The sequence below is a fragment of the Heteronotia binoei genome, chromosome 12 (genome assembly GCF_032191835.1).
Source record: "Heteronotia binoei isolate CCM8104 ecotype False Entrance Well chromosome 12, APGP_CSIRO_Hbin_v1, whole genome shotgun sequence".
Classification (NCBI taxonomy): domain Eukaryota; kingdom Metazoa; phylum Chordata; class Lepidosauria; order Squamata; family Gekkonidae; genus Heteronotia; species Heteronotia binoei.
In genome coordinates, this window is record NC_083234.1 from 51,317,457 (window position 1) to 51,431,915 (window position 114,459).

Consider the following 114,459-nt stretch of genomic DNA (forward strand, 5'->3'; position numbering starts at 1 on the left):
CCTGCCTGTTGTCAGTGCAGGCTGTGAGATTTTAGAGTCCTGAAGCCAGGCAGCTGGGGTGGGAAGAGAAAGCCCTACCATGCTTCTTGCCATTTTATTACTCTATAAAAGGGGAGAAAAGTGACCCTACTGGGGTTAAGCTCTGCTGGGCTTACAGCCCAGCTTTGCCATAGAACTCTGCAAGCAGACGTTCCAGAACACTGGAACATAACTGCAGGGGGCTTCTAGGCCACATCTGCAGCGTACAAGAACCAGGTGCAGAAAACATTGTAAACTGTGATGTGCAAACATAACAAGTAAGCACAAGTGGAGAAAAATGGGGCAAGTAGGGGTCCATACAAATTTGTACCACTGCTGTGCCACCCCTTGCCAACTGGAGGGCAGCTACACACAAAAATTGACTTCAGGGCAGTTTGACTGGCTGGTAAAATAGCCAATCAGGTACATAAGCCTTTTACTGGAGGGGGGTTCTGTTGTGCTGCGGTTGAATATAACAAAACAAAAAGGCGCACCACACAGTGCTGTTTGCAAGATAACTCCAGAAGTTTCCTGGAGTTACTGTGTATATTCCCAATGCCCAACTCTTCCGCATGAGTCTCCATGGCATATGTAACATATAGTGTGATTTGGTACTATACATGCCTGATCCAGCAACAACTTCACCCCCTAGCATCTACATTGATCAGAAGAAGCAATGTTCACAAATGTGGCATCTCTTAAAACACAGACACCCCAAAATTAACTGAAGGATGCTTTGCCCAAGATGAAGCTTCCAAAACAAGAACAGATGCATCTATTCCAGTATGTAGCTATATGGCACCAAGCTTATTTCATTTTTTGCTGTTGAGTCACAGCTGACTTATGATGACTCTGTAGAGAAGTTCAGGGGTGGTTTGCCATTGCCTGCCTCCACATCATGACCTTGGGTATTCCTTGGAGGTCTCCCTTCCAAGCACTATCCACAACCAACTCTGGTTAGCTTCTGAGATCTGATAAGATTGGAGCAGCCTGTGCTATCAAGGTCAGGGGATATATAGCAAATAGAACTCTGCAAGCAGACATTCCAGAATACTGGAACATAACTGGAGGGGGCTTCTAGGCCACATATGAAGCACACAAGAGCCAGCTGCAGAAAACAAGATTCACCCTACTAGCAAGAGATATTCAGAGTCAAGAAACAGAAAAAGGGAGAAAGAGGTCTTTATGTCAGGGAACTAGCTGCTTATCCCTTCCTTTAGCTCACAGAATAGCATGAGCTCCAGCCCATCCAGTCCCCATGAAGATGAGAACAGCTATCCAAGAACATGTTTCATCCTGTCCAGGGAGAGAGAAAACTGCAAACTTTTTAAAAACACCCCAAACCGATTCCATTATGGGGAAGGATACAGAAGAACCACACCATGAGAACAATTTAATAAGCATGGAGAAATTTATTTCTGGACTCCTGGAAGAAGGCAGCATTTCTGTGGGACAAGCCCATGGCCAGATACAGGAAGAGGAGGAATACTGTGCCAAGAGCATCCTGGTCCCTGCCAGCCATGAAAGTGGTTGTAGGTAATCCCCCTGTGCTGGGGGGGAGTAGGGAAGGCTCAAGAGGAAAGGATGTGTCATGTGTACATTGCCCCATGAAGGTACTCCAGCCGATGTGCTTGCTGCTCCCTCCGCAACTGTTGCATAAAAAGGAAAGTTTCAGGTGGGTAACTGTTAGTCTGTAGTAGCAAAGTCAAACTCACTTAGATACAAACACTATATCTGACAGTAGAGCTCTGACTTATAAAATTTCATTGGTCTTCAAAGTACTACTTTACTCAAATTTTGTTCTATACAAAGGGACAAATGCCAGGTTTTGTTAGATGACAGCTGGCATGTGGCACAATTCAGGGACTTGAGAGAAGGAGGTGACTCTTAAATTTAGTGCACAGAAAAGGGCCCAATTTACACTCAAAGGCATTTAGCTAAAAGATAGAGCAGATGTCAGAATGGCAATTTCAACTTTGCCAGGTGCCCCTGAGTTACTCCATGGTTACACACTTGATAAAAATTGACAGGAGAGCTCAGGCATAACTGCACCGTATTGCAACTTCCCCAACATGTACCTTCAGCTCAAAGGTTTTTACAGCTCCTCCAGGGTCCTCTGTAGTATATTGTTATGGTAGCACTTGGCCAAAGTTAATAATCACTCCTAAGTGTGTGCATTGCTTTTATTCCTGACATAATGTCAGGTAAGGTAGGTTACTGGTTGCAGGAACAGCTTTGCCTAAGACCATCTTGTTGGGTTTACAAAAGGTGACTTCATAACTGGGGCTGGCCTGATTCATAGCTTGGATGCTTAACCAATGCTATTGTCTCTCTTGTTGGTGTACAATGTGTATTTACAAGCACTGCTGCATTTCTGGATACAATAAAGGCATTGGTAGGGAGGTGGATAGACTGGCTCCAAACATGTAACTGCATCTTCAGTCACCTTCTCTTGACTCCATCCCAAGTTGAATAGTTAAGGAACTATTTATAGCTCCTTAAAGCTCAATGGATTGCAAGGATGCTATATTTATACACCACCCTGAGAAATAAAGTGAGCCTGCAAGTTAAGCCATTGCTATGAACAGGGTAGACGTCAAGAGGAAGTGGTTTGCCTAAAGCTGTCTGTCTCTGGTTCAAGGCTACAGTAAGCTTTGAACTGAGCACTTCCAGACCTACAGCCCATCACTCACCTTGTCCTGTTTGAACTCCTCATATAGTTCATCATCAGTAGGCAGTTCATAACGACAGAGGGGACAGGAGTTGGTCTGGACAAGAAAGGAAGACTTAGTATCAGTGTTCCAGGAAATGCCATCCCCCATCAGTGTTAGGTAAGGATATCTCCCTGTGCTGGTTCCCACCTTTCCAAGCCAGGGAAGGATACAGTCTTTGTGGAAGAAGTGTTCACACGGCATCTTTCTGACCACCTCATCCTCCTCAAATTCAAGCAGGCATATAGGACACTTCAACCCTGAAAAAGAGAAGAAGAGAAGAAACAAAGTTGGAAGAGGGGAAACAATTATCTTAGTTGGGAGTATGCTCTGGCTCTGACAGAGAATGGCTACAACTTGTCAAGCTCTGCTTCAAAATCCCCTAAAAATTGTCCCAAGATGGCTCCAAACTCTTATGCAGACCTATGCACACCATATACTTATCAATTAGGCACTTGCACACTCAATGTTTGTCCCCCCTCCTCCAAATTTAAAGCATTAATTTGTGCTGTATGATTTGGCAGCAGGAAGCTAGGATGTGGGTAAAGAAAAAGTTATGTAAGAACAGACAGAATCAACATCCCCTGGAAACCAAAGCCTTTTACAGAACCACCTGATATCTTGACGTATGAGGGATAGTACCTTTAAAATTATAGTTTTTAAAACTGCAATAATATATTCTGCTCTGAATTCCAGAGCAATCATTTTGTTTATTTACTTCTTTTGTACTCCACCTTTTCCCCATCGGGGTCTTAAATCAGCTTACATTGCTCTCCTCTCTTCCATTTTATCTTCACAACAACCCTGTGAGGTAGGCTAGGCTCTGTCTGTGTCTAGTCCAAGATCACCCAGCAAACTTCCATGAGACAGCAGGGATATGAACTTGGGTTTCCCAGATCCTAGACAGATGCTCTTAAATATTATATAACACCAGGAAATCACAGAGCAAAAAGCAGATCCCACTAATCACAAAATTGCCCCAGAGCTGAGGAGAAATAAGTGGACAGTTTGGATTTCCTCATGAGAAACAGGTTCCACAAGATCCAGGAATATACATACACAAAGCAGCAGAGGCAAACTACTGTTGACCTGGCCACAAAAAGACAACCCTGGTGGAAGCAGAGACACAGCAATGACCTCTTAGAAGTGATGCTGGATCTTAGCAGGCCCTATGCCTGTAGCTCTTGCATCTTTCCCTCCTGTCCAAAGTGTGGTTAAAAACCTGTCCCCGGATATTCATTATGCATCTTTCCAAACCAAATACTTAGGATATACCAGTGCGGGGCTGAAGTTAGAATGTTACGCTATGATCTCAAAAAAACCTTTTCCATAAAGGACACCACGTGGGACCAGTTACTCTTAACATAACCTACCTCAGTAGATTGTTAGACAGCTAAAATAGAGAAGGGGAACCAGTGTGTGCAATCTTGAACACCTTGGGGGATGGGTAGCATAAAAAGCAATAAATAAATAAATTTGATCTCATTTTTCACAGGGTCAGCCTGCTCCCCTGCCTGGGGCCAATGCAAGGGAGTTGGCCAGGTAGGCCGTTACCTAGGGCGGCATCTGGTGACCACAGGGGCAACGGGCATCCCCTTCCCATGCACGCCTCCTCAGCCACCCCGGGACTCAACACAGTGCCCACCTTTGCTGCTGCTGCCACCCGGCCACCTCCCATGCCATGGCTAGCCCTCTTGCTCCTGCTGCAGCCACTCTCCCTCCATGGCCTGCCTGGGATGTGGCTTCTTCGCCTCCAGCATCCTCCACTGAGGCAGCTGCTGGTTGGCTGGTGCGGGGGAGAGGGTGAGCATGCACACTGGGGACCTGGCCAGCAGTGCCTCCCCCTGTGTAAGCTGGAAAAGATGGCAAGTGAAGACTGTTTGGAGAGAAAGGCTTCCTGTCCTGAGGAGACAGGAAGGAGATGCTGTGCGCAGGTAGTATAACTGGCTTTAAAAAGAAGACACCCATTTATGGGAGAGGAGGGATCAGTTCAAAGGCTCTTAGCAGGGATGGCAGGAGGGGACACCCATTCCTCTAGGGGAGCACTGTGGCTGGGCACCTGTACCAGCCATTTTGCCCTGACACATACAGCGGCTCTATTGGAGTTGGCAACAAGCTGGAATTTTTGGTTTCCCAAACCTCTGTCTCTACATTGGAGACAGAGACCTAGCCCTCTTTGCCTTGACATTCAGGGAACATGGCATGCCACCATTGGCCAAGTGCCTCTCATCATTACACATGGTTCCTGGGTATGCTGGCCAGGCACAGGAGCTTCTCCTTTCATCAGCCAAGTGGCTGCACAGTTCCTCCCCCCACTCCCATTTCCTTCACAGAGGTGCAACCCTCATGGATGCTCAGAGCCCTGTGGTGCCCCAGAACCTGTGCTACAATCTTCCACGCATGCCCATCCCAGTGTGTGCTGGACACCAGGCATTTTCTACCAGCTGGACCTCAGGTGGAAGGGAAGAACATGTCAGCCCACCTGTTCCCAGGTCCCCTGGGCCAGATGGAAAGGATCAGGTGCCAAGCAAGATGCTGAATGGCTTGGCATCTGCAGCCTGGGTGGGCTGCGCATGGCACTTGCTTCTCTGGATTGGAGGCTGGCCAGTCAGAGCCACCAAGAGGCCCAGGAAAAATCCCCCCACCCCATCAAACATGCCCTTTGAATTTCTTGTCCCCAACCACACCCCGTTGGTTTAATATGCTTGTGTTAGTTAGGCTGCACAGTTCTCAGGGTAGAGACCTCCTCTCTGCACCAGGCTTTCAAGGTCCCCCACCCTGTGCTGCCCATGGCTGGCCTCTGCCAAAGTGCCAGCAGCTCTTTGCCACCTGCCCCCCCTACTCCAGACCGGCCAGTGGTTAGAGACCTCGGCTGGGACCTCCCTGACACCCCACCCCCCAAATCCAAGCCGTAGCGGCCCCCCCGCTGGCCTAGTGTCTCTTCTAATCGCCCTCACCTCAGGCCACAGGATCACGGTTATGTGCTTGCCCCATCCCCCCTCACCTAAGTTGACAAAAAGCCTGGCACCAACCATGCCTGCCTCTTGATTATGCTTATCTTCCAAGACTCTGTTGTATGTTCACCCACCACCATCCAAGGCCAAAGGAAGTGGCTCCCAGACAGGGCCTTTCCTGTTGGGTCACCAAGATGCAGAAGTTATGGGTACCAAGAAAAGCCCAGGCTTTCTCTGATGCATGGGCAGAGAGAAGAGCTACAAACCGGAAGTGTTCCGTTCAAAACAAACCTCACCACCAGGATCATGCTGCCTTGCTTTTTTGTTGAGCAGATTTTATTTGTTCTGGGAAAGCAGGAGGAGAGGCCGTGCTCAGTTTCACTCTCGGGCAAAGGCATCAATTGAAGCTCTCCAAGAGGCCAACCAGGAAGTGCCCCGCCATCGCGGCCCGGCGAAGCACTTACCTGCACCTGCCTGCAGCGGGGTCACTTGCACCACAGGGAGGTTCTCAACGACTCGCCTGGAAGCTGGGGGAGGAAGCCGATGTGCCCAGTCGCCGTCCTCCAAGGAGCCCAGATCAAGCTCCAGGCCGTGGAACAGAGACCTGCGTGGGAACCAGAATCAAGAGTCCAGCTTAGAGCTGCTGGGTCTCCCCGGGCCCCCGGCAAGGGAGGGGGGGCGTAGGGTTGCCAGATCGAGGTTGGGAAATTCCTGTTGATCTGGGGATGGAGCCTGGGGAGGACAGGGACCTCAGTGGGGTACAATGCCACAGAGTCCACCCTCCAAACTTAGCTTCCATTTTCTCCAGCGGAACTGATCTCTGTAGTCTGGAGATTAACTGCAATTCCAGGGGAGCCCCAGATCGCATCCTGAGGCTGGCATCCCTAGTTCAGCACCACTCCAGAGAAAGCGTAAAATGGCCTGCCGAAAAGCCCGCAGTGGGCGCTCAGGAGTCCAGCGAGCAGCCTCTCCCGCAGAGGGGTCTAGCTCCGTGGAAGACGTCGCCATAACCCCCCCCCCCCTCGCCCGCCGGACGCCCCAGAAGGCCCGGGAGATGGAGGGAGTCGGCCCACCTAGCTAGCTCCAACAGCGCCCGGCGATGCAGCGTCTCCGGCGGCCCGGAACCCGGCTCGCAGTCGTGCTCCTCGAAATAGGAGGCCATGACGCGGCAAACTACCCCAGAGCCACCCAAGCCGTCCCCCGGCGCGACTCAGCGTTTTCATCCGGCTCCCAACGTGGCTTCGTAACTGCCCACGCGCAGCCAGCAGCTCGCCGGTTGGCTCGAGGGGGCCATAGGACTGAGTACTGGAGCCAATCAGGACGAGCTGCGAGGCGCTTCGAGTCCAGATTAGTTCCCTGCTCTTGACTCAGCGCGTCGCTTTGGAAAGCAAGTGATCGCATTGTCACTCTGTTGCGTGGGCCTTGGTCCTGTTGCGGCCCTAAGGAAGCCGGGCAGCAAAGCAGAATTGATCACCCAGCTATTCTATTCAGCCACCTTTTGTCCGCCTTGCGACTCGATTTAGGGGGTTTCAGCTGGAAGTAGATCTTTAACTGGGATGGAGCTTTCTCCGAAGAGAAATTTGCAAGCTTAACAGCCTGGTCATAGCAGGTAGCCTTTTAGAAGTAAGCCCCTTTTATTTCCAATGTACAGTGCTGGATTAGGATCAAGATTCTTCAAGCCCCAAATTCGGATTCTTGTGCTTCCAGGCTTGTTGAGTGACCTTGGGCCAACAGCCCTGTCTCAGCCTAATCTACCTCACAGAACAAAGTCTATGAGTCCAGCAGCACCTTTAAGATCAACAATTTTTTATTCTGGCAATAAGCTTTTGTGTACACGTGCACTTATTAAGTATGTGTACACGTGAAAGCTTATACCTACAATAAAGCTTTGTTGTTAAAAGTGCCACTAGACTCAATGTTGTTGTTTCAGACCAACATGGCCACCCACCTAAATTTACCTCACAGGATTGTTGTGAGGATGAAACAGAGGAAAGGAGAATTACGTTGTAAACTGCTTTGGGTCCCCCATTGGAAAGAAAAGTGGGATATAAACATCTATATTTCTTTACAAATGTATACCCTGCTTTTTTGTCCTCTTCTGCACCGACTATGTCTGACCACTTTTCAACAACAGCCCCAAGCACAGCAGTAATCTAATTAAATCTCTGTGATTGTACTCCTGCCCATAGATCTACCTCACTTATACCACATTTTATATCTTGCAGGTTTGCTCCAACTTAAGCATGGTCACAGCCCAGGCATGGTTTTGTCATGAGTACATAAAAGGAGTAGCCAGGGTATCATTAAGTTGTCCTTCTGTTCCAAAGGAAATGACTCCCAATATTTTTTTACCAGTATATACAAATATGTTAGCTTTTATTCTCTACCCTCTAGGTGCTCGTCATAATAATTATTAATAGCAATTCAAACAGGAAAGGCCTCCGATAAGCAAAACAATCCAATGAGGATTGGAAAACAATGCAAGCACACACAAAAACTGTCAGATTTGAAGTCCCATAGTGATGAATTATAACAGTTGACTTGAAGACACTGACTTGCAGTAAAGAGGAGGGTGATACGTACAATAAACATTGCAATATATTATAATATTATCTTTTAAATACAGGGTTGCCAACCTCCAAGTGCAGCAGGGAACAAGGTATACAGCTCCGCGAAAAACCAGCCTCAAAATATATATATAACGAATGATACAAATGTTTATAAATATAGCAACCAAACATATAAAGTGAAATTAATCATGAAATAGGCAAAGACCACATTCACACTAAAGTCCCTTTATAGGTGAATTAATGCCAAGAAGATGAGATGTCTTCATGAATTTTCAAGATGAAATAATCCAGTGCAGCAGGGCACAAGAAACACAACAGGGCCGTACTTGATCCCATTTCACGAACAAGCTTCTACAAGCTTTGGAAAACCATCATACATTTTACAATAGAGCAGAGGTTCAAAGATCTTAACAACAACGTTGGACTCCCTAGAAGCACCTACCTTTGCCACGACTTGGAATACTCATCTTCTTGGCGTTAATTCACCTATAAAGGGACTTGAACGTAGTCTTTGTCTATTTCATGATTAATTTCACTTTATATGTTTGATTGCTATATTTATAAACATTTGTATCATTTGTTATATATATATATATTTGAGGCCGGTTTTTCACAGTATATTCCTTGTTCCCTGCTCCATTTTTGCACGAGTCTCTGGTTGCCTAACCTCCAAGTGCAGCCTGGAGATCTCACGGAATCACAACTGATCTCCACGCAGCAAATATGTCTGCCTGGGAAAAATGGCTGCTTTGGAGGTTAGATTCTGCGGCATTATACCCCCCTGAGGTCCTTCTCCTCTCCAAACAATGTCCTCCCTAGGCTCCTGCAGTCCCAAATCTCCAGGAATTTCCCAACTAGGAGTTGGCAACCCTACTTATAGAAGCAACCTTCTGAGCTGATACATTAATCCTGATCTTTTTATAAGGATGCCCTCCTAAGCATAGCTGTTTCATCCATTCTTCAAAACGACAGAAACATGGAGGCTTCTGGTAGCCTCAAGCATGCCATTCCATACTGCAGAGAACCACCATGAAGAATGCACATGAATAGGCAGTTGCCAGTTTTACCTGTTTGCAGGATGCCACCTTCTAAAAGTTTTGCTCCAATGACTGCTTTCCAAAAAAGAGGAGGAAAAAATAAAATGCAATCAACGTTGCTTAGTTTTGCCCTTCAAGCCAAAAATCCCAGTGCCAAAGATTTGCTAGCAGAAAAGTATGCCTTTCCATTGCTACAAATGAGAAAATGTTAGTGGAAACTACCAACTTAGTACATACTGATGGGGACGCCTGTTAATTCAGCTTTCAGCCTGTCAAGTCTTATTCCAACCCACTTTTTGAGAATCAGGGCCAATTTAAATGTGATGCTGCCGGAACAGGAAAACTTACCTGTGTGACTTTGCAAATAAAACAGGTGTCCAGTGGCACTTTAAAGACTAACATTTCTTCCACATGGCCAGTGCCTCATTGAAACTCAGCTTTCAGCTGCTACGTGTACCAGGTTAGCATGCCAGAGAGGCAGGCTTTGCACTGATGTGTTAGCATTCCAGTGGTCCAGTTTGAACAAGACACTTGGTGCTTGCAATGGTACAAAGCAAGTTCTTGCCTGTCAGCATCATGTGTAAATCAGGCTTCATAGACCTACACTTACTGGCAGACTTCTTGCTTTTCTTGTGTTTCAGCCTGGGAAGAAGACTCTATCTTCTTCCACTTGTCTTCTTTGACTTTGTCAATCCTTCCTCATTGGATGCAGCAATCAGTACCTATTACTCATTTGTTACAAAGCACTCCATATTTTATTGAACTTGTCACAAAAGACAGCTCTTGAAACAGTACATGAAGAGCTATCTGTTGAATAACTACACACTTCCGTAGAACATAAGTTAAAAGGTACAGTTATTTTTAAAAACAAAACGAACATCTGAATAGGTTTCCTGCCAACCCTATCTAAAATGTGATAAAAATTGTAGCTATTATATGACTTGCCATTTGTGTAGAAGAGACATCTGAAACTGCTCAGGCACAAGTATGCAGGGAGCAGAATTGTATGGCAAAGAGGTGTGTTTTGGCTGTGTGATTACAACACTGTTGTAATCAGGGTAGATAAAAATCAATTATTATTTTTTTAAAAAAATAAAAAAATCAGACACATTATAGTACAAAGGTTATTCATCATGAAATATAGATTAATTTTTAATTATGTAGCATGAGACTATACATTCATGCAGTGTTTAAAAATTTCAGTAAATTAATTCCATTAATCTATTCACAATGTTATGCTCTCCCAGAGATTTTTGTAAGATTATTTTGGGCAATTTTTCTATCTAGAAGATGATATCACAGGTGCTTGGTTCCCAAAACTGTGAATTTGTGTCTGCAGAGATAACATGCCTCTTCTTCACAGCAAAAATGCTATAAAATAAACATATAGAGTTAAGAGACCTCAGTCCTATTGATCCTCTGCAAATCTATGCACAGATTCAACCTCTTATCTCTTAAGTGCTAAGTTTTAAGAAGTTCAATGAATATAAGATTGGGGTGAAAAAAGAGATGTTAAGAGTTATATGTAAGAAAGGAGGAATAGGCAGTACAACTGACAGTGAAACTTGTTGAGCAGAATATTCCAGAAATCTTGAGATCTTTGTGAGTGTATCTTCATGGATGTTTAAGCAAATATATGAATACATATGCTATATAATGTTATTGTTTCAGTTAAATAAAGCAATATAAATGGTTAGTGTTAATGATTATTTTTCTCCTTCCAATTAAAATACAGCAGAAGTTGTCCAAATAGGAATGATTAACCTATTAAACAAGAGATCATTCACCTTGCAATGATTTCACAATTATCTGTTTCAATAACCAATCATTAATTTTCTGACATAACTAAAACTAACATGGAAAAGTTATTATACTAAAATAAAACCTTCATCTGGGTAAGGCCAGCAAGAATGAGCCTTTATTTAAAACAAATCTTACTGATCAGTGATTTATATCACAACTTAACTCCATTTGATTCAAATCAAATCCACCCTGGTTGTAATCCTCCTGTTTATTTTATTATCCCTGTGCAGCACATTTCATGTGAGCATTGTGCATTTCACCCCATTATTAAAAAATGAGACTTCTTCCTCTAAGCACATGGGCTTCGTGATCTATGATTTTTAAACAATTCAGATCTGTGCACAGGAAGACAGTCCTGGTTTATATATTTCTAAATATTCACATGTGTGCAAGATCAGAGGAGGAAAAATATATCTGTATGAGAATACTAAATGTGCAGTTTTGTGCAAACAAATGTTAATGAAAATAACGCAATATTTAGATATGCACATTTTAAAAAGAAAAATCCTGGCAAAAATTGGCTAAGACAGAAGAAAACAGGAATTTTGTCCAAAGACACAACAGAAAAATTGATTCCTATGCAAGAGGTGCCATTTTTCACATTTTCTACAAAAAGCAAAGTGACTAAAGTTTAAAAGGATGACGCACCAAACAGAGAAATACTGTGGAACATAGGCATAATTTCTGCTGCAGCATAATCACTAACCTTCCAACTTCAAGACCATCTGTGAAATTCCCTAAGATCCCTGAAAACATGGGTCATTGCTTCATGTGATTGAGAAGCAACATTCATGTTCCCAGTTGTAGAGAAATATCCATAACAGGAATATAGTTGAGTATTTTAAAAAGCAGGGCTGGCTCAAGACATTTTGTGCAGAAAATCTAAATGCGATCTTCCCTCTTGTTAATTAATATGAGGCACAATCCCAGGCAAAGCTTTCCTGTATAAGCCGCACTGAAATGAATGGGAGCTGCAAAAGAGAATCTATGGCTCAAACCCATCTACTATCTACCTTTCAAGGCACTTACACTTTCATCTGCCAAAAGCAATTCTCTTTCTAACTTCCCTATAACAAAAAAACAGAGAATCTACACTCGAATTCCACTGGCAGCTTTCAGGAGTGGAAGGTGGCAGGACCATGTCTGTCTCTCTCCTTGAACATGACTGCAAAAATGCAAGGGTGTTTCTTACTTTTTATATCAATGTATAGTACAGATTGCTGCTGAACAGGATTGCAAACACACAATGTTGTGCCATTTAGGGCTGAGCATAGATATTGCCTGGCTGGAGCCACATTACATGCACACGGGCACTGAATGCTCCAAGAGTTACAGCTCTTGTGCATCTACATGTTGCTGCCGCTGCTGCAACAACTCTGTGATGGGAACTCTAGGTAGCTGATAAGTCCTGCTCAAGCCCCAAGTAGCATTGGCATGCTGAGTCAAGGGAGAGTCTTGTGAAGAAGATTCTCTGGTTGTCTTAATTTCCACTCAGTCGCCACCAGTGCTGGTTTTTGCTGCAGCCTCCTGGTTCCCAGAGCTGCCTAAACTGAAGGCAAGAACTATTGCCAGGATGAGAAGTAGGAGAGCCCCAATAACCACTGCCACCAGGATGATCTTGAATTTCCTGTTCTTCCAACGTTCCTGCCGGGCTATGGTCTTTGTGGTCTTGTTGAAGGCAGAACTCTACAGGGAAACAGCAAATGGACACATATCCATTAGAACTTATCTCCCATAGCCTTGAGCTTACAGTGGATTCCTAGCCATGCTACTGATTAGGCCCAACAAAGCTCCCAGGTGCTCTCAGACGATTCTCTGTTCCGTTCCAAAGGGAAGCCAAGCAGAACTTTGCCTTTATCCCAGTTATAACATCATAATGTGCAGACTTGTAACTTGGTTTGGTGAGGACTCTGGCACACTGAGCAATCCCACTCCCATTTTTTTTTTTAAAGGGGGCCGGACGTTATTGCAAGCAGTCAGGCTTTTGTGGGGCTTCAGTGCCTTTTTCTGCCTGAGAAAAACAGAATAAATTCTGCAAGACAGGGCTTCAGGCTGCTCTGTCCTTGTGACTTTTCCAAAAGACCTATAGCTGTTGAATGGGCATGATTTTTACTGATGACTGTTTATGATAGTGTCATTTTAAACTGTACTTGTTAATGTTTATAGCATTAGTTTAAATCAGGGGTGGCCAAACTTACTTAATGTAAGAGCCACATAGAATAAGTGTCAGATATTTGAGAGCCGCAACTTGCAAGATGTGAACATCAGATGTTTGAGAGCTGGAAAGAAGAAAGGCAGACAGGCAGGCAAATAGATGGGGAGAAGGAAAGAAAGCAACTTGAACTTAAAATTATTTTCCAAGCTGCCAGCTGGCTTGGAGAAGTGATTTAAATAGACAAATGCCTTCTCCAAGCTGGCTGATGGGGGCTTTAAGAGCCACACAATATGTGTGAAAGAGCCACATGTGGCTCCCAAACCACAGTTTGGCCACCCCTGGTTTAAATACATAATTTTTGTTGGAAGCTGCTTCAAGCTTCAAGGAATGAAAGAAAGGAAATTATGCAAATATCCTCAACTCACCTAAGTTATATAGGTCACAAAAAAGTTTTCTTGCAGAACTCAGATTGCCTGGTGCAGAATTTTATTTCTTTTTTTAGCCCTGATGAAATCTCAGAAGCATGGGGGGGGGGGGGCGGAAACTGAACATGGCAATATGGGGGGGTACCATTTCCTTAATTAGAAGAGGACTTGATTATGCTACTATGATCAAATATATGCAATCTGTTCTGGAGACTGCACAGTGCAGCTTTGTTTGGGGCAGTGTTTTGCTCCTGCTCAGCAGTCTCCTCAAAATGACCCATGAGCAAGCCCCAGAATCCTGCTAGCTTTCCAGCTGCTATTTCAGGCTCTGTAAGAAAGAGGGATCTCTGGCCTGGATGGCCCAAGCTAGCCTGATCTTGTCAGATTTTCAGAAGCTAAGCAGGTTCAGTCTTGATTAGCACTTAGATAGGAGACCATCAAGGAAATCCACGGTCACTACCCAGAGGCAGGCAATGGCAAACTACTTCTGGCAGTGTCTTGCTTTGAAAATCCTATGGGGTCGCCCCTAAGTCAGCTGCAACTTGATGGCACTTTCCACCACCAAGGAAGGGGAATACCCACGGTGCTTTGTGCCTCTTGGACTGTGGCTCTTTGGGATAGTAAATGGAAACTATTTGAGAAGAGAAGTCCACCCACTTCTGCTTTCTCTGATGCTGAGGAGGTGCACGCACTTCTGCTTTCTCTGGGGCTGTGGGTGAGAGTTCTCATAGCCAGGATGCTGTTTTGGAAAGCCTCTATGTATCAGCCACTGCCCGTTGCCAGCCCACCCACTCTCCATCCTAGTACCTGGTTTCGAAGCTCCTCTGCTCTGTCATCCAGGTCGCTCAGTTTGCCTTCGCGATCCAGCACCTTGCTGTAGTTTTCTAGCATGATCTGAGTCACTTCCTCGGTCTCCTTCTGGCACTGCTCTAAATGGTTTTCCCCCTGCAACAAGAAGAGAGAATGGCTGATCAGAACAGCAGGAATTCAGTCTCCAATGCCACTTGAGGATAGACTGTACGTGCAAAAACACAATGGCCAAGAGACAATTGTTCTTGTGAACTCTTCGGCCAGTTATGCAGTAATGAGGGAGGGCGGCTCTGGGTCACTGGTTTGCTGCACTTTTCAGTGGACTGCTTTATGGAACTAGGAATCTGCTTGGCTGTGAGTGGGAACAGACAGAGCAACCTTTGAGGGTATGGACAAGCAGACATAAATGTAGCAGTGAGGATGCTGTGGAGGTGCATGCACTATATCTTATACAGGCTCAAGCTTGGGACACTGACTCTGTATGTTTGCTGCAGAAACAGGCTATGTGTGGACCTGATTGGCTGCAACTCATGAGGTCACAAAACTACCTCTCCCCTTTACCCGGAGCCATTTTCCAATAATTTACAATCACTTAGAGGCCAAGTGTATGTTTTATAGAATAAATGTATATGCAGCACTTTTCAAATGTTGAAACAAAAGGCAGGCAAAGGAGAGCGGCAAGATGGACAAAGGAATCCACCTTCAAATTGCCAGTAAGTTTATCTCACTGCACTGTGAAATGGAGAATCTGTTTGAATCAATTTGCTACAAGATCTGTTTCATGGTTAATTTGTACACAACCTGACATGGAATTGGGAAGCTGCCTGCCATTTTAATTTTAAAAAGACACAATTCTAATTTTCAGTTCTGGAGCAAACAACCTGAAAGCACATGTGTTGTTTCTTCTGAAGTCTTAGAAACTATAAAGAATTGTAAATGTCTAGCTTTCAGACTCAATAACCACTTCCCAGTCCTTTTTCTAAGGTTATCAGTCCCTTCATACTGTTTATATAAGTGTAGTGGACATTAAAAATAAACCAAGGTTTCTAAAGTTTAAAAAAAGTGTGCTTATTCAGCTTACAAAATTCGGATATCAACAATTCATAGAGAATAATCGGTGATTTGGTGAAAGATTCTAGACACTTTTGTTTACAGGTTATAAGGAAATCACTGATTTCCTTAATTCTTTTGAAATCCCTCCTGAATTCTTTAGAAATTCCTCCTGGTGGCCTCAGCAAGAAAGGCTGGCAATGGCCCTGTGCTCAAGGGTTCCCTGACAGGCTAATTTATATGCAAAATATCTCCTTGAACTTAAGAAACAGTCATCTCATGCAGACGCTGGAAAAGACAACATGATTCAGAAGAAATGAAAGTTGGGCTGGAATTATTCTTCCTATCCTGCCTCGTGGCACAGAGTGGTAAAGCTGCAGTACTGCAATCCTAAGCTCTGCTCATGACCCGAGTTCAATTCCAGAGGAAGCTGGGTTTTCAGGTAGCTGGCTCCAGGTCGACTCAGCCTTCCATCCCTCTGAGGTTGGTAAAATGAGTACCCAGCTTGCTGGGGGGAAAGTGTAGATGACTTGGGAAGGCAATGGCAAACCACCCTGTAAAAAGTCTGCAGTGAAAACATTGTGAAAGCAATGTCACCTCAGAGTCGGAAATGACTGGTGCTTGCACAGGGGACCTTTCCTTTCCTGCTGTAATTCAAAGACCCCTCGGGAATAATCTTGCCATAAGGGGACAATAGGAATCTAATCAAATCCCGATCCATCATCAGCCAAACAGCTGGCTTCCTGCTGCTGAACTTGTGGACCACTGATGAACCTCATCAGAAAGCCAAGCCAAAAAACAGCAGGATGTACAAGACCTGGGTAATTTTAAATGCCACTTTTTCTTAGAGGTGGCTGGCAGCCAAACTACCTGGGCCTCTGATCCCAGGCCAAGAAAGCAATAGGGACAGCCTTCAAAAAAGCATTGAAGTTGAAGGTAATTGCATGGATGAGCTCAGGGAAAACATGATCCCTCTGAAGCCACAGGATTTGCATTCCTGAAGAATATTTAAAACTTGCAGAATTTAAACACACAAGGAATAGGATGACCTGGGAATTAATGGCATGGAGTACATCACTCCCAGTACCCAGAGGGGTAGTTCATGCTACTTCTTCCCCCATCCCCCATGACTGAGATGACCCATGCACAAGAAACCCAACTTTCTGTGAAGCCTCTGGCAAAAACCATTAGTTCTTTTCCTCACATTCATGTAACTGAAATGAACACACACACCAGTTTACACCCACTTTCACCTCCCTCACCTAGTTCTTGTGTCAGATTTTGGATTCTAAGCTCCTTGACTGTAAGGTCCTCTGTAAAGTGCCATGCCTACCACCGGTGAAGGAAGAAAGCAAGCCAGCAAGCTTGGGATGACAAATTTTGTTCCCAGTGTAGGATTCTGTATTTGTGTGATAAGCCTGTGGGCACTTCAAATAAAAATCCACAAAGATAGCTGCAGGTCTGGTATGGATGGAAGGAAAGATATTAACAGTGTTAATATCTGCTCATGTATCTTCTCATCCATAACAGGCCTATATCTTTATTGAATGCAATAAATAGAACTGTTATGTATGGGAGTGTGTGTGCTAATTTAGTACTAATTGTAACATTCCTCAGACTGGGCATTACTTTGGACATTAGACCTGAAGCAGCTTTGGACATTAGACCTGAAGCGGCACCAGAAGGAACTTCCTTGTCAGAATCATCAGTTCAAGAAACTGTTCTGCCTGCCACTGCTATCTTGACAGACAAGTCTTTTTTCCCTCCGGTTGGGCATCACCAAGGGGTGTGTTTTCAGACAGCTGTACTTTAAGAAGCTGACTTGCTCTCTTTGGAAATCTTCTGTTTTGAAGGAGTTAGAAACTGAAAGACACTCAGTAAATCTGGCAGGAGAATTCTCTTTAGCCCATAAGTTACCTGACACTTTAAGTCAGTCTTTAGCTACTGATAGTTGTCTGCTGTTGTTGACTTGTGTGTTCCCAGCCTCAACAACCCTCCCAGGTTACCACAATGCATTAAGAAGTACAACTATAGTTCTTCTCCTGTGAAGCCTCTGTACCTCACTTCACATCATTTTTTTAAAAAAATTTAGTACACACATCATTTTTTTAAAATTTTGGTTGTGAGGAAAATAAAGAAATGTGGACATGGAAAGGTTTCTCCTCAGCATGGCATCCCAGTTGCATCACTTCAATTTGTGAGTAGTTTCGGTCAATGGAAAATGACAGCAAGTTTCTCCAAACTCCTGCCATTCAGCACACAAAGTCTCACAAAGTCTGCTTAGTCCAATATCAAGAGACCACATCATCCCAAGAGATAGTGGTCTTTGGTAGATGTTACCCAGAAACGAGATAGCTGAGTGCTGCCCCCTTCTCTTCTTTCTTGTCACTCACACAAACTACTGACAATTCTCAGAGCAAGCTTCTCTCTCCAGTTATTGTTTACAGAGTTCCCCCTTTGGGGACTCAGAAAGAGTGAGGGGAGCCTCAGCTGCCTCTACAGGTGCTTCTGGATTGCCAGGGAATCCCAACTGACTCTGTATGGGACATCTTTTGGCTGATAGGACTGATTTCTTTTTGGACTGGATCTTGTTTTGAACAAACCTTTCTCTGTAACAACACCCCCCATTTTCCTATTGTGCTTATAAACTGGACTGCTGTATTAACACTCCAATGCATCTGATGAAGAGAGTTTATGCTGGACTAAAAACTTAGTCTGGAAAAAAATTATGGCATTGGACTCCGGTTTTATTCTGCTGCTACTAGAGACTAACATGGCTACTCATCTTGAATTATCTTCTTGAGCTTGGGATGAAGCATGTCACATGTTCTATAGATGGGCTTGTGCCCATCTACTTGACAGAACATGTTTTCTACACCCTTCTCTCCATTCTGTTGGGGAAGCCCTGCGTTGCCTTCTTTCACTTCACTGAGATCAATGTGGATCTCTTTTCGACATCCTTCCAAAGAATCACTTGCAGCTGCCAGTCTCCCTGCTCTTTAGAAAAATATGGACTATTTACTGTCAGATTATTTTATTATTGTGCTGGTTGTTTGATACTGTTTTCACATTTTTAAATCATGGTTATGTTTTGTCCCAGAAATACCAGAATCTCTCATTTTTATCTTCTGGTTTTGTATCATATGAATGCTGTAAGCCATTTTTAATGCATTACAGAGAAAGCACTCATCTATTTTATAAACAAATTTGCATGAGAATCCACACAGAGCAGGATTTCTCTGAACATTTCCTGTTGGCAGTGTTAGGACTGTCTTGGCACAGATCATCTGATGGCTGATCTCCTCTGGATGGCCCCAGGCCTTAATTACCAGCAGGAGAGGAAAGTCATCAGAGGAATTTTTCCCAGCATGCCAGGAAGTATCTAGTGGTTCGAGTGTTGGGCTTCCCGTGGGCAGTCAGTACTGACCTGCAAGTAGACAGAGATGTTTACTTTAGCTAGCCAAGTTCCTATTGTTTATTTTAAGTGGGGTGCTAAAAAAATATTTTACATGACAAACAGGTCACGAAGCTAGTCAAAGGAAAAGGGCGCCAACAGCTTAAATACAAAACAAAAAATGTTATATAGTGATTTATGTGCTTATATTTGTCTGTGTTAACTAAAATAACTGAATAGCTTATCTGTAGTTCTTCCAGAGATCTAAAAATTCCCCTGCTCCAGGGAAGCTACCAAGGTTCTAAATCTCAAAAGCATTCTGCCCCCCCACACACACACACACATCAGTTTCCTTGGTAACCCATGCTTCTTTTTGTCCTGGAGCTGAACAGACTTCCATGTCTAGGTTACTACATCTACTTTTAAAAGAATCTCTGGCCACATTTCCAGAAAGATAAAACAAACTCTCATCAAAACCTCTACGTAGGAATTTGTCCCACTTTTGTTTACTGCTGCTCATGATTTGGTTCCCAGATCCATTCAACTCACACCTGGCGCCAAACTTCCAGTCTAAGTCCTTCTCTGGGAGAGTATTCCACACTTAAGCCTGTCCATAAGCCCTTTTTTTGCTCACCCTCATTATTCAGCACAGGATATTAAAATAAGGCAACTGGATTCCCCACTCCCTCCCCTCCCCACCCCCAATAACCCACAGGCCTCTGGATGACTCCCATTTGGAAGGGGCTGCCTGCGGAGCTGTACATCAGCTGGAGGAGTCTGATCCCACTGGAGGAGTCTGATCCCACTTCTTGAAGGGCTATGAAGCTTCTCACTGTATGCCCTGTAACATCTGGATTAGATCATTGTAATGCACTCTATGTGGGGCTGCCTTTGAAGACTGTCTGGAAGCTGCAGTTGATACAGAATACTTACCCAGAGTATTGACTGGAGTGAGTCATAGAGACCATATAACTCCAGCCTTGTTCCATCTATACACTGGCTTCCATTTTGCTTCATGGCTCAAGTTATGGTGTTCAATTCATGGTATCGACGTCTAAAGCCCCGTCTGGTCCGGGGTCATCATTCTTTAAGGACCGCCTTCTTCTACATGAATCTACCTGCTCACTTCGGCCATCTTTGGAGGTCCTGTTTTGGTTGCTCCTGACATTTGAGTCTAGATAGGCGTTTTCTCAGTTGTGGCACCAAAACTCTGGAGCCTTCCCCCAACAAGGGTGATTCAGCTGTCTCCCGCTATCAGTGTCTTCCACTGGAAGGTGAAGATTCCTTTGTTTCATATCCCCTATAATGGTTACTAGAGCCCTGTGGCACAGAGTGGTAAGCTGCAGTACTGCAGTCCAAGCTCTGCTCACGACCTGAGTTCGATCCTGGCAGAAGCTCGGTTCAGGTAGCCGACTCAAGGTTGACTCAGCCTTCCATCCTTCCGAGGTCGGTAAAATGAGTGCCCAGCTTGCTGGGGGTAAAGTGTAGATGACTGGGAAAGGCAATGGTAAGCCATCCTGTAAAAAGTCTGCCATGAAAATGTCATGAAAGTGATGTGACCCCAGATTCGGAAATGACGGGTGATTGCACAGGAGACTACCTTTTTATAATGGTTACTGGCCCTCCTCCCTGATTCTAGTGTTGTTTTTTATACATTTTATTGAATTATTTTATCATTTTAATGTTGTTTTTAATTGTTCTAATATTTATGTATGCTGTTTTAGGGACCCCAATCAAGCGGGAAGTGGCATTTACAAAGTTATAAAAACATTTAAAGGTTTTGCTGCAGTAGCAACACTTTTATTTACGCCAAGTATACTGCTCATCACTCCATCGTGGCTCATTCACACCACACAGTTTCTCACCATGGAAGCCTGATCCCACAGCTAACACCAGTTTTACACACTTCTGCAAGCAGTAGAAGTTCCAACAGCAGCACTGGCCTGGATTAGCTTACTTTGGATGAGACGAGACCAGGGCCTTGTGGAAATTTTGTAGCAATTCTTCTACTTACAGCAATACTGGCAGAGCACAGGTGGAGGCAAAAGGCCTAATGATGCATTATGTTTCCCTCACAGTCTTCCCGGGTCCGCACGCATATATACATCGCATGTCCTATGCTGGGAACTCAACCCCCAGGCAAATGCAAGCCCATGTGTGGCATGTGTGGTTGAGGCGGCTTAGGCTTTCCCTCCTGTGCTATTTTCTCAACCTGAAATGGTCCCAGGGATCCTCTATTTACCAGGGTGGAAAGCATAAGCTCCTCTTCCATGTGCTGCAGTTCCACTGTGAATTAGATCCACACATGCCTGGGAATTGAGTTCCCAGCACAGAACGTATAACACATGTCTGACTGCACAGACTAAGGGAGATCATAAAGAAAGCATAATGTGTAGTTAGGTCCTGCCCGGGCTAGCCTCATCTCAGAAGCTAAGCAGGGTTGGCCCTGGCTAGTATTTGAATGGGAGACTTTCAAGAAATACAGGATGGCAAACCACCTTGGAAGGTTTCTTGCCTTGAAAACCCTACAGGGTCCCCATAAGTCTTTTGCCACCAGCTGTGCCTTCTCTTTCTCCTTGAGCCTAGCAAGTCTTGTGTCTTTTCCAGCTGGCCTTTAGTTACAGCCACACCCTCTTAATGGTTTTACTTTCTCACCTGATGTTCAGCTGGCTGTTTGTTTTAGCTGCTGCTGCTTTAATGAGGCTTGGGCTTTGTGTGGTTTCACAGCTTTCAAGCATGGCTGACTGTGGGCTTAATTTATTTGCTTTTTGCTTTTTATTGAACTGTAAACCTCCTCATGCACATCACTGTGTAGTTGCTAAATGCCCAAAAATAAATCAACTGACCAAACCATGACTCTGCCACAAGAACCAAAGAGCAAACTCACAGTATGATTAATAAGAGAGACATAACTAAGGGCCAGTGTGATGGTTCTGGGTGCGGAGTAGCAAGCCCAAGACAAGCAATCCAGCATGACAGAGCAAGCATAAGTTCAGCAAGCATAAGTTTCAAGACCACAGTCATCTGCTCACTTGAAGTGCCCCCCACAAGCATTCTGGCCAGCAACCCATTCCAGGGCAGGGCAGAGAAAGAAGAGGCCACGAAGGGGACTGTCTCCATTGGCAGAGCACATGCTTTACTTGCAAGAGGTCCCAAGTTCAGTCTCCAGTGATAAAAAAGAACATCAGAGAACCAGAGAGACTTGCCTGAGGCCTTAGAGAGGGGCTGGCAGCTGGAGAAAATGCATGTGTGAGGCAGTTTCATAAGTCCCTAGAGATCAGGTCTCTCCTCCTTTGTACTCACATGACACCACCCAGCTCTCACAGCTGGCAAAGACTGCTTGGTGTAGGGGTTACAGTGTCCAACTGGAACCGCAGAGACCCAGTTTCAGATCCCCACCCTGTCACGAAAGCTCACAAGGCGACCTTGGGCCAGCCAGCCACATGCTCTCCTCTGAACCTACTTTACAGAGTTTATGTCTATGTAAAATGGAGGCAGGAGACCAACATAAGAGCGCTCCTTGGACAAAGACTAGAAAAAAAGTATACTTAATAAGTACTGAACCAGCCCATTGCCTTTATAGGTAAGCTTGGAAGAGGAAGACGGCACTTGCAAGTTCCAGGCAGCCAGTATCCACTCCAGTGGGATCCCTGGGTAACCTTAGGCAACCCACCCTCTCTCAGTCTAAGTCCTCCATCTGCGCTATTTATACCATGCTCATCTCCCCAATAAGGATCAAATGCAGCTTACAACTTTATTCTTCTCTCTTCCAAGTTATTCTCACAACAACAACCCTGTGAGGTAGGCTGAGCTGAGAGAGAATTACTGACTCAAGGCCACCCATGTAGCTTCCGTGACAAAGTGGAAATTTGATGCTGGTTCTCTCTTGTGGTTCCTAACATTATCTCCATAGTACCTTTTATCAACCAAATGACATATAACAGCATGTGAGCTTTGGCAATCACTAGCACCCTTCATCAGGCTGGATGTTATAATTTCTTTTAATTGCTTTAAAAGAGAATGAAAAGTTCCTCAGGATATAATAGTGAGTTCTAGTCATGCTGCTTTGAATGATGCTGGCTTCAAGTTACAGCCAGCACTTTGGGGCAAGAATAAAATAAACTCCACAGACAATAAGAAATTCCAACAGTTGTCTCTAGTTACTCTTTAAACACTAACCACAATAGCCAACTAGCTGTAATTATACCAGCTGTAATCATATACATACCAACTTACTGTACGGGTGATTGCACTATAAAGTGCTTCTATGCACCATAAAATTTTATGCATTATCGTAATTACTGTATTGTGGTTGTAGAAGAATATATATGAAAAATCCACATATTTCCATCTGCCTCATTAACAGTCAACTAGCTGAGATTGATTTTACACAGGTCAAGAGATTAACAACACAAAATGAGACAGTTACATCCTTCTAACATGCTGACTGCAATCAGTTTAGAAGAATGTAACTCTTGACTTTGCAATGCCAAGGGTACTTTCCAGGGAATAACCCTCATTGAAGACAATGAGGCTTACTTCCAAGTAGAACCCACTGAGGATTGCACTGTAAGCAGAAAGACTGTGAGCTTCTCTGTAGTAGAGGAGTCTGCCGTAAAGGTTTTGCTTTAATGAAGTCAGGTGCCAAAAGACTTCTGTTTTGTTTTTATGACAGTAAACTGACAACTGGAACTTGTAGTAAAGGAAACTAAAACCCACATCCTTCCTTCAAGAGGGCAAAATACTGCATCTGAAACCTAACATGCAAACCTGTGGCTTCCACAGAGATGTACACCTGGTTCTCAAAGCTAGATCATCTTGCAAAAGTCACCCACACAGTAGGTATTGCCTAGCAGCTAAAACTGAACATCCATGAAATTCCCTGAATTCACAGCACAGCAGACCTCAACCCTTTGCCATCTGCAATGACCATGCACAGGGTCTTTGTAAGGCTGTGGTTCTCAAGCTTTTCAAAGTAGGATCCACTTTTAAATAAACTGTGCCTGTGCGGACCCACTTGCAAAGTAACTCTATGTTACTCCCCCTCTCCTCAACATGAAATGCAGGAATTTCACATCTGTTAACACTGAACAAGTTTGTATTTTGTGTTTTCATTTCTACTATTTATAGCAGGGGTCCTCAAACTTTTTAAATAGGGGGCCAGTTCACTGTCCCTCAGACTGTTGGAGGGCTGGACTGCCGTTACTGTACAAGGCCGCGGGCTGTCAGTTCTCCGTCTTCTGCATCTCTCTCCCTTCCCCACACCACACACCCCGGCCTGGGAACTCACCTCACCTCGGTATCACCTCACACTCTGTCTCCGCCGCCTCAGCCCAGTGCCGGAAGTGTGCGTTGCTAATGCGAGTTTAGGTCGAATGTCACTTTCGGTCTGATTTTGCCACAACCCGGTGGGCCGCATAAACGTCCTCAGCGGGCCGCATCTGGCCTGCGGGCCGTAGTTTGAGGACCCCTGATTTATAGTGTTACTGAGCTGTATTTCATGGCCATTTTACAAATGATGTGGTGCAAACCTACAACTGCCATCAACCCTCCCACCTAGTGTGGGAATTCAGCCACAGTTTGAGAATTTCTCTTGTAATAATCACTGGGACAATATAAAAACAAAAGGAATAGTGTGGCATCTTAAAGACTGATTTATTGTGGTGAAAGTTTTTGTGGATTACAACCCACTTCATCAGACCCATGGAGAGAACTCTAGCAGGCAAAAAGGTTTAGCTCTGACAAATCTGCTGTTAAAATGCCACAGGATTCCCTTTTTGCCTTTGCTGCAACAGTTAACACAACTCCAGCTCTGGAATTTGAGTCAATGGAGCTGAAAGGCTTTGAACTTTCAAAAGCCACTCTGAAGTAATGCGGGAAGAAGCCATAGAGGTCCCAGGTTAAATCCTTGGCTTCTCCAGTTAAAATAATCTCAATAGGAGAGGGATCTCAGTAGGTGGGTAGAGAAAAGACTGCCAGTCAAAATAAACAATCTAGAAGTCTGGTTCTGAGCCAGATCATGTTCTGCCGTGGCCCAGAGGGGCATGGTGAGCACAGACACAGAAGGTGGTGAGTTGTAGGAGGGCACCCTGAGGGTTGCCAACAAAACCCTGGAGCCAGCAAAAGCCCACTTCAGCAATCTTAGGCAGATCCATACCCAAAAAGGGTTCAGTGCTGTTGACAACCCCATGCATTTACCAGAGAGGGGGAAGAGCTGGGAACCCTATCCTTGTCCCCCCAGCTGTCCTCTCTTATCTGCCTGGGACAGGGAGGGCTGACAGGAAGCGACAGTCCGCCCCCCCCCACACACACACACCTCAGCGCTGCCACCACACTGGCCTGGGGCAGCAAAGCTAACCTTTCCCCGGCAGAACAGCAAGTAAGAAAACATGCTTTCTGCAAGGAGACGGGCAAGGGCATAGAAGAGGTCAAGAACACCGAAGGGCACCCCGAGCCCGAAAAAGTGGGAGAGGAAGGAGCCTGTCAATTCACCCCCCGCCCCACTCAAGTCCAAACTCGACCCTGGGACCGGAAAATGTCCGATTCAGATCTATTCAGCCAGCACGTGGCTCTTAAACCAACAGCAACTGGTAGGCAAGCAACTGGACGGCTCCAGCTCCCCCGCACCAGCACAGCGACCGCAGCCGAGCTCGACTCAGCGCTTGGCGAACCGGCACATTTCCCACTCCAGTCTGCCAGGATCCAGGATGAGGCCCACCCCTTGCGCGGCCACCCGGGCCGCCCCCTGGCGGTTGCCCTGCGCCCGCTGCTCCCAGCCTCGTCCAGGCCGTCCGCGACGATCCTTAGCACGGCAGGGGGAGCCCAGAGGGCAAAGGCGACGCTCGCTCGGCTTTCTCGCCGCCCTACGGCAGTCCCGCAGCCGGTCCCGCCCCCGCCTTTACCATGGCCAGGGCTGGCAGTCGGCGCAGAGGCGGCCAAGTCGCTCCGGTCCAGCGAAGTAGGTAAGACCGGTTGGAGCCGGCCGGCGCGTGGCTCTTCTGGGACCCCAGCAACGTCTTCCTGCTTTCCTGCCCGGCGAGAGGGAGGCGCCTGACTGTCCAAGAAAGGCAGCGGGCGGGCTGGGGGTCTGCGCTGCAGCGACCTGCTGCTTCCGTCGAGGCGACGCGAGCGCTGCTGCTGGGCTAACTTTCGCTTTCCTCGCACCCACGGCTTGCCCCGGAAAAGTGCTGGTCCCAAGAACACCGGGGAGGGATCGCGGCTTTGAGGCGTCCCAAGAAGCCCTATGCGAAGTCATGTGGACGCAGGAGCCCTTGGTTCAAATCAAATTCCAGCTCGAAGGTCACTAGTGGTAGCGCAGTCCTGCGCGGAGTTACTTCAAACTAAACCCATTGGCTTGAATTGGCTTAGGGTTAGACTAAGTAACTAAGTAACTCGCTAGCCCAATCTCGTCCACTCTTGCCAGGGCCTGCCCGGGCAAGTATTTGGACGGGAGACCACCAAGGAAGTCCAGAGACGCTACACAGTGGCAGGCAATGGCAAACTGCTCCACAGGATTGTGGGGGACGGACGATACCCATCCACTCTCCATTGCTGCCCTTTCCCTATACGTAGAATAATATTACAGGTCATTCATCTGGTTTCATCGCGGCCCTTCTCTCCCTTCAGATTCCTCCCTTTCCTCTTTCAGGCACCAGATACCAGCCCTGAGCAGGTCTACAGGCCAGGAGAAATCTCCAGATGAAAGGAAACCTATGGGTGTACATTTGGGGAGGGGGGGCAGGGTGGTCCAAGCTCCACCAGGGCTTTCTGGGGCAACACCCCCCCACACCTTCTAATCAAATCTGCTTTCCCCTGGTTTGGGCTTCTCAAGAGCACCTCAGAACAGAGATACAAACATAATTTTCCTGTTCTTTATTCTGTCTAGCCATTATAGCCCAATATGATAACAGTATTTCTTTTCTTTACATTATTTATCAATATATCTAATTCTCAACATAGCCAAATCTGTGAATACTTAAATCTGGAATGGAGTCCGATGCCATAAATGGACAAGACAGATATTTCTAGAAACTCCAGGTATGAGGGGGTGGGGGTAGGAAGACTGGGAAAGCCTGTAGCTTTAAGAAACAAATGCCCTCTTGCAACCACAGCAGTATTGTCAGTTGAAGCCTTGGTTTCTGGCAGTAAGAGGCAGAGCAGAGGGAGGAGGCAGGGCCGTCTTCAGGGCTCTTTTTTCCTTTGCTAGACCTCCCCCAAGACCCCATGCTGTCATGCAACTTGCAGTAAGAACAGGATAATACATACCACAATAAATATAGTATGATATATAGTTCAATAATAATACGTACTATACACAGTAACGCTACAGTCCGGTTCACTTTATAATAGTGCCTTCCTGAACAATTATGTTATGCTTTAACCTGTTACCTTTGTAAAAATGCCCTCTGGCATTTTACGTGATTTGCTTAGGAATGTTACTTGTAAATGATTTCTTATCCTTCTTTCCATCTCCCATCTGTACTTTCATTCAAATACAGAAGCAGTTCCTTACTTGTATTACCAGGCACTGGTTTGCCAGTACCTTTGTCTGAAGAGTCTTCCTTGAAGGTTCATTCCAAGTACCAACACTACTTAACTTCTGAGAACTGAAGAGATCAGGCTATACCATGCTGCCTTCCTGTCACCCACTAATTCAACATCTGTAGTGTGACTAATGCATCAGGACAACTGATCCCTAGTTGGATAGTTTCAAGTTGCCTAATAAATTCAAATCCAGTAAATTCACTTCAAAGACTCCCTCTGAAAATTTGTTTTCTTGAATTCTGGTGACGTTCCAGACAGTGGCAGAGTGTCATAAGAAACTGAGATGCTTCCACCAGCTTCTAAATAATGTTGCCTTTATTTATAATCCATCTTTCTCACTGGTAGTGGAGGTAGATACATCATTAAAATTACATACTGTGGATGGTGTGTCAGATTTGTGACCTATCTTTTTGAACACCATTGTTAATATGGGATGGCATAAACAATGCTGGGGGATGAGCAGATGTGGCTGATGCTTTGAGGTCCTGGAATTGTATGGCCTGAATAGAGATGGGGACAAATTTGACATCTGTGTTTGTTGCAGAACCTGGTTTCTGCACTTTTGTCTCTTTTAGGTAGCCTGTTACCGAGCAGCAATTAGAGAGTTCTTCACCAATAATGGTAGGGGCTTGTACCCAAGACTTAGAGAAGAAAAGTGTCAGTGCCCAGGATAGGCTAAAAATAATCGAGGATACATTGGAGTAACTAGGTGCTGTCGGTCAGTAATTCCAGGCTTAGATATTGGATTTATATCCCGCCCTCCACTCCGAAGAGTCTCAGAGCGGCTCACAATCTCCTTTACCTTCCTCCCCCACAACAGACACCTTAGAGATATCTGGCTGTCCTTGACCAGGGCTTTTTTGGTCCTGGCCCCAACCTGGTGGAACCCTCCGCCAAATTACATCAGGGCCCTGCAGGATCTTATGCAATTCCATAGTGCCTGCGTCACACTTTTGCATTTTACATCCCTCCAATCACTCTGGCAAAGAACCTGGGTCCCACCATGATAGACACAAAAGCCCATTTTTTCAAAGAAGGACTTCTATATGTTTACAGGCATTCTGATACTATATCTTTTCAAGTAAGTTTTAAGAACATAGAACACTGCAGAAGTACAATGTATACTTCCAGGCAGGTAGGGTCAGTAGGAAGTTGTACATCAAAAACACTTGTTACTGAGCGACAACAGAGGGAATTAGCAGAAATACCAAGTGTCCAAGGTTACTACAAGCATGCCAGAAGTGACAGATGGATAATCTGTGGCAGGTAGTGTGAGCAGGAGGCATCACATCTCATTTGCAGGTGGGCATGTGGGTCAAAGGAGAATGAATTCTTAGCAATTGGTATGAAAACACTGCCATACCCAGCAGCGGTATAGGTACCACTAGCTACGAACCACTGTTGTAGGTGACAGTAAGTGGTAGTTTGTCACTCTTTGGGGGGTCCTGTCCTGGGTACTGTTCTGCCATCTTAATCTGTTGTGATCACAAATGGCAAGCAAAAGCATCTTTGCAGCACCTGGAGTCGCCATTTGTGCGTCACAGTCTTGATCTGTGTAGCAAATTTGTAGCAGCCCTTGTTCCTCTGGCAACAAACCAGAGGACCAGGGCTGGGAGTATTCTACTTTCAGGCCACAAACCCTCTTGGGTATGTAACATTGCCACTTTCACTTAGAGCCTGCCTGCTTTTCAGTGGAGCCTGTTTACCATGAAGTTATTAAGCAAGTCTGTAGCAAAATTTGCCTCCCCTTGAGCTAGGATAGAAAGGGATAAGGGATCATTAGGAAACAAATGGCTCTTTTCTCCCCTACCAAGTCATACTGGCAGAGTTTTCCACAGCAACCCACTGGGATCTGGCAAGCAATTCAGTCAGAACCTGGCATGCATATTAGGTGGGCCCAATTCCCACTCTAGTAATTATTCAAAAGCCGGATTGAGGCAGTTTTCAGGAGAATCAGTTCAGTATGTCTCGGTTTAGTTACACAGCAAGTAATCAACTAAAGTTCAAAATGCTGGTAATGAGCTTTCAAGTTACACAGAGCTCCTTTTCTAATAAAAATGTCCAATCAAATTCAAAAAGGAAAATTAAGAGATAATGTTACACACATATTCAGTTGGTAAAATTAGTGTTCATTTAAAAAACAGGAAAACTTTTAAATCCAGTCTTTGTACCCAGGACCAATTGTTTCAACCTGATATTCACTATGTATCAATTGCATGCTATATTCTGTAAAATAAAATTTTCTTTTTAAACAATTGGAGTCATTTGGCTCTTGCAGCCATGCACACACACACACAAAAGCTTCATGCTTTGGCTTATATTATCAAAGTATAAGAGTGAAGCAGGGAGAGGTTGCTTTGCTGAGAATTTATCTAACAGTGAGATTTCAAGACTTTTCCCCCTAACTCTGTGCTAGCTGGATTAAGGAGGGGATTTTGGTTTGTTTTTTGGTGTGTTTTTTTAAATAGAGAGGCTAACTGTAGTCTGTCATACTACAGTTCTATTAATAGCCTGTTGATGGCAGCAGAGAATACATCCTATTTGTAAAACTGGGTGAGTAGTTTCAACACTGGAGAGGTCCTCATCAACTCCTCATTGTGGGCTAGAAGCAGAGTAAATCCCTCATCCACCAAAGGTAAAACAGGGGCCTGGGGATCATCCTGTGGCAGTGAATTCCACATGTTAATCACCCTTTGGGTGAAGAAGTACCTCCTTTTATCCGTTCTAACCTGACTGCTCAGCAATTTCATTGAATGCCCACGAGTTCTTGTATTGTGAGAAAGGGAAAAAAAGTACTTCTTTCTCTACCTTCTCCATCCCATACATAATCTTGTAAACCTCTATCATGTCACCCCGCAGTTGACGTTTCTCCAAGCTAAAAAGCCCCAAGCGTTTTAACCTTTCTTCATAGGGAAAGTGTTCCAAACCTTTAATCATTCTAGTTGCCCTTTTCTGCACTTTTTCCAATGCTATAATATCCTTTTTGAGGTGCAGTGACAAGAATTGCCCACAGTATTCCAAATAAGATTGCACCATCGATTTATACAGGGGCATTATGATACTGGCTGATTTGTTTTCAATTCCCTTCCTAATAATTCCCAGCATGGTGTTGGCCTTTTTTATTGCAATCGCACACTGTCTTGACATTTTCAGTGAGTTATCTACCACGACCCCAAGATCTCTCTCTTGGTCAGTCTCTGCCAGTTCACACCCCATCAACTTGTATTTGTAGCTGGGATTCTTGGCCCCAATGTGCATTACTTTGCACTTGGCCACATTGAACCTCATCTGCCACGTTGACACCCAGTCACCCAGCCTCAACAGATCCCTTTGGAGTTCCTCACAATCCTCTCTGGTTCTCACCACCCTGAACAATTTAGTATCATCTGCAAACTTGGCCACTTCACTGCTTACTCTCAACTCCAAATCATTTATGAACAAGTTAAAGAGCATGGGACCCAGTGCTGGGCCCTTGGGCAGTCCACTGCTTACCGTCCTCCACTTCGAAGACTGCCCATTTATACTCACTCTCTGCTTCCTATTAATTAGCCAGTTTTTGATCCATAAGAAGACCTGTCCTTTTACTCCATGACTCTCGAGCTTACTAACGAGCCTTTGATGAGGAACTTTATCAAAAGCTTTCTGGAAGTCAAGATAAACAATATCTATCGGGTCTCCTTTGTCCACATGTTTGTTCACCCCCTCAAAGAAATGTAATAGGTTAGTGAGGCAAGATCTTCCCTTACAGAACCCATGCTGAGTCTTCCTCAATAACTCGTGTTCATCAATGTGCCTACTCATTCTGTCCTTGATAATGGTCTCTACCAACTTTCCCGGTATTGAAGTCAGACTGATTGGCCTGTAATTTCCCGGACCTCCTCTGGAACCCTTTTTAAACATTGGGGGGGGGGGGGTGACATTTGCTGCCTTTCAGTCCTCAGGAACGGAGGCAGATTTCAATGAAAGATTACATATTTTTGTCAGAAGATCCACAAGTTCAACTTTGAGTTCTTTCAGAACTTTTGGATGTATGCCATCCAGACCTGGTGACTTATTAGTTTTTAATTTGTCTATCAGTTGTAGGACCTCCTCTCTTGTCACCTCAATCTGATTCAGGTCTTTCAACACCCCTTCCAATATAAGTGGTTCTGGAGCAGGCAAACACTTCTCATCTTCCACAGTGAAGACAGAGGCAAAAAATGCATTCAGCTTCTCAACCATTTCCCTATCCTCCTTCAGTAATCCTTTGACCCCTTGGTCATCCAAGGGCTCCACTACCTCCCTGGTTGGTTTCCTGCTTCTAATATATTTGAAGAAATTTTTATTGTTGGTCTTTATGTCCTGCATTTGATTGCCACTGCCTGTGTTCCCTTTTATTAACCTCACTTGGACTAGTTTTCCACCGCTTAAAGGAGTCCTTCTTACCTTTTACAGCTTCCATTACTTTGTTTGTTAACCATGCAGGCCTTCTCTTATACCTGTTTGTACCTTTTTAAACTTGTGGTATATATTTTATCTGAGCTTCTAGGATTGTAGTTTTAAATCGCCTCCAAGCTTCCCCAAGGGTTTTGTCTGTATTTACCTTTCCTTTCATATGATGGACCATATATGGTCCATCATATCAGGCTCAGAGTCCCTTGCATAGTGCAGACGGCCAAGTGCTCCTCACAGACAAGGCATCCATATTGAACCGGTGGTCGGAGTATTTTCAGGTTCTCTTCAGTGCCAACCGCGTAGTTCAAGATTCAGCAATCCACCTCACCCCACTTCAACCGGTGAAAACAGAGTTGGATGAGATCCCCACCCTAGAAGAGACTGTTAAAGCCATCAAGCAACTGAAAAGTGGCAAGGCAGCAGGAGTTGATGGAATTCCACCAGAGATCTGGAAGCATGGGGGCACAGTACTACATAGCTCACTTCACAAAGTACTTGTCACCTGCTGGGAACAAGGCAAATTACCACAGGACTTTCGCGATGCAATCATCATCACCCTATACAAGAACAAAGGGGAAAAGTCAGACTGCTCCAACTACCGGGGGATAACCCTGCTCTCCATCGCAGGCAAAATCCTTGCCAGAATACTCCTGAACAGACTGGTGCCCACCATTGCAGAAGAACTCCTCCCAGAGAGCCAGTGCGGCTTCAGAGCTAACAGGAGCACCACCGACATGGTATTTGTTCTCAGGCAGCTTCAAGAGAAATGCAGGGAACAGAACAAGGCTCTGTATGTGACTTTTGTCGACCTTACCAAAGCTTTCGATACCGTTAGCAGGAAAGGCCTGTGGCAAATCTTGGAACGTTTAGGATGTCCCCCAAGGTTCCTCAGCATGATCATCCAGCTACACGAAGACCAGCGAGGCCAAGTCAGACACTGCAACGACCTCTTGGAGCCCTTCCCAATAGGCACAAGTGTAAAGCAAGGCTGCGTTCTCGCGCCAACTCTCTTTACGATCTTCTTTAGCATGATGCTTCAAAGAGCCGCAGTAGATCTAGATGAGGACGATGGTGTCTACATCCGCTATCGCACCGATGGCAGCCTGTTCAACCTGAGGCGACTAAAGGCACACTCCAAGACAATGGAAAAACTCATCCGAGAGCTACTGTTTGCTGATGATGCTGCACTCGTCTCCCACTCGGTATCAGCTCTGCAGCATATGACGTCCTGCTTTGCAGAGGCTGCCAAGCTATTCGGCCTAGAAGTTAGTCTGAAGAAGACAGAAGTTCTCCACCAGCCTGCACCCCAGGAAGATTATCACCCTCCCTGCATCACTGTGGGTGAATCAGTTCTGAAGACAGTCCAGCAGTTCAGCTACCTGGGGTGCATCATCTCCTCAGATGCCAAGATCGACAAGGAGATTGACAACAGGCTGGCAAAGGCAAACCGTGCATTTGGCCGACTGCACAAAAGAGTGTGGAGCAACAAGCATCTGAAAAAAGGCACAAAGATCAATGTTTACAAAGCGGTTGTGATGACAACCCTCATCTATGGCTCCGAATCGTGGGTTTTATACCGTCATCACCTGCGACTCCTTGAGCGCTTTCATCAGCGCTGCCTTCGCACCATCCTCAACATCCACTGGAGTGACTTTGTGACCAACACTGAAGTCCTCAAGCGGGCAGAGGTTACCAGCATCGAGGCACTGCTGTTGAAGACGCAGCTGCGCTGGGCAGGGCATATTTCTAGGATGGAAAACCACCGCCTTCCCAAGATTGCCCTGTATGGCGAACTCTCAACCGGCCATCGAAATAGAGGGGCACCAAAGAAGAGGTACAAGGACTTCTTGAAGAAATCCCTTAGCACCTGTCACATCAACCATCACCAGTGGTCTGACCTAGCCTCAGATCGCAAAGCATGGAGGCACACCATCCACCAGGCTGTCTCTTCCTTTGAGAACGCACGCATAGCTGGTCTTGAGGACAAAAGGAGATTGAGGAAGAATCGCACTGCTACAGGACCAACCCTAAATCAGACTTTTCCCTGCAGCCGCTGTGGCCGGACCTGCCTGTCCCACATTGGTCTTGTCAGCCACCAGCGAGCCTGCAGCAAACGTGGACTATTGCACCCTTCTTAAATCTTCGTTCGCGAAGCCAAGCCGAGAGAGAGAGAGAGACCTTTCCTTTCAGTTTCCTCTTCACATGCCTCCTCATCTCAGAGAATTTACCCCTTTTAAAGTTAAACGTGGTTGTGCTGGTCTTTTGGAGCAACTATCTATTTATACAAATGGTGAAATCAATAACGTTATGGTCACTGCTCCCAAGCGGTGCGATCACTTTTACATCTCTTACCAAGTCTTGGGCATTACTTAGGACCAAATCCAGGATCGCCCCACCCCTGGTAGGTTCAGAGACCATCTGCTTCATAGTACAGTCGTTGAGAGCATCTAGAAACTCAATCTCTTTCTCTCGACCAGAACACATTTCAGTTTAATAAACCTTTGACATATTAATAAACCTTTGACACCTGTTTCTTCCTCTCTGACCAAAAAACAAGCAGAAGAATATTGTCTCCTGTAAAGTATCCCATTTCTGAATTGTTTCATCATTTTACCAGAATGGAGCCCTCTCTTCTGCCCAGAATGCCTTTGTCCAAAGCTTTAAAGTCTTTTTTAATTACCAATTTGTTAAGATAGTTTTTTAACAGCTGTGGCAGTTATGGTGACATGGTAACAGGTAAGGATGACATATTTAATTGCTGGGAATGTTGCTTTTATTGTGTTGTTTTTATTCATTGCCATAGAGCTGAATTTTTAAAAATTTATTTACTTTTGATTACTGTTTTAGTGATAAGGAATATTCTTGTGCCAGACAGATCATATAAAAACCTAGACCCTGGCCTAGATAGTATCCCTTGCGGGACACCAGAACAGGGAAATACTACAATTTAAAAAAATTAAAAGGGTACTTTGTGACACCACCTCTCCTAAAATTGGGTGAATAGACTTTAAAAAATCCATATGTCAATATTGGCCATTGTCCAAGATATCCCAGGATACCATGAAAAATTCATGATAATCACACCCTGGATATTGCCAGATAACTAGTGCTGTCAACATCATACCAGTCAGTCATCTTTCCCCCAAAGCCTGTCCACATCAGGGACATTTCTCATGTACCATCAGTATGTCTTTTGCCATTATGCCTGGGAGACTAATCCAGTGGTTGAAATAAAGTGCAAAACATTTCACTGCTCATAGCTCTGCCTATTCCATTTAGACATGCTTGCAATAACATTTCCAAAATCACCCAAAAACTTTTAGAGATTTTAGAAACCCGTATCGTGCCAGCCTTCCCCCTCTTAGCTGGGCTTAAAGTGGGCTTTGGGAGCATTTGCCCATTAGGGAACTGGTGTCAAGGAGATGTTTAACTCACTCTGAGTGCCATGGCCCTGATCAGGGCCGGCCCTAGACTGCCCGGCACCCTAGGCAAGGCAAACTTTTTCTCCTTCTCTTTCCTTGACCCCACCCCCCTCCACACTCATCCAGCTGCATTTTAAGACCAAATAACATGTCTAGGGTTCTAGTTTTGATGCCCCAATGTTAACATTGGATTGGAGGCAGATTTATGAGCAACTGAGAATATGGCATCTTTCTATTCTTTCAATGTATAATTGAATGGCATCTTTCCATTCTTTCAAACCCTCTGTCTCTTGCCTTCCCTTGGCAGAAATAAGCAGCATCTCAGCCTAGCTGATGGTTTTCTTTGTATCTACAGCAATGCCACAGACAAAGTCAGCATTGTCTCTACCTGGCCAGCCTCCCAGGGCCAGATCAAGAAGAAGAAAGCTTGGCCAGACTTGTCAAAGGGGGTGGGGGCAGGAGAAATATCTAGGCAAGCTGGATGCTCTCCTCTCTTGCTGTTGCTTCACTTCAAGCCACTCAGTTTGCCTCTTTTTTGCAGAAGTCAGAACAGCTGCTTAGAAATGTATGTTGGAATGGTATTCTCATGGTCCTTCCTGCTTCCAGATGACTAGTGATTGGATCATTTCCTGAACTTTGGAGCATTTACAGGATATTGGTGGGGGGCAGCTGGTACCTCTATTGTGTTACAGGAACAGCAGACAAAATCAGAGTCCCCAATGTGCTTGCTTAACTTGGGGTCACAGAAGAACTATCTGGAAGAGTCAGGCCAAAACTTAAGACTTGCACAATCAAATACAAACATTTGTGTTATTCATGTCTGTCTTTGCAGCCTAGCTACTCCTGTGACCTTCAGATGAAAACCTTCGTTAAAGCAGTTGGTTTATTGCTAAGCCCCAATTGTCATAAAGCTGCCTGAAGTCAGCCGTGCTGGCATGAAGCAGTTGGCCAATAAAGCACACTGCAGAAAACAATACGGAAAGACATTAACTTCCCAAGTATTTTAAAAGAAGCCAGCATGTAGTGGTCACAGTGTCATACTAGGATCTAGGAGACCCCAGTTCAAATCCTTACTCTGCTATGGAAGCTCACTGGGTGACCTTGGTCTGGTCACATACTCTAAGCCTAACCTACCTCACAGGAGTGTCATGATGATAAAATGGAGGAGGGAAATGATAAGATAAGCTGATTTTAGTCCACACTGCAGAGAAAGGCAGGTTACACTTTTGAGGATGGGCTGTGTTTATAAAAGGCTTCAAGTGACCAGAGGATCCAGCCAATGGAGCCTGACCACCTGCATCACTATATTTGCATCTCATCACATTCCAAAAGTTCCATAACATTTCCCTCTTTTTACCTGAATATGCCCTAGTTACTCCTTCTGAACATAATGCAAATTCTGGGAACAACAAAAAACTAAAATGGCTACTGGACTAATCCTATGTATGTAACAAGTGTGTGTTTGTGAGTGGGGGGGGGGGGGAGCTTTGGAACACACAAGACATAAAGCTTGTGGCCACAAGAGGGCAACAGAGACCAAGGCCTCTGGTTTGTAGTATCTAAAGCCCATCTACAATGCTTTCTGAAACTATTGCATGTCTTACATTTTTAAAGCAAAACTGCAAATACAAACAGTAACAGTGGAACAAGGCCATATTCTAAGTAACATGTGGAAAGATTTAAAAAGTGGCTCAGTCCAGGTTCAAGAAACAATCTTCCAATTGAGATAGCCTCTCCCCCCCCCCCCACACACACACATCTCAATTGCTGCGCAGCACACTTTAAAAAATAGTTAATAAAAGTCTCTGGCAGCTTCACTCCAAGCTTTCCAGATTTTGCAAACAGAGAATGGTCACTACTGAAACCAGCTCTGAGATGGCTCACCTTTCACAGCTACTTCCCAGCCTAGTGGAGAAAGAAATATTGCAAGGGTATTTCCAAGGGTGGGGGGAGGGGAGTCTTTGAATATGCAGTTGAGCTAGGATCTGCCCAGGAGCAAGGTAAGTCCAATGATGCAGTGCTGTGAGCTAGCCCTGCGGAGTCCATTCAGCTCAGATCTGGCCTGTGGCTCTGCCTACCGAATGCCCTTCAGGGCAGCAGTCTGGAATCTGCTCTGGCTGAGCTAAAGTAAGCCAGAATAAACAGAGCAACAGTATAACTTACTATGCAGGTTGCTCAGGACAGAGAACAACACTCAGGGGATCCAAGACATGTTTTCAGATGTTAGGGCATGGGTGCCAGGGTTGCCAACTTTCAGGGGGTGGCTGGAGATCTGGAATTATAGCTGATCTCCTGGCAACAGAGGTCAGTTCCCCTGGAGAAAATGGCTACTTTAGAAGGTAGACTACCGCATTATGCCCCAAACTCTGCCCTTCCTAGACTCCACTACCAAAATCTCCAGGTATTTCCCAAGTGTAAGTTGGCACCCCGAGTGTGTGAGGATGAGAACTGTTCTATTGTTGAGCATAAGTAGATGGGGTTGCCATATCCACCAGACCAAACCAGTCACTTTAGGAAAGGCCACTGTTCATTAGGTAGATCTGTTAAGCTCACCATATCTGTTAATAGTTGTGTTTGGTGAAATGCACCCAACAATAATGAGATTGTAATTTTAAAATGGGTGATGTCTTTTCACACTTCAGAAATTTTCAGTTTCATTTTTGAGAAAACATTACACTTCACCCATTTTTGCACACCAATGAGGTCAGCAGGTTTATTTTAGGAGTGGAAAAGATTCTCAATACCACGCCTTCAGATATTTGAATGCTAGCATTACATCTCCATAGAGGACTTCCAGAGCAGGCAAGCCTTTCCAGCTCAACCTATTCTGTCACTGCTAGAACAGTTTGTTGCCAGCTTTGCTCTGAAGATGGATTGAGATGGTGGCTAGCTTTAGATGGCAGGTGATATGTAGATATAAAATAACACTGTGTGGGTTTCAAAAGGTAGTAGGTGATGTGAAAGACCACTACCCAAGACCCTGGTAGGATTACCATTGGCCACAGGCAGGAGTTGGAAAGGTGGGGTTGCTAGATCCAGGTTGGGAAACTCCTGGATATTTGGGGATGGAGCCTAGGGAGGTCAGGGACTTCAGTGTAGTACAGTTCCATAGAGCGCCCCCTCCAAAGCATCTATTTTCTCTGGGCGAACTGATTTCTGTAGTCTGGAGATGAGCTATAATTCTAGGGGATCCCCAGGTCCCACCTGCAGGTATCCCTTGACCTTGGAGTGCTGCTGCCAGGCTGAGTAGACAATACTGACCTTGATGAACTAATGGTATGATTCAGTATAATGGTTCTAATTCCTTAAGAGCCTTACAAAAGGGTGAATGCATCATGCCCATTTTACAGACAGACAAGTAAAATTGATTGGTAGATTTGTCCCAGCTTTCCAAATCCATGAGAAGCTGAATCCAGGTTGCAGAGATGTATCTAGCTTTTGAATTCCAGACTTGTCTTCTCTCTTGATTGCCCCCTTCCTTTTGACCTAGGAGCCCCACTTGCTTCTATATAAAGTTTCTGGGTCCAATGTTCCCTCTAAGCTGCAGAGTCTTGTGAGCAAAAATTCTACTTTGTGAGCTACTGGCATTAAAGTTGTGAGCTACTGCATAAATTAGTGTGCTCTGGGGTCATTTTTCCTGAGCTAAGACAAAAATGGGTGAGCTAGAGGCTAAAAATCTGTGAGCTAGCTCACGCTAATTCAGCTTAGAGGGAACACTGGCTGGGTCCTGTGCTAATCATCTAGAACTCCAACACTTGGACAAACTCCAGGCTTATGTTTTCTATTCTGTTTGTGTCTACAAAAATGCAGCCAGCTGTTCCTTGAAGCTTCCTGGTTCCAAACCAAAGGAAACAAAGGAACACATGTATCGTATGCCCCTCTTTCCGTGAGCTGAGGACAGTAGGGACAGGTAGGCTTCATTATGGATCCTTCCATAACCTCTCAATTTTGCTTGAGGTATTTTAAAAACCAAAATATATATCCAGATTGATGTTGCTTCTTTCTTTAATTTGTAGAAGTAAAGCAGTAACAAGCACTTCAAAAAGAACAGGCAGGGAGTTCACAGCTGTGCTGAAGTCTACAGTTTCAACATGTCTTCCAGAGCTAAAAAGCAGAACAATTGAGAGAATCAGCCATAAGCCAGGAAATGCCTGGTTTAGTGTCACTTGCAGGGCTAGCCCTACCACTAGGCAATTGCCCAGGGTGCTGGTTTTCTGGGGGTTTTGAATTGACTCAGTGACATTATCAATGCAGGGATGGGGGGTGCCAGAAGTTAGCCTTGGCTAGGGTGCCAGACAGTCTAGCGCCAGTCCTGGTCACTTGGGTTAGAAGCTCCCTAGAGAGCTGCAAGCAAAGCCTTTCTTTCCCAGCCTCACTGCCCACTTAACAATGTCACTGACCAACTTTACCTGGCAACTGCAAGCGTGTGAAGTAATCTGGACGTTCAAGAAAAGACTCCAGAATAATGTATTTACTTCCAAAATAATGTATAAGATGCACTTGCTTCTAGGAATCTTTTTTAAAAAAAAAGAATTAACACCATAAATACTGATAATATTATTAGACACAATACCAAGAAAATCAGATTCAAATGCAAATTGTTTCTGGACAGACCTCTGTATTAGTCAGCAATTTATAAATACATGTATTACAGATACCAAATATATTTGCTTTGTGGGGGGGAATGACCATTAGTTTGGAGGTTCTTAAGGAACTAGAAGAGCTCGGACAGTGAGCAATCTTGGTAAAAACATAAGTCAAGGGAAACAAGATTTCCTTGAGGGGGAACAGTCAAAAAATAACTTTTCCCATTATAGTTGCAACCCCAGGAGAAACAACTGCTTTTCCCATGCTTAAGGATTAAGGTCCAGGACTTTATGCCACTCAGGAAAAAGAAAGAATTCAGAACAGAGAGAGAGAGAAAATGCCAGCTTCCCACATTTTTAAAGCAGCCCAAGCCCCCTCCAAAGTCTTCATAGAAGACCAGAAAACAGACATGAATCAGCAATGCCCTCCCATTTTATTTTTTGAAAGACAGAAATCCTCCCCACTCCATGATATCATAATTACAGCAACTCTATGCAGGTACCCGCCCACAGACACACAATTTAGGATATTAGATCTATACACAGGCCTTCTGGTAAAGGAGGAGATACGTCAAGGAAGAAGGGGGGAGGGAAGTGAAGAGAACTGCTTCACATAGACCTGCATCAGGAGTAACAGCTTGCACCAAGAAGAACACATAAATCTGTAGCCTATGGTTCAGCAGGGCCCAGGCAGCTTTGAAAACCTAGGCTGGGTGCAAGAGATATTATTCCTGTCTACCAGTGCAGCTTGTTATTGTGAGGCTGAGGAAGGGAATAGTGGGACAGCAGGGAGGGTGATGGGATACCCCTTGGCACGGTGTGGAAGCAAGTGAGGGGTGGTATCCTGATGGAATGCCAAAAGCCCTTTGATGGCAGCACTTGGCCAAGTGGTTCAGTTAGAAATTTCAGCACGTAAGGTGCAGAAGACACAAAGAACATCCAAGGCCAAGAAGAAGGCTTAAGTTTAGATAGTGCCAGTAGCAAAGAGGATAATCAGAATGACGATGATAGCGACGATGACACATATTATGGCGATCATCTTGACGTTCTTCCACCAGTATTTGCGTGCCACCTTTTGCGAGGTAGTCTTGAAATGTTCTGACTGCAATGGAGATCAAATAACAGGTTAGTTACCACCAGTACAGGAAAAAAAAGGACCCCCTCATCCTTCTCCTAATCAGTAAAGAATTAGCAGCAACAAATCTACAATGGATGAGTCTTATTCATTAAGCAGAAGGGCTCAGGGAAAGAAAAAATAAAGTCCTCCTTCATCCAGCATATGGCATGCATGTGCAGCAATTATGGCTATTGAATCTGCAATGCAATCTCAGGCAGTTACACCCTTCTTAAACCTACTGAAATCAATGGGCTTTGAAGGGTATAACTTTGCATAGCATGGCATTGTATGTGGTTTTAGAAAAGCATGGATTACACAATTCATGGAGGAAAGAGCTTTCAATAGCTATAAACCATGATGGCTAGATAGGATTTCTTATTCAGATGGATCCAGCCTCCAAATGCCAGAATCTTGGTGGCAGGCTCTGCTTCATGCTCTGCTGCTAAGTTTCTTGGAAGTATTGGGTTGGCTGACAGGCACAGACTGGATTAAATGCATTTTTGCTCCAATCCAGCAGGATTTATTTTGTGTTAAACCTGCAAAATACCTTTGCAGGCCATGAATTTGAGTTTGCTTCATCAGAGGTGGCCAGAGCAAAAGAGAACATGTCTGCACAGAGCACTTCCTAATAAAGATTTACAGACTGATGGCCATCAACAGATGGTGCCCCAATATCTGGTCTTGCGTTGTGGTGGCTATGGATATTCTGGTACTGTTTTACACTTGCTCTTCCTGGAGACTGTACAGCATCTGTTTCTCCTGAAGGAGGATGCATGTGCAGGAGACTTTGCAGGTCTTACACTGTAAACACACAGAATGAACTGGCACAATTGGGATATACAGTTGCTAATTCCACAGTAGTATCTGTTCAGCCCATTTTACCACAGTCTCTTAGCCCAGTGAAAAACCAAAACATACACAAAAGGTGCTGAATAACATGCATTACTAAAATCAATACAAATTCTAACAGGACCTCTCCAAAACCATTTGGAGGTCTTCTTTCCCTATCATTTTACCATGTTAATTCCTCCAAAACTCCAGGCAGAGAGAAGCAGCTGCCTTCTCCAAGCTTGCTGTACCTCACTTTAAGAGCTCTGGAGGCCAATTACATGCCACGCTGTTTTGACCAGGATAGTTTGGAAGACCCCCCACCACCACCACCCTGCAGCAGACACCACGTGGACGATTCAATTTTTGTTCTGTATTGATATCTTGGATAAACCTACAAAGCAGCTGATCTGTTAGGAGGGAAATGGCTTAGATGGCAATAAATACCAGACCAGAACAAAGGGCAGAGCCTTCCAAAGTTTGCAGTCAGGCACACAACAGGTCTGCATTGGTGGTGTTTTATGCACACAGCCTGCCCAGTCAGCTCTGCCTGCTTGTTATCCAGCCCTCTCAGCAGACTCAGCGACTTTACTCCATCTCCCCTCCTCCCATCCCCCACTAATCTACCAGTCACATGGCTGAAATAGATAACTAGTATTGGTTTCCTACTTTCATCTGGCCTAACTCCCATAAACAGGAAGAGATTTCCTGCCTTTAAAAAGCCCATGTCGGCTTCAAAAAAGCCACACCATAGGTACATCATGCAGTACAGCAAGCAGATTGTCATGTACTTTTGCGAGTTTGGTGAGACATGTGGCTGTGCGCTGGGTGATGCAAATACCTCTCGGATTTTACAGAGAGGATAGGGGATACCCTCTTTGTCAAAGCTCCAAACTGTTGTGGGAAGTGGTAAAATACTTCTCTTTCCTTGGCCACCCACGCCTTGGATACTCCACAAATACTCCACTTCTCACACACGCTCCGCTCACATCCCACTGTGTCTGCTGCTGCCCCCCCACCCCCATCTCAGAGCTAACCGTAGCCTCCAGGTCCTCCGTCTTATTGCGTAGGTGGTCGAGATTCTCTCCCCTTGCCAGAATCCGCTCCACATTCTGTGTCATGATATTCTTTACACCTTCCACCTCATTCTGGAGATTCTTCACCTGGTTGTTGGCCATCTCAGGACCGCTTTTGCTGCCGGCCTCCTATGAAAAGAAAGAACAGGAGGATCAGCAAGAACACAGGACTACATGATGTGTTTTGGTGTTTTGATGCTCACAGAGAAAAATCTAAATGGTTCCCATACAAAGTAATAAAATATGGGAAGTAATCAAGGCTTTTTTTGTAGCAGGAACTCCTTTGCATATTGGGCCAAAACCCTGATGTAGACAATCCTCCAAGAGCTTACAGGGCTCTTATTACAGGACCTACTGTAAGCTCCAGGAGGATTGGCTACATCAGGGGTGTGTGGCCTAATATGCAAATGAGTTCCTGCTAAAAAAAAAGCCCTGGACGTAATCCAGTGAAAAATGCAAGAAACAAGTGGGGACTGTCCAAGGATACTTTCAGAAGATTATCCCCAACAGATCAATCTGTCCATTTCTCACTCCTTGCCACCCTGATGTGGCTGACCTATGGAAAGGCTACCAGTGGAATGAAAATGAAGGGTGTCTGTGCAAAAACACCTCAATACAAGCAGAACAAACCAAAAGGAAGAGAGCAGGAGCAAGTCAGTTCACCTGACCTTCAGAAAAATTCTTTTATCAAAACCTCAATCTAATCAAAAAGAATAATCACTGTAATCCTACTGCAGAATTCCTTGAATTTTTAAATTCTGCCTTCTGAAATTTACCTTTCCCCTTGCTCTCCCACCAAACCAATACCAGCCTGATGTTTCACAAGACTCTTGCTGCCGTCTGAAAGACCTATTATAGTTTGATCCTGTAGAGTATTGGACTCTGCGCAGCGCCGCGCGACCCGAGCCGGCCTCGGGTCGCCTCGCGCAGCGCGGGAAAAGCCACCGCCAATCCAGACCAAGGGCGGGAAGTTTAACCGGCCAGGATTGGGCTGGCCAGTAGGGGGGATGTCCGGGATGCATGTATTTATATAGCGGACCCGGCCGCGTGTTCTCAGTTCCGTAATGTACCCGCTAATAAAGCTTATGTCTTCACCACGTCTCGTCTCCCAGTACATTACACTGGCGACGAGGATGGGATCTAGCTAGGGCAGGCCGCCCCGAGGGGAACCTGACCTGGCCGGAGACGAGGAAGGCGCGAGACCGCAGGATCGCATAGCCCGCCGCCACCATGGCGAACTCTAGCGTAACGACGGGCCATCTTGCTGAATTCAACCCGGAGCACCCCGAGAGATGGGAGACCTACACGGAACGGGTCGAGTGCTACCTGAGGGCGAACATGATCACCGACGACGACAGGAAGAGAGACGTCCTGTTGAGCGTCTGTGGGGAAGAAACGTTCGAGATCGCTCGAGGCCTCTCCGCTCCAGCTAAGCTGACCGAGAGGACCTACGGGGAGGTCGTAAGACTCCTCACGGGCCACTTTTCGCCCCAACCGTCCATCGTCGCCCGCCGATTCCTCTTCCACAAGAGGGACCAAAAGTCGGGGGAGACAGCGGCGGTCTATCTGGCGGCCCTTCGGCAGATCGCCGGGAACTGCAGTTTCGACAAAAGGGATGAGGCCCTGAGGGACCGTTTCGTCTGGGGCCTCCGTGACGAAAGGCTGCAGCAAAAGCTCTTCGCAAAGGAGGAGCTCACCCTACAACAAGCCTTCAACGAGGCGACGGCGTTCGAGAGGGCTACCAAGGCGTACGGCCAGCCACGGGGAGAAGCAGTCCACCAAGGAGAAATGGCGCCGGAGGACCGAGCGGAGGAAGAAGCGTTCCAGCTCCGGCGGCCTCTAAGAACAGACACGCGGGCCACCGGGAGACAACGAGCGATGGAGAGGGCCACCGCCACCACCGGCTCCAGGTGCTCCAGCTGCGGCGACCCCCACGAGCGGAGGGACTGCCCGTACCGCAACCTGGACTGCCGCAGCTGCGGGAAGACAGGCCACATCGCCCGGGCTTGCCGGGCCAAGAACAGCCGCCGTCAACCAGCAGCGCATCACGACTCCATGGATGCCCACACGACGGCTTCCACCAGCCTGCAGGTATTGAACTTGCCCCTCTCAGCCCCGGACAAGGTCAAAATGTCGGTCCTAATTGAGGGCGCCCCCTGCATCATGGAAGTAGACTCGGGTTCCTCCATCTCTATCATTTCGGAGGAAACCCTCAAGAGACTATGTCCCCGCCGCCGCCGCCAAATAAGGCCAGCGGACTTCGTACTGAGGGATTTTCAGAAGAACCCAGTACACATAGTGGGGTGGGCCCGGGTGCATGTAGAAAGAGGGAGTTTTAAGGGCCCCCTAGACATCCTGGTCGTCAAGCGCTAACTGACCACACTCCTGGGGTTGGCTTGGTTCCAACCACTGGGGATCCAGCTGGTGGGGGTGGACCACATACAGACCAGCAATTTCGACGGGGTCTGCCGGGAGTTCCCAGAGGTCTTCGACGGGTCCCTGGGGAGCTACAAGGGTCCACCCATCACCCTACCGATCGACCCAATGGTCAGGCCCATAAGGCTCAAGGCGAGGCGCGTTCCGTTCGCCCTAAAGCCCAAAATAGAGGCTGAACTGGACCGCCTCACAGCCCAGGGCGTCCTAGAACCTGTAACGTACGCCGAATGGGAGACCCCCATAGTAACGCCAGTCAAACCCAACGGGGAGGTGAGAATCTGCGCTGACTACAAGTGCACGATTAACAAAGCATTACAAGACAACCCCTACCCAGTTCCGGTGGTCAGCCATGTCCTAGCAGCGCTAGCCGGGGCAAGGGTTTTTGGGAAGCTGGACCTGGCACAAGCATACCAGCAACTGCCGGTCGACGCCAAGACGGCAGAGGCACAGACGATCGTGACCCACAGGGGGGCGTTCAGGGTTACACGGTTACAGTTCGGGGTAAGCGTGGCTCCGGGGATATTCCAGAGCATAATGGACTCTCTCCTCAAAGGGATCCCCGGAGTCCAGCCCTTCTTCGATGACGTTTTAATCGCCGCCCCCACCGAAGGAGAGTTCAGCTGCCGCCTGCGGGAGGTCCTCAGACGGTTCCAAGCGGCGGGGCTGAAAGTTAAGAAGGAGAAATGCTTGTTGGGTGTTCCGCGAGTGGAGTTCCTGGGGTTCGCCGTGGACGCGGCTGGAATTCACCCGACGGGGGACAAGACCAGAGCCATAGTTCAGGCCCCTGCCCCCACGTGCAAGGCAGAACTACAGAGTTTTTTAGGATTGTTGAACTTTTATCACTCGTTCCTGCCCCACAAAGCCGCCGTGGTGGAACCGTTGCACCGTTTGTTGGATAAACAAGCCCCGTGGGTCTGGGGGAAACGCCAAGCCGCCGCATTCCAGGCAGTAAAAGACCTCCTGGTCTCAAATGCGGTACTTCATCACTACGATGAAAACCTACCCCTGATCCTGGCTTGCGACGCCTCCCCCTACGGGGTGGGAGCAGTCCTGGGGCACCAACTCCCGGACGGGAGGGAGGTGCCGATCGCATACTATTCCAGAACTCTGTCCCCAGCCGAGAGAAACTACGCCCAGATTGATAAGGAGGCCCTGGCGATCGTGGCGGGGGTGCACAAGTTTAACGACTACCTCTACGGTAGGCGCTTCACCATCGCCACGGACCACAAGCCGCTCCTCGGCCTCCTAGCCCCCGATCAGCAGACCCCCCAAATTCTGTCTCAGAGGGTTTTAAGGTGGAACCAGTTCCTGAATTCTTACACGTACGCGCTGATACACCGCCCCGGTAAAGCAATGGGACACGCAGATGCCCTCAGCCACCTACCGCTACCCGTAACAGACCCAGATCCCGCCCCGGCTCACGGGGTAATGCTCATAGAGTCTCTCCCCGAGCGACCACTGCACGCGGACGAAGTGGCTCGGGCAACAGGCAGAGACCGCATCCTCGCTCGGGTCAGGGACTGGGTGGGGAGGGGGTGGCCAACAGGCAAGGTGGAAGTAGCATTCAGGCCGTTCGCGTCCAGGAAGGACGAGCTATCGACACACAAGGGGTGCATACTCTGGGGTAGCAGGGTGGTGGTGCCCCCCCCCTTGCGCAGACAGGTATTGGAGGACCTCCACGAGACCCACCCGGGCATCGTGAGAATGAAAGCCCTGGCCCGGAGTTACGTGTGGTGGCCAGGCATGGATGAGGAAATAGAGGGGTGGGTAAGAAGGTGCCAACCCTGCCAGGAGTCCAGGCCCAATCCGCCGTCCGCCCCGGTCCACAGGTGGGAGTCGAACGGGCGGCCGTGGTCCCGCCTCCATTTGGATTTCGCTGGGCCGCATCAGGGCCAGATCTTCTTTATACTGGTGGACGCATATACAAAATGGTTGGAGGTGATCCCGGTGGCCTCGACCTCCACCGCAGCAGCAGTCCGGGCACTCAGAAGGGTCCTCTGCACACACGGGATCCCAGACACCCTGGTGACGGACAACGGCACTGCATTCACCTCCCGGGAATTCCGGGAGTTCACCGAGAGGTACCTTATAAGGCACATAAGGTCCGCCCCCTTCCATCCAGCCACCAACGGCCAGGCGGAGCGGATGGTGCGGACCACCAAGGAGGCCCTCGGGCGCATCGTACAAGGGGATTGGGACCACCGCCTCGCCGCATTCCTGTTCCACAACAGGATCACCCCAAACCCTATAACAGGTTTCAGCCCCGCAGAACTGCTCATGGGGAGGAAACTGACCACCCGTCTGGATAGGCTACACCCGGACCGGGCGCCAGATGTCCGCGGGTCCCCCGAGGTCCGGGAGGCAGTAAGGGGGTTCTTCCCGGGCGACCCGGTATACGCCAGAAACTTCGCAGGCGGCCCCGAGTGGGTAGCGGGGAGGGTCCTGAGGGTGACAGGCTCACGGTCATACGAAGTAACCACCGCAGGGGGCCAGGTGCTGAGGCGACACATAGACCAGCTGCGCCGCCGCACCCTACCCGAGGAGGCAGAGGGGGCAGAGAGCGGGGAACCGCCAGCAACGGAACCTCCGGAAGGGGCCCCGCCAATACAGGAGCTACCCACGTATGACGCACCCAGCGCCGCGAGGCCAGAACCGGAGCCAGTACCCGACCCGGACCGTTCACAACCAGAGACGGCGCCACCTACAACGGGATCGGGCTCCACACCGACGGCAACCCCGAGGAGATCAACACGGGAACGGAAGGCACCAGCATACCTACAGGACTATGTGGTTTAAACTAGGAGGGGAGGAGTGTAGAGTATTGGACTCTGCGCAGCGCCGCGCGACCCGAGCCGGCCTCGGGTCGCCTCGCGCAGCGCGGGAAAAGCCACCGCCAATCCAGACCAAGGGCGGGAAGTTTAACCGGCCAGGATTGGGCTGGCCAGTAGGGGGGATGTCCGGGATGCATGTATTTATATAGCGGACCCGGCCGCGTGTTCTCAGTTCCGTAATGTACCCGCTAATAAAGCTTATGTCTTCACCACGTCTCGTCTCCCAGTACATTACAGATCCCATCCTCAGGGCAAAGTATGTGACACTCCCCACCACCATTTTTTAAAAAGCCCCATAGGGTAGATTAGGCTGACAGGTAAGAGTTCTTCCATGGTGAAATCAAGATTTGAACCTATTCTTCATACTGCTAGTCTTGCACTCTAACCTCTACACCACACTAGATTTCTGCCACCAAGCTACTGATCTGCAGTTGTTCTTTCTAGAATTAAACCCTTTATCTGCATGAGTGGCATGGGGGGGGGGAGGGTCTGCAACAGCAGCATCAGATGTAATCTTTCTCAACCACCACACTGGAGTCTAGCATTCTTTACAAAGAATTATTTTTAGGACCAAAAGAGAACAGATGTATTGAATCTAAAGCAACATTCTGCTCAGAGTCAATAAGCCCCTAAAATCCATAACCAGTTTGTCACACAGGCTTTTAAAAACAGGCCTACATTTTATAGTGTCACCGAAATATATGATAACCCAAGGGTCACGCAGCAACAGATAAAGGCAGGTAGTTCTAGTTCAGCACCCTGCTTCCCACTGTGACCAAACAGATACCCTGGAAGGCCCCAAAAGCTTTTACCCCAAAAATCTTATTGGTCTCTAAGGTGCTACTAATCTCAAATCTAGCTCTTCTGCAGACCAACATGGTTTACTCTCCTGATAACCACCAGAACACAGTTGCCAAAACCTCCCTATGTTGGTGCCTTCCACCCCACACAACTGTGTTCAAATGTAAACTGCCTTTGAACATGGATATGTATTTTCACCATCATAACTAACAGCTGTTGCTGGTCCTATCCTCCACAAACCAATTTAATCCCATATTTAAGGCCACCTATGCTGCTGGTCACCACTACATCTAGTGGCACTAAATTCCATAAATTAATTATGAGCTGTATGAAGTACCACTTCCTTATGTTGGCCCTGAATAGGCACATGATGCTTTATCAAAGTAACATAATCCCCCCTCCCAAAAAGAACCAGGTTCCTGCCTCAGAGAACTTGTGATCTAAATTATGACACCAGAGAGAGAAGAGATGAAGAAAAGACAAGGCATAAGCTGGGGATGAGTGGGTGGGCAGGTTATACAAATGCAACTGTGCCCATTAAGGCTGTTTTAACTGGGATAAAGACTGAAAGATTACTTTAGTCTTTATAGCCTAGGTGGGTTTTTAGACGAGGGGGAAAAGTGGTGGTGGTGGTGAGGGCCTAGCTTTGCTGCTACACTGATTACGTAGCTTACTTCAGTGTATTTATTTTCAGCTTTCAGTATCCATGGCAAGTTATTTTTCCTTCTCCTCATTTTAATGTTATATAAATACACAGTTAAGATTAATAACAAAAAGAAATCAAACTACAAACATATACCGCATCACTCTAATTCATCATATAACACTGAAAAGAGATACATACGGTTATATATTATCTTGATACTTAGCATTCAGACCCTAATGAAAAAAGCCTGTTTCTCAATACATTTAACTATATTTTATTTATTTTATTTATACTATTTACAGTCTGCCTTTTTCATTGGGATTCAAGATGGATGACAACACAATGAGTCAATACAATTGGCAGGATGGGACATTCATTGAACAATGCAGTAGGAATTAGGCTCGTAGAACCAAACAAGTCTAAAACCAGAACTGAAGCAAAGCATAAGTATTAACATGACACATTAAATTATGCAAAATGACACAGTAGGATCCTAGTTCCTACCAGCTATATACAGAAGTACTTGTTATATGTTACTTCCAAAACCTTTTAAAACTATTCTGTTAATGCTGGTAGAGCAGCTTTCTCCCAGTAAGAACCAGTAGGCACCAAGGCAGCATTAACTAAATTAAAAATCTACTTCATCTGTTTCTTTTACATGGCATGCTAAAACAATAGCAGTTATACTTAACAAAAACATGAATATATAACAACAGTGTAACTAGAAATAGAAAAGGACTCCCACATACCAGGAGCCAGAGTCACAGCACACACTTCAAGGCCAAAGAGATTAAACAAATACACAGCTCAACAATCAAACTACCATTCCAAGGAACAATGGAGCAAGAAAATTATCGTCATCCCAACTCAAAAATGCTGCAATGACACAATCTCAGCTCTTGCTCAGCAATTCCACATAATTGTTTCCTTTGTAATTTGCAGAGCCAAATTCTCAGAAGGGAAAAAGAATGTGCTGTTAAGTCACAACGAACTCATGGAAACCCTACCCATGGGGGTCTCCAGGCAGAGATGGTTTGTCATTGCCCTCCTCTGCACAGCTACCCCAGTCTGCCCTGGTGGTCTCCCATCCACGTAGCAACCATGGCCCGCCCTGTTTAATTTCCAGGTTCTGATAAACTCAGGCTAGGATGGGCTATTCAGGCTACTGTTCTAATGAAAGGGGATAAGAATGCAGGGAATGAATGTTAACAGCCAGCCCTATTCCTGCAAGCAAAAAGAAGCAGGGGAGTTTGAGGAATTCTGCAATCCGACTTTCCACAGCCAGGTAGATCTGCTTTTTGATTCGACTGCAGGCATGCCCAACTCTTAAACCTTGAAAAGTGAAAGAATGAGTCCCTGCCAATGTTTCTCTATGACTCACTGGTCAAAGCAAGCTCTGAGCAGAGACTCCTGCAGAGAGGCAACAAGCAGTCTCTAGGTATTCCTACCGAGTTTCTGCAACAGGTGTGAGTGGATCATTCAATCACACCAGAAACAGGAGTCCCCAGCAGAGGCTGCATGTAATAAGATAAAGCCAGATAAGTGAAATATACAAGGACATAGCAGACAGGCTCTTCTTTGGGTGGGAACAGCTGGTCCATAGAACCTAATATTTTTGCACATACTGTATTTGGGAACCATTATGAAGCAAAATGCATTTGGACACAATGGGCTGAAAGTAGAATGTAGCTAAACTCAACCAATAGTCTGACTTGTATATCCGTTGACCAGCAGATGCTTTGTGTTAAACACTACATTTGGTCTTGCTATTCAAATTCCATAGCACAAAATACCCAGAGAACTCAGGGCACATTTGCTAAATGGAACACCCACATTTTGCTTTTTGCAAATATTTTCTATCTGGCCAAATTCAAATTCCCTAGAGGCACCGGAATTTAATTTCTATCTCTCTCCATTGTCTGAACTGCTTTAAAAACCCCTCCGGTTTTACCTTCAGGTGACAGATAAGTGGGTTTATTTATTTTATTCGATTTTTGCCCACCCTTCCCATACAGCAGGCTCAGGGTGGGTTACATCATAAAAACAAACAACCATTAAAAACCAATTTAAAATATATAAAATCTAAAATTACAGAGTAACAATAGGTACTAAAATGGCAACTTTTGCCTCACAGACATGGCCTATTGTCCAGGTCCAGCAGGTCTTATAGCACTGGGAATGAAGGGGGGGGGATGCTGGTAATAAGTGATGTCCACTGCCTCAGCTGAAAGCCTTGCAAAAGAGCTCTGTTTTACAGGCCCTGCGGAACTGAAGCAGATTCTGCAAGGCCCAGATCTCCAGGGGGAGCTCATTCCACCAGGCAGGGGCCAGGGCCAAAAAGGCCCTGGCCCTCGTCGAGGCCAGATGGACGTCTCGGGCCAGGTATCACCAGAAGTTGTTGGGTGCAATACCCAACAAAGACCACTATCTTAGACACAAGGACTTTCATGCTCCAATCAGTTCTTGCAGAAAGTATTCCATAGCTGCCAAAGTTCTGAACTCAAATGTGCTAACTTAAGGCTGAATCTCACCTCCTATTTCTGGACACATTTTAAACACCCCATCATGGGGCTTGATAGAGAAAAATTTAGAAACATGTCATTTACACACAATGTTTGCCCCAGCTTGGATCCTATGGTGAAGCTGGGGCAGGGGGACCCCCCTTTCCCACATCATTGTGGTGCTTCTGTGTACCTCTGGTTTTTCCTGCAATGACCGCTACCAGGGAACCAGGGCAGAGAAAATACAGGCAAACCTATCATGTGGAAGCCACTTTGGCACTGAGCCTTATCAGCAGCCACAGCACAAACACTGAAACCACAGAAGTCCATTCCTGTGTGGAACACACTATGGTCTCCACGATGCCTTGGCTGGAAAAGTGACAACATTTGTTACTTTGGGAGTAGTTTTCCAGAGCCAGCTACATTGGGCAGGTTCTGGGAAGGGGAGGGGGAGTCCTGAGCAGATCCCCAGCTGGAGTCTCTGTGTCTCATACACAGTCACTCACACAAATACCACCCCCTCCCTCCACAAAGTCAGTCAAGTATGCTTGGCATCTCCCAGAACCAGCAGAACCACTCTCTTCAGCGGCCAACAGAACACACAATGTAGATGACGTTTGGCCTCAAGAAAATTAAGGGAGTGCAAAAGGCAGCACATAGGTCACGCTAACACATCTTACACTAGGGCTTCCACCTGCCTCTAACCTGACCTTTATATAAATAAAACACTTTCCCAGAGCATCCCTCTTTCTGAACATCCCAGTTAGTGTTGTATTGCCATAGGACACAGGAATGCTATATTTTCATTTCAAGAACCCTGGCTTCCAGAGAGCTTTTCTTTTAGAATGTTCTGCCTGACAGCCCAACAAATGAGCACAGGAAAGCAAGAAAGAAGAGTCAGCAGGGACAAAGCTGAGAAACCTTCGTGCACCTTTGTTTTGTAGGAGGCTTTGGATTTAAAAGCATCACCACTCCACCTTTCCAAACAAATGGATCCACAACCTTTAAGTCATCACATGAAGCCCACTAAACCCACCCACCCACCCACACACACGTGCCAGGCAGAAAAACATGCCTCCAGAAAAAATAAGCTAAACAGCCAGAAGCACCAGTTCACTTCCCCAAAACCCTGGAAAATGCCAAAGTTGACTTCAAGGATACATAATTTCACAAAGAAAGAGAAGGAATTAGCAGCAGAATGAAAGCAGAATGAAGGTAAAGGGTACATTCTCAGAACAAGGCACTGCCACCTAACCTGGCTTTAATTGATTCTGTTGCCTTGTGCAACAATTTAAATCTATCCCTTGCACTGTTAATCCATGCAACAGTCTCCTCCAGATTAGACTACTGTAACTCGCTTTACACTGGCCTACCCTTGAGTCTGACCTAGAAACTCCAATGGGTCCAGAATGCAGTAGCGTGAGTCCTGACGGGAATGCTATGGATGGCATACATTCAATCTGTGGTGCACCAGCTCCACTGGTTTCCAGTTGAGTACCAAGTCAGATTCAAGGTTTTGTTTGTGACCTTTTAAGGCCTTGAGTGGTCTGGGACCAATGTATCTATGAGATTACCTCCTCCACGATATCCCTGGAAGGGTGTTACACTCTGCTGGTTGGAACTTGCTGGTGATCCCTGGACCTAAAGAGGTCCAGCTGTCCTCAACAAGGGCCAGGACTTTTTCATTCTTGGCCCCAACTTGGTGGTACACTCTGCCTGAAGCAGGGCTTTTTTTCCCCAGCAGGAACACACAGGAATGCAGTTCTGGCTGGCTTGGCATCAGAGGGTGTGGCCTAATATGCAAATGAGTTCCTGCTGGGCTTTTTCAACAAAATAAGCCCTGACCGGAAGACACCAGGGCCCTGCAAGATCTTCTCCAGTTTTGCAGGGCCTGTAAGACAGAGATGTTACACCAGATGTTATACAAAAGATTGCTGTATTTTGTATAAAGACAGCAATAGTTGCCAAGCTGGCACCTCTCTCCTTTTGCCCCTATTGGGGAGTCCCCCCTCCACTGGAACATCTGGTAATCTGGCAGGCATCAGAGACTGGAGTTAGAGACTTCCCAGATTCTCTTAGAGGCCATAATGGGAAGGTGAGAAACAAAATATAGCAGCCATAAAGATGAATTTACTAAAGTGTATAAGGGGAACAAAATGTTACAAGAGTTCTCAACTCTAGTTAACACTACCGTGGTGCAGGGGAGAATGCTTAACCTTTCATCCCAGTCATCTACCTCTTTTCTAGAAAATGTCCCTCTTGCCAGCAGTTTCCCTCCACATGGGTTCCTCAGTGGTAAGTGGGCCTTTGGACAGGAAAAGGTGAATGTATAGGGATTTAAGACTGCAGCCACCACTCAACCATCCTCCCCTACAACAATGCAGGACCAACCTATGGACCAAATATTTGCTGATATCAATATTTTAAATTGTATGCAAAAGGGTGCTACATTTTTAAGTGCTCCATTTGAGAGTATCATGGCTTCAGGAGATCAGCTTTCTCAACCTAATCTGCCTTACAGGGTTGGCACGAGGATAAATGAAGAAGGGAGAACCATGTGTGCCATCCTGAACACTTCAGAGGAAGGGTGGGATACAAATCCACTAGACAGATAGATAGCAGGCCCCTAAACTCAGGAAAACAGCTTTAAAAAGCCATACTGCTATGGCAGGGGTGACCAACAGTAGCTCTCCAGATGTTTTTTGCCTACAACTTCCATCAGCTTCAGCCAGCATGGCCAATGGCTGGAGCTGATGGGAGCTATAGGCAAAAAAAATCTGGAGAGCTACTGTTGGTCACCCCTGTGCCATGGCACAGTTGATGGGTAAGCAGCTTGGCTCCCTTCTCCACAACAGTGAGAGACATTTTTTTCCTCTTCCCACTGCCTTGTCAACAAGCTAGCAGCAACTCCATTTGGCCACCAAAGGACAGAGTGAGGCTTTGCATCCACATTCTTCATGGTTACAAGACAGCAGCACACATGAAACTGCCCTACACTGAATCAGACTGTTGGTCCATCAAAGTCAGTATTGTCTAGTCAGACTGGCAGTGGCTCTCCAGGGTCTTACACACAGGTTTTTCAGATCACCTTTTACCAGACTTTTGCCGGGGATGGAACCTTTTGTGGCTCAACCAGATATTCTACCACTGAGCCAGAACATACATATACAGTTCATGTTCGGTTAGTTTGGGAATTCCCCAAAGTCATTTTTTCTGCACTCCAAGATTTGCATAGACCTCTGTCCCTTTTTTGTGACAGCTCCTTTGTGCCACCATAAACAAGTACTAATTTGACTGTCATGCCATCTATGTCTTCCCCCAGATGTACAATGAACAACTGCTCAAGAAACCCATCAAATCAATAGCTGCTGGACCTGGTTTATGAACAGCTTGTGCTGCAGAGGTTCTACTATCAGGCAATGTTCCCTCTAAGCTGAATTAGCATGAGCTAGCACACAGATTTTTAGCCTCCAGCTCACACATTTTTGTCTTCGCTCAGGAAGGATGCCCCCAGAGCACAATAATTTATGCAGTAGCTCACAACTTTAATGGCAGTAGCTCACAAAGTAGAATTTTTGCTCAAGAGACTCTGCAGCTTAGAGGGAACATTGCTATCAGGTCTCAGAGTCTGTGTGGAGATAAGAGGGGTCTCATAGTCTCTGTGGAGCATGCCACTCACAAGAGCCTGGGATGAATACCTGCCATAGTAGAAAAGCAGGAGGACAAATACAGCACCTTCAGAGAAGCAGACACCATATTCCAGTACTCTGTGGATCTTCAACATTTGAAATCAGGGAGACAATAAAGGGATAGGCGAGGTGTTAAGATCAACAGGCAAAGAACTGTATTTGCTTTTGTTGCAGACTTTGGCTTAGTTTCAGTAGGTGATGAGGTCTAAGAAGTCAAAGTTATGTCAGAAGTAGGTTTTTGAGGGAAGTTGAGAATGTGAGGCATTATGTCGGTGTTCCAGGACAGTTCCTGACATATGGGGTAGAAAAGGTGTTGTTGTTGGCGGGATCAGGAGAACTTTGGATGGCTAAGGAGAGCAGCCACAGGGCCGGATGTATCAAGATGCAAGAATGGAGAGATAAGAAGGGGAGGGACAACAGCATGCAGGCTTTGAAGATAAGGAGTTGTTTGCGCTGGATTGAGGAAGGGAAGCCAGCACAGGGATTTAAGGAGGGGCATCACATGGTCAGATAGATGGATTGTTTTGGTGGCAAAGTTCTAGATAGACGTGAGAGGCTTGAGGAACCTGCAACCGAAAGACAGAGAAAATGAAAGCAACACAGTTTTACAAGAATTGTACAGAGAGGGGGAAAAGCTGAATATCTGTTATGTTGATAAGGATGAAACAGCACAACTTGGTTATCAAAGCACAAGTGAGAGAAGATTTCACAAAACCCAAGTATTCATGTCTGTGCTACAATGTGGATGGCAAACTGTCCATGGAGATGAATTAGGGGTGTGCACACAAAAAAATGGGCTCTTTCAGATTCTGATATATTGGACCCCCAAAAATTCAGGATTCTGCACCCCCTCAAAAAAAGAAAAGCCTGGATTCCTACACAGGTGAGGTATTCAGATTTGGGTTTTTTCCGGATTCCCGATTTTGTCTGACTCCGTTATAGGCTATAAGACCATAACAACCAATGGGGAATCTATCTGGGGATATCCAGTGGTCTGGGGGGGATCTCCTCAAAAGACCTCCCTCCAAGTTTCAAAAAGATCAACCGGGGGCCCAATTCTATGGGCTCTCAAAGAAGGTGCCCCCATCCTTCATTGTTTCCAATGGTGGAGAAAAAGAAACAGCAAAAACCCAAGGACTGATGTCAAACCAGAGAGTCTCTTCAACAGAAACTGAAGGGGGGGCGGGATTCCAAGCGCAGCAGAACTAGTGCCATTGCGGCAATGCCAGCTGAACAAAACCAAGCAAGGGAAGGTTGCAAGCCCAACACAGCCAGCACATGTACAGAGTGGTTAGCAGAACCAGTGCATGTACCCTCCATCCTCCATTGTTTTCAAGGAAGGGGAAAAGAGAGAGCATTTAAGGGAAAGCACCGGGATTTGCTGGGCACTGATACATTGCACTGGTACTGCTCAGATCTCTGCATATGCACTGACTATACTGAGCTTGGGGAGAAAAAAACCCACCTTCAGTTTCTACTGCAGAAATTCTGGTTTGATGGCAGTCTCTGCTTTTTTTGCTGTTTTCCCCCTCCATTGGAAATAACAGAGGATGGGGTCACCTTCTTTGGAGGCCCATAGAATTAACATATGAACATATGAAACTGTCTTATACTGAATCAGACCCTTGGTCCATCAAAGTCAGTACTATCTTCTCAGACTGGCAGCAGCTCTTCAGGGTCTCAAGCTGAGGTTTTTCACACCTATTTGCCTGGACCCTTTTTTGGGATGCCGGGGATTGAACCTGGGACCTTCTGCTTCTAAAGCAGATGCTCTACCACTGAGCCACTGTCCCTCCCCCTGGTCCAATCTTTTTTGAAATGTTTTTTTCCCCTTGAGTAGAGACACCAGAAGATATGCTGAAAATTTGGTGCCTTTACCTCAAAACACTCCGTCCCCCCAAGACCCCTGCATAAATTCCCCATTATAGCCTATGGGGAAAATTGACCAAAATGGCCCCCATAGGCTATAATAGAGCCGAAGACATTTAAAGGTGTTGTGGTCCCTTTAAATGCATTTGTGAAGGGAGGGCACTCTCTTTAAATGCCATTTAACTGAGCTATCCTGTTTTCCCAGATAATTCCATTTTTTTTTAATTATCCAGGATTGGCTATGCTTGATAGCTGAAAATACACTTCCCTCTATATCCAGCTGAAATAATAGATGGATAGAGCCTTAATATGGATCATATAGGAAAAGAGGGAAACTTTGGAGAAAAACATCCAGTTTTGAATTTACAGAATGTGAGATGGCAGTGAAATATCCTAGGAGATAGAAAAGGAGGTAGATGGTGGTAGGTGAATGGAGGTAGGGGTAGATCCAGGTGTCATCAAGTATATATGGTTCCAAAAGGCCTAAGATTATTGACGGCCTATGAGTATATAGAGAGAATACAGGGCCAAGGACAAATCCCCAGGGGATCCTAGCAGAAGGGAAGAAAGCTGGGTTCCTCCCATTATTGCAAAACATGCAATGATGACCCACACAGCCTGGAGGTGGGAAGACCCTTTCTCCTTCCCTGCCCCATCACAGAAAACATCCTTGACATCCAGTACATTCTGGAAAACGTGTCCAAATCTCATGTAGTTTCCAGGATGCCTTGATATTTCCCAGAGTGCACTGGGCACCATGTACACCATGTGACCAAAGAGCCTGGATGGTAAAGACCTGAAGAGAGGGAGGGAGAATTCTGCCTGCTAGCTGGCACATCTGATACTGCCTGCCTATGCAGCAGCAGATAAATTGGGGTGTGTCATTGGGGCATTCATGGGGTGATCTGGAGCCTTTTGGAGCTATGAGCACTCCAAATTGGACATGGGATAATCGGTTTGCTTGACCAAGTGAGGAATTTACTTATTGCTACAGGCAGCCAGCTCAGGTGTGAAAGAGTCATGCAGGAGAGTGGTCACTTGTATAAAAGGCAATAGAGAGAGATCAAGGGGGATGTGAACAGATTTGAACTTGCCTGCTAGGAGACAGGCAGTGATTTCCACAAGGGCAGTTTCAGTGAACCAGAGAGGGCAGCAGATAGAAAGTGGTGGTGGGTCAACACAACAAGCTTGTGATACAAGAAATAATCAGTGACTCTGGAGCAGGGCAATGGGGGAATTTAACCTTTTTAGGTAATTTTCCACAAGATGTATTGATTTATTTATACTTCTCTTCCTCCAAGGAGGCTCGAAGCAGCTTACATAGCTCTCCACGTCTCCATTTTAGCCTCACTACAAGCACTGTGAGGTAGACTAGACTGTCCCAAAGCCATTCAGGTGAGCTTCCATGGCAGAGTACAGACCTGAACCCAGGTCTCCCATATCCTTGTCTGCTTTTCATTTTATTCTCACAAAAGCCCTGCAAGGTAGGTTAAGAACATAAGAACATAAGAGAAGCCATGTTAGATCAGGCCAATGGCCCATCCAGTCCAACATTCTGTGTCACACAGCGGCCAAATATATATATATATATATATATATATATATATATATATATATATATATATATATATATATATATATATATATATATATATATATATATATACACACACACACACACACACACACACACACACACACACATACACACTGTGGCTAATAGCCACTGATGGACCTCTGCTCCATATTTTTATCTAACCCCCTCTTGAAGGTGGCCATGCTTGTGGCCGCCACCACCTCCTTTGGCAGTGAATTCCACATGTTAATCACCCTTTGGGTGAAGAAGTACTTCCTTTTATCCGTTTTAACCTGTCTGCTCAGCAATTTCATCGAATGCCCACGAGTTCTCGTATTGTGAGAAAGGGAGAAAAGTACTTCTTTCTCTACTTTCTCCATCCCATGCATTATCTTGTAAACCTCTATCATGTCACCCCTCAGTCCACATTTCTCCAAGCTAAAGAGCCCTAAGCGTTTCAACCTTTCTTCATAAGGAAGGTGTTCCAGCCCTTTAATCATTCTAGTTGCCCTTTTCTGAACTTTCTCCAATGCTATAATATCCTTTTTGAGGTGCGGCGACCAGAACTGCACACAGTACACAGGTTAGGCTGAGGCTGTCTGACTGTCCCTAGAGCACCTAAGAAGCTTCCATGGAAGAGCAGAAATTCAAACCCAGGTCTCCCAAACCCTTGTCTAACACCTGAACTGCACCAGACGCTGTGACCAGAGGGATATCTGGAATACAACCAGCAGCTTCTCTAGAACTTCCGCTTTCTGGCTTCCCACTTGCAAAGACCTGCTTCAAAGCATTCAAAGTCTCTCTGAATCTGACAAACCCAAGTGCAAGGGAGTTGGCATTTACAACCCCCTAGCTTCTCCTCTTATGAAGGGTGCTTCGTTTGCATAAAACTTCTGCAGGCCACGGAATTCAGCTTCTCACCACAATGCCTTCGGCGTTCTTTGATGCACACCGTTCAGGAGCGCCAAACAAAGCAAACTTCATACGCCGATCTCCATTCTGTGTGCTAAACCTGGGAGGAAGTTCCAAGATCCAGTGAGCCTATCTAGCATCAACATGAGTTTCGGAGCCAAATCCAGCATTCCGACTCTTCCAGTTTTCATTTAAGAACAAAAAAAAAGAGGACAGAGTTTCTAGCCCTGGTGGTCTCCCCTCGGTCTCAAAAAAAAAACTTCGGGGGATCTCTGAAGGGGAAGGATTTCAGCGCAGTACTCCCAAACTGCTGGACAACCCCTCCCCCCTCCCCAATCCCCTTCGGAATCCCGGGCTGCAGCCCGGTGAAAAGCTGGCCGGCAAAGGGAGCACAGCAAAGCGCTTCGTTCTCAGCGCTACAGGGAGAGCTCCAAGCTGGAAGAGGAGGAGGGCAGCGACTCCAGCACTGGAGACCAAGCCACGATGCCCAGCAAAGCTGACCCTCTTTGCTCCCCAAGAGCGGGGGGGGGGGGGGAAGGAGACGCGGAGGCGACGGCTTCTTTTAGCACCACATCTCCGGCCAAGCAGGGAGGACCCCCGAGGCGCCCCCAGGGCAGCGTCCTCCTCCCCTTCAGCGGTCTTACCATGTGGCCGTCTTCTGCTGGCTCGCCCCGGAGGCCGCCCCGGCAGTCGCTCCCTGGAACTTTGCAACTGGCCCGAAACTTCCTGCTTCCTCGTCCTCCCCTCAGGTGGCTCAGGGCGGGCCCGGCCGCCTCCGCCCCGCTTCTTCTTAAAGCGCCCTCTTGGGTTTCACTCCCGACTGCCGCCGGCTCCTCAGGCCCGAGGGGACGGCAACGCCCCCTTCCCTGCTGGGGCGGGGGAGAGAGAAGACGGGGTTAGCGAGCCAGGGCCCTGGGCCTTCAGCTCCCCGCGCTCTGGGCGCAAAAGCTAGGCGGCTGTGCGCGGTATCCGAGCGCGCGGTCCAGAGCAGGAAGCTCTGCTAGGCAAGCCTCAGAGCTGGCCAAGGGGAGGGGAAGAGAGGCTGAGAAGCGACCGGCCAAGAGCGGCTTCCTCCAAAGAATGGTTGGACAAAGTTGGAGTCCAGCGGCACCTTTAAGGCCAGCAAAGTTTTTTCGCGGTATAAGCCTTCGTGTGCCACTGGACTCAGGCTTTGTTCTGCAGCTTCAGACCAACACGGCGAGCTACCCGCCTCAATCGATCAAAAGAATGACGTTAGGAAAAGGGCAGCTTCGACACTAAGAGCCTGTTTTCGCTTCCCTCTGGGCTCTTTATCGCTACTGAATGTACCCCTTGGGCCTCCTTCGTCCAGCAACTGCCTTCCAGTCTCCCTCTTCTTCCACGCTTTCCCGTCCGCTTCTTTTCCTGCTGACATAAGGTTGCCAACCTCCAGGTGGTGACTGGAGATCTCCTGGGTTAACAAGCGCTCTCCAGGCGACAGAGATCGGTTTGCCTGGGAAAAAATGGCCACGTTGGAGGGCAGAGTCTATGGCTTTACACCCTGCTATGGTCCCTCCCCTTCCCAAACTTGCCCTCTCCAGGCTCCACCCCCAAAATCTCCAGGTATTTCCCAACCCAGAGCTGGCAACCCTAGTTCCCTATACCCTTCTAATGAAGCACCAACTGGCTCAGAAATTGCTTCTCCAAGTGTCAGGCACAGCAGCGCACTACAACTGGGGAGGGGCTATAGCTCAGCAGCAGAGCATGATGAAGGTTTCAGGTTCGTTCCCTGGCATCTCCAGAAATGAGCTGGCAAGTACTGGGGAAGGCTTTTCCAGATTCCATCTATGTTTTAAAGCCACTAGGCAGTTCAACCAGAAAAAGAAAGAAATATAACAAAGTTATTGCACTTCAAAATTCATTAAAACGAAATTACATTTAATTGCAGCAGCTGTACATGATATATTAAAATCCAGGTCCACTAACAGAGTAATCAAAGAGATCCAGGAGGGTAGCTGTGTTGGTCTGAAGCAATAGATCAAAGCTAGAGTCCAATCACACAACAAAGTTTTATTCAGAGTGTGAGCTTTTGTATGCATGCACACTTCATCAGACGGGATTAATCGATAGAAAAGTAAACAGGCTTCTTATTCAGATGAGGAAGTGCTCTCAGATCCAAATAAATTACACAGAAAAAGAAGAAAAGCTCAATAGTTTCTCTGAAGACCTATCACAGATACAAACACTATATCCCCTTTCTTGGCATGTAAATTTATTTATTTATTATTTAGTTGATTTATATCCCACCCTCCCCACCGAGGCAGGCTCAGGGCAGCTCACAAATCTGAGGTCACACAGTTACATTGTGTGACCAAATAAAATAAAACAACAATAAAAAACATAAAACTTAAAAGCAGTTTCTAAAAACATCTACTTATACTGGTATCAAGGTTATATATGAATATTCAAATATCCCACCCTCCCCACCAAGGCAGGCTCAGGGCGGCTCACAAAACTGTGTGACCAAATAAAATAAAACAACAATAAAAACATAAAACTTAAAAACAATTTCTAAAAACATCTACTTATACAGGTATCAAGGTTTCAGGCAGCGATCTGAATGGTGGGTTTTCAGGCAGCGATCTAATTGCTCCTAGGATCGCAAAAACGTAAAGAGGTAGACCATCGGTGATGTTTCTATGGGCCAGTCCCACTGCTGCAGATGTTATCATTATAAAAATGCATTTGTTATCAGGTTGTGCCCCAAAGCGCTGTCCCTGTAAGACAGTAAATTAAAGTGGATTCATTCTTGCAAGAAAAAAAAAAATCTCCCAACAGCATAGTATCGTAGTACTATAGAAATAATATGGGAACTGGTATTATATATGAATATTCAAAGTACATGGGCAAACAGACACACCACTTCCCTTCCTGAAGACCATGCCATTCTTCTGCCACAAGGTGGCTACTAACCAAACTATAATTACCAGTCTTCACTGAGGCCAGAAATTAGTCACAATCCAAATCAAGTTAATTTCGCTTATTTGAAGGCTTTTCTCTAGACAGGATTGGGTTAGATAGAGGACATATAGTCGTACTCATGTGAGGCAGCTGCTCCAGAGTGAGTCAGAGTGACTGGTATGATATTGCCTATGCAAACTAGAAGATGCTACAGGTGGCAGGCAGGGTTCTTAAGCAGGCATATTTCTCACTGTAGATGGATACTGTTGTTAGACCTATCGGCTGCGTTCGATATGGTCGACCACCAGCTGCTGACCCGCCGCCTCGCCGACGCAGGGATTCAGGGGCTAGCCTTGCAGTGGCTTTCCTCTTTCCTGGAGGGTTGGGGACAAAGGGTGGCGATTGGGGAAGAGCTGTCCCGGAGACACCTACTTAATTGTGGGGTGCCTCAGGGGGCAGTTCTCTCCCCGATGTTATTTAACATCTACATGTGCCCCCTTGCCCAGATTGCCCGGAGATATGGGCTGGGTTGTCACCAATATGCGGATGACACCCAGCTCTATCTATTGATGGGCGGCCGAGCTGCCGATGTCCCTACAAATTTGGACCGGGCGTTGCAAGCTGTGGCAGATTGGATTAAGTCGAGTGGGCTGAAATTGAATCCAGCAAAGACAGAGGTCCTTTGCCTAGGGCGCGGTGGTCCTGAGGGAGGGATCTCCCTTCCAGCTTTTGACGGTGCGCTACTGGTACCAGTGTGCAGGGTCAGGAGCTTGGGAGTGCTACTGGAATCTTCCTTGACAATGGAGGCCCAGATAGCAGCCACTGCCAAATCCGCCTTCTTTCATCTTAGGCGGGTGAGGCAGTTGGCTCCCTTCCTGGAACGCAATGACCTGGCAACAGTGATCCATGCAATGGTCACCTCGAGGCTAGATTACTGTAATGTCCTCTACATGGGGCTGCCCCTGTGCCAAACTTGGAAACTGCAGCTAGTGCAGAATGCAGCAGCCAGACTGCTATTGGGCCTACCCCGGTGGGAACATGTGCGGCCTAGGCTGCAGGAACTGCATTGGCTGCCAATTGTATACCGAGTTCATTACAAGGTGCTGGTTATTACCTTTAAAGCCCTATATGGCTGAGGACCTGCCTACCTTAGGGACCTGCCTCTCTCCATATGTTCCCCAGAGAGCACTACAATCCAGTTCACAAAACCTTCTGGAAGTACCTGGGCCAAAGGAGGCCAAATTAAAAACAACTAGAGAACAGGCCTTCTCTATAAAGGCACCCCAATGGTGGAACCAGCTGCCGGAAGAGGTGCGGGCCCTACGGTATCTTAACTAATTCTGTAGGGCGTGCAAAACCACCCTCTTCCAGCTAGCCTTCTAAGATGGAACTTGGAATAAACATCACACCATTATTAATACAACTGAGATAGTAGCACTATTAAATTATATTATTTTAGACTGTTTTTAGATTATTTAAATGCTTAATTGTTAATTGTACGTAACTGTATTATCTTGTTTTATTGTTTTAACATGGCTTTTGCCATGTCTTGTAAGCCGCCCTGAGCCTGCCTCAGCGGGGAGGGCGGGGTATAAATAAAATTTTTATTATTTATTTATTTATTTATACAGGTGGCCTCGAATGTTGAACCGTTGTGTGGCTAAGCACCAGTACCTGTCTTGCTTTTGCTATCAGGTTGTGCCCCAAAACACTGTATCAGGGCAAGGGGCTATTCTCCTTAAACTGAATAAATGTGGACAGTGGTGGAGTGGGTCTAAAAATATTGGTTGCCAGGAGACAAAGGGGGCCCACCCACAACTTTAAGGCTATCATTTAATTTTTATAAGAAATAAATAAAATTTTCAAAAAATACATAAGTGGAAAAAAGGAACAATTAAAACTTTTGCGAAATGTATGTATATTAGTAATTACAGTGTACATATACATATATTTTACTGGTAGTATGCAGTAGATATTAAATGTAAATACAGATTGCATTTTCTCCAGGGGAGCTGATCTCTGCCAGCTGGAGATCAGTTGTAAAAGTGAGAGATCCCCAGGCCCCTCCTGAAGGCTGGCAACCCTAACTACAATGTAAATTTTAGTTGCATTACAGTAATAATACTGGAACTTCTATTATATTTTCAAGCTACTAAAAGGACATTAACATTTTAAACATATTGTCTAATGTTTAAGGGGGCCCACTTCATCAGGGACTCGCCATCGGGCAATCTGACACCCGGCCAGTGCACCACTGCCACTGGACTGAAACGAGCTGAGGAAGTAATTCAAAGCACTACACATAAATCTGCAATTAGGGCACTGGCAGACTGTAACCACTGTAACAGGTTGCCACCTTGCAGAATGAAAACAAGATAAGCCTGAAATTGGTTCCCAGTTCCTATTTGCTAGTTTCTAGTCACACAAATCCAACCACAAATATTGTTGATACTTAGAAAGCTCTGCAGCCCAAATCAAATTAGTCTACACCCACTGGCAGAAGACAAAGACAGAGGGAGACAGACCATTTTGCCACCATGACTGAGAAGGCCCTTTGTTGCATTGCCATTTGTCTAGCCTCAAATGGCAGGGGCACTCAAAGCAAGGCCTCTGAAGATGACCAGAGAGATTGGATAGGTTAATATGTGAGAAGGCAATCTTTCAGGTATGCTGGCCCCAAGCTGTATGGGTCTTTAAAGGTCAATACCAGCAGCTTCACATAGAAGTTTAAAAGCACAAGGGACAAGATAGAACCATGTGAGACTGCAGAGACCAGAAGCCAAGCGGCTGAGCAGAAGTCTCTCAGACCCTAGTTCAACCCTATGCTGGCTGTCAAAGATGTAGGATATAGTGATCTCCTAGAATGTCTTATAGGATGTCAGTTACTTTGATGTGCAAGAGAATGAAATGGAAGAGGCCTTCAGACTGTAGGTGGGGGATTCTACCTTAAGTTGACAAGATCCTCTCGTCTGCGCGCCCTACAACTTGTGATTTGGACCCTTGCCCCTCCTGGCTTATTAAAGCTTGCCAGAAGGAGCTCAGATATCCTGTACGGGATATCGTGAATAGATCCCTTATGGAAGGGTGTTTTCCAGCACCTCTTAAAGAGGCAGTGGTCTGCCCTCTCCTGAAAAAATCAACGCTAGAGCCAGCCGAATTGGCACATTACCGGCCGGTCTCGAATTTACCCTTTTTGGGTAAAATTATTGAGAGGGCAGTGGCGTTACAGTTACAGAGCTTTCTGGAGGATGCTTCCGTTCTCGATCCCCATCAGTCCGGCTTTTGTCTGGGCCATGGGACAGAGACAGTGCTGGTTGCGTTGGTGGATGACCTTCAGCAGCATCTGGACCGAGGCGGCTCGGCAGTACTGATGTTGTTAGACCTATTGGCAGCGTTCGATACAGTTGACCATCGGTTGCTGGCTTGCCGTCTCGCCAACACGGGGATTCAGGGGTTGGCCCTACAATGGCTTTCCTTTCCTTGATGGTTGGGAACAAAGGGTGGCGATTGGGGGTGAACTGTCCCGGAGACACACGCTTGATTGTGGGGTGTCTCAGGGGGCGGTACTTTCCCCGATGTTGTTCAACATCTACATGCGACCCCTTGCCCAGATTGCCCGGAGGTATGGGTTGGGTTGTCACCAGAATGCTGATGACACCCAGCTCTATCTACTCATGGATGGACGGCCTGACTGTGTCCCAGAAAATCTGGACCTGGCATTACAAGCCGTGGCTAGATGGCTTAGATTTAGCAGATTGAAACTAAATCCAGCGAAGACAGAGGTCCTTTGCTTGGGTCGGCGTGGTTCGGGAAGGGAAATTCCCCTACCAGCCTTTGATGGTGTGCCACTGACAATGACACACAGGGTCAAGAGCTTGCGGGTACTACTGGAGCCTGCCCTGACAATGGAGGCCCAGATAGCAGCCACTGCTAAGTCCGCATTCTTTCATCTTAGGCGGGCGAGGCAGTTGGCTCCTTTCCTGGAGCATGGCGATCTGGCAACAGTGATCCATGCAATGGTCACCTCGAGGCTGGACTACTGTAATGCCCTCTACATGGGGCTGCCCCTGTGCTGAACCCTGAAGTTGCAGCTACTGCAGAATGCCGCCGCCCGGCTGTTATTAGGGCTCCCCAGGTGGAAGCACATTCAGCCAGGGCTCTGGGGACTGCACTGGCTGCCAATAATATACCGGGTTCGGAACAAGGTGCTGGTTATCACCTTTAAAGCCCTCTATGGCCTGCCTACCTTAGGGACCGTCTCTTCCCACATGTTCCCCAGAGAGTGCTTAGATCTGGTTCCCAAAATCTGCTAGTAATCCCCTGGCTGAAGGAGGCCCATCTGAAGTCAACCAGGGATAGGGCCTTTTCAATTACAGCCCCCTGCTGGTGGAACCAGCTACCGGAAGAGGTGAGGGCCTTGCAGAACCTTGGGCAGTTCCGCAAGGCCTTCATGACAGTCCTCTTCCGGTTGGCATATAACTGACTGGTACTTAAAAACTGCGAAGGAAGGTTGTAGAATAGATCGTTTTCCTGTTTTAACTGTTGTAAATTATTCAATGTATTTTAATATTTATTAACCTTATTGTTTTGAATTTTATGTTGTAAGCTGCCCTGAGCCCGCCTTGGTGGGGAGGGTGGGATATAAATCGAATATATAAATAAATAAATACCTTTGTTCCATTATATCACAAACTCCATGCAAACTGAAATAACAACAACAAGAAAGGTTCTTCCCCTTCTCTTTGTCATGTTGGTTTTCAGTATGCAGACTGATTGATTTCCATTTTTATTCTACCCTCCCTGCAAGTGGGCTCAGGACAGATTACAACAAAAGTTGTATTATAACAAAAGTTGAGGAATATTTCCCACAAGTTGTCCTTCATGATTCTCTCCCTGGAATCCTAAGTGGTTCAAGGTTGTGTTCACTTCTAAAGCTGAAGTTTGTTCCAATCCCTCTGACTGCTGTCAGCATTTATATATGCCCAGGGTTTCCATCCTCTCACTAGAGAAGTGGATGGTTAACAGCTGCTTCCTGTCTCTGCCTCTTCTAGTTCAGGAAAAGAAGATATGAATTTGGGTAGCACAGCCTGGCAGCATGCCTGTCAAAATGAACAATTAGACTGCCTTCTGCTGGGAACAGAACAGAGGATGCAAGGACCATCTTTGGCCTTACAAAACACAGCCCTGCCACGCTGGAGAAGATCAGACACCAGCAGAGGGACCTGCATGAGACAAATTCAGGTGGGTAGCCATATTGGTCCGAAGCAATGGGACAAAGTTGGAATCCATGGTGCCTTTAAGACCAACGCATTTTTATTCTGGGCGCACAGTTCTTCAGATACATTGACACAGACTTCCTCAAGTCTTCCAAACAGGTGGTGGGGGAAGTCAGTTGGCAGGAAGGGAGTCAATTCGTATAAGACACCTTAGACTGGCAGAGAGCGCCCCCTTGAGGGCAGCACGGGACGCAGCACATGTGGCTAAAGTCCCGGGGTGTGTGTGTGTGTGTGGAAATCGAACCAGAAGTGGATCTTCGGCCAGCGCTCGATCTAGAGCCAGCCGCGGGACCAACAAAGGGACGGGCGTCCGTTCCTGGGCCGGGCTTCAGCCGTGGCTGGGTGGAGCTTTGAGAGCGAATTTCGGAGTGAGCCAGGAATAGGCCGCAGACGCGAGGGGACGACGAGACTCGCTCCTTGCCTGCCTGATCAGTTGTCTAGCCGCCTCTACCGCCGCCACCTGGAGATGGGACCGGCTCGGGTTCCCGCGGCAGGTCAGGCTGGGCTGGGTGCGGAGCTCATTCTCGCAGGGGCTGGCTGGGTTGCACCAGCGCTGCTCTCCCTTTTCCGGGGAGAGGAAGCGCCGGGCGGAGAACGGGCCGCGGCCCCCAGTGGGGCAGCGTTGCAACAGTGAGGAGGCGGGTTCCTGAAATCGCTGTGGGCAAAATTAAAGCGAAGCTAAGCGAAGAAATGCTGGCTTGGGACTCCATTCATGCGGGGTGGGGCGTGGGTATGAATCCTTGACAAGGTGGTCCCCTTTTCGAAGGGCCAATTAAACACGTGTCAACACTAGGAGTGGTTGGGGTTCCCCGCTGGCCCCTAGCGGAGGATGGGGCATTAGGGTTGCCAGCTCCAGGTTGGGAGACTCAGAGATTTGGGGATGGAATTTGGGAAGGACAGGGACCTCAGTGGAAGTACAAGGCCATAGAGTCCAGTGGCCTCAGTCCACGCTCCAAAACGTCCATTTTCTCCAGGGGAATCCCACCTGGAGTCCGGCATCTTAGTCCAACTGGAAAACAGTTCCCCACTGAGCTGCCTCCCCTCCCTAAACTCCGCCCACTTCAAAGTCCACCTTCAGATCTCCTGGAATTTTCTAGCCAAAGTTGAACCCTCATGGGGAAGTGGGGAAGGCAGAGCCTCCAGTGTCATTTGACAGGACTGTGCCACCATGGATGTGTGAAGGGGCTGGGGGGTAGTCTACTGCTTTTTGAAATCCAAGTAATGTGTACCAAAACATTAAAGTCGTTTGTACCAAAACACTTTTTAAAAAATGAAGTAATTTGTACCTAAACCTGTTACAATGCCCCCCCTCCCGTGCTTACTTTGGTCATTCTCTAGGGCCCTATTACAGGTGCCCACCCACAGGGGAAGGGCCTTCTCAGTTGCAGCCCCTGTCCTGTGGAATGCACTCTTGAATGATACCCATACCCTGCTGGATTTGTTAGTTTCTGCAGGGTATGCAACTCCAAATTGTTTAGGATGGCCCATGGAGGGTAACCTCCAGTGTTTGGGCTGTTTCTATTAGTAGTATGGTGATAGCCACATATTTTAATGTTAATATTTTGTATTTGTATTTGTTTTTCCCTTATCGGTTTTACCATGTTGTAAGTCACTGCAAGACCCTTTGGGTGAGTGGTGAGGGGGAAAAATCAAATAAATAAACGTTCCACTCCTAAATGGCTTGAGACAGACTTCCTGTGTGTTCCTTTTGCATCTTCACTGTCATTCAAAGTGCCTGGGGGATGTCAATTCAAGATGCCTGGGTTTTTTTGTGGCTAAGGCCTATCAGTTATCCTGCCCAGCTTTCTTTTGCAGGAGCCCAAGTGGCAGAGTCTTTTGTCGGCCAGAAGAAGCAGAGCAAGGAAAAGAAAACCCGGTACGCTGTGTCATCCCACCGCAACTGGACCAAATCTCTCTTGGGCTTTGAAAGTGCTGATCTTTCCAGCTGGCATTGCTTTGTCTGCCTGCTGAACAGGCCTACTGATCCTGCGGCCTTGGGAGTCTTCCGTTTCCTCTTTGGTGAGTTTTGCCTTCAGGCTTCTGAGCGGAGAAGGGTTGGCCCCTTAGGATACACTGGAGGGTTTGTTGGAGAAAGGGCTCTGGTTTGAGAGGTGCATGAGGTGCCTTGGTCAGTTTGGGAGTGGAGAGTCTTGGAGTATTGTCAAAGTACCTCTAACAATGGATCCTCTTGATGTATGCCTGGGTTAAGCAAACTCCCAGGAAATAGGGATATCAACTGCTCCTACCAAGGACAGATTGAAAGACTGCAGAGGATTGTAAATGGGGTAAACGGCTGGGAAATTTCCACTGCTAGTGCACTGTGAGTTTTTAGAAGTTTGAGCAAACCAAATCCCCCATCCTCTTTGCTTTCCTTTATTATCTCTTTAATTGATTAAGGGCAATGAGCTTGCTCATTTGTCCTCATCAGTCTGGGGAGTTTATTTTTAAGCCTGCAAAATAACATTGAGTTCTTCACTTTTGTGTTTTGATGCTTTACTGATACGTGCTGAATCATAAAGTTTTCTTTTAGAACAGTGATGATACTCTGATTCTGCCACTTCATTTATATGGATAGGGACATTTGCTCTGTTTCCAGCATCTGTAAGTCATTTGTGTGCCACATATTAGCATGTTAAAGTATAAAAACTAGGCATACATTTTTTGTGGTACTTTCACTGTTATATTTGGGATAGGTGGAGCATGTAGCTTGGGATGGCCTTTCTCCCAGAAGATGCAGGCACAGAATTGACTCCAGATGTGATGGTTGCTTGCAGCGTGCTTACAGAGCAGTTGCTCTCTTCCCCCACCCATGTCAACATTGTCTGTCTCTTCCAGCAGGCTTTTCTTGCCCTTTACAAATCTACTCTCCGAATCTGACGGGGCATTTTCTGTGGCCAGCAGAACCTACAATTTTCCTGAGAGATATAAAAGAAATAAAATGGAAGTTGCAATGTAATACAGCTACAAGGTTTCCACATCCTGTCACAGATCTGTCTGCAACTCCTTATGTTGTAACTTCTTTACAGTACTATTAGAATCCACCTGCATTTTAGGCAAGCAACAGCCCACATGTTTGGACAAGCAACCTCTGTTTCCACAACTTTGGTTAATGTTGCTGCTCTCTTCCTTATCGGAAGAGAGGGAGACTTTGGACTTGGCAGGGGGAAGAGCAAGTGGTGGTGGGCAGTGCCTTTGCGGAACGTGTTCTCTTGAGATTCTCTGAAAAGGCAGCCATGCCTAATACTGTTTGAAATATTGCCCAGAGGTTGCTCAAACTGATGGGAATCCAACTGGAATTGGAAAGACTTCAGCTCTGTTCCATTTGGGGCTGGTTGTTGAAATTCCTGAAATTCACATTCAGAGGTTCTTATCATGCACCTCCCAAATGTGTAAATGTAAGCAGAGGCAGTTTTATTTGAAGGCCACTCTGTCCATGCAGCATAGGACCATCTGTGTTCCATTGGGTTTGATTAAAGATGTGGTCTGCATGTGAAGAGGTGCAATATTGGCTTTCCCACATAGTTTCTTCATTCTTGGGGACTGTGTCTCATGTGTACCTTGGCAATGAAATGCTGACTTGGGAGCAAAAATAGCTTCTTGTCTAAATATGGCTCAAGAAGAAACAAAGGGAGTAACCCTAAACATGTCTACTCAGAATTAAGGCTCATTTTATTCTGTGGGGACTTATTTCCAGGAAGGTATTCTTAGAATCACTGCCAAATATTGCCTGGTCCAGTTCTTTACTTAAGAGGCAAGCCAGCGAAAGACAAAGAAAAAAGCACAGCCTTTTCATGGAGAATTCCAGGAGAACAAAATCTCTGCAGCCAAAAGGCAGCCTATCTTGAAACAAAGTGCTAGTTTTAAACAGCACAAATTATGAAAGAAAAATGTATGATCTGGTACCACAGAAGCGATTTTGAAGTGAGGCAGGCTGTTTCACCTGCTTAGTTTTTATTTCTCTCACCTAGACACATAAAGAGACATTGGAATATTAAAAACTCTCTCTTTTTTGATGAAATATTAACCGGACAGTTTCCTTACACTTTCAGGGACTAACATCCTCATATTCGGGGGCAGGATGGAATTTTTTTGCAGGTTAGACTGGTGGAAACAAAACTGAAACTATGTTATTTGGGTTTGTGTGTGTGTTCATTGTTTTTTTTTTGAGTGTTAGCTTTTCTGCAGCTTGTTTGACGTAGAACAAATGTGATCCATCCAAATATTCTCTGTATAGGAGTCTGATAACATCCGCAAATATTAGCTGGTGGATCTTCCACTGCTTCCTTCCCTTGCTACTCTAGTTAGATTGCTGCTGCCACTGTTCTCTCCCTGTGTTTGGAAACTTCCTGCATTGTTGCTGCTTCTCTCAGCTGGCTGTCCATGCCCCTATAAAAGAGTGTGGACTCCAACCATTTTCTGGAGTTGCCTATAATAGTGACCCAACTGGTGAGGGAGACCACCTCTCCTGCTTGCAGTAAATGCTGGTGACCTGGGGCTGCATGTTGAAGTGGATATTTCTGAGCACAACCTGAAAAGGCCTCAGTTTTCTAGTCCTGCACAGAAGGCCCTTGTGATCTGTTTCCTGGCTGCATGCTGCCACTCCTCAGGAGGTTGGCTTGGGGAAAGGAAGCAGTGAAAGCTGGCACCTCCTCTGTCAAAGCTCCTTTTATCGGGAAGCTGCGGCTTCAAGGCCCAGATTGACTTTCCCTGCTGAGGCTCAGGGCTAAGAGGCTGCTGTGCCTGTCTCTAGTTTGCTTTTGGTACTTTGGCCATATGAAAATAACTTGTTTGTTTTTTATGATGGCTAACTTTTAATATTCTTCCCTGGGGATGTTAGAAGATGCCTTTGAATCAGAGTAGTGTTTTTGGTCAAGAGGATGAAATTCAAAACTCAAAGGAACAAGATCTGGATTGAACCAGAACCACACTTCTGTGAAAACCAAATTCAAACCACATTATGTTGTGAGAACAGAACAGCAGTGGTAGCAATGACGATAAAATAAATCACCAGACATTTTAAAATAGTGGAAGTGGAGAATGTTTTTTAAATTCAGTGTAAGAATTACAGTCATGGTTAAAGCCACATCAGCAGAGTGTAGCTCACCTCACCTCACTTCCTTGCCTTATCCTTTCTCTTTATGGTCATGGCTCTTAGGGAATAATACAGTAGACCTCCGTTTTCCACAATGGGTTTTTTCCCAAGGCACACTTGCTCTGGAATCCCATGCACCCTGCCTCTTTTCCTTTGACCTGCTTGTGCCAAGTAGGGGGCCTTCCTCTTGCTCGGTTTTGTTGCTGTGATTGACCTCTGTTTCTCTTCTTCGCTCTGTCCTTTTCTTAGGGCTGCTGATGGCCTTGGACATTCCACAAGAGCGGGGCTTGAGCTACTTGGACCACAAATACCTGGATGGGCTGCAGGTGTGTCGCTTTCCCCTCTTCAACTTCCTGGAGCCACTTCCACTGGACTGGATGTATGTGGTCTACATGGTCATGCTGCTGGGTAAGGATTCCAGGAGACTATTTCTGTCCTTGAGAAGAACTTTATCCCACCAGGAGGGTCAGAACGGGTCTGCTGGCTGAAGAAAACATCTCACTCCCTGGGCTTCCTCATTGATTCTCCTGACCGCCTCTAAGGCAAATTTATTTGCTTGCCTATGAAGATGGTGTGAGGGTGGAGAGAATCACTGTAGCTGTGCCTCTCTCCATTGACAGGTGCCTTGGGGATCATGCTGGGCTGCTTCTACCGCCTCAGCTGCCTGCTCTTCGTACTGCCATACTGGTATATCTTCTTCCTGGACAAAACAGCTTGGAACAACCATTCCTATCTATATGGACTGATCGGCTTCCAGCTTACATTCATGAATGCAAACCGCTACTGGTAAGGGCCCTGTAATCACTTTCTCCCAAATACAGTGTATTCTTCTGACTTTCTCCTTTTCCGTTGCCCTGTTTTTGGTTTTGCCATGGTTCTTTGTGTTCAGAATAAGATTATGCCAAGCAAACAAACCATCATTTCAATTGTGGAATTTTTTTCATATGGACAACTTGGGAGTTTTAGCACAGGATATAGTTCTGACCTCAGTAATCAGCAAGCATCAGGATGAGACCAAGCAAGGAAAAAAGGGTGTTGTGTAAGTTGAACTGTACACCATGGGAAATGTATCTTATAAAAGCGTAGTAAGTCTCAAGTCCCTCATGAGGTGCTCCTTATTATTTTATTTACAATATTATCGTGTTTTATTCTGAGCAGGTGCTTGCAAACTCCATGGCAGTGTGAAGATTAGAGACCTTTGTCTCACTGTACTTCTGCCTGCCTCTGTCTCTTCCTCATTGTTGGGATTCCTACCCCTAAGAGATGAATACTTTATTGCCCCTTATTTCTTGGGAAACTTGGAGTGGCAGTTGTTAACCCTTGCAAAGACTTGCTTGGAGTCATTTCCCCAAGGCTGCTTGGTGAAATCCAGTTGGAAATTGGGTTCCCCATGATTAGGCCCCACACTGCAAAAAGCAGGAGTCAAGTAGCGCCTTTAACACCAACAAACTTTTATTCAGAATGTAAACTTTCATGTGCATGTACACTTCTTCAGACGAGGAATGAGGTGCAGTAAACAGAGCTACATATAGAGAGCCAGTTTGGTGTAGTGGTTAACTGTGCGGACTCTTATCTGAGAGAACCGCGTTTGATTCCCCACTCCTCCACTTGCACCTGCTAGCATGGCCTTGGGTCAGCCATAGCTCTGGCAGAGGTTGTCCTTGAAAGGGCAGCTGCTGTGAGAGTCCTCTCCAGCCCCACCCACCTCACAGGGTGTCTGTTGTGGAGGAGGAAGGTAAAGGAGATTGTGAGCCGCTCTGAGACTCTTCGGAGTGGAGGGCGGGATATAAATCCAATATTATCTTCTTCTTCTTCTGGTGGGGTTTATAATGCAAAGTGCCCACCTGGATCGAACTGCAAAAAGCAATTACTACACCTCTGGGAATCCATTCAGGGCTACAGCAGGCACCCCTCCTTCCTTCCCCCCCTCAACTCCTTTCCCTTACCACAGAGTTCCCACAAAGCCAAAATCCAAATCTAGCATTTTACTCTTAACCGTCCTTTCTGGCAGCCCCTGCTGATAATTCTTTCCTTATAGGTCCATTGATGGCTTCTGGAATTCACAGAAGAGAAATGCTCATGTGCCCCTGTGGAACTACACAGTGCTGCGCTTCCAGGTACAGTGCACATGCTACTGGACTTCAGCCCCACTTTCCTGCATGCATGCTGTGCCAGTTTCTGCACCAGTGATGTCCTGTAGAAGCAAAAGGAGCTCTGTGTGTTAGGTGAGGCACCTCACCACCAGCAGTGCTGCTTCTTGACAAGCTCTTAATTAAGAAGGATTGTAACAGAGCATAAGAGCCAGAATTGGAGCGCTTGTAGCCAGCATGAGCAGGTGGTAGATCAGATGGGTGTGACAAATGCTGGGTTTGGATGAAAATATAGAAATGAATAAAATGTTGCATATTATGGGGTTTATTGGTAGCCATCCTCCACTCACCTCCACCCCCGTCTATGGTTAAACTTTAATCCAATCCAAGGGGAAAAATGAATGTTGATGTTTCTCTTTTCCTTAATTAGTTGTTATTTAAGAAAAAAAATTGTCTTCCTAAAACCACACAGGAGTCATGAGGTAAAAAAGAAAAACGCTTATTTGAGTGGAAAGAGTTAAAAATACTTAGAAGCAGCAGCAGGGGTTGGAAGTATTAATAAATGTAGTTTTCTGCTTCTGCTGGACACAAGGTATAAACAAGAGGGACTGCTAAAATGCCCTATCCTGGATGGCCCCGCCTAGCCAGATCTCTTCAAATCTCAGAAGCTAAACAGGGATGGTCCTGGCTAGTATTTGGATGGGGGACTCTAAGGAATACCAGGGTCATGAAGCGGAGGCAGGAAATGGCAAACCACCTCTGTTCATCTCTTTTCCTGAAAAATCTGCAGGGTTGCTGAAGTCAACTGTGACTTGATGGTACTTCCATCACAGTAATAAAACAATGTATTCTGAAGTAGTGAGCAAATAATCTGCATTTTGAGAAAAAAAAGTTATAACTGAGTGAATTCAGGGTTAATGCATCCCAGATTATAACTACCCTAGTCTGGGCCTTGATTTCTTCCTTCAGCCCTGAAAGAAGCCCTTCTGGTTTCTTCCTGTGGCCTCCAGCTTTACACTTTGTGCCTTCTGCTGGCTACTTGGCCTCTGAGCCTTAATAAGGATTCTTCTTGCCAAACAGATTTTTATTGTTTACTTCATTGCGGGCATCAAGAAGCTGGATGCTGATTGGGTGGAAGGCTACTCCATGGGCTCTCTGGCAAAGCATTGGCTCTTCAGCCCATTCAGGTGAGTGGGAGGGGCCAGAGGCTGCTTGAATGTTGTCAGGGATCTTCAGTGTCTTGTAATGAACAGTTCAGGTGGAATGATACAGCTCCTTCCCAAGCCATTTAAGGACCTGGCTCCAGTTCCTGCTGAGCACAACCTGAAGCTATCCTGAGCCACTCTTTACCTGTGCTGTGTCTCTTGCCTCAGGTTGGTGCTTTCCGAGGAGATGACCAGCCTACTGGTAGTGCATGGTGGGGGCTTGGTGCTGGATCTCACAGCTGGTTTCCTGCTCTTTTTTGATGCCAGCCGCCCTGCTGCCCTCTTCTTTGTCTCCTACTTCCATTGCATGAACTCCCAACTTTTTAGCATTGGTAAGTACTCCACATTACCCAAACTACCCACTCAAAGGCTGTTATGGCAACTGGTTAACCATAGCGCAGGACTGCAGCTCATCACTAGTTAACCATAGCTTAGGATTACAGCTCAGCACTCCACCTGGAGAAACAGCTACCTTTTCCAGCAAATCAGCTGGAAGATAATAATGGATTTTGTTCTCTCTTCCCATCCATCCTTGGGGCCTTATTGTAGCACAGTGATGCTTCCACAAGGATCATAGTTTTTTTGTGATTTCCCCTCTCCTCCAGCTGTCCTTGATCCTGAGAAATTTGATTATAGTGATTGTGGTGGAATAACCACCATGTGGATCGGTGGGTTGATGAAGGCAAAGAGGGCAGAATTGCTGCATCTTCTATCAGTGCAGCTCTGCTGATAGAACAGGCAAGAAGGGTAACTTTGCCCCATTCTCACTGCAGCTGCCTAACCCACACAGCTGTTTTTCCAAGAGGGTCCTGTGATTCCAGGAATCATCTTGATTGGTTGGAAGGGATTGCTAGATGGAGGGAAAAGTGGGAAAGATCCTTCCACTGACAGGCTGTTGGATACAACCTATTGGTATATTTGGAGAAATAGACAAGATGTTCATTGGATGATCATGTTTGGGAGTGCTTTGGGTAGCTGCATTTGTGAAGGGTCCTTCCATTCGGATAGTTTGCTGTTTTCTAGTTTTTGAAGTTGTATTTAGCATAAGCTTGATCTTGCAGACCTCTCCAAAGGGAATTCTTTGTCCTGGATGCCTTTCTTGACTACAGGAATGTTTTCCTATACCATGCTGGCCACCAGCCCCCTCTTCTGTTACCCTGACTGGCCACGCCGCCTGATTGCCAAGCTCCCAGCCTTCTTGCAGAAGTTCCTGCCCTCAACAGATCCCCCACAGCCCAGCCAGGAGTGTGTGTATAGAGAAGCAGGGCAGCAGAGACAGGGCAGAACAACTCAAAAAGTGGGGCTGCAACAGAAGCTTGGAGCCATCTTTACGGTGTTATATGTGATGGAGCAGTTCTTTCTGCCCTACTCACATTTCGTCACCCAGGTGAGACTCCTTTGACAGTTTCAGGCTTCCATAGTTAAATTGTGGATGTTCTTATGATATGGATGAAACTTTCTTGGCATGGGTCATCTGAAGAGTAGATGATGGTGGGACTAGCAATGAGCACCTCTCAGGGCTGAGAATGCCACCTTATCTGGAATCCTGCAAGCATAGCTCTTCTGCTTCCTTGAGACATCGTGCTTCTATGAGACAGGAAGTGTATGGCCCAGGGTCACCTGTAAACATGCAGAGGATGGCGGATAGCAGTCTTAATCTCAACTATAACATTAAGGTGCTGTGGCTCTGTGGTAGAGTGTCTGTTTTGCATGTAGAAGGTCCCAGGTTCAATCCCCAGCATCTCCAGTTAAAAAGATCAAATAGCTGGTGATGCAAAACAGCTCTGTTTGGAAAGCCATGGTCAGTCAGAGTAGTACTGCCCTTGCTAGACCAATGATATAACTTAGCAGAAGACAGTTTAATGTGTTCAGTGAACATTCAATCCTTGGTTGCTTTTTAACATAGTCAGCAAACACACAACCATTTTTTAAAAGTCAGATATTGAGAAGAGAGTAGACATATTAAATAATTTAATTCCAATATATTAAAATTATAAGCAGAATTACAATTCTTAAAATGAAATACCAGCCTGGAGGAAATATGGAATAATGTCAGAGAACAATGTTTGAAAGCTCAGTTAACTTAGGAAAATTTGCTACCACAAATCTGTAAGTCAAATATTTCAGAATGAGCTGTGACAATACACTAGATCATTCATGAGGCCCTAAATAGCATCAGTAAACCTGTCAGGTTTAATATGCAGTCCTTTTCACATATTGGCCTGTAAACTTAGCAAACATCTGTGTATTGGATTGCAGATCTTGGTAACTGAAGTTCTCTAGCTAAACTTTCTCTTCACAGAGGAAGAAGACACAAGTGAGATGTATCTATTCAACTAGCTGTGAGAAAACACTTGTTCAAGAGATCAAGGACTGCTGTATTAAACTTAGGGAAATTGCCTTTGTTACTGCCACTTGGCATTTCTCAGTGGAGCTGCTGGATTGCCACAACTCATTTTGAACAGTTTGGCATGCAGACAGATGCATTAGTACCTCAGACTGGATCCTGTTGTGTATTGTATCTGAGGTTATTTGATGTTTCTTAAGTGATTGTGTTCTCTTTGCTTCTTAATTAATTGATTTAATTCCACTTCACTGTTTTAAATGTTGTTCTGTTGTTAAAACAATTGTTGTTAAAACAATTTTTATTGGTAACATATGGCAGTTATATCTAATACTAATAAAATGTTAATAACCACTTAATGCCTTCCTCATACATTACCCTTTTCCCTCCCCTCTCCCCCCCCCCGTCTTAATTATAAACATTGGTAACATAAGGTAACAATTTCTATTTCTACATCATTTTTCACACCATCCCCTATATTACTTTCTAATTACCCTCCCCCTGTTACTTGGCTCCCGCTGATGATAATAATTCAAAATAATAATATTTAAAGGTACTGTATTCTAATCAAGAACCAATATTTATACTCTATCTTCTTCTAAAACTTAATCTTAATCATTATCAAAAACTACTAACATTTAAAGATACACTTAACTACTAAAACCAAAAATTAATATTCTTCTTTCTTCTAAGACTTAATCATTACCAAAAATTGTCCAATGTCCTTTTACTTTTCACTCTTTTTCTGCATATCTTCTAAATTTTTTCCACTCCATCTTAAAAACCTCCAATTCATAGTCTCTTAAAGTTCTTGTTAATTTGTCCATTTCACTCCATGTCATAACTTTAACTATCCAATCCTATTTTTCTGGTATTTTTTCTTGCTTCCACAACTGCACATACAATGTCCTAGCCACTGAGAGCATATACCATATTATAGTTCTGTCTTCTTTTGGAAACTTTTCCATTTGTAATCCTAAGAGAAAAATCTCTGGCACTTTCTTGAATTCGTACCCCAAGATCCTAGAAATTTCTTGTTGAATCATCTGCCAATACTGTTTTGCTCTTTCACAAGTCCACCACATATGGTAAAAAGAACCTTCATGTTTTTTACATTTCCAACATCTATCTGACATCTTATTGTTCATCTTTGCCAATTTTTTAGGAGTCATATACCACCTATACATCATCTTGTAACAATTTTCTTTTACACTCTGACATGTTGAAATTTTCATAGAGTTTTTCCATAAATACTCCCAAGTATCCATCTGTATTTCTCTATTTATATTAACTGCCCATTTAATCATTTGAGACTTCACTACTTCATCTTCTGTAGACCATTTTAACAATAATTTATATACTTTTGAGGTTAATTAAATGTTGTTCTAAAGTGAAAGGATTCGGTTTAGTTTGTGTAGGTTGGATGACTAACCCTCTTTGCTTTTAGGCATAAAGAGTTGGCTTGAGAGGAGGTGCTGCGACTGAGGACATTGCTGTGACTATTGGGAGAATGGAAGGGGGGGAAGAATGAAATGGCAGCATCTGCCCACCTGGAAAGAACTGACATGAACCAATCAATTCCTCACACAGGGTTACAACAATTGGACCAATGGACTCTATGGCTATTCGTGGGACATGATGGTTCATTCACGCTCCCACCAACACGTGAAGATTACATACCGGGATGGTCTCACCGGGGAGCTCGGTTATCTGAACCCTGGGGTCAGTCTTTCTTCCTTTCCTTTCTGGGGGCATTTGCCATTGTAATTGAGGATTACAAATGGATACCTTGCAGAAGAATGCACATCAAGAACACTGTTGCATTCATCGAATACATGGGTACCTGGTTTTCCCCATACATGCCTGATGGATGTGCATATGGGAAAATAAGCATGTACTGCATGTAACTGGGGAACGTTTGTTTTCCAGCACCAAAGTGATGTTTGGGTAGGAAAGTATGTAAGGTGGTTATCCCTGTGAAATGAACCTTTCTCAGGCATGTAAGATTTGAATGGTCTAGATTCAACTAGAACAGCAAGGCCCAAACTGGTACTTGGAAAGGGTGACTTCTTTGTTCTTGCAAATTGCCTGACATGTATTGATTTGAACTTCTTCAGGAGCAAAATCTTGGAGAAAGGCTGGTCTGTGGAGATTCTGTCCCTTTGATTTTTTTTTTTTAAATCAAAATGTGCTGGGCAATTCACACGTATTATAGAATCTGGATTCCAAATTATATAATTCCAAATTATATAATTTGGATTCAACAAGCAGAACAAAGTATGGAAAAACTTAGCACAAAGAGCTGAATTTATGTCAGTGGCGTAACTCCTTGAAAGGGCAGCTGCTGTGAGAGCCAGTTCGGTGTAGTGGTTAAGTGTGCAGACTCTTATCTGGGAGAACCAGGTTTGATTCCCCACTCCTCCACTTGCACCTCCTGGAATGGTCTTGGGTCAGCCATAGCTCTGGCAGAGGTTGTCCTTGAAAGGGCAGCTGCTGTAAGAGTCCTCTCAGCCCCACCCACCTCACAGGGTGTCTGTTGTGGGGGAGGAAGGAGATTGTGAGCCGCTCTGAGATTCGGAATGGAGGGCGGGATATAAATCCAATATCTTCTTCTTCCTTTTCAAACTTATATTTTGTTCTACCTGCAATTTTTTGAGTATTTGGAATAGAAATTTCTAGTTTCTTCTGGGCCCTGAAGCAGCAGCAGCAGCACATTTCCAGGCATTCCTGTGTCTTAGCTGTGTGTGTTTGGATAGGTGTTCACTCAGAGCCGGCGCTGGAAGGACCATGCTGATATGCTGAAACAGTATGCCACCTGTCTCAGTCACTTGTTGCAAAACTACAACATTTCACAGCCAGAGATCTACTTTGACATCTGGGTGTCCATCAATGACCGCTTCCAGCAGAGGTTTGTAGTGGTGGGGGGGGGAGTGGAGACGCTGGGTGGCAGCAGGTCAAAAACTTGAACTGACACAGCCGTGAGACCTACAGTCAGACATGCAAGCCTCACAAACTATTCCAAGTATGATGTTGTGATTTGATTGATTTGTCTGAAAAGTTGATCCAACTTCTAGCAAACCATCACTTTCAGCTTTTTCAGCTTTCTGTGCAACCACGATCTTGTGAAATAGCAGTGTTTTAATATTTCCAGCTATAGATTGGGATGCCTAGAAGGGAAGTTGGTGCTGGGCAAGAGGAATATTGAAAGGCAGGAGGGGTGGAAGGGGGTGCTGTAGAGGATGGGATAGAGGTGATTGTCTGTCCTGGTGGTGCCCCATGAAGAGAAGAGGATGTGAGAAGCCTTGGCTGGAACAACAATGGACTGTCTGCCCTTGGACTAGCAAAGTCCATTTTGCCAAACAAGGAGACCAGTTTAATAGTTGTGGTCAACAGCTTTTCAAATCAAAATGAGTGCTTGTCTGTGTATCTATCTATGGGTGTATGTGTGTCTCTAGCAAGGGGAGTTTGTTGAATAAAGGCAGCTACATGAAATCAGAGAAATGGAGAGATCCATCCTCACTGCTGGATATATTTGGGATTCCCCTGCTCCACTTTGCTCTTTGCTCATCCCCTCCACAGACTCTTTGACCCACACGTGGACATTGTGCAGGCTGAGTGGTCTCCCTTCAAAAAGACATCATGGCTGAAACCTCTTTTGGTTGACTTGTCACCATGGCGGACAAAGCTGCAGGAGATTGAAAAGTCACTGGACAACCAGACTGAGGTGGTCTTCATTGCAGACTTCCCAGGTACTTCATGAGAGGTAGAATCTGGTTCCTTGGAAAGGCCACTTCACCTTGAGCCAAGTGCCTGTGGGTTGCTTGTCAATAGAGCTGGACTTATCTTCACTAGGAAGTTGTATGTCATACTTCTCATGTGGGTTAACTTCTACAAGGGATGGCCTTCGGTAATAGTAGTGTTCCTGCAGTGTAAGAGAAGCCCTTGGCCTGCGTGTCAGCTACTCATGCCCTGGTTGCCCCTGTGACAGGTCTGCACCTTGAAAACTTTGTCAGCGAGGACCTCGGCAACACCAGCCTCCACTTGCTGAAAGGCGAAGTGGCTGTGGAGATTGTCACTAAACAGATGAATTATACGCTGCAGGAAGGAGATAGGATACAGGTGAGAGCTTAGAACTTGGGAGAGTGGGAGGTGCCGTTCCTTCAGCTGACCTTCAAGATCTCCAGTGAACCTGAGGCTCTGCCCCAAATGAAAGAGGAAGGGAAGGGGAGCCACTCACACCATGAACTAAGAAAGTATGACTCTGCTCATATCTTGCCATGAAAACCCCAGAAGGTGGAACTACAGAGCCAGTTTGGTGTAGTGGTTAAGTGTGTGGACTCTTATCTGGGAGAACTTGGTTTGATTCCTCACTCCTCCACTTGCACCTGATAGCATGGCCTTGGGTCAGCCATAGCACTGGCAGAGGTTGTCCTTGAAAGGGCAGCTGCTGTAAGAGTCCTCTCAGCCCCACCCACTTCACAGGATGTCTGTTGTGGGGGAGGAAGGAGATTGTGAGCTGCTCTGAGATTCGGAGTGGAGGGCGGGATATAAATCCAATATCTTCAAATAACCAGGTTTGATTCCCCACTCCTCCACTTGCAGTTGCTGGAATGGCCTTGGGTCAGCCATAGCTCTCGCAGGAGTTGTCCTTGAAAGGACAGTTGCTGTAAGAGCTCTCTCAGCCCCACCTACCTCACAGGGTGTCTGTTGTGTGTGTGTGTGTGGGGGGAGGTAAAGGAGATTGTGACCGCTCTGAGACTCTGAGATTCAGAGTATAGGGTGGGATATAAATCCAATATCATCATCTTCTACATGAGATCACCATGAGCTGGTTGTGACTCAGTGGTGCACTGTACCTTTATGGTATGCAGGTGCATCACTTGTATATATGAAATATTTATGTGAGGGGTGGGAAGAATTGTGGAGGAGGGAAGACCATGGGAGAGTTTTCTGGAAAGGAGTTCCACCCCAGCCCCTCTCTGATTGTGAACCCTATAAGAGAAATCGCCTGAGTATCTTCAGGTCCATGTGGGCTGTTTGGAATGCAAGGGATAATACTGGAGGCTTCTGCAGAAGCCTTGTGTTGTGGGGAGACTTGATACCTGCCTAGTTTTTGTCACGGCTGCTCCTTCTGCTCTTGGTCACAGTTGCCAGCTGGTGAATACCATAAAGTCTTCACAGTGTCCCAAGAATCCTCCTGCTACATGTACATCTATGTCAACACCACTGAAACAGCCCTTGAGAAGAAATTCACTGAGCTTCAGGAACTGCGGGAGAAGGTGCAGAATGGGAGTGGTGAGTCATGCCAGTGGCTGGCGGGGGGGGGGGGGGCAGAGGGGGCAGACAAATCATTGCCTGTATAGTTCCCACAGGTGGATTTCAGGCTCTGTGCTCCTTGCCTGTATTGAACTTGTCCAAATTGGCCTCTTCTAGACTGCTCTTGTTTCCAGGTGGGCTTCCCTTCTTCTGAGCCCTGATATTTTTATTTGTCCTTTCCGTCCCCCTAGAAACAGAGCCTCTTCCCCCAGAGCTGCAGCCCATCTTAGGTGGCTCCCTGGAGAATGTGACCCAAACAGACCCAGTTGTTGAGGCTTTCCTTCGGCGGGAGCGGCGGATGGAGGAGCTACAGAAGCGACGCAATGCCACCCTAGCAGAGCGTTTCCATCGTTTCACCACCAAGAAGTATTTCATCTTCCGCAGGAGGTGGGGGACACGTTCCCAGTAGCTTCTGTCTTCTCCCTACTCATGAGACCCTTACTGTATTGAGCTGTGCTGCTGCCTAACTAAGGTTGCTTTTACTCTAACTATTCAGCCAAATTGCTCTGCTCATTACAGAGAATCCAGCCCACACCACTGCCAAACTGCTGCAGTTCAGTGTTGTCTGTAGTGACCTTCTGTCTTGTTTCAGACCTGGCTTCTGGTGGTATCTTTGGCTTTGAACACCATTACAGCAGTACCTGGCCAGTGGTCAAGATGGGTGAGGTGGTTGATTATAACCCACCATTACCTAGCCGCAGTGTCCTTTTAAAATGCTGCCTGACTCCTTCCCTCATTCTTCTTATAAAGCTGCAAGTGCTAAGACAAAATGAGATCAGGAAATGTTTAACTGAAAAGCTGGCTATGCTTGCAGGTTTGTAAGCTGAAGTTTATTGCACTTCTGCTGGTGTATCAGTTAAATGGTGGCACTGATGATCAATTAAAAAGATGGGGTCACAAAAAGGATTGATTAAAGGGCTGAGGAAAGCATGAGCTCATACATGTTGGGAAGTATTTTGTTCTTAGGAGCACCAGTCTAAGTTTCAGCTGCAACAGTGAAGTAGCACAACTGGCATTACATGGGGGTGCCATATAGAAGAAAAAGATGATAATGGTATTGGATTTATACCCCGCACTTCACTCTGCATCTCACAGTCTCAGTGGTTTACAATCTCTTTTACCTTCCTCCCCCACAACAGACACCCTGTGAGCAATTTTTCCTGTAAGCTGTAGAGCTGTGAGCAAAAATTCAACTTTGTGAGCTATTGGCATTAAAGTTGTGAGCTACTGTGCTCTTGTGTCATCCTTCCTGAGCTTAGGCAAAACTGTGTGAGCTGGAGGCTAAACATCTGAGCTAGCTCACGCTAACTCAGCTTAGAGGGAACACTGCCTGTGAGGTTGATGGGGCTGAGAGAGCTCTCACAAAAGCTGCCCTTTAAAGGACAGCTCTGTGAGAGCTATGGCTGACCCAAGGCCATTCCAGCAACTGCAAGTGGAAGAGTGGGGAATCAAACCCGCTTCTGCCAGATAAGAGTCCGTGCACTTAACCACTACACCAAACTGGCAAAGAAGTTGCCTGGGAGGCCACAAAAGGAAGCAGTGCTGTGAGCAATTGCTTGCAATAGTCTGTTGCTCTATTTGAAGGTGACTGAGCATGAGCTGATGTTGCTAGAAAGATGGGCAAATTGGTTAGTATGGCACTGACCGCTTTTGCCATGGAGCAGCTGACATTTATGGCATTTTAGTGGGAATGTAGCTAGGTATTGAGTGCAGACTAGAACCACTGTTATGATCCTTTGTGTGGATGTCAGCAGAAGAGCAGCACAATAGCCGCAGTACAAAGTACCTGAGTAGACCTAAATTCCAGTCTGAGAGAATTTACCATCATTATGTTCTTTCAAGGAGCACTGCAAAACCAGCGGTTTCCATCTATGAAGCTCTTCTGTGATCTTGAGAACTCTTTTGGCCTAGTGACATGGAATGCCAGTAGCAGCTTAAGGTGCCAGCCCAGCCTACTTGGCTGGTTTCTCCTACTTGGATAAGGCTGTGAATTCCTTCTAACCTAGCTTGTTTTGGCTCTTTGCAAAGATTCCTGCAAGTGTTCCAGTGCTGTTTGCTTGCTTTAGCTCTCCATCATTCCTTGCCTGTCTTCACACTGCTTTCAAGGACTGCCTTTACCAAGGAGGCTTAACAGGGCTGGAGACTGGCAATAATGAATTTGGACTGCAGCTTTAGGTTAAATTCAGATTTTTCTGGGTTTGATGGTTTATCAGTTTCATAAGCTGGTGGGTGAACCTCTGTAGGTTAAATGGCAGGATATATATTTTTAAAAAATAACATCAGTTTTGCTTCCTTCCTTGTGTCCTCAGTCTTCTGATGACCTGGATCTCCCTACGGAACTTAGTCTTGGGGCGCCCATCGCTGGACCAGCTAGCACAGGAAGTGGCCTATGCCAACATGCAATATGACGTGGAGTCTACTGCAAGCAGCCAGGACACATCCCCAAAAGAGGCAGAGCGTTCTGAACTCTGAACTACCTCAGCTAAGCTCCTGGACTCATCACACAATGGAGCCAAGTGGAACTCTGTGCACATGGAGGAGTTGCTGCCATGTTGGTGCTGTGGCCATCTTGTTCAGGACCTGGAGAAAGGCTTCAGCAGATGCCTCTCTGGGTTCCTGCTTCTCAATGGACAGCTTGCAGATTCAATCTGGACTTCTGCACCACCGCCAGTTGTCATCCTGCTGCTCTGATTTCTGTGCTTGTGGTTTAAGGACACATTTGTACAATGTCCTGAGGAAAGGGCGGGGCAGGAGTAGGGTGCAACCAAACAGGGCTGGGGGGTAACAGTGCCCTCACAATAGTAGCAGGTGGGCTCCAGGGGCATTGTGGTTTGGCCATTGTGCCTCTTCTCACAACACCCATGCTGCTTTGTTGGGTTACCCTAGAGCCAGGCTGATAGTTAAGAAAGTGGGATCTTGTTGGCTAAAGGAGGGGAGTGTAAGGAACTGCAGGGGCTGGCTGGACTGCCACTTGGGAGGAACAAAGAGGGACTGAGCAGTGGGCGCAGGGAAGGAGCCGAAGGCCAAGAGCTTTCTCCCAAAAGGATTTCTCTATGGGGCTTGGCCAGGGCTTTTTTTTGTAGAAAAAGCCCACACATTTTGCATATTTGGCCACACCCCCTGATGTCACCATTGTTTCACACAAGCCAGATGGAATTGCATTCCTGTGTGTTCCTGCTCAAAAAAAAACCTGGCTTGGCTGCCCTGAAGCAGCTCCTTTTATCCCCAGGGGCAGTGTGGAATGGCTGTCCTCTGTGGTAGAAGGGACCACAACAAAACCATCCAGCCTAGCATTGTCTGCTCTGACTGGAAGCAACAGCTGCTGACTTTCCCAGTATCATCACTACTTTTAGATGGAGATGCCAGGGCTTGAACCAGGGGGATCCTCTACTGGCAAAGCATATCCTGCTCTTTCACAGGAGCTACAGCCTGTCTCCCAAAGGCACATCCTCTCCTGGCCATCATGTAACTGAGAAAGAGCTGGCAACCTTCTCAACTATGAGCGAAGTATCTGGCCAGGGCACAATAGCCATTTTTAGCTAAGAACTATTGCTAACATCCAAAGTACCAAGTTTTTAAATTAAAAAATGTATTGAATAAAAGTGTGTGTTTCTCAGTCCTTTCTGCTACAGATAATCTTTTCTCTGTTGTGTTTGTGGGGGTTTCACAGGGCCATAGGTAGTGCTGTTAAAATGGCCACTCATGCCCCTTGTGATCTCAGAAAGGCTTCCCCCTTACCAGCCAGCCCTCTTTAGCTTTTCATATCAGCCAGTAGAACTGACTAAGAGACAAGACTGCCACTAGCAAGCACTTCATCACACTGCTGAATTAATGTAAAGCATTCCCTGCCATAATGTGGGACTGTGGCCTCTGGCTTCATTAGTGGCTGATAGCCATTTGACTGTCATGGCCACAGAAGTACTCCGCTACTGCTGCATGAGAGAGGAAAGTTGGCCAACTGGTCATCTTTGTGCCCTTTGGGGCACACATCTGGCTTTCCAGTGGTAGAAATGGATCACTGGCCTCAACCCTTTGGCTGGATCCTGCAGGGCGTTTCTTATGCACACACAATAAACTAGTCTGGCACATGTGATCATAGACTCCCACTGTATGCAACATGTCTGGCATGGAATTGATACCTATGTAAAAGAAACGTGACACATGAAACAGCCCTCAGTTCCCAGAGTGCGCAGGAACCCGACTCAGACCAGATTAAGCGAGCTGTTTTAAGATTTTTATCCTTCAGGGTGGCTTGCTGATTTCTGAAGGCTGGCTGGACTATCTTTTAGCCTGTTATTCGCCTGTTAAGAGGGGAATAATGATAACAGATTAAGTGTGGTGTAGTGGTTGGACTAGTAATTGAGAGACCCAGGTCCAAATCCTTATTCTGCTGTGGAAGCTTACTGGGTGACCTTGGGAAAGTCACACAGACTCAGCCTTCTACTTGTAAGGCTGAAAGCAATCTTGGGTTCCTGTTAGGGGAAAAGATGAAATGTAAACAAACAAGACTTTAGAAAGTGTATCAATATGCAAACATCCACAGTAATGTTTGCAAAACATCTTAAGCACCTCTATAATATTTTTACTACATACTCTATATAATGATAATTATTAAGTCCTTTGAGCATTTAGAGTGCTTCATATTTTCTGGGTTAGCCTAGAATTTAAGTTGCAGTTATTGTCTGGTGGCAGATGAGGGGAAAGAGATGAGTCTGACTGCGACAGATCTTGCTTTGGGCTACCTGTAGTTCAGGAGAGTTCAAGACAGAGGCAATAGTACAACCAGGCAGAGTGGGTGAATGTGGATCCTGTATCATCCCAGTGGACTGATTTTTTAAGAAGCCAGACTTCATGTAACAAATTAACTACAAATTTTCCAAAGCAATGCAGATAACAAATAAATGATACATTTAAGTAAACAGAGGTCGATAAAATCAACATGGTAGATAACTAAGGACAGAGGAAAACTCCTAAACCCAAATTATTACATTACACTAAAATCTCACTCTATCCCTATAGCATTCTGCCCTCCTAATTGCCTCCAGCCTGCCTAAACATTCAGTATTACAAAACAAACTCATTGCCACCTATGGAAGTATTCTACAGGTGGGGTGTTCCCACTCATCTAGCCAAGGAATTCTTGTTACTGAAGGATGAAATGCTTCTTAGCCTACTCTGACTTTTATTTTCCTTCATCAAAGGCATTATGTCAGATAAATGGTGAATACAGATTTCCTTTTTGCTGCTTTTCACTCAGTTTGACCCATTCGTTTTCCCCAAAGATATTGTGACTAATATCTTCCATCCATCCCCTATCCCAGTCCATGTTTTTTGTCAATAAAACTTGGTACATTAATGTAATTCCATTCCATTCAGCATTTTCTTTTGTCCCAGTAAGTAAACGTTCCCCTCCTTTCATTATGACTTGGTTATTAGCCATGGTGAGAGACATCTTCAGCCCCGCCCCACCCCCCAGTTCCCAGGATTCTTCAACATACCCCATTCTTGAAAACATGATTTCTGAACTATCAAGGTCACACAGAACAAATCCATTTTGTTCATCGCAGCTGCATGGGTGTGTGTGTATGTATCCCCATTAATGGAAGGGGAGAAGTCATTCCTACCAACTTCCTCTTCCTGGTGTAGACTTCCCCATTTGCCCCTCATGCCATTCTTGAGAGCCCCTGGCCCCAGGAGCAACATTTGGAGATCAAGAGCCTGAAGCAGGGAAGAGGGGAGGCAGGAAAGTTCTGTTCTGCTGATGGAAATGCTTCCCGTCAGCTGCAAATGTAGTCTGGACTGAACCCTATAATAAGACACACTGAGGCTTTCCTTAGGACATCATAACTGTCACATCCTTCAGGCTTCAACAGGACTAGACAAACAGTTCTGAGTCATCCTTAGCTAACACTGAAGGCCAAACATAAATCAAAAGACGACCTTTCAGCTGATGAGTGAAAATCGTTTCCACAATGTACCTGGCCAGAGGGCTGCAGGACGCAGATTTCCAGTTCTTCCGCAACCACAACCAGATTATAATGAAGGAAAACTGACTTCAGTTTAGGAACTTAATGGCTCAAGCAGGTGTTTCTGGGGCAGCTTGCTTGAAGCGACCACAAAATACTCAGTATGTTTCTATAGCCTCGCCCTAACCCAGCTAATTAATTAGGATATGGTAGCATGCCCAACTGAATCACCCTTGAGTTGTGAAAACAGATCCCAGAACAAAACCAGTTCTTCAAAGGGATTACCGAGAAAGCAGGAAATACAGGTGATTACACACAGGGGGCTTTGATACCTACATCCGTCTCTTGTTCTTCTTTGAACTGACTTTGATATGCTGCAATTAGGACATTGCTGGAGAGAGAAAAGGGCCGGTGGCAGCTGTTTGCTGAGCTCTGGTTTTGAAGTAGTGATCAAAGGGAGATGGAGAGTCTGTGGGGTCTGGGGTGGAAAGGAAAGTGGGGAGCTCTTCATATAAATAGGGCTAGGAAAGTGGGATGCTCATTTAAGTCTGTTTAGCTACTGGGGTGAAATGTCACAGGCAGCTTATTCACATCAGAAACAATCCAAAAGCTTGAGACATCTCTTGTGGGAAAGTGCATGTTGCTTGGTTACTTTTTAGTCAAGGCATCTCATAAGACAACTCAACAGAAGGTGCTGCTGCTCTCCAAAGAACATAAAAAGATCAGACTGGGCAGAGAATGGAAGTTGCCTTCTTATTGGGGATCACGTGTTTCTGTTCGCCTTTGACTGCCATGGTCCTGGACTTCAACAACATCAGGGGCTCAACTGAAGTAACCACATCCAAGAAGGTAAACACAGGAAGGGGAGAAGGGTCTACTTAGTTATTTCCAATGGCTGACCCCAGGTAACCCTCCCCCACACAAGACTTCAGGGATAATTTTTAGTTCCTATGCATGTCTACTTGGAAAGATATCCCACTGAATTAAATGAAATTTACTTCTAAGTAAATATGTTGGCATCACTTTGGAGAAAGTAGTGGATCTGCATGGAGGTTTGGACTCAAACTTAAGTGGCATGGTCAACCTGTTCCCCCTTGACTTCTTTCCTGGCTGGAAACTGCTGTGGTGTAACAGCTGCTCCTCAGTTTCAGGTACAAAAAGGAGAGAGGGATGAATTTTTTTGCAGATCAGTATTCTTGTGATTGGCATTCAAACGACAGTAAAAAAGGCCAACGTATGATTCTCACTAGGTTGGTAATTACAGTTTGGCTGTACTGGATCAGAGAGCAGAAAGCACTCTCTCTCAACCCACAGAACAGCCAAGTTTTCACTGAAAAAGTGTCCCTACCTCTCCTTGTCACTGTCTCCATTAAAATGTTTCCTGTAAGAATTGCCTTCTTAAATTCCCCCAAAGAATCAGCTCCTCATTTCTATGACGCTGCTTTCTCCTAAAATGGCTGGGTTTTATTCCCCAGAGTGCTCAGTGCTTGACAGACAAGGACTGCCATGCTGGGAAGTTCTGCCACAAGCCCTGGGAGGAGCTGCCCTACTGTGCTACTTGCCACGGACTACGGCGAAGATGCCAACGTGACGCTATGTGCTGCCCAGGGTCACTCTGCATAAATGGTAAGTTGTTGCTGTAACCCACGGAGTTGGTCACCAACTACGGCAAGAAGAGACTGAAAAATAGACACTAGGGAAAGGATCCTTGCCTGTTGTACAACTTGGCAAGTCCATAGTGGGGGGCGGGCACAGAGGTCGATCCATACCCCCATCCAATCTTCCTCAATCTTTGCTTTCACTGAAAGGGAAGTCTAGGGAAGATTGGGTGGGGGTACTGCAGATTATAGAGAGGGAACCACCCCAATACCCCCCCCTCTGCTGGCTACGGCCCTGGCAACATAAACATAAGTACTCACAGAAAGCCTTAAACATAAAGGAGAAACATCTGCAGATCCACATGTCATGTACAATCCCTTTGTTTAGAATGCTTCGCCAAAACTGAGTGGCTGAATGCTGCACTTTATCCTGTTAAAATATTTGGTTACTTGGTGCTTGATGTAGCTACACAGAGAAATACATATTCTAACTTCAAAAAGTCATTCTACAAGACTCCAACATTATTAAAGTCATGTTCACATATCCCACCCCTAGATCTTTATATGTTATTAGAAGTAGAGAGATCAATATGGACAGGAATATGCACAGGAAACCCCTTTTTGAACATTTAATTTGATCTCCTACATATAAGGGCCTTGAACAGCAAAGCTGGGAAAGATCTCCTGCCTTGGAATTCAGCTGTCTATAGAAGAAAATACTGGACTGGAGGGACCAAAGCAGTGGTGACACAAGACAGTTTCAGAAACTGACCACTCTTTTCTTCCATGACAGATGTGTGCAGCCAGACTGAAAAGATGACACAGGTTGATGGAAAGAAGCACTCTGAACAGGCTGGTTCAGGTTTCAAAGGCATACTTCACCGTTCTGTTCAAGAGGGCAACATCCAGAAGAAAGGAAACACCAGAACTTCAAATGATGCAGGTAAGAAAATGTGAACAGATGGGCAGCACAGATTTTTTTAAAAGCAGAAAGTACTGTTGTTTATCAATAGCAAAAGGGAAGTAGTGCAGAGTTTCAGATAAGACACCAGCTTACATTAAAGTATTTAATACATAGGATTTAAAAAAGGTAAAGGTAGTCCCCTGTGCAAGCACCAGTCGTTTCCGACTCTGGGGTGACGTTGCATCACGACGTTTTCACAGCAGACTTTTTAACGGGGTGGTTTGCCGTTGCCTTCCCCAGTCAGCTACACTTCCCCCCAGCAAGCTGGGTACTTTTTTTTACTGACCTCAGAAGGATGGAAGGCTGAGTCAACCTGGAGCCGGCTACCTGAACCCAGCTTCTGCCGGGATCGAACATAGGATTTAGGCATGGCTAAATTCTTAAGCCTAATTGGCTGACTTGAGACAATATAATATTTCAGGGATGGCCAATGGTAGCTCTCCAGATGTTTTTTGCCTACAAGTCCCATCAGCCCCAGCCACTGGCCATGTTTGTATGCAAAAAACATCTGGAGAGCTACCATTGGCCACCTCTGCAATATTTTAATGAATCCAAGAGATATTTAAAGTATCTAATATATAGAATGTAGTAAAACTGGACCATACAATTAAAGAGGAATTAAATAATAATATACTGGCAGTAAACAATGCAGTATTAAGGGAAGGCGAGTAAAGAGAGCTGCCTAAAATTCTCACACGTAATTAAATAACCATTTTAACTTTATAGAAAGCACCCTCCTGTGTAATTGTTTTACTATATCCCTATTCCCTTACACATACTCTAAACAGTTCCGTTTTAGATACCTTGCAAAACCATCCATGCAACGTATTGAGAATTGTTACAAGCAACTGCATCACAGAAGCAGTAGCTGCCAGGGGGCTCCAGTGATGGACTCCTTACAAGGGCAGAGGCCTCAAATCGATGATGCTAACTCTTGACCCTGAGACTTCACAAGGAAAGAAGGGCAGGAAGCAAAGCCTGAAATATTGATGGGTGGATTTCATTTTGTGTCCCTTCTCACAGCTCGAGAGGGAGAAAGTTGTCTCCGCACATCTGACTGTGTTCCAGGCCTCTGCTGCGCTCGTCATTTCTGGTCTAAAATCTGCAAACCCATTCTCACAGAAGGAGAGGCATGCTCCAGGAAAGGACAGAAAGTGGGAGCTCAGGAACTAGAAATTTTCCAGCGCTGTGACTGTGGACCAGGCTTATCGTGTCAACCACCACTCAGTAGGATGTCACAACACTCACGCTTGAAAGTGTGTGTGAGAAACCGATAGTTACGGTTGTACTGAGCTCTTCTCAGCTCATGGAAGGTGGTCCAAAAGTTCAGTAGCAAAAGAGACATTCAGCCCATAAGAAGTGGACGTATTCTAATTATTACTATAATTGTGTAACCCCTGTATGTTGAACGCTTTGTATTACCTGTAGGACAGCCAAATATGTTCAGTCTGGGTTTTGCTCTGGTGTAGCATAAAGCATCTTTTCCCTTTCTAGTCTGCTTTATGCTTTGAACAGTACAGACTCAACATTTCATCTTCAAGCAAAGATGAAGATCCTGCTGTGCTTAATGAGGAAATAACACGCATCAGCCAAAGGGATTTGGGAAGTTTAAAATTAACTGGCAGAGTTGATCTTTATAGGCAGCATGTACATGTTAGAAAATGTCAGCTTTGCCTTGCTGGATCTGACCAAAATAGTCTATCTGGTCCAGTGTTCTGTCTCCACCAGGGGCCAGCCACAGGGCTCTGGGAATGTCACTCAAGCCTTGACTGAACAGTGTGGCTACTGTTGCTGCCTCCCTTAACACTTCTGCTCTTGCTTAACTATGTACCACATCTGCAATGTCATAATGCCTGCAAAGCAGCCTCTATAACTGGTTCCTTTCACAAAGGGACCAAGTATCATGTATGCAGGTAAGAGAGCAGTCATGCTGCAGCACATCTTGGGTTCCATCTAAAAACTAGATAGACACACCACCAGTGTTCCCTCTAAGCTGAGTTAGTGTGAGCTAGCTCACAGATTTTTAGCCTCCAGTTCACGCATTTTTGTCTTAGCTCAGGAAAATTGACCCCAGAGCACAATAATTTATGCAGTAGCTCACACCTTTAATACTTGTAGCTCACAAAGCGAAATTTTTGCTCACAAGTATCTGCAGCTTAGAGGGAACATTGCACACCACCAAACTCAACTTTTTAGCTCTGCTATGTGAAGGGTATACAGCCCTGCTGATATCAACCAAAGCTGCTTAACTTTTGCAGAATTATGTTTGAGCTTTCCACTCACACATCCCAGTTTAAGATAAACACATCACATAAGAAGGGGTGGATGAAGTTCACCCAAGGGATAAGACCAGGGTGATTGAAAAAATAATTAAGCAACTTCTGGTGCCAGAAGAAATAATCTAATCTCTATTTTATGTGTCAGTTCCCAACTTTACCTTTGCACTGCCATCTGCTATCCAGCCAGTAAACACATCCGTGTCTGCACTTGAAGTCTGACTCACACAACTGGGCTGCAGCTTCCTAAACTCAGCCTTGCCAGCTCCTCTAATTACACATATTGAGGTTGAGCTGCTAATTAAGGCTGCTGCTGGGCATAAAGGCTTGGATGGCTTCATACTTCTTTAAGATACAAATATTACTTTCTCACTAACATCCTCTTCCTCCTATAGACCACATTCAGTATGTTTCACTTTGCTCCACTTTATGTTGGGGGCTTTCCAAAATTAAGCAAAGCCACTAGCATCATGTACTTGTGGACATATATTTAAGTAGCCATTTACAAATCTTTTAGTTCTCCCCAAGAAAGCTGCAAATAATAATTATTCTGCAATAGAAATACTGCAGTCTGTTTTGAATCCAGGCAGCGTGTTAAACAAAAGGTCCTAACCTAGCATAATAAAAGCAAACAAACTGAAAACAAGACATGTTTTATTTGTTTCTTGCTTTGTATTGTCTTTTTTAAAATCTGCCACGAGCAGTTAAAAACTAAACCATGGCCACAGTACTGTTGTAAATAACAGAATTAAACAACAGATTCTCTGGGTTCTAATGTGGTATACAACAGTTCCAGGGAGGTTTTCATCACAGTAAGCAAAGGGTTAAATTGAGCCCATAGACTACTCTTTTGAAGAGTAGCAGATAACCAGTTCTGGTGAGCCTTGTCCCGCAGTCCCGACCAAGCCTTACGGAAATGTGGAAAGGGTACTCCGCATCCCACATGAATAAGCAGCCATCTATTGTGGAAGGAATACATACATTTCTGATGCACGGATTTGGATTCAGTGTCAATTTATTTTGGAAACTTGGTAGCATGATTTAAAGGAAAATTAACACTGAGAAAAACAATGCACACCATTACATCATAGTTGGCTATTTAATGACAGACTACTTTTTACATGGAAGTGAATGGAACTGTTTGAAAACAGTCACACACCTTCAGAAAGAGCACCACATAATAAATATGCTCCTAGGCTCAATTGCCAAGGCCCATGGAAGGAGCCTGGAGCCTGTACAGAGCTATTCGCTCCGATCCTTTGGTTCTCGGTATTTCCACTGGATGTAATCAAAGATGTCCTTTTCACTGTCCACCGGGAGGGGCTCTCCAGCAACCCCTACAAAGGCACCACAAAAGAGCAAGTCACAAAAGGCTCTGCCTTCATTTCTGCCAGCAAACCAAATACAGCCCTCACCCCTGCCAATTCTAAAGCCAAAATTGTGAGCTGGTTATGCAGTGATGAAACGGAAGGTCCTCTGTGCAAGCACCTGTCGTTTCCGACTCTGGGGTGACGTTGCTTTCACAACGTTTTCATGGCAGACTTTTTATGGGGTGGTTTGCCATTGCCTTACCCAGTCATCTACATTTCCCCCCCAGCAAGCTAGGTACTCATTTTACCGACCTCGGAAGAATGGAAGGCTGAGTCAACCTCGAGCTGGCTACCTGAAAACCCAGCTTCCTCTGGGGACTGAGCTCAGGTCGTGAGCAGAGCTCAGGACTGCAGTACTGCAGCTTTAACAATCTGTGCCACGGGGATCTTTATGCAATGATACTTGATATCAAAATGAGCGTAGAAGACACTCATGCCAAATGGCATTAGATGGAACATGCCACATTAAAACGAACACACTTTCAAGGTCCAACTTAAGAGGGCAGGGAGAGCCAGGATATCGACAAACAACAGCGGATAAAAGCAGGAAGCTTATTTCTTGTGGACTCCAAAAGCATTAAACTAATTCCTAGCCCACCTTTTATTTAGCACAAGCTTCACATGCTCTCTGGAAATATGAGTGTTGTTTCCCCCCCCCCCCAAGGAGTCTTGACAGACAAACCAGATTCTGAATTTAGTGACACAACTACAGCCAGCAGGAAGCCCCTCTTCCCTCTCCAGCCTTGCCAAAATCAACCACAGGGGTATGGGAGAGCATTCACCTGTGACTCCCAAGGGCCGGATTGTGTATTCATTGAGAGTGAAGCCCATTTCCAGAGCATGAGTCCGCATGTTCTTATTAAATATGTCACTTCCAGTGAAGTACAGGACTCCGCAGTAATACTGATCCTTGGGAATCAACCTATAATGTAATTGAAAGAGAACAGCTTCAGTTTATGGTGATGAGGGAGAGGCAGAATCATGCCAGTCCAGCTGCCCTTCAAGAAACTCAGTTCCTAAAGGGAATTTTGATTTTGATAGTTAATGAATAAGGAGGATCAACTAATATTTTTTTTTAATAATTATCTTATGCAATTGAAATTGGAGGATGAGACTGTGAAAGAAGTAATGGTAAAATGGTCACAAAACCTGGGAAAAATATAGACTTAGAGCAATGACCACAATTATGGCAGATTAACTGTAAGATTACTAAGGCGGTAAACTTCAGAGAAAACCTATTTAAGATGTTTCATAGGTGGCATATCACACCAGTCCAGCTAGCTAAGATATATCCAGGTCTATCGCCAAAATGATGGAAATGTGGTGAAAAAACAGGCATGTTCTACCATTTATGGTGGACATGCAGAAGGACAAAAAATATTGGATCAAAGTTTATGAATTCCTTCAAGGAGTGTTGAAAACGGGGATTCAGTTTAAGCCCGAATTTGTATTATTATCTCTGGTTAAGAAAGATGTGGTTAAGGAAGATGTTCATCTGGTAATTCACATTCTCACCACCGCGAGAATGTTATATGCAAAATATTGGAGATTAAAAAAAACCCCAAGTATGGGAGAATTAATAGCCAAGGTTTTACAAGCTGCAGAAGCAGACATACTTATGGCGATACTTATTGGGAAATCAAAAATATTGGCTAATCAAAGATGGGAGAAACTATATGTTTGGATACAAAATAGAGCTAAAGATGAGGAAGCAAGTAACGGGTTAAAAGGTGCAATAAATGATTAATAGAGGAGAAAGATACAAAAAAGGAAGATTAGATTGTAAGAATATTAATTATTGTATAAATTTATGAAGTAATCTACCTTTGCTCTGTTTTAATAATTTTGCGGTTTTTTTATTTGTTTAGTTTTGTTAGTTTACATTTTTTTAACTGACTTATGAAATGATACAAAAGCAGGTTGTATGGTATAAGATGTAATGTAATTGTAGAATTTATAATCAATAAACTTTTTTTTCCCAAAAAAGAAAGAAACTCAGTTCCTGACCACCAAGGCTGCCAGTGTCACAGCTCCCAAACCATCTTACTTTAAGCAATGCAGTTATAGTTTGTTTAAAAATCCTGATGCTGTTTTTTTCAGGGTGGTGGTGGCTCACTTTAATTTTGGGTTTTATGCTGCTAATTCACTCTCCTTTACTGATGTTTTATTGTTTTGTTTTTATGTTCTATTTCATAATTTATATTTGCATGCAGAACTTAAGTAGATACATCCACACAGTACAACGAACTAGATAACTGAGAATACAGTGTCAGCAACCTCTGTATGCTGCAGAGAGACACGGGGAAAAAACAGGCATCGGTGGGAAAGGCATAATGAATGCAAGCTGGCTCACTCCTGGCATTTTCAGAAACGTAGACCTTTTTTTCTATAAAGAAATAGAGAGCTGTTCCTCTGTTCACAACTAATAGTCTTCTTTCCTTACTTCTGGTCATTACTGCTGCCAACTCATTACCAAAAATACCACGATTGGGTACCCTTTATGAAACATTTTCATTGTTGCCTTCTCTGTTAACATTTGTAAGCCTTTGTCTTCACCCTTCTCCTAACACTTTTCACTTAGAAAATAACTAAGTAGGGACTGTGTCACTTCCAATTAATACAACATTGGAAGAAAAGCATCAACCTGGCCACATTCTGCTTCAGATTTACCTGATATCAATTCTCCTGAAAGGGTTATCGTCTTTGTTTGGAAGTCGACACACTCCCTGGAAGTAAAAATAGCAATGAAAAGAGCAACAGTGGTGAGCCTCCTCGCGCCCCCATCGCAGGCTGTTTCCAGGAAGCTCCAAATTTGGCACAGTGAGGAATGGAAACATTTCCTATGAAACATCAGAGCCAGTTCTAAACACCATGAATTGAAATTCCACTGCTATACAAATAAGGCTAAGGTCATGTTCCAAGTTTGTAGGAAAGTGCCTTACTAACTTCTCAGTCTTCTGAGACCCCACATAGGTGCTGGCTTCTGCACCACTGATCATCACAAGGGAGTGTTTGTTTAAAGCAGGCTTCTAGCACACAGTGCTGGAGAGGTCGGTAAAAATGTGCAGGCAGTAGGCTTGCACATAGCTTCTAAGTCCTGGCTGGCTATTCTCATGTATTACCTGACCAGGAGTAGACTGGGGTACACAAATGGCATTGGAAAGGGGCCTGTCCCCTGAACAGAGGGCAGAGGGAAGGAGAGAGGGAGCCTGCCCCCGCAGAGGTGGTGTGGGAAGGTACAGGCTTGCTGCAGTTTCCACTCAGCTTGTGCCCACCCACATTATGTGGGAGACTTCAGGTTGTGGCTACAGTGGCTCCTGTCTGCCTTGTGGAAGATGGGCAGTGACAGATCCTGCTGCTTCCATGGGGACTGCCAGCTTACAGCAGCTCCCACCTGCTTTGAACAGGGCCACTCCAGGGTTGGGGTGGGCCCAGAATGGGGCGAGGCAGCTCCTGTAGATCATTCAGCCCACCAGGACTTTCCCCAGTGGCTTTAATGGACAATCTACCCTGCTTGCCACTCACCTATGCCCAGCTCTCTCAAGTCACTCCACTACTCGCCCCCACCAAATTACGCTAGTGACTAATCGCCTCAAAACAATATGCCACTTAATGAGATTGTCATAATATGCCAATTTCATGAGATTTTAAAAAATTCTGATTACAGAAATTATGTTGTTCTGGTGCAAAACTGGGGTGTGTTTAAATCTCAGCACAACTGTTTTATAAGCCCTTACACAGAGCGAGAACAAGGTATGTGTGGACTGCACAGACCCACTCAAGATGGAACGAGAAATCAACAGGCACGACTTGAAGGCGTCTCTTCCAATAACACTTTAACTTGTACTTTGTGGCAAAAACCCACATCAAAGGGAGACTTAGCATCTGAATCCGAACAAAGAACGCTCTGCTGAAATATGAAACCCTGGCTTTCCTCTGGCTAAAAAGCTCTTCTGTACAGCGTCCAAAAGCTGAATCCTGTGGGAATGTTTTAAAGGAATGCACTTTCTTCAGAGGTCAAACATGAAAAGAACTTCCATCCACTTTGATACACAAAGTTTCAGGCTTACCAACATTTAACAAAAAGTGAGATACAAAGACAGACAAGTCTGGGCTTTACTACATCCATTCTCTGGGGTCATAAAGCACCATCCAAATTAGAAGAGGACTATAAATATAACCCCCTCCCCTTTAGAACTTCACTGCCTGGCACTTCCCGGCCCCTCCTTCCCACCAATTAGGCTCTCTTGCAAGACACAGAACAAAAACCAAAAGGATCCTCACCATGAATTTGGTGTCTCCCTTTGACAGCGTATCTGTAATGAAATGGATGTTTTCCAGCTGTGCCACCACTTGATGCAAAAGCTTTGGCTGGAAAAGCAACAGTGTGTGTCATGATTGGAGAGAAAAGGCAATATGCAGATGCCTCAAACTGCAAGGTATAGAAGTAAAAAAACAACTCCCTCCTCTCACACAGAATGTTTTACGGTGGGGAAGAGACACTTAGGGACAGCAACAAAAAGCATCAGGGAGCAAAGTCAGCCAAGGGCACTTGTATCTGAAGGACAGGAATCCAGTAGCATTTGTTTTCTTCACATACTCTTCTGCAGAAAACTTGTTGAGAAGAGGTTCTCCCATTCATTCATCTCAGAGAGGCTTGGCAAGAAAACCTTTGTGTAGACTGTTATTTCACTGGATCATTGTCTCTCCCCCACCCTGCCAGATTTCAGCTACCCACTGTGATGGATGACATGCCATTCTTCCTGGACGGATCACCTCTGTGTGTGTGTGTGCAGGGGTGCTCTTAGTCATAGGGTATCAGGGGCACCTGCCTTAAGCCCCATGCTAGAGAAGAGGCCAGCGGGGCTCCCATTGATTCCACAGCCAGCTGCTCTTGTCTTGTTCTGCACACCCTAGTTTCACTTATCTGGCTAGGTCAGAAAGAACGAAGGCCCCCAAGAACCACAGGACTCACATGACTGGCTAAGCAAGCAGGCTAGCTGGCTCTTTCTCCCTCTTTGGGGATGGGATGCACTACCATTGATCTCCTGTGCTAACACATATTTCAGGCAGAGTAGGGCAGCAGATAATTCTGGGCAATCAGCTGTGTACAAGGTGGGGAGCTGTCCTCCACAATGATTCTTGGGGTTCATCTTCACATTTTACTCAGCCCCTCAGAATCATTAGGACTGCCCCTGCATGTGAGTGAGAACATGTAGAGAGAACTGCAGTGAATAAAAAAGTCCTTGAGGACAATCTGGATTTTGCTTTTTCCAGAGTTGAACTGATCACCATTGTTTGGAATGGGGAAGAATTATCACCCCAGATTGAATTAGTAGTGATCCTGGGATTTTCCAACAAGATATGAAAACTCTCTGAACAGTACACACCCATAGTACCACCCTTCTCTTTCCAGGTCATCTTTTAAGAAGATATTTACTGTTCATATGTGTTTCACAAGCCCTTCATAATAGCAACGATGCCACCACACTATGTTAAAAGTAGCAACCAACTGCTATTCATACATTTTTCTTCTTTTTTGCCCACCTGACAATGAAAGCAAGTATGAAATTCAGTATGGCCTTTCCCTTTCAGTTCTGTTCCCCACCCCCCACTAGTACCAGATTTGGAAACATCTGATGCTACCAGGGCCAGCGTGCCCATTAGGTAGTCGCCTAGGGCGCTGCCAAATTGTGTGCCCCCTAGGAGGGTAGAGGCTGTCCCCTCCCACCCGGGCAATTTAAACTGCACAGGAGGGCCCCAGGAGCAGCTGCTGCCCTCCCCACACCAGTGAATGGTCCCACTAATCAGTGGGGAGAGGGCAACCTCCATCTCCCTCCCCAGCCTAGGTCACCAGGAAGCCTGGCACCAGCCCTGCTGAAGCTAAGCAGGAGTAAAACAGAACACACACACACAGCTGTGCTTGCTTCAACAGCATAAATACTAAAATTGGAACACACATACGCACCTGCTTAGAGGATTCGGATGTGTAGTCTGGATGGGTCAGGAGGATATCCATATCCCCACTGGATTCAGCACCTATAAAAACAGGAGATGTAGGAAAAAGTAAATCCTGGAGACAAATTAAGACCACCATAAGAGAGCTCTGTAAATTATGTTTCTTTACAACTGATCTTTGACTTCACAATGATCTTAAAGTCATAGTCAGCATGCTGTAATTATATGCTTTAGTAGACTATCCAGCCATTTATTCCTGTTCTTGACCTGCCTTTGAGTAAGAATGCAGCAGGGAGTGAATTACTTCTTTTGACCTGCTCTACTTACTTATTTTGAATAAACACAAAGCGCACATAGATATGCAGAGCAGCATGCGCACATGCACCAGGTAGAGCACCTACATTTTAAATACAGGCATTTTTAAAAAATACAAGGGCCAGGAGATTAACCTCCAAAACACCAAAGTAGGCATAATGGTTGTGTTATTTGAACAACCAACCTCGGCGGAAACTGCCGCACACTGTGGCGATGTATTTGGTGTCCACTTTCTTGACCTCATTCAACACGACTTCCTGTTACAGGGGAAACAAAATCATTTGATCTTTTTTTTCTTTAATGCTTGTATCTTTCATTCAGTAAGAAGGCAGCTTGGCTTACCTGCATCTCTAACATCTCTTCCCTAGGGATTCTTTTTTCAAAATCTTCAAAATATCTGGCATGCAAAACAAATGGGGTTTAGAGAAAAGCAAAAATGGTAAGTATATTTATTTGCAAGCAGATTCTGTTGAAATAAAATATATCGACCGTCTCAAGCAACAAGAAGTATTAAATCATACTGCGCATGCCAAGGTCCAGTTCAAACATTATCAGGGGTCATGAGACCCCACTAAAATGGCTCCCATGAATCAGCCTTACATATGGGCCAGACATAAGGGTGGCCAAATTGCGGCTCGGGAGCCCCATGTGGCTCTTTCACACATATTGTGTGGCTCTTGAAGCCCCTACTGCCCTGTCAACTGGCTTGGTTAAGGCATTTGTCTCTTTAAATCATATCTCTAAGCCAAGCCAGCCAGCAGCCTGGAAAAGGTAGTTAAAGTTGCTTTCTTTCCATTCTCCCTCCCCCCCAAATCTATTTGCCTGCCTTTCGGTGCTCAAACATCTGACGTTCATGTTTTGCGGCTCTCAAGCATCTGACATTTATTCTATGTGCCTCTTACATTAAGCAAGTTTGACCATCCCTGGACTAAATACTACACAAAACCTTGTGATATTAGGATACTCAGTATGCTAGATAGCTACTGGTTAAATCAATCACTTATTAGATCTAATTTTCTGAGAGGAAGGCCTTAACATTTCACAAGTTTTTCCTCCAAACATCCACCACTTTCTCAAATTAACAATTAAAGCAATCAACAGTAGTTCTGTGCATGCTATCAAGAATGAGTCCTTTGCACTATCTCACATTTCGATTTCCAATCTATGAAGAAGTTAGATTTTTATCTTCAGTATGGCAAGAGAAGAATAAAAACTTAAAAGCATTTGCCTTTGGCAACAAACCAGAGAATGGCTAAGCATTGCTTTTGGAAGTCATCTTTACCTCCAAGAGGACATATAATCAACCAGTTATGAAAGCCCATCACTAAGCCCTTAGAGAAACAAAGTATATGCCTTACTTCAACCCAATTCGTTGATGGTGGTTTAATTTATGCTCATTTTTCTTGAGATCTAGAAGGAAAAGAATAGCACAATCAGTCTATCATTTTTTAAACAGTGTGTGGAAGAAATTATTTGGCACGCCTCTATGGAGAACAGGCCTGTACACAGTCATTCATCTGTGGATTATGATCCCACTGGTGTGGCCAAAAAAGACAAGTGGGCTCACAGACCCGACTAATGTAGGCTCACTTTATTTCTCAAACTTGACTGTGCTGTCCACTATCCCAATGAATTCTTGCAGAGAATTAAACAAGAATAAAAACACACACAAAAAGGGACAAAAACCAAGATGATTAAGCCCCTAAATTATAAACATTAAAGATAAATCTGTCTAATCTTGGCATCAGTAGAGAGGGAAAACACCACAAAACACAAAAAATAAAGGCAGCAAATGTGCTAAATTTCAAAGACATGCAATACTGGCAGCACTGGGGAAGGAGGGAAGAGGAAAGATTGCTTCAAGGTGGAGTACTCCTACCCTATCAGAAAAGCATGTTTACTTTATTGTAAATAGCTTGTTCCCATTCCACCACCTAGAAAGATAGTCCACAAAGTGGACTCACCTTCCAGTGTCTTAATTCCTTCATCTACAAGCTTCCTGGCGGCAGCAGGTCTGCAGAGAAACAAGGCAGTTCAGAATCTCTAGCACAGCAATTCATTCCAACATCACCTGCATGACAGGTGTGCCAGGTACCAACAGGTGTTTGAAACATTTCAAAAAGAAACATGAACAGCAACCACCAATCTATGAGGACCAACTAAACGAAGTGCTTCTTAGGGTACAATCATACAGAGATTGCAACAATAACAGAGAGAAAACGGAAGGGTTTGCTAATAAGCAATGATGAGAAAACCAAGAGACTATCACCCAGAAAAAGATATTCAACTCCTCAGTAAAAGCTCTGGACAAAATCAATAATCTGTGACATATGCAGCCAGCTAGATTAAGAGATCAGAGCAGATGCTCTTCCAAAGCCAAGATAAATTCCTGAACCACAGATCAAAAATTCTGATTCTTCCATCTTTTAGATAGTTTGGGTATCCTGATCTCACTTTTAAATGCACATGCATATTTACCCTATGCCACTAACTCTGGTCAGGAAGTTGATAGAAGAGCTTGTATCATCTTGTCGAATCTAGAGAAAAAAGAGAACTAAATAACTGGGTGATCTTTCATAAGGAAGTTCACAAATACACAAAATGCAAAAACTGGCAAAATACTGGGAAGCAAGACCCTGCAAGAAAAGTTTTACGTTATGCCCTTGATGTGTACTGGAGGGCCAAACAGACACCTGCACTGCCCTTGTGCTCCCCTGCTCCAGCTATGACTGGATGGGGGACCACAAGAGAAGAGAGTGGAGGCAGCAGAATGGCAGAGGATGGGCCTCCTTTGAGGCGAAGGTGGGCCTCCTTTGAGGCAGAAAGTGGAATGGCTGTTGCCCAGCATCTGTTTGGCATGCAGAGGACCATAGGTTCAACCCCTGGCATCTCCAGTTAGAAAGGATCAGGTAGAAGACTTCCGGGATACGTCCACTTCAGAGTTGCTGGCAGATCGTCTATCTGCAGCAACTCTGAGTCTGGCTGTTGGAGGGGCGTCACAGAAGTGATGCCCCCATAGAAAAAGCCCGTAGTGGCTTTTTCTTCCGCATGGGACTTTTAGGGGGGGAGGGGGCCAGCGGCAGCTGCCCTCTGTTCGTCCTGAAGCTCTGCGGCTATGAAAGCTGGCATACCAGCAGAAAAAGAATACCCGATCGCTTTTTGCTTTCACTTTTTCCCGTACGACTTTGAAGCAGCATTTTTCTACTCCTAAAGTGATGACTCTACTTAACAAGTTGGTGTTTCTTCTAATTCTACTCCCTGATGGGTCACTCTGCATAACTACAAAAGGCCAGCTCAAAGCATTTAGGAGAGGCCTCGAAATGTCACGAGCAGTCTTAATTACTTAAATTGGATTGAATATAATTACTAAAATTGACCCGGACTATAATTGGACATATATACATCAAAGAGTTTACTAAGAAGTTGCAATATGATATGAGCACAAAGGAGTTATATTGTAGAGAGCTCTGTCTCTATCGCTTGACTGTATCTGAAAGAATGGTTTTTAAAACTTCAGTTGGAGCTGCAGTGGAACAGGGATTAATAGGAGCTTGAAGCAAATTTACAATCTGATTTAAGAGACTGAGTTTGATATTAGAAATGGCACAGCTTAATGAATTGCCACATGGAAAAGATATTAGATCAAATCTTATCTCTCTGAAGGAAGATCTTATCTCATTTATGCAGCTCCTTAATGATCAAATGGAATGTTTTATGCTGACAGCTAATGAAATTGCAAACCTACAGGGGTCCGGTTCTAAAGAGAGTATATTGATGGCAGTGAAAGTGGAAGGGGAAAGTGATACTCTCCGAAATAAACAAAGGAAAAGAAAGATACTCTCTTGTGACGCATTTTCAAAACTTGACCAGAAATTCAGATGCAGTAAAATCAAGCTGAGAGGGAAAAATGGCGACAAATTCTTCCTGCAGTTGAGGGGACAGGTCATGTTGAGAAGCGAAAAGTTGCACTCCAATCAATAAATCAGGATTTGGAAAGCATTTTGGAAAAAAGGATTTGGGATTTTTTTTTTCTGCTTTGGTGAATGGCTGGACAAGGAACTCTGACTAAGAAGTGAAATGTGATATCAAAAGACAGTCTGAGTGGCAGTCTCCATGGTTCTGAGGTCGCCATCCGTACCAGGTCGGAGAACCATGGTCTCCTTGGTCAGTAGGGGGTCACAAGCAGTACTTCTGCCTGCTCCTCCATGATCCTGTTCAGAATCCGGCCTAGTAGGGCTGGCGGTGGGAAGGCATACAGGAGTCCTTTGGGCCATGAGTGCATCAGCGCATCCATCCCTTCTGCAGCTGGAAAGGAATCGATCCACTTGACAGTTTCTCGAGGTTGCTAGAAGATCCATTACAGGAAGTCCGAATCTGTTCACTATCTGGGTGAAGACTTCTCTGTTCAAGGCTCACTCTCCCAGGTCCAGGTCCTCCCTGTTCAGCCAGTCCACCTGGCAGTTGGCCTGGCCCTTGAGGTGCTCCGCTCTTATGCTTGTGACATTCTCCTTGTGACATTCTCCTTGGACAGTCCCCTTGCTGCCCGTAGAAGCAGAGCTCGTGCTTCCTGAAAGAGGGACTTTGATCTGGTGCCCCCTTGCTGGTTTATGTGGGCCTTCGTTGTCATGTTGTCGGTGCGCACAAGAACGTGGCGGTCCTTCAGCAAGTGGCTGAAGGCTACCAGTGCCAGTCTGACTACCCGTAGCTCCAGCCAGCTGATGCTGTGCTTTGTTTCTGTCTCTGACCATTTTCCTTGTACTACCTGATGCCCGCAGTGCGCTCCCCAGCCTCGCTTGCTGGCATCTGTTGTGACCACCATCTGTTGTGGCTGGAGGAAGCTGGTCCCTTTGCTCAGGTTCACTGACATTGTCCACCATTTCAGCTCCCTCTTGAGGTTGTCTGTCACCACAATCCATCTGCGGCTCTATCTGGCAATGTCCTTCTGGTAGGGAAGAAGCATCCACTGTAAGGCTCTGGCATGCAAATGTGCTCATGGTACTATGTCTATGCAGATCATCAGCCCCTGGACTGCCTCCAGATGCATTAGGTTGGCTTGCCTCTGAGACCTGATGCCTGTCACCAGGTTGTGGATCTTTTGGTGTTTGTCCTCAGGTAGAAACACAGTGGCTTGGGATGTACACACCCTGGCCCCGAGATGCACTAGGTCTCTCGTTGGTATCATGTTGCTCTTGTCCTCATTGATGAGGAACCCATGCATGCACTGGAGGGCAGCTGTGATGCATGGCTGTTGTGTGGTCCCTTGCCCGTAGTAAAATATCATCCAGATACGGGTAAGTATGAATGCCCTCCAGGTGAAGATGTGCCACCAATACCTTGGTGAAGACCCTGGGTGCTGAAGAAAGGCCAAAGGGCAAGGCTTTGTATTGGAATTGCTGCCCTTGGAAATAAAAGTGGAGGAAACTGAATACAATACCCTATGTGAGGTCTAACTAGAACAGAGTAAAGCAATACCATCACTTTGTGTGATGAAAAATGAAGGTTAATAAAAGAAAAATTCAAGCAAGCAGTGACATTTCCATGCTGAACACATGAAAACTAGATCCTGTCCTGAGAATAAAAGATCCCATCTAAGGAGGACAGGGCCACTCCAAACCAGAGATGTGCTGGCAGAGTAGTTATGTCAGCCACTCACAGTTTCATAGTGTCAAATCTGCATATGAATCCCAACCCAGCAGTTTTATGCTAGCATCCCTCTTTAGAGTTCTAAGAAATGTATAAACCCCACTTACCTTTTCTAGCTTACGTAGTTTACCAGTGGATAAAAACTCATCAATTTTTTCTGCAATTTTTGCTCCTACTCCATCCTAAGAAATATGAGGAAATGGTAAAAATAAAATGAAGCATTGGGAGAGTCATATAGGGAGACTGGCAGACATCAAGTGAAGACTGACATCAATTAGTCAAAGGTATGCAAAGCTCAAAGACATATGATTTTTTAAAAAAAGAAGCCAGCCTTCACTAAGCATGGACCACCATAACAAGAGGGCACAAGCCACTGTGGAGTTCAGTCATTGGGGCGAACAGCGGCAGTGCTAGCGAACAAATGCTCTTAAGGCCAATTACTTACACTCAGGCCTTGAATTCAGCAGGAGCTCACAGGAGCACAACTCCTGAACCTTTCTGATAGTTCCCCCTCTTCCTCCCCACCTACCTACCTTGTCCATTGAATTGTAGGTGCAGCTGCATAACAATCCCTGGATTAGGAGAGCGGGCAGCCAGCCAGCCACCAGGAGCCTTGCTACACACCCAGCAGCCCTCAATAACCCCTGGAGAAGCCCGCACCACCTTTTCTCCACTTCTTATGCGATTTTGGGTGGTGGGTGGCTTACTTGCCTTTTGACTGGGGTGTGTGTGGTCAAGGAGAGCCCCAGGTGAGAGAGGCCTGCATGGGCTGGCTGGATCTCTAGCCAGTCCAAGCAGGCCTCACTCACCCAGGGCTCTCCTTTCTTGTGTTGAGTTGCTTTTGGCTGGTGGGGGAGCAGCATATGTTAATGAGTTATGCTAATGAGCTCCACTACCTATTTTTCTACAAAACAACCCCTGCTTACACTAGACATGTTTCCTACTTGCTTTTCTCACTGTATTACACAGCTACTTCACCGTATTTATTTAGATGTTTACACCCACATCTCCCCAAGGGAGTCCAAAAGCTTCTTACATAATTCTCCCACCCAACATTTTATCATCACAATAAATACTCTGTGGGGTCAGTTAGGTCGAGAGTGACTGACGGAGTGGGGGTTCAAACACTTGGGGTTCCAGATCTTAATCTGAACCTGTAACTGCTACATCACACAGGCTCATAAACAACATGTAAACATGTAAAGTCAAACAGTAGACACACAAGCAGGAGACAAATGAGTTATGAAAGACCAAGGAATAGCCTGTTCCTACTGGCTTGACAGAACTTACCAGTTTCTTTGCTTCAGCCCCGCTTTTTATCTTGCTGGGATACTTGGATATTACAGATGCAGCTTTCCTACATAAGGCAAAGAAAATTCTGCAATTCAGACTCCTCCATAATGTAAACCTTTAGCATGAAATATACACAAATGCATCCCACAAATCCAATTAAGACTAATCATCCTCCAGAAATACTATCAATTACAGAGAAGGAATAACAACGACTAAATACAGATTTTCTCTTTTCCAGCTCTATACACCAACATTTTTAGCAAGTTCTGCAGATGCTTAAATGCAGTTTTGTGAACATTTTAATTCAGACAGCAGAGAGGGTTTTGTCCTACTATTACTGCTTCTTTTGGCCAGTAGGCCAGTCTTTTTACTTTTATATAGGACTGGTGTATTATCAGGTTTCCTACTCTGCAATGTTCCCTCCGCCCACAAAATTTTCAAAGGCACAAACCTTGCCATATCCAAAGTATGAGAATGAGTTTTGTCAGTCATATAAAATCCTTAAATATATCTGAAGACACCACCACCATCCCAGTCCCAACAAAGTCTAACTATCTGGAGCAGCAGTATCCAACTTCGGGTATTTCTGGAATTTTAAGAAAGGATAGTGAGGGGGAGTTTCTTTGACCAATATCCGGTCAGGAGCCTTTGCCTAACGCTCTCCCAGCTGTCTCCAAAGTTATATCTTTTTTTACCCCTTTAAACTATATTTTTTGAACTTTTGAAAGATGCCTCCGAAAGGGGGGGAAAAGACCAAGCAGAAGGAAAAAAGCTTTCAGCCTTTAACTAATTTCTTGGAACTGCCTTTCACCTCCCACGCAAGGTTGGAGAGATATGAGGAACCAGCTGAAGAAAGTCCTCTCACGATGAATTTATTGTCTCAAGTTTTGTCTAAGTTAAGACAAGAAATACGAGAGGACATAACTTCTATGCTTCAACCAATGTGTCAGCGTCTGGATGAATTAGAGAATTCTTGTAAACAAGCAACCCAGACAGCACAAGAAGCGTTAAAAAAAGCTCAAGAGACAACATCAGATGCATGGATGAGGGAACGAGTTTTAACAGTGGACTTTTAGAGGTTTTAAATCAGATGTGGAAGCTGAAATGGACTTATATATATTCATTGCAAATTGGCTTGCTGAAGTAACCCACCTGGAGGTCGAAATTCTCCCACTCATTCAAAAAGCATATCGTGTTGGCAAGGTATGTGAAGACAATTCGTCTTATACCAGAGACATTGTGTTGCAGTTTAAGGATTATCGAATGAGGCAAAGAGTCTTTGCAGAGGCTAGGGAGAGAAGAGGCTTGGACTACCAGGGGTTAAAGATTCAGGTCTTTCCGGATCTCCCTCCTGAATTTTTAAGAATCAGAAGAAACCTTAAGGACACAACTGCCAAATTGCGGGACTTAAAAATTAAATATAAAAGGCTACAATCAGGCAAACTATGTGTCCAAAAAGGCTCCACTTCGTTTACAGCATATGACGCAGCCTCAGGTGAGATACTACTCTCTAAATTAACTCCCTCCTCTCCTACATCAAGAGTTAATAAGAGAAAGGAATGCTTTCCTCTCGTCCCTTCAAGGACAACCCATGCATGTACTGAGGAAGCTCATGTCAATCTGGAAGAAAATATGGATGTTATCTAAAAGAAACTGAAGCAACAAGAAAAGGGAAAAGCTGAAGAAACTTATAATTTATATTTATTGATTTTTCTTTCAGAATTAAGGGCTTGGTGGGGACAGCTGGTGAGAGCACCTGGGTAATATCCCTCCTTGTTTAATTCAGTCCAGTGAAGAAGAAAGAGTTTAATTCAGTGAAGAAGAAAGAGTTTCTTCTTGACCTTAAATTTTTGAGAGTAGAAGGAATAATCAAGATATAGAAGAAGAAGGAAAATAAGAAGTTATATTGAATGCTTGTGGTACTAAGTTTTAAAAATCTGTTAGGGAAATTAGCATTGTTAAGTTTAATTATTCCTCTGCTATAAAAAATAGAAAATATAAATAGACACACACACACACACACATATATATGTGTGCGTGTGCGTGTGTGTGTGTGTATATATATATATATATATATATATATATATATATATATATATATATATATATATATATAAAGTGGTGTGGAATGGTAACACATGAGATATCTTTAAGTTGTGTTGGTTTTGATTTGTTATTATGGTACACCTACCTGTTGGAACAGGTAGTAATTGTAATGAGTTTATAATAAAAATTTGAGTTATGAAAAAAAGAAAGGGTAGTGAGCAGTATGATAAAACAAACACCATGGCAAGTCCTAACCCTAATCCTTCCACATACAGATTTTTAAAACTGGGAAAGAGACTTTATATATTTGTAGGGGGCTAGGTTTTTAGGTAATCATGCCATTGCACAAGCTTACTAATACTTCTGGCAACTGAAGTAAATTACAATGTGTGAATCTTACTTATCATCTTATATGTACAGGATCTTGGAAGGGGAATCTTGCTGAAGTCAAAACAGGTTGTATATGTATTTATGTATGTATTTATTTAATTTATATCCCACCCTCCCCACCAAGGCCGACTCAGGGCGGCTAACAACACGAGGGTCAGCAACAGCATGCCCAACCATTTAACAGTAAATACAAACAACATTAAATATATGTTAAAACATTATATAAGTATACAATGGAATTTATTTGGTCTGAGTGAACATGAGTCTGGATGTCATAGGTGCTAAGAGGGAAGGATGGCTTTCCCTGACTAAGACTGGGGGCACACAAATTCTCCTCCTCATCCTTTATTGTCTCTTTAGGCTCTTGTCATATTTTCTTTCACTTCTGGCAGATGAGGGTTCTTTCATTGCCTTCCTTTCTGTTGCTGTGGTGAAGCGGTTTCAAGGAAACACATATTCCATAAGGGAGACAAATGGAACAAAGCTGTAAGCTCAGTGCCCATCACCCTACATAAACACTGCAGGAGGGAGCTAGAACTTGTGTCTTCCTCATGCCAGTCTCATCATCACTACAGCAAAATATCCTTCCATTGTGTTTAGTACATCACAAAACCAACTGGAGAAGCAGCAGAGGCGAAGGACAGAGAGAGGCTTCAGAGAGACAGAGACAGAGCAAGGGGAAGAAAGGAATGTGACCAGTGATGGACTGAAAAAGGAGAGGATGTGAAGAAAGAAGAGGAGGAGAAAGGAAAACAAATTTTAAAAGGGAATAAGGAGATGAGTGAGTAGATACTACGTTGGAGATTGCTGGAGTATACATAAGTACAGTGCAACGGCATGAAAACCATATGTCAGTAAAGTAAATCAGCTACGAACTTACTCTGAAGACCTCTACTGACTATCATCCCAGTTAGCCCATAGTAAGTGCTTCCCAAAAGTACAAGTCTTACCTGTAGGCATTGTACTTGTGGATGGCTCTATTCACATTCCTCTCATAGTTGGCCAGTTCTGAAAAGAGGATTCTTTTTAGTTTTGAGCAGTTGCACAGATTAAAATGCTACAGGATGGGCAAAGTCAAGCATATGTAAGTGCCATAAAGTTCAGTGGAAGATCTTAGCCATTCTGAAATCCAGTAGATCTAAAAGTGACACATCCCCACAAAGCTGACAGTCTGTAAAAAGGACACACCTCTCTCCAGTTCCAAAATGGAGCGAGCAAATGAAGTACTAGGGAGAAAAGAACAAATGCTGCTCTGAGACAAGCGCCAAAGAACCGCAGGGCACTGCCCCACCTGGGTAAAACGGAAGAATCCCCCTCACTCGAGGCTCTGCAAAGCGAGAAGCTTCTAAACCAAATGTTAAGCATTTGGGTTGCATTTTCTCTTGCCAAAAATCGGCAGCCCAAACACGTTAAAAGGCCCGGAGTCCGAGAGAGGGGTCAAAGATCCAGCACTCTCCTGCACAGCTGTCTCCCACAGTGCCAACCAGAACCCGGCCACGCAAAAGCGATCAGGGGGACCAAACCCGGCGTGAAATGGGATCAGTAGCTCCCCGGAGAGTGAAGCTCAGTTGCATTCAACAGTTTACATCCGAGAATACACAGAAGGGGACCTACCGGTCAAGAAGTCCGTGATACCCTCGTTGGGGTTCTCTTGCGGCGCCTTCCGCTTGCTCATGTTGTCACCGGCCGAGCCAAGGCTGCAGCCTCCGCCGACTGAGCTCGCCACCTAGCAACGGCATCCGCTTCCGGTTGCCCAGCTTCCGGGAGGTACGGCTGCGAACAATGCGCGCAGCCCCGAGGCCGCGAGTAATGGGCGCAACAGCTGTCGCTTTCCTTCCCCAGTGTGGAGAGGCTGCGGCTACGACTTCGCATTAGGCTTGCGTGGACTCAGCACAGCAGCCAGCCTTTAATCAATGCAGAGCGAGCAAGTGGCTTGATCCAATGCATGTTTTGTTTTCTCCAAAGGATGCCTGCGTTCACAGTGGGTTTGCTGGCCAGTTAGTGTGCATAGTCACAGCAATACTTGGATTTAAGCTATTTAAGGGTGAGCCCTATCCAACTTGTCCTGCCAAACCATGAGGAGTCTTGAGTCTTATTGTAGGGTCAGCCGTGAGGAACAAAATTCGCACTTGTATTTGGGCAATCTTCCAAAACTGAACACAAGAGCTGTTCTGAGTCGGACCAACATCCTGTTTCACACCGC

At 45.5% G+C, this 114,459-nt stretch overlaps 6 protein-coding genes and 1 non-coding gene across 8 annotated transcripts; 2 read left to right on the forward strand and 5 right to left on the reverse strand.

The window, feature by feature from the left end:
- Window positions 1-1,410: 1,410 nt before the first annotated feature.
- Window positions 1,411-6,969, reverse strand: RNF181 (ring finger protein 181). Its single transcript, XM_060250805.1, has 5 exons — window positions 6,757-6,969; window positions 6,148-6,287; window positions 2,880-2,989; window positions 2,712-2,786; window positions 1,411-1,667 (listed from the first exon to the last, which is right to left on the reverse strand). Exons 1-5 carry the CDS (start codon window positions 6,843-6,845, stop codon window positions 1,608-1,610), a joined length of 474 nt encoding a protein of 157 aa, XP_060106788.1. The 5' UTR covers window positions 6,846-6,969; the 3' UTR covers window positions 1,411-1,607.
- Window positions 6,970-10,022: 3,053 nt separating this feature from the next.
- Window positions 10,023-26,111, reverse strand: VAMP5 (vesicle associated membrane protein 5). Its single transcript, XM_060251460.1, has 3 exons — window positions 25,830-26,111; window positions 14,481-14,618; window positions 10,023-12,779 (listed from the first exon to the last, which is right to left on the reverse strand). Exons 1-3 carry the CDS (start codon window positions 25,830-25,832, stop codon window positions 12,585-12,587), a joined length of 336 nt encoding a protein of 111 aa, XP_060107443.1. The 5' UTR covers window positions 25,833-26,111; the 3' UTR covers window positions 10,023-12,584.
- A 13,817-nt stretch (window positions 26,112-39,928) lies between these two features.
- Window positions 39,929-61,682, reverse strand: VAMP8 (vesicle associated membrane protein 8). Of its 2 annotated transcripts, XM_060250906.1 has the most exons (4): window positions 61,504-61,682; window positions 60,840-61,061; window positions 42,896-43,063; window positions 39,929-41,015 (listed from the first exon to the last, which is right to left on the reverse strand). In XM_060250906.1, the coding sequence occupies exons 2-4, from the start codon at window positions 60,840-60,842 to the stop codon at window positions 40,878-40,880; spliced, it is 309 nt and encodes a 102-aa protein (XP_060106889.1). In that variant the 5' UTR covers window positions 60,843-61,061; window positions 61,504-61,682; the 3' UTR covers window positions 39,929-40,877. The 2 variants fall into 2 exon arrangements, with proteins under 2 accessions (XP_060106889.1, XP_060106888.1); XM_060250905.1 differs by lacking the exon at window positions 61,504-61,682 and having other exon boundaries at window positions 60,840-61,277.
- Window positions 57,561-57,631, reverse strand: TRNAL-UAG (transfer RNA leucine (anticodon UAG)). Its single transcript has one exon. It is a non-coding gene; the product is annotated as a tRNA-Leu (tRNA).
- Window positions 61,683-68,800: 7,118 nt separating the features above from the next.
- GGCX (gamma-glutamyl carboxylase) lies at window positions 68,801-88,039 on the forward strand. The gene is made up of 15 exons (XM_060250975.1): window positions 68,801-68,884; window positions 70,206-70,409; window positions 73,732-73,890; window positions 74,103-74,268; window positions 75,521-75,599; window positions 76,653-76,759; window positions 76,946-77,109; window positions 77,887-78,164; window positions 80,712-80,843; window positions 81,878-82,029; window positions 82,701-82,870; window positions 83,110-83,240; window positions 84,269-84,416; window positions 84,629-84,824; window positions 86,747-88,039. The coding sequence occupies exons 1-15, from the start codon at window positions 68,857-68,859 to the stop codon at window positions 86,907-86,909; spliced, it is 2,277 nt and encodes a 758-aa protein (XP_060106958.1). The 5' UTR covers window positions 68,801-68,856; the 3' UTR covers window positions 86,910-88,039.
- Window positions 88,040-90,270: 2,231 nt separating this feature from the next.
- DKK4 (dickkopf WNT signaling pathway inhibitor 4) lies at window positions 90,271-95,887 on the forward strand. Its single transcript, XM_060250826.1, has 4 exons — window positions 90,271-91,252; window positions 91,879-92,029; window positions 92,795-92,944; window positions 93,989-95,887. The coding sequence occupies exons 1-4, from the start codon at window positions 91,142-91,144 to the stop codon at window positions 94,240-94,242; spliced, it is 666 nt and encodes a 221-aa protein (XP_060106809.1). The 5' UTR covers window positions 90,271-91,141; the 3' UTR covers window positions 94,243-95,887.
- A 351-nt stretch (window positions 95,888-96,238) lies between these two features.
- POLB (DNA polymerase beta) lies at window positions 96,239-114,132 on the reverse strand. Its single transcript, XM_060250825.1, has 14 exons — window positions 113,871-114,132; window positions 113,207-113,264; window positions 109,818-109,884; window positions 108,635-108,709; window positions 105,363-105,421; window positions 104,849-104,898; window positions 104,243-104,294; window positions 103,227-103,281; window positions 103,069-103,141; window positions 102,580-102,650; window positions 100,896-100,982; window positions 99,282-99,337; window positions 97,394-97,533; window positions 96,239-96,578 (listed from the first exon to the last, which is right to left on the reverse strand). The coding sequence occupies exons 1-14, from the start codon at window positions 113,929-113,931 to the stop codon at window positions 96,484-96,486; spliced, it is 999 nt and encodes a 332-aa protein (XP_060106808.1). The 5' UTR covers window positions 113,932-114,132; the 3' UTR covers window positions 96,239-96,483.
- Window positions 114,133-114,459: the final 327 nt, after the last annotated feature.

Coding starts and splice junctions, on each gene's coding strand:
- RNF181 (XM_060250805.1), bottom strand. CDS start 6,845: ATGGCCTCCTATTTCGAGGAGCACGACTGCGAGCCGGGTTCCGGGCCG. Junction 2,990..6,147: donor CCCGCTGCAGGCAGGTGCAG/GTAAGTGCTTCG, acceptor TCTCTTTTTCAG/GGTTGAAGTGTCCTATATGC. Junction 1,668..2,711: donor AGGAGTTCAAACAGGACAAG/GTGAGTGATGGG, acceptor TTTATGCAACAG/TTGCGGAGGGAGCAGCAAGC.
- VAMP5 (XM_060251460.1), bottom strand. Junction 12,780..14,480: donor CAGAGGAGCTTCGAAACCAG/GTACTAGGATGG, acceptor GTTTCCCTGTAG/AGTTCTGCCTTCAACAAGAC.
- VAMP8 (XM_060250906.1), bottom strand. Junction 41,016..42,895: donor CGGAGGACCTGGAGGCTACG/GTTAGCTCTGAG, acceptor TCTCCATTGCAG/TCAGAACATTTCAAGACTAC.
- GGCX (XM_060250975.1), top strand. CDS start 68,857: ATGGGACCGGCTCGGGTTCCCGCGGCAG. Junction 78,165..80,711: donor ACTCACATTTCGTCACCCAG/GTGAGACTCCTT, acceptor TTCCTCACACAG/GGTTACAACAATTGGACCAA. Junction 80,844..81,877: donor TCGGTTATCTGAACCCTGGG/GTCAGTCTTTCT, acceptor GTGTTTGGATAG/GTGTTCACTCAGAGCCGGCG.
- DKK4 (XM_060250826.1), top strand. CDS start 91,142: ATGGAAGTTGCCTTCTTATTGGGGATCACGTGTTTCTGTTCGCCTTTG. Junction 92,030..92,794: donor AGGGTCACTCTGCATAAATG/GTAAGTTGTTGC, acceptor CTTCCATGACAG/ATGTGTGCAGCCAGACTGAA. Junction 92,945..93,988: donor CAGAACTTCAAATGATGCAG/GTAAGAAAATGT, acceptor CCCTTCTCACAG/CTCGAGAGGGAGAAAGTTGT.
- POLB (XM_060250825.1), bottom strand. CDS start 113,931: ATGAGCAAGCGGAAGGCGCCGCAAGAGAACCCCAACGAGGGTATCACG. Junction 113,265..113,870: donor TATCACGGACTTCTTGACCG/GTAGGTCCCCTT, acceptor TCCTCTTTTCAG/AACTGGCCAACTATGAGAGG. Junction 103,142..103,226: donor AAGAGATGTTAGAGATGCAG/GTAAGCCAAGCT, acceptor CCCCTGTAACAG/GAAGTCGTGTTGAATGAGGT.